Source organism: Mustela erminea, chromosome 21 (assembly GCF_009829155.1).
Source record: "Mustela erminea isolate mMusErm1 chromosome 21, mMusErm1.Pri, whole genome shotgun sequence".
Taxonomy (NCBI): Eukaryota; Metazoa; Chordata; class Mammalia; order Carnivora; family Mustelidae; genus Mustela; species Mustela erminea.
In genome coordinates, this window is record NC_045634.1 from 25,870,062 (window position 1) to 25,999,627 (window position 129,566).

The 129,566-nt window shown below is 45.2% G+C and overlaps 1 protein-coding gene across 2 annotated transcripts; it reads left to right on the forward strand.

Moving 5' to 3' along the window:
- The first annotated feature begins 11,055 nt into the window (after nt 1-11,055).
- On the forward strand, nt 11,056-119,112 carry ENPP6 (ectonucleotide pyrophosphatase/phosphodiesterase 6). Of its 2 annotated transcripts, XM_032328877.1 has the most exons (8): nt 11,078-11,437; nt 62,962-63,141; nt 86,078-86,189; nt 94,414-94,555; nt 95,276-95,455; nt 98,472-98,609; nt 111,303-111,426; nt 115,968-119,112. In XM_032328877.1, the coding sequence occupies exons 1-8, from the start codon at nt 11,197-11,199 to the stop codon at nt 116,171-116,173; spliced, it is 1,323 nt and encodes a 440-aa protein (XP_032184768.1). In that variant the 5' UTR covers nt 11,078-11,196; the 3' UTR covers nt 116,174-119,112. The 2 variants fall into 2 exon arrangements, with proteins under 2 accessions (XP_032184769.1, XP_032184768.1); XM_032328878.1 differs by lacking the exon at nt 111,303-111,426 and having other exon boundaries at nt 11,056-11,437.
- Nucleotides 119,113-129,566: the final 10,454 nt, after the last annotated feature.

Below are 129,566 nucleotides of genomic sequence, written 5' to 3' on the forward strand. Positions count from 1 at the left end.
TCTAGGCTCATCATTATTTTTTACTGAGCAACTTGACAATATTGCTCCATTGTCTTCTGGCTTCCACTGTTGCTGATTAAGAAATAATTTGTTATTCTACTTTTTGTTTCTATTAACTATTCTCTCTCTCTCTCTCTTTTTTTTTTTATCATGTCTGCTTTCTTTTTTTTTTTTTTTTAAGATTTTTATTAATTTATTTGACAGAGATCACAAGCAGGCAGACAGAGAGAGGAAGGGAAGCAGGCTCCCTGGTGAGCAGAGAGCCTAATGCGGGACTCGATCCCAGGACCCCGGGATCATGACCTGAGCCAAAGGCAGAGGCCCTAACCCACTGAGCCATCCAGCCATCCCTATCATGTCTGCTTTCTAAGAATTTTATTTGGTCTTTGGTGTTGTCCAATTTCACTATGATCTGCCTAGATATATACTATTTTTTCCACCCTCAGCTTTATTGAGGTGTAATTGACAAATAAAAATTATATGTGTTTAAGGTATACAGTGTGATGTTTTGACAGCCGTGAACACTGTGCAATGATTACCACAATCAAGCTGGTTAATATCCATCACCTTGCATAACAATCATTATTTTTGTATGTATGGTGAAAACACTTAAGGTCTACTCTCTTCTTGGCAAATTTCAGATATGCTATATCGTATTATTAACTATAGTCACCATGCTGTACAGCCAACCCTCAGAACTTACTCATCATGTGTAACTGGAAGTTTGTTCCTTCTGACCAACATCTCCTCATTTTCTCTACCGCTCAGCCCCCAGCAACCACCATCCTACTCTCTGTTTTTATGAGTTCAACTTTTTTTAGATTCCACATTTAAGTGAGATCATGCAGTATTTGTCCTTCTACATCTGGCTTATGTAATTTAGCTGAATGTCCTCCTTGTTTATCCGTAAGCATTACTTCTTATTAACATATCTGGAACTTATCGGGCATCCTGAATCAGAAGGCTGTTGACCTTGGTCGCTTCTGGGCAAGACGCCACTAATACTCTTCCAACATTACCCTGCCCCATTTCTTCCTCTACTTTAGGAATTATGTTTAAATGTTCGGTGTCCTCCACCTCTAACCATGTTTTCATATTTCCTTTCCTTTTTTCTTTCTGTACTGCATTCTGCATTATTTTTTCAGCTCTGCTTTCCAGTTCATTAATGCTTTATTCAACTTTGTCTAATCTTTTATTAAAACTTCCTCTAAGTTTGAAATCGTGTTTATTTTACTCTTCAGTTGTGGAATTTCTGTTTGGTTCAAGGCAAATTACTTCAGCATTTACATAAGCATTATAATTAATATTTACTAGTTCCAGGTGCCTGTGGGCACTATCAGTTTGGGGTAATTTGAAGCCACATCCTTCGCCTGCCGTTTATTTGACTACGCAAACAGTGTGCATTTGGGTTCAAACTCACCTGGGCGCTAGCTTGTCATTAAGAATTCTCATGGACTTTTCCTCACCAGAATTTCAAGAAAGGCAATTTTCCTTTCTTGTTGTCTCAGAGTAATAGAGAGATGTTTTTTTTGTTTTGTTTTGTTTTTCTGTTTTTAGTGATGGTCTTTCATCTGTTGTATGGAGTTCCCTTTAATGATTCTATTAGACTCCCCCTCATCTTTGTCTGGCCTACGATTTGTCTCTTGTTCCCTGCTGGGAGTGACACTTTAAAAAGCAGTAAAAATAAAATACGATAAAAATGGTGAAAGAGGCAAGCTATAAGAGACTTCTACCTATAGGAAACAAACTGAGGGTTGCTGGAGGGGAGGAGAATGGGCACATGGGGTAATTGGGTGATGGTAATTAAGGAGGGCACTCATTATAATGAGCACTGGGTATTATATGCAACTGACGAATCCCTAAATTCTACTCCTGAAAGTAATAATACACTATATATTAATTAAATTGCATTTAAATAAAAAATTTAAAAATAAATTTAAAAAATAGAGCAAACCTCCAGATCACCCCTATCTGGCAAGTGTGCTCATGGTGAGAGCTGATCTTAGCGTTTGACCAGTCTGGCTTCTTGTGTTCACTTGGTTTGGGGTCCCAGTGATTCTTTTCTTTCATTCGAGATTGTTAATACATTTCACAAATATTTTAAAGAAATTAGTTGGTAATTTTTTAAGTTGATTTCAGCAAGCAGGTCACACCTGGTATTTAGTTCATCATATTCCTAGAAATGACATCACCACCAGGTTTTATTTACCTCTAGAACCAAATTTAAAATTCAGCTTCAGTTGCTAGCAACATACATTGACTTGGAATGTACATTCTCTGTGATATGCATACCTAGCTCTTAGAGCGTAAAAGAGTGCTACCCAACTTTTGCATGATGATGGCATTTGGTGTTCAAAATAGTCTCTGTTTTTATAAGATAAGCTCACAGTAATAAATGCATATTTGCAAAATTGCTCTGATCCATGGGTGTCTTTAGAGAAGAGACTCCGAGAGCTCGACATTTTGGGTCAGCCTCTTACAATAAGGAGAGATCTTGGGTCAAACGAAGACCAAGCCCTTCTGCTTGGATAAACATAGTCCTGGAAAGCATATCCCTGGGTGATCTGGGCTGCTTCTGGCTCTGCTTGAACCAGTTCGGGCAGGTGCATAGTTAACATTTTTTTAACATTTTTTAAGGCAGGAAACTGGAAACTTCTTTCTAAACCCCGCTTGTCAGACCCTGGACTGGAAAGAGGTACTTTGTGTGACCTAGTAGCCTTAGTGCTTAGGTGGTTGTTGGTGCAAAGATCAGAGTCCCCTGCAGAGCCCCTTAAGAAAATGGGGTTCACTGGGAGGATTCCATAGACTCAAGGCAGAGCTGGCAAGGATCCAAGGTGGAAGTAGGACTGGCTACATGCTGTTCCTCTGTTTTATGGACATGCAGTATCTCCCACATCTGTTTCTGCTTCTCCCTCTTCATTTACTCCTCTCCACCACCTTGATTCCTCTGCTTATTTAATGGTTTCTGCTTCTTCATGGCTTCAGCTTACATATGTCTCTGGCAATGATCCAAGTGCTGGTTCCCAGAGGGGGAAATCTTGTGACCATGTTCATCTTGTCCCTTGAGGCCTATACAAGCTGTTAAACCAGCTTGCCTTGGGTCACAGGCCCACCTTTGACCAATCAGCTGTGGTCAGGTCATAGGGCGGAGTTCGCCGACACACAAATCGCTAATAGGAAGGCTGCCCTCCAGTGGGGACTGGGGCCCGGGCAAGGTTGTGTAGAAGAGAATACTTCCAAGGGGCTTGGTGTGTCCACGAGAGGACAAACGCCTATTGCTGGGATTTAAACTAGTATCCTTCAGAGCAAAGGTGGTTGGTGCTTGCATTCTAATTAACAATCACATACATGTTTATGGCTTTCCAAATTAGCAACTCGTTCCTCCTTCTTGCTAGTTTCGAGGTACCTCTACCTTCTAGGGCTTCTTATGGCACTGGGCATTTTATTAGGACAAAGGGAAGGCTTGTCCTTTCTGTCTTTCTAACAGTATTCTACATTGACAAGGCCTCACCAAGCCCCATGGACTAGAAGCAAAGTAAATATCCTTACCCAATAACATTGAGGGTTTTCTCCAAAACATCAAGTTTATGCCCCTGTCCTCAATTCCGGAATTCAAAAAGCTCTGAAAACGTAAATATTTTAATAACTTACTTGGGGAGAATCCTGATCTTACAGGAACTCACTGGGTGGCGTACATCCACCTTGATCCAATGTGAAGCCACTTACAGTTTGTGTTTTTCCCACTTAGTGTGAATGTATATATATTTTCTGTAGAAATGTTAACAGACCTGACTGAGTGATGCCTCAGATGCTGCAGAGCTTTGTAGAATATACTTGATGTGCACTGCATTCTTTTTTTAAATCAGAAAAACACCTCCATTTCAAAACATAGCTGGCCCCAAGCATTTCAAATAAGCGATTGTGGAGCTGGCCCATTGAAAGCAAGTCATAAATATATGACAGACAAATAAACAATAAAAGGGAGAGTTGGAGTGGAAGGAGACACAGAATAAAGTTGAAATCTAAAAAAGCATTCATATGGGAGACAACTCTGCCTTTACTTACCATTGCGTTCCCATAGGCAAGTTCCTATACCCACTCGACACTCAGCTCTCTCCTCTCCAAAATGAAGAGAGCACAGTTGGATCATTTCTGCAATCCCTTCTGTGTTTACAGTCCTGCAATTCTGGGGTCCCAATTCCTTTTTTCAAAGCAGTTCTTCCCATCTGGCAGCAACCAAGATGCGGCAACCTTTTGTCAAGGCATTTCCAGTGGACACACATTGTCCTTTCGCATTTCACACAATGAAGATAAACTCAAACATACACATTGCTTTGACTAATCATTTTCCCAGTTTTCTTTAAAAAAAAAAAACAAAACAAAAACACAAAAACCAAAAAAACACCAAGCAGTTTCAATTGGTTGTGAGTTTTGACATGCAACTGTTGCATAATTATTAAATAATTCATTTTACTTCCCTCTGCATCCATGATGATTTCTATTTATCCTGCAAAGACATAAAGAGAGAACATTAGGTCATTTGTACAAGAATATTTGAACCGGGACTCAGAATTGCTCATTCTTGACGGGTGTGCTGAGATCACTTCCCTAGTTCTATTTTGAAGATAAAGTTCCTTTGTTACCTTGGACCATGGTTTGAATTAGGTTAACTTCTCTCTTTTTTTTCTGATTTATATGACGAGGTGATTGCTTAAAGATGGCAATTCTCCGACAGTACCGATCTGGACAAATGGTATCACTCCGTCATCCAAGGCAGAACCTTGGGCTCCATCCAGGACCTTTCTCTCTCTCTTACCACCCACATGTTCAATTAATCACCAAGACCTGCTGATTTTTAAAAAAAAAAAATAAGTTATACTATGTTTCTGGCCCACAGAAAATCTGAGAGTGTAATATAAATGACACCCTAGTACCAACCTTCAGGTTTGTGAAATTGTAGCATTTTGTCACAAATCTATCAACCTTGGGTTTTTGCTTTGTTTTTTAAATAAACAGAACATAACAGACATAGTTGAAACCCCCAGTGTACGTCTCTCCAATTTCATTCTCCTCTCTCCTTTCGAGAGGAAACCTCAACCCTGATTGTGGTGTTTTTAATTTCCTCGGTGCTGATACTATTATATATTGGGCTGCGTGTCTGAATGTTAAAATTTTATATTGTTTGTATCTACCTGCAGTTTGTTTTTCCCATTCAATGTTGTTCTTGAGATCCGTCCAAGAACTAGACAGTTAAGTCTACAGTCGTTCCCCCTTCTCTGTGGGCGATACATTCCAGGACCAACCGCAGATAGTTCTGAACCCTAATATATACCGTGTTCTTTCCTATACATACACACCTCTGATGAAGTTTAATTTATAAATTACGCACAGTAAGAGATTAACAATAATAACTAACAATGAAATAGAACAGTTATAACAGCATGCTGTAATGAGAGTTGTGGGAATGTGGTCACAAAATCTCTTACTGTCCTATACTCCTCCTTCTTCCTGTGATGCTGGGGGATGCTGATCAGATGCTGATCTGATCAGATGCCTCCCTGGTGAGAGGCAGTGAGGTGAATGAGGTAGGTGTGACCCAGCTTCAGGCTAGGCTATTACTGACCTTCTGATTCTGTGGCAGAAGCAGGATCATCTGATCCTGACCATGGGTGACCACAGGTAACAAACCATGGAAAGTGGGACTGCCGATGGGGAATACGGACCCTTGGGGTTCATTCTTTTGAGCAGCTGTGTCGTGTTCTATTAGACGAATGTTGATGTCACTTATTCATACTCTCACTAGTGGACATTTAGACTGTTTCTAATTTTTTACCATTAGACACTGCTGCAGTAAATGCCCATGTGCCTAGATCCTTGTACAGATAGAGCGAGAGCTTCTCTGGGGACTGGTGGAGTGCGGCACCAGTGTCCAGACACTCGTGTGGTACAGAACCTTGATTTCTCTTAGCATACTTTTTGGTCACAGGGTTATAAGCTTCCTCTTTTGGGAGCCGCTAAAACAAATCTTTTGATAGTATAGAAAAGCTTTCTTGCCTGTTTCAGTAAGAAGCCTTACATGTACCATGGCAAGAGGCAGCGTCAGTGTGGACGGACCGGTGCTAGTGTGCATGTATTTGCAGTAATCTTCACCCCCAGCTCCCAAACAGAGGACTCCATTGCTTTGTTTTTCTCAAAAGCACTTTTATCTTCCCAAGATGCCCGTTACTGATGACCAGGCTTCTAGTTTCAATTTCGTTTTTTTCTAACTTTTCATTTTGAAAAACTTTTAGACTTACTGAAAAGTTGCACAAACAGGGCAGAGTGTTCCCATAAGCCCTTCCCCTGCCTTTGCCTGAGGTTAGCATTGTGTGTCTCCAGAGAACAGTTTCCAAAACTAACATTGGTCCAGAACAATTAAGTGGACGACTTTATCTGCACGTACCAGTTTTCCTTCCTGTCTCCTTCTGTTCATGGATCCCATCCAGGGTCCTGGGTCATATGGCAGTTGGTTGTTGTGTTGCCTCAGCTGCTTATGGTTTGTGAGCCATGTCTTGGTCTTCCCTTGTTTTTCATAACCTTGATATTCTTTTTTTTTTTTTTAAGATTTTATTTATTTATTTGACAGAGAGAGATCACAAGTAAGCAGAGAGCCAGGCAGAGAGAGAGAGGAGGAAGCAGGCTCCCCGCTGAGCAGAGAGCCGGATGTGGGACTCGATCCCAGGACTCTGGGAACATGACCTGAGCTGAAGGCAGAGGCTTTAACCCACTGAGCCACCCAGGAGTCCCATGACCTTGATATTCTTAAGGAGTACTTGATAGTTATCCTGTAGAAAATTCCCCAGTCTGGTTTTGTCTGGTGTTTTGCTCACGATTAGGTTGGGGTTATGGATTTTTGGAAAGAACACCTTGCAGAGCCAAGTGCCTGTCCCATCTTATGAGATGATGGGGTTACATGATGTCCATGTGACATTATTGATGATATTAACCTCCATCACCTGTAATGCTGGGTTTGCCAGACTTCTCCCCTGCAAAGTTACTTGTTCCTTTCTCTACTCTGTTCTTTGAAAATGGGTCTCCAGGTCTGGCCTAACCTTGATGGCGAGGGAGTAGGGATCAAGTTCCAACTCCTGGAGTGAGGGTATCAACATGTATTGTTGGGAATTCTTTTGAAAGGAATATTTGTGACTTCTCCCCTATTTATTTGTTTACTCAACAATTCATTTTACATTATGGACTTCTATATTTCCTTTGTACTCTGGGTTAATATTCCAATATTGCATTGCTTAGTTTATGATGCAGATTGTTCTAGCTTTGGCCACTGGGAGCCCTTTCAGTGTGGCTCCCACACCCCTTTGACACACCCCATCCTTTTGTTCTTCTGATCCCTTCCTGACTTTCTTCCACGGAGTCTGGTATCCATCCGTGCCCAGGATAGTCATGTCTCTAGTATCCTAATGGTGATTTCCTATTTCCTCCCTCACTTCAATCAAGATAAATGAAAGATACTTAGGGGATTTATTATTTTTTCCTTTTACTCAGGCTTTGATTCCTCTTCCTAATTTCAAAAATTGAATGTTTTCTCCCCAGATATGGGACTCTAAAGAGACCTGGACTTGAATTTCCGTTCTGATGCTTCGGGCTCTTTGGCATTAGGCTTCCCTGAGCCTTGCATTTCCTTTGTATCACAGAGGCACATGGAAAGTACCAAGATGCCCTTCAGCAGACAAATGATAAAGAAGACATGGTTCATATATACAATGGAGTATTATGCCTCCATCAGAAAGGATGAGTACCCAACTTTTGTATCAACATGGACGGGACTGGAAGAGATTATGCTGAGTGAAATAAGTCAAGCAGAGAGTCAATTATACGGTTTCACTTACATGTGGAGCATAAGGAATAACACGGAGGACATTTGGGAGATGGAGAGAAGTAAACTGGGGGAGATCGGAGGGGGAGACGAACCATGAGAGACTGTGGACTCTGAGAAACAAACTTGAGGGTTTTGGAGGGGAGAGGGAGTGCGGGGTTGGGTGAGCCCGGTGGTAGGTATTATGGAGGGCATGGATTGCATGAAGCAGTGGGTGTGGTGCATAAACAATGAATTTTGGAACACTGAAAAAAAAATTAAATTAAGGAAACAAAACACAAATACCCACCTTATAAAGTTCTCAGAAGATCCAAATGAAGCTCCCCGCCCCCATGGCCTCCAGAGACTATTTGCTAACATGCAAACTGGGACAATGATGTGACTGTGCTCAGCTTTGTCCGCTGCTGTGTGGCACTATCCACGGTGTTTCCTGAGCCTGGCTTTGACCAGAATCAAATGAGGAACCTGAGAAGCCACATTGGCTCAGTCTTCCTGACTGGGATCGTGGTGGGGTGGGTTCAGCCCTTACCTGTACTCTGGACAGGTGAGCCCCGGGGAGTTCCACCACAGTACGTGTGAGTCTGGGGCCAGGTCCGAAGGCGAACGGGGTTTGCTGACGGCCGGAAAGAAAGGATCCCTGCCTCCGACCTGGAAACGCGTGAGATGATGGACGAGTCAGGCTAATGGTTTCGAGATACTCCACTTCGTATTCGTGTGATCCTGCTTAGTCAGCTGCCTTTTAAAGAGAGAGTCTGTTCTTGGGAGACCTTTTTCATTTAAAAAGTGCACAAAGATTACTCTTCTGGCGGGAACAAATAGAATGATTCTCATATGGACTTTCTCTAATACTACCTTGGACTCCTTTCTACCGTTCACTCTCATACTTGCCCGAGTGCTCACCCACTCGCTCTCTTTGATTCATTACACACGTATGTATTACGAGATGATTACCCCAGTAAGGCTAGTAACACCCCCATCACCTTACATAATCACTGTTCGGGCTTTTGTGTGTGTGGTAGAACATTGAAGATCTACTCTCTCAACAACTTTCAAGGATTGCATTAATTGTGGTCATCATACTCTACGTTGTTAGATCCTAGAACTTACTCATCTCGTAACTGGGAGTTTGTTCTCAGTATCTCCCCATTTCCCCTCCCCCACAGCCCCTAGCAACCAACCACCATTCTACTCTCTGTTTCTATGATTTTTTTAGATTCCACACACAAGTGAGAACATAGGGTTATCTTTCTCTGTCTGACTTGTTTTGCTTAGCAAAATGCCTTCAGGGTCCGCCCATATCATTGCAAATGGCAGGATTTCCTTCTTTTTCGTGGCTAAATAATATCCTATTGTATATGTATATATACCCTGTCTTCTTCCTGGTTTCACTCATCAATGGACATGTAGGTTGTTTCCATTTATTGTTATTGTGAATAATACTACAGTAAACTTGGGGGTGCAGCTAGCTCTTTAGGGTAGGGATTTTATTTCCTTCTCTGTATCGTCACCAACACTTATTTTTCATCTTTCTGAGGCTAGCCATCCTGAGAGGTCTGAGTTGATAGCTCACTGTGGTTTTGATTTGCATTTTCCTGATGATGAGCAACACTGAGCATCTTTTTATGCACCTGTTGGCCATCTGATTATCTTCTTTGGAAAAAATGTCTATTCAGGTCCTTAGCTGGAAAAGACCGGAAAGCTATGGCTTTTCAGAGGAGAACACTGAAGCATGGAAAGGCAACTTCTCAGAATCACACAATTGCATAATGCCAGAAGCCAGGCCATGGAATCCTGTCTTCTTTCTACAAGCCTTGATTTCTTTTCTGCCATGTCACCTTCTTTTCCATGGAGGCGAGGCTCAAAAGTGCTGACACATCTGGGTGGCACACTCTGGAGAGCTCATGCATAACACTAGCAAGACCTGGAACAGAACAACTTTCAACACAAAGATGGTTCCAGATTTGGGAGGAAATTTTCCATTTTTCTGCATTGTCCGGGTTAAACTAGTGTGACAAATGACCTTGCAGCATTGTCTACTTTTGAAAAAAAAGTAGCAGGAAGTACTCATTCTTAAGAGTTGGGTGTTGATAACCACATCCAAACAAGATCCTCCAGAGAACAAACACAGACTTTAGACCATAAGACTTTGGGCAGTTAATATTAACCACATTCTCTGACCTACTGCCTTTTAGCTTTTATTTCCAACCTTTTCCAGGCCAGAAGGTAAAAGATTAGGGGGCATCTTAGTGTAGGCAATGCTGGGATTTGTTTTGAATTCTATTCCATATGTTTCTTTCTTTTCTTGTGTATTGGTATGTATACCAAAGGGGCTTATTTGCAATAACTTATTGACCCAAAACTTTAAAGAAATTGTCTAAATGTGATCATAAAACAGTAAGATCATGTAAAACAAGATAAGCCATATGAGCAGCGCCCTCCCCAGATACGTCACGATCACTATCAGTGGAGGCTTGAGAGCGTCTGCGGACCTGTGGATTCTCAGGGAGCTGCATTTTGGGTCGGGCCCCCCGATAGTGGCAGAGGAAAGTGGATACCCCAGTGTATACGCATCCTTAAAATTCAGAGACCTTTCCCCAAGTGAGCCCAGACCCTCCTTCCTTCCCCAAACGGTGAGAACCCCCTCCTCCTGCAGATGAGTTCAGACACCAGCAACTTGAAAAATAGAACAATAAACACTGTATACAGATCCATAGGAAAAAAAAAAAAAGTGGCTGAGACCTAGACCATATGTTTTTAAAATGTGATGGTAACAGAGACCCCGGTGGAAAGTTCACAAATGGGGCTCACCTGTTTTTATCATCTCTTGTTTATATCCCGAATGAAGAGGTTCGTGTTACTAAATTGTAAGCGAAAAAGTCAGAGAGTTCAAATTGGGCAGAGACGCAGGATGGCAGCAAATTAAAAGATTGTCCTTTCCCTTGACCCCACCCCTTGGTTAGCCCAACGGCAAAGTTGGCGTGGACTTCCGTCATCTTCTAAATTTCTACCTCTCTGTGGGTGCCTGTATTTCTGGAACGCTCACCCAAAATAATAAGGTCACCCGATCTCCCCTGGTGTCGATTCTGGGTTGTTTGGGGACCTGGCTTCTCTGAAAGAGTTGGTCTCCAGACTTTCTAGTAAAGGGTGAGCATAGATGTTTTTAAAAGGGGGTGCTGTACCTTTAAATTCTGAAAGTGAACTTGGCTCAGGAAGGCCAGCAGTCAAGGTCCAGCCCCTAGAAGAGAGAATAGCTACAGATTCTCCATCCTCAGTCTTTGCAAGGGGACGGCTGTGCCAGCCGGGCGGGCGGGCGGGCTCCTGGCAGCATGGCCGTGAAGCTCAGGGCCCTCCTGCTGGTCCTCGCGCTCAGCCTGGCGCAGCCAGCCGCGGCCGGCCGGAAGCTCCTGGTGTTTCTGCTGGATGGTTTTCGCTCTGACTACATCAGTGATGAGGCCCTGGAGTCCTTGCCTGGCTTCAAAGAGATTGTGAGCCGGGGAGTAAAAGTGGATTACTTGACCCCCGACTTTCCCAGTCTGTCTTACCCCAATTACTACACCCTAATGACTGGTGAGTACTGTGTCCTCTTCTGGGTGGCGTGGGGGTGGTGGCCAGAGTCCCAACAGGGAACAGTGAGCTCCTGGCATCAAAGTCTGATTTAAATGTTCAGGTTTCCCTAGCCCTTTGGGACGCCAAAGTTCTTGGCTGAGACTTTTTTTTTTTTTTTTTTTCCCCACAGTTGTGTTTTCTCCAAAAGTTATCCCAAGGACCTGTTTTGGTGTGGAGAACATGTGACATAAATAGATGATTTTAGAAGTAGTTACTTGTTTCACCAATAAAACTTCTAGTTAACTCTGTACTTTCTAAGTTCAAGCTAAAAAGGCATGTGTGTTGGTACCAAATTCCTTCTGTCCCTTTGCTCTGCAGTCATCTGTCATCTGGAGGTGTTTTCGCTTGTTTATCAATGTGCTGGATGATGAAAATTACACACAGGATTCCTGGATTGTGTGGAGAAAATGTGTAGGTCATTCCCTGAAGAACTACTGAGCAATGCCACTTGTCCCTCTTTTGCTTTCTTGGGCCAAGTACAATGACATGGAGAAGAAAAAAAATTGTTTCATGGTTTGGATTCCCATCTTTAACTTTTAGTTACAAAACAAAACAAAACCCTAGCCAACCCCAGAGCACGGTTGGGTTTGGGAAGCTGATTTTTTGCCTAAAAATGATCTTCATCAGGGATTTCCAGAACGCCAAATGTGATTGCACAAACTCAGTCCTCTATCTGTGCGATAGAACCATATTTTCTGCTCTCACAGTGGGATTCCCAGCCTCTGGTTTGTTTTTTAGTTAACCTTTGTTAGGGCCAGCAAGAGGCTTTCAGAAAGAATTTAGCAAACTGTCCAGGGAGGCTGTTAAGAATGCGCTGTTAGTGCTGCTTATGCAGGACTTTGCTACGTGCTCCGAGCATAAGGAAAACTCTATAAATTATATTAATGGGAAGAGGAGGAGACCTCTTGGATCTCATTATGGATCTCCACACCGAGGCAAATCCGAAGGAGTCTAGAAAGACAAATTGATACTTCTGACTTCATGCGTAGGTAGTGGATGCATCTGTACATAAAAATGCCATAAAATTTAGGGGGGAAGATACTTTGGAGAATTAGGAATGAAAGCATGGGGAGTAAAAAAATCCAGACAGCACCCAGGCAAGGAATTTATTTGCTTGTTTTTTAATTTCCCCCAACAGACAAACAACCAGCCTCAGTAAGATAAAGAGAATGAACAAAAGTCCTCTCGTCCCCACTTGGCATGCTTCTGCCCTTGCAGGGAGCTGGTTCGCAGGCTGCTGGGCCACACATAGATGGCATTGTGTGTCACAGCCTGACTCCAGTTCTGTCCCGGGAGTTTCACACACGCAGACCACCCCCACTCCGGTTGTCTCGCAGAGTCTTGCTGGGAGACCCAATTCATAAAGAGCCACGTGCAGTTTTCTCCAGGCCAGTGGAGAATGAACAAAATCCATTTTAGAGAGCCAGGCTCCAGTGAGGAAAAGGGGACTGTGACAGCCTGCACAGCAAAACCAAGCCGGTGGCCTGGCCTTTTGTTTGTCAGACCCACATTCCTGATATTGGCACAATGAATGATTGGCACAAAATGCCAGTCACGCGGGGACATACCTTCTTCTCCGACTAGGGTTTTTTTCACTTGTCTCCTTGTGACAGAGAGCCCTTTCCGTGATGGGACAGGCAGAGCCCATGAGTGTCTGGCAAAGAGCTCATCTTCACTGTCAGACCGAGGCTAGCCTGAGCGCCATATATGTTCTGCCTGAATATTTTTAGGTGGTAAGAAGTAGTATTTGAAAGCCTTACTTACACTTTTATAGAAGCAATATTCTTTAAAAGATTTATTTATTTATTTGAGAGAGGGAGAGAGCACGAGTGGGAGGTGCAGAGGGAGAAGGACAGAGTCTCAAGCAGACTCCATACTGAGCGCAGAGCCCCCCGTGGGACTCGATCTCATGACCCTGAGATCACTACCTGCGCTGAAACCAAGAGTTGGATGCCTAAGAGACTGTGCCACCCAGGCACCCCGTGGAACCAGTATTGTACACAGAACGTGTCTAACAAGGCTCACGTTCACGCACATGTGTCTTTGGGTTTATCTCGTACCTACCGAGTGAGCATATGGCCTAGAGCAAGCTTGGGGGCCGGAAGCACCAGGCCACAAAGCTGGTTTTATCTCCACTGCCCTGGAACTGACTCGGGGCTATGTTGAGACAATTCCTCCCAATGGCCATGCTGAGTTTTCCACCTGATGTTGAAAAATTCCCGTTTTCATTTAAGGAAGAACATATCCATTGGGAATTGTACTTAAACATATGGTTTGAGCATTTGAGCATTTTATGAATCGACAAAAGGAGCATGCTGGGTCCTTTGGCACTAAAAGTTATACTGTTATAAGGTTCATCAGAATTCCTAAGAGAGATGATGATCTCACTTCATTACATGAATTACTGCCCACAAGACATAAAGCGTTTGGTGTTCTTACTTTGCATAATGAGGAATATTAAGCTATTGGCCTTGGAGCTAGAAAAACTTGGTTGGAGTCTTCCTGGGGTCAGGATGGTGCCGGACAACTTCGGGCAGCCCAATGCACTGCCCTGAGCCTGTTCCCTCAGCTTCCAGATCCTCGGTCAGGCTAGGACCTCAGGCACTGCCAGATGTAGACATGAAAATAAGCAGTACATAGGGAATTTAAAAAAAAAAAATTAGGACTGGCAACTCTTGGGAGGCCTAAATATGAGAAATGAAGCAAATGTCTGACACCCTAGAGAGGAGGATTTTTTGGGGAAGCCACAGGGATGGTGACGGGGAATGAACAGTAACGGATGCGTAAGGAACCTGGGAAATCGTCTAGCCTCGTCACTGACACGAACCCACTGTGGCTGATTTTTTTTCTCCGTCAAAATACATATTGGAAAAAAAAAATACATATTGGCAGCAGGACCAATGTGAACAAAATTCTAATAGTGATCAAGAAGATCCATCAGACGATTGAATGCTGGGGATACACAGAATCTTAAAACAGGGCCTTTCATCCAGGGAGCCCACCATCAAGTTGAGGAGGACAAACACATTGGGTACCTACTAATATTCTAAGATGAATGAAAAGGGCTGAATTGTTTCCCTCCAAAATTTATGTATTGAAGTCCCAACCCCTAGTATCTCTGAATGTAATATATACAGTAATGACTGTAAAGATACAGTCTTCAGAGAGTGAGAAAGGTGTAGCAAGGCTGTTAGAGAGGACCCAGTCCAATCTGATATTCTTTCAGAAGAGGAAGAGACACCAAGAATAAATGTACTCAGAGAAAAGGCCCCTGAGGACACAGTGAGCAGGCGCCATCTGCAAGCCAAGGAGAGAGGCCTCACCAGAAATGAAATCTGCTGGCACCGTGACCTTGGATTTCCAGCCTCCAGCACTGCTGTTTGGCTGCCCAGTATTTTGTTATGCAGCTCCAGCAAACGAATACACAGATAGCCTGAGGGTCCTTTCCTCATATGCTGCAGGAGATCAGAAGGGAGAAGAGTGTTCTTCCAGTTGTGGTGGCAGGTGAAGCATTTTGAAGGAGGTGGGCTGTGAGCTGGAGTCAAGAGCCCCATGCATGGCCCGCACAGGTGTAGATCTTCCACTGTGCATCAGCTCTCTTTCTGAAGAGCTGTGTGGACCAGCCTCTTTTCAGTTAAAACACAGTTGCAGTGTAAACACAACCACTGCTCTGCTTTCTGTTTTGTTTTTAATTTAAAAAATATATATATTGATTTGAGAGTGAGAGAGTGTGTGGCGGGTATACAGGGCGGGGGGTGGGGACAGAGAGAGAAGCAGACTCCCCACTGAGCAGAGAACCCGACATGGGATTCAGTCCCTGGACCCTGGGATCATGACCTGAGCCAAAGGCAGACACTTAACCAACTGAGCCCTCCAGGTGCCCCTGCTTTCTGTTTTGATCTCTCTTACCGTAGATCTCGTTGTAAAGTTATTCTCTCTCTGAGGTTAATTCACAGTTAAGTAAAGTTTAACATAAAAATCCATGGAAGAAAAGCAATGATGTATTCAATCCAAATCATGGGTAAGAGAAAATGGTGGATATTTTTGAGGAAGTATAACTTAGTATCATTTTATCAAGGCTGATGGCAACGTTTGTTTGTAATTCTTGAATGCTTCTGATTAAGCATTTGCAGAAAGTGGTCTAGAAATGTCCTGAGTAGCAGGGAAGCTGGTCTAGAATTTCATCTTTACTGAAGATAATCTACAAGGAGACAAGCATATGCTGAGATTAGCTTGTTCTGCAATATGCCATTATCAGTTCGACATTTAAAAACTTGTAAATAAAATACAGGGAGGTTGGGTGCCTCACTCCAGACACCAAGCAATGTCAGTAACAGGACGGACACTAGAGGACAGGGGTCAGAGGTCAGGTTCTCACCAGCAATTAGCAGGACTCTGACCCCCGCCCGGGAGTGCCGAGGAGGTCAGCTGTCAGACCGGGGACCTGGGGACAGAAGTCTCCTCAAGACCAGTCCAGGAGACCATTAGAGCCTGAGTAAAGGTGCTTCATTGATCTACTGGAATCCAAGGAAACCAAGGCTGTTAACCATTAGAATTAATATTTGTGCCAACGTCTTTCCTGTTGCACTCCTAGAAATTACATGGACACAAATTCTTCCCAGTTACCAAGGATGCAACATTATGGAGTAAGATCTTGCAGGGTAAGGTACGCTTTCCCCTGCTTTTGTGAAAATAGCTGATTTAAATGAAAACCGGCTGTCACTTGAACCAACAGAAATCACTACAGAAGATACTTGAGAAATCACGTTTTGAAAACAGCCTGCCCCCTCAGTCTTCTGGAGAACTCAGGTTTTACCTGATGGGCTGCCCACAGACCCCTACATCCCCACAGCACTAGCGGTGTGGACGTGGCCTCCAGGGCACCCTCCTTCCCCCAAGCTCAGCATCTGCTCAGGGACATTCATCGCAGCACGTAAGCGTCCCTCGATTTAGACGCCTCCTTGAATACACGATACCCAGTATGCCTCCTCCCTTTCTCTCTTGCACAAAACCCAGTTCCACTTTTTATTTTCACCAGAGACCTCATATGGTCAAATGTCAATCCTCAGGCTTCTATTTCCAGCCCAGCAGCAGCGCTGGGCTGGGCCCTGCTTCTCCTTCCCGACAGCCCTCTCAGTTTCCTCTGATTGTACCGACTGCTCGCTCCTTGGTCCCTTCCTTACCTCACTCTCCCTCACAGCCCGAGAGGGCCATCCTTCCCAGGTGCATGGCCAAGTCTGTACTCCTCTTACCTCCAGCCCTAGAGTCCACACCCTCTATTGCCAGAACTGCCCAACAGCCCCTGTTCCCTCCACCGCCCTGCGCACCCTTCTGTGCGTCTCCAGGGACAACCAGAGTAGTCCTTATACAGCATGAATCCGATCATGTCGCTCCTCCATTCAGACCCTCCAGCAGATCCTGCTTTCACTCCAAGTAGAATCCAAAGTTCTTTGAGAACTGGCCCCATGCGGCCATCCCGTTCCTTTCCCAGCTCATGCCTGACCCTCTTCCCCTTGCTTCTCCCCTGTTCCAAGCAGGTGGCCACCTCTGGAATGCTTTGCCCCAGAAAGACTCAAGGTTTACGCTCCCTTCTTTTTTCAGATTTCTTTCCTGAAGTCACTGCAGTGATCTGCCTTCCCCACTCACTACCTGAGGAGCCCACGTGACTCCATCATTCTCTCCTCTCTCTCTCTCTCTCTCTCTCTCTCTCCATTCTTCATCTCCGCACCGTGGATTATTTATTCTGCCTTCTTTAAATAAAATTTGTTATCACGAAGCAGCATTATAATGATGATTAAAACTTTCCGAGTTTCAGGGAACTTGTCAGTTATTATTTTGGTTCTAGATAACTCCTAAACTAAAAAGAAGGGAAAAACCTGAAATTATGCTCTGCTCTGTGGAAGCAATTAACAGCCATTTAGGAGAACTAATTACTAGCTATGTCTAATAATCTCATATATCTCAAAACATGTCATCGATTTTGTTTTAAATTTTGACTATAAGGTTGGAGGCAATAAGAGGGTTGAAAGGAAAGTCACCCATGAGGAGGGGGCTGTGCCAAAGTAGGAGATCAAAGGCATGCGGCGTTGGGAGGAGATTTAACTAGCATAGCCCAAGCGAGAACCTGATTCTCACCAAGATTGCTGAAGCCAGGAAAGCAGAGGCAACGTTAAAACTCGAGCAAGGCCAATGGCTCAGAACCACCTGAACATCCGTGGGAGGACAATGAAGGACAAGTTTCGTGTGGTCCTGGCTGTCGGAACCTGGGTCGGATCTGGCCACTTGAAGGGCTGGAAGGGCCATCCTTATGTTTTGAGCCTCCATCCCAGATTGTTTAAGTGGCCGAGGTGGGAACCCAGGCATCATGACAGGCTCTGTAGACATTTGGAAACACGAGATCGCGTTGGGGGCTGAATCATGTCCTCCGACCCTGCAGATTTATATCTGGTGGGGCCTAACCCAATAGGACTAATGTCCTTGAAAGAAGGGATTAGGACACAGGTGGGCACAGAGGGAAGGCCATGTGAAGACACGGGAAGAAGGTGGCCATCTACAGGCCAAGGAGAGGGGCTTTAGAAGAGGCCAGTTGTGATGACATCTTGCTACCAGATGTCTAGTCCCTGGAATTGTGAAGCAGAAATTCTTGTTGTGTAAGCTGCCTGACATGGTACGCTAGGCCAGCTCTTGGAAACAAACATAGTCAGGAGGGTGACGCAAGTCTGCCAACGGAAGAGTGAGGTGTTTTTAGACAGACGTCTTCTGTCCCCCATATCCTAAGAGTTTCTAGGGGTTCCCACCTCAGAACTGAGTTAGTCATGGTGCATTGATTTCCTAGGGCTGCTGTAACATGATGCACTGATTTCCAACATGCTGGGTGGCTTGAAACACCAGGAATTTATTCCTTCATGGTTTTGGAGGCTGGTGATCAGAAATCAAGGTGTTAGCAGACCCATGCTCTCTGGAAGACTGTAGGGGAGGATGTCTCCCATGCTTTTCTCTTAGCTTCTGGTGTTGCCAGCAATCCTTGGTCTTCCTGGCCGGTCGATGCACTGACGTCTCACTCTAGTCTCTGCCTCCGTTGTCTCCTGGTGTTCTCCCTTTGTATCTCCGTGTCTCTTCTCTTCTTACAAGGACACCAGCTACACTGGATTAGGGTCCATCCTAATGAATTCATTTTACTTGACTATATCTGCAAACACCTTGTTTCCAAACAAGGTCACACTCAACAGGTACTATGGGATAGAACCTCAACACGTTTTTGGGGAGCACAGTCAGCCCCTTCCACACGGTAGAGTGGAAAGAGCTATGAATTTGCTGCAAAAGACCTGATTTCATCTATTCTGTCACCTCTTAACTTCCAGAGTTTGAACAAGTTCTTGCAAGTTTGAATATTATCTGTCATTAGAATGGAGAAAGGAAAACTTACCCACCAGGCTTGTGGGACCCTTCATGTAAAGCCACCATTATAAAAACTGTACCTATTACACACTTTATCACTAAGATTAGGCAAAATTGTGTTGTAGTAACAAGCTGTATCAGAGGCTTACAACCATGGTTTATCTCTCACTCATGTATGGACTTTAAGGATTAACTCTGCCCCATCTCCTCTTCATTTTGAGATCTAGGCTGAAAAAGGAACTTCTGTATGGGATGAGCTGTTCACGTGGCTAAGGGACAAACGGAACCTGGCAGAATGATGTGGTAATGCTTAGAACCTTTGCTCCAAGTAGCACAAATCACATCTACTCATTCCATTGGGCAAAGCAAATTATAGGGCCAAGCTTGATGCCAGTAGGTCATAGTGGGGACAGGAACTGTCTTGAACATTAATGCAGCATATCACGCCCACTGAACAGGCACTAGCTGCATTTGATAAGAAGCTTGTGGGTCTTCGTGAGAAGGAATGGCGTGTAAGTGTCTGCAAGGCGGGCAGAGAAGTATTATTGGGAGTTACTCTGGGCTTGGATGTTTCCGTTTAGTTCCATCTAGAACTAAACATTGAAAGATGAGTGGAAAGATTTTTAGCAGGAGATGTGTTTGGGGCCAGATCTTAAGAAAAAAGAAAAAAAGAAAGAAAAATTGAAATCTGCCAATGTGAGAGGTACAGCCCATGCAAGTCAGAGAAGCAGAACAAGGCGAGTGAAAGGGCACTAAACCCATTCACCACTTGAGTGTGGGCTGAAGGGCTGGAGAGGTGAATTTGGGAATAAAAAAAGAAAAGACGTGCAGTTGATGGAAGGCTTTGAAAGCTGCACTGAAAATAGCCCAGTAGGTTCCTTCTTTCTTCCTCTTCCACTTGAAACGTTCAAGCCTCTATTCTTCATGTACGTGAGGGGTTGAGTTTGAGGAGCAGCTCGAAGGCAGCCCTCACTGAGGCCCACTCAGCACTGAGGGCTAGGAGGAAGTACGAGGAAGGGAGCAGGAATTGATTTGAGGACCCGGAGGTACTCAGAGCTCGGGGCTCCTGTGAGCAGAGACCAGAGACGGGGAAGCTTGGAGACCCATCTCTTTGGGGAAGTAGATTTTTTTTTTAAAGATTTTATTTATTTATTTGACAGAGATCACAAATAGACAGAGAGACCCACAGAGAAAGAGGAAGGGAAGCAGGCTCCCCGCTGAGCAGAAAGCCCGATGCGGGGCTCGATCCCAGGACCCGGAGATCATGACCCGAGCCGAAGGCAGAGGCTTTAACCCACTGAGTCACCTAGGCACTGGGGGAAGTAGATTTTATCAGAATAGATTTCAAGTTGAAGTAGGAGAGTCATCTGAATTGGCCCTTTAGGGGATCAGAGAGAGTGTCTTAAAGGACAGTTCCAGAAACATGCAGAATAACAAAGATGGAAAATGCTGCAGTGGATCCCAGTGGGTCCCCAGTGAATGGACTTCTTTTCTCTCTGGGTGTTTCTCACAGACACACAGTTAAATCTCTCTTCCCGTCTGCCTGCGCTTGGTCTGCATCTTGTCATTTACCTCCCAGGGACATCGAACCGCATCTTTCTTACGGGTCCTGGTCACGCGGCCTCAAGAAGCAGGCTGGCTGGGTAACGTACAGGGCCACAGAAGTGTGAAGGGCAGGACCCGGCTCAGGCTCAGAGAAAAAAATGTGTTCCAGGAATGTACAAAAATAATCCTTCCCGGTGTGTCATTATTTAAGCTCCCATCAGCAGACTTCTCTCCACCAAAGTGCCACTTTTCAAAAATTGTGTTTCTCTTGGCTTCCATGGTGATGAGAGGGTGTTCTTGTTATATGGCATTCAGCTGCTGGAACCTGACCCTTGAAGAAGGGAACGGTTTAGGGCTGTGGGTAAAGCTTAAAAATGTGGTGAAAGCTTTTGATTATAATAACAGCAAACCCTTTTCCAGAAGGTTCTCCGGCACGGTCCTCCAACCATAGCTGCTCTCCCCTCCCCCTTCCCGTCCCCCGGTGTTGATGGATAGGACCGTATTCCTCTTGCCAAGGCTTCTGGGAGTTTGGTTGAAGCACGCTGCTCTCAGTACCTGCTTCATCATGAACGATATGCCAGAAATGGGTTAAAAGACATTTAAAATTATTTTGGAGGGAGCCTGAGTCAGCGTGCTAATAACATTTATTTCAGAGACATTTTAAACAACACATACTCAAGTTTCAGAGTCCTCTCGCATGAATAGCGCCATTGTGTCCACCGTCTCCCAGGCGAGGACCCGGGGCAGGTCTGGGGCTCCTCTGGCTCCCGCGTGTAGCATTTGGCTCTTGTCGGATACTGTGCTCAATCATAACCTGGTCCTACCTTCTGCCATTTCCTTACCAGGGAGAAAGGGTCCGGCAGACAGGTCAGGGAACCACGTGGAGCCGTCGCATTTGGGCAAAGGGCTGCTCAGGCTGGGATCATGAACAGACTTGTAGTCGGGGTTACTGTGGGTATTTTACCCCTCGATGAAGGTTATGGCCCCTGGCTGCCTGCCTCGAAGAGCTTTGGTGGTCACCAGGTGTGCAGCAGGAGGATGAGTGGGTCACCGTGCACATGTCTGCAGCACAGGGTCCCAGCCTGGGTGCTGGGGTCCTGGTCCCTGCCCCGTCCCCTGGGGAGGAGCAGCCTTGTGTGTTCATGCCACTTTGTCCAACCCAAATGTCTGATGCGAAGCAGGTTGGGAAGCGCTGGCGGAGCAGAGAGGGCGCAGGAGGGAGGGCAGGGTGCCAGGTTCGGCTCCTGACTCTGCCAGGACCGCTGGGCATCAGATAAGTCTTGTCATCTTCCCACCCCTGAGTTCCCACGGCTTTAAGATCAGATACCACCTTAACACCAGTTAGAGTGGCCAAAATTAGCCAGGCAGGAAACAACGTGTGTTGGAGAGGATGTGGAGAAAGGGGAACGCTCTTACACTGTTGGTGGGAATGCAAGTTGGTGCAGCCACTTTGGAGAACAGTGTGGAGATTCCTCAAGAAATTAAAAACAGAGTTTCTTTATGACCCTGCAATTGCACTCCTGGGTATTTACCCCAAAGATACAGATGTAGTGAAAAGAAGGGCCATCTGTACCCCAATGTTTATAACAGCAATGGCCACGGTCGCCAAACTATGGAAAGAACCAAGATGCCCTTCAACGGACGAATGGATAAGGAAGATGTGGTCCATGTACACTATGGAGTATTATGCCTCCATCAGAAAGGGTGAATACCCAACTTTTGGATCAACATGGACAGGACTGGAAGAGATTATGCTGAGTGAAATAAGTCAAGCAGAGAGAGTCAATTATCATATGGTTTCACTTATTTGTGGAGCATAACAAATAACATGGAGGACAAGGGGAGATGGAGAGAAGGGAGTTGAGGGAAATTGGAAGGGGAGGTGAACCATGAGAGACTATGGACTCTGAAAAACAATCTGAGACGTTTGAAGGGGCGGGGGGTTGGGAGGTCGGGGTACCAGGTGGTGGGTATTAGAGAGGGCACGGATTGCATGGAGCACTGGGTGTGGTGCAAAAATAATGAATGCTGTTACACTGAAAAGAAATTAAAAAAAAAAAAAAAAGATGGGAGGCCTGGGAAAGAGCCCTGGGGTTAACTGTGCGCTTACTGAGTGCCAGTTACATGCTGGGAATGTTCTAAGTGCCCTGTTCTAGGTGCTGGGAAGGGTTATGAGGCTCAAAGGAGATTCTCTGGGGCCACAGTGGGGCGGAGGGAGAGGGTGATCGGATGGGGCTCTCAGTGATGTTCTGCCTCCTCTGTTAGGATCACAGGGAGTCCCCTTTGACCTCTTTTATGCATTTAAAGGAAGTAGTCTGTGGTTCACCCCACTGGCTGCTGATGGCCCGGGACAAGGATGCTGGCCTGAGGAGAAAGTGAGAGGCAGGGGATGGAGGTGCCCCCTTCTAGTGATGTAGGAGTCAGCCACCCCTAGAGTTTGCCTGAGGGATCCCTGGGCCTTGGCCATTCTTCCGGATTCTGCACACAAGCCAAATAATTGAGCCCAGTGCCTCTGTGGCTGTCTAGTTCTCCCTGAAAAATATCTATATGTATAAGGATTTGACTTCCTCGAGTGGTCTTGAGGAAACATTCTGCACTAATGGTTGAAGGCAAAAACCTTAAACAAACATAGGTCTTTAGGAGAAAACCTCCAATATTGGGCTTCTAATCATTCATTCCCTGGCAGATCACAGGCCCAGCCTCAAACATGCTCCCCACCTGCGCCAGCCCCTGCCCCTGTGGAGGGTGTAGGGAATGGAAGCCTATTAAAGGGTTGTCCCACAGGTTCACCCTCTCTGGCTGTCTGAGCTCCCTTTCTGGGCTTTGGGTGTGCTCTCCTCTCTAGGAAACACCCTGACCTGCAGAGACACCCCGCCAAGAGTCCACCAAAGAGGGCAGATGTGAGGCCAGGCCATGTCAGGCCACGAGGGCCCCTCAGAGCAGTCACCAGCGTCTACACTCCTGAAAAATGTCCCCAAGCCTCTCTCCCTGAGCTGTTCCCAACTGCCAGGCCATGTACTCTGTGTGAGTGGTCAGTTATGTTACAGAATTTTCACACATGTTCTCCCGGTCTCCGGTCAGAAACACTGTCTCCCACCCTCTGCCTGGCCGGGCCCCACCAGGAGGCAGGAGGCACAAGCAACCTCTGCTGGAAGACACCCCCATTCAAGGTCACTGGGGCCCTGGCAAGGATTTTTGCCAAATGGAAGAAAAACTGACCTTTAAAAATAGAAAAGAAACCAGAGCCACGGTTCCCTCTTGTAGGTATGTGAGGAACAAATAGAGCAGGGCAATGTCTTATTGCCCGTCTTTTGAACAATATGATTTCTCTACTCAAAATATTAAATTAAAAATATATCCATATCCAGTGGAACGTGTTCATCTCTATTTGAGTAAGTAGACGTTTTAATTTAGCATGAATAAGGCCCCCTGTTTTCCTTCAGGCTGCTCTGACAAAGAACCGTAGGTTACGCAGCTTACAAACAACAGAAATTTACTTTTCGCAGTTCCGGGGGCTTGAAGTCTCTGATCAGCATGTCAGTGGGTCTGGTTCTGGCGAGGATTCTTGCAACTCTCCTGGGTTGCAAATGGCCCTGTTCTCCTCGTGTCCGCACCTGGCAGAAGGAGGATGAGAGAGTTCTCTGGGGTCCGTTTAATAAGGGTGCTAATCTCATTCATGAGGGCTCCATCCCCATGACCTAAGCACCACCGAAAGGCCCAGCCTCTTAATAACATCACGCTGGAAATTAGACTTCAGTGTATGACTTTGGACATTTGGTCCATTGCACTGCCCTTGTGACTTAAGAAATATATTCACACTGAAAGAGTTTTTAAAAAGATGCTTTCCAGCCTAGTGGGCATAAAGCACTGTTCTGTGGTTTGCTTTGGTCTTCTCAGTCTATACCGCAGGCTTTCCAGCAACAACCAGCCAGGGCTCAGGAGATCATGGTGAAGGCCACTCCCATCACCCTTCATGGAACACTGTCACCTCAGGGGAGCTGCCACTGCCCCCCGGAGAAGCAGGACTGAAGACAGTCTATCAGGCCCAACCTTGTTTCTACCCTCTGAAGGCTCTTCTATTCCCTAGGTGGGTCCTTCCAACTACCCCTGAGGACAAAACCAGTCCGCACAGCAATCCGTCCTGCTTTTGGTCTACACCTGCTCACGGGCAAGGGAGTGTTAGTTGTCTGTGTCTGGGTCCGGTGCTTGCTCAGAAGAGACACCGTTTGTCGGACCTTGCTGGTGCAACTAGTAACGGGACTTCTGTCCGACCCCTGGGGGAAAGCCTTATGTCATGTATCTTTTTTGTAGTCTCTATAGAATTTTGTTGCTGAACATTCCCTACTAAGGTTCCACCACTCTTCAACAAACCACTGGTGCATTCATATATCTGTGTGGATCGCACTGGGTTCTGGAGTCCTTCTGGCCGTATTTCATAGGCTGCTCAGTTCCCCGCTTCAGGTTCACACCGAATGTGCTTCTCCTCCTCCGGGGCTCATAGCAACACCGTCGCTGCTTTTAGCCTGTCATCCTGGACTCCTGGACAGCAGGCAGGGCTGTCCTCCCTTGTGCTGGGCTCTGTGGGTGGATCCGATTCCATGCTCCCGGTACTCCCAGTGCAGCCCCTTCCCCTGCAGGTTAGCCGGCTGGCCTCGTCCCAAACCATGGCACCCCTCCCGGTACAGTCGGAGTCCATTTTAGCATGCGTTCGTCAGTGTAAAATAGAACATTATAACTATGGGAATGAGCTTGGGAATATGTAACAAAACCCACTATATCCCAATCCAAAATTTCCCCCAGAGGCATTCAGAGTCACACAATGTGAAAAGCAGAAGCAGCTGTAGAAATGCTGGTGCATTTGTTTGTCTCATTGTGCAGAACAGGAGACCGAGGCCTAAGATTCAGACCCAGCGGCTAGGTAAGAGCAGAGCCTCACCAAGCACAGGGCTCCGAGGCCAACCGGGGTCTGGCGTCCCTCGAATGCACGGGGACAGAAGCCCAGGTGTCCTTTGTGACCCTGCCCGCCTGTTTGTCCGGTGGGTTGCTCTGCCTGGGCTCTCAGCTCTGCTCCAGACCCACCCCCTTTTCACAGCGGGGCTTCCCTGCCTGGGTGGCTCCTGCTTCTTCCCTCACCCTTATTAACCTCTCCCAGGATGTATAAGCTGAAAGGGAATGAGAGTCAAAGTAGCTTTCTGTGAGATTTCCTCCAAGATCTGATCAAGGAGGAGGTGGAACCACCTAGAAGGCTGGGGCTGGTGTTTGGACATGGCTGAGCCATCCTCTCTACTTCCCGGTGCCACGGATGGTCACTGAAGGCTGGCTGCTATCCTTTAAGTTTCTTAAAAACCTCCCCCAAGTTCTGATGGAGCAGATAAGAAGATCCTGTTCCAGAGAATTTACTCTCAGACTGTGTCTGCGTGGATTTCAACATCTAGCTAAAAACTAAAATAATCAGATGGGGGAACAAATGACTTTATTGACCAAATCCCAGCCATCTGTTTGTGCTTTTGAAATGAGTAGCCAGCTGTGTGGGTGTCTCAGAAAATTCACCTCAGGAGGTTCCCTCAGTGGACATCAGATTAGTCCCTACTGTTTAGGGTCCTGTTGGCCAGTTGTGAAATGCCCACTAGAATGGAATTCTGGAGAATGAGGTCTTACCTCTCCCTTGTCACCTCACTAATTCCGTTGGAGGCCTCTCTGGGAACGCTCAGTCCTTCCCTTTGCTGATGCTACTTATTGCTTGTGGAAGGATTCTGCTCCCGTGCTCCCTGGAAGCCCCAAGCCTCCGCTCCAGCCCACATGCCAGCTTCTCTCCACCTGTCCTCCTGCAAGTCCAAATGAGATGTATTTCCTATGAAGGGCCTTGACCCACAGATAGGGACCTTTCAGAGCTGGGTGGTGCTTTGAGTTTGCTAACTCCTTTACCGCTTACTGTCTGAACCACAGAATTTGGTAACTGCGACAACATATAATGCGGCCATATACGCATACAGTACATTCACGCATGAATCCTCTGTATGTGAGAATATAGCAAACATTTACTCTCCTAAATAAGTCGCTAGTCTAGAGATGACCAGGACATGGCTTCTGTCTTGGGTGAACTTGGAATTAAGCAACTAAATATGTGTTGAAATAAATAGAATCACAGGACAGAATAGAATAGGCTCAGGAGACACAGAGACTCTTTCTGAGAGTGCGTGGGGAAGAGGAAAGGCTTGCTGAGGTGCTGATATTTAAATAAAGCCGAAGGATTTGGACTTGGTTGAGATTTGGAGGACGGGCCTTAAGGGTGGCTGGTCCTACGCAAGTCAAGGGGCAGAGGCGGGAACGATGGAGAGTGTGTGGAGAGCGGGACTGGGCTTTGAGACGCCTACTGTGACATTTCTGAGCATTGCGGGTCTGTGGGAGGCCATCCAGGTCGGCAGTGAGAGCTCGCCTGGGAGTCAGGTCCTCAGAGGCAGAATGAACCTGGAGTCAAGGAGATGCTGGGCTCTGTGGAGAGGGAATGGGCAAGACGGGTTGGATATGGAGGATCAGAGAAAAAAAAAGTCTCAGTATCAGACAAGAACTGAAGCTCGTCTTTTGGTCATGCTAATGAATTGATCTGTGTGTAAAGTGGATCCAAGTTCACAATCTTGAATGCGTCAGAAACAGTGCGTGTCTTTATAGTCTTCAAAGAAATCATCTATGCAAGTGACAGATCAGTCAATTCTCCTCCTGAAAACAATATTACACTGTATGTTAACTAACTCGAATTTAAATAAAAATATGAAAAAAATTAAAAGAAAAAATAGAAATTTACAATTTAACCCCAAATAAGTTGACCTCCTAGGTCTGACCACCCTCCCCAAATCCAAATCTGTGGGTGAACCTGAAAACATGCTGAGTCAAATTAGCCATACAGAAAAGGAAAAATATTAGCTGATTCCCCTTATGTGAAGTACCTAGGGTAGTCAGATTCATAGAGGCGGCAAGTAGAATGGTGGTAACTACAGGCTGGGAGGAATGGGAAGTTCGTGTTTAATAGGAGAGAGTTTCAGTTTGGAATAAGGAAAGTTCTGGAAGTGGATGATGGTGATATTGCACAATAGCATGCATGCACTTAATGCTACTGAACTGCACACTGAAAAATGGTGTTAAAATGATGATTTTTATATTACATGTATTTTGCCACAACTGAAAAAAAAAAAAATCCTAAATCTGACTCTGACTCCCATCCCATTGGGCTCAGTGGAAATTCAGTCTCAGTCAGTGCTGGGTGGGTAGTGGGGTGACTTTTCTTCCACGTCTAGGGCAATGCAAAGGTCCTGGGTCATATATAGTCCGAAGGCCTTGAGGACAGCAGCCCTTGTCATTGGTCCATGTCAATCCATGTGGCTCCAGAAACCAGGCTCTGCTGCTCTGAGCTGGAAAACCTTGCGCCTTGACTCCAGCCTCCCCTGTTGTGTCTCTCAAATGTCAATCCTCTCCGTGGAGTTCCGCCACCGAGCAGTGCATCATTTTCTGCTCTCACTGGACCAGCAAATCCTTCTTAGCTCTCCCTGGTCTGGAGGAAAAATCTCCACCAGGATGAGTTTCACGGTTGTGTGACCTATACCGTCACACTGGGCCCCATGCTTATAGGGACCCTGCACGTGCTTTCATGCTCTGCTGTCACCATTTTGAAATTCTTACTAATTCATGAACAAGGGATCACACATGGTTCTGTTGCACTAGGTCCCGGCAGTTATGTAGTCCACCCTGCCTTGTTCTCTTCTTTGCTTCCCTCAAAGGCAAACAAGCCTTCCTTAGATTCTCCCGTGCAGAGACGTGTTCACAGTATGTTCAAATGAGCTCCTTAGAGATGATACAGTGTCCCAGGGGAAAGATTGTGTCCAGCAGGCAGTATCAGCTGTTGTTCCAGAAACACAGACCACTCCAAAGACAAAAGGGGCTGGGTGCCCGCTTGAAACACAATGGAAGTAAATATCTAAAAAGAGAACAAGCTAGTTCATATTTCAGTAAAATATCTCACTGCAGTAATAGAAATATAAATCAGTTTTATATTTAGAACTGATTTTATGTTTATTTATAATTGTTCATATAAAATCATTTATATTCTCAGACCTTGGGTACTTGCAGGATATCTGGGTGGTGATTTCTTTACCAGTCATGATGGTTTAGGGATGAAGATTTCAGAGTCGTCATCAGAGAGGTAGGAAATTATATGAGTAGATGAGATCCCCTTGGGAAGATTATAGCAAGAGAAGATGAAACCTTGAGGGACCTTGCTAAATTTAGGGAGCGTGATATAGAAGGAGAAAGAAGAACAGAGACAAAGAAGAAATACAGCATCACAGACCATCGTAGCAAAGACCCAAAATGAAAATCAGCAGGAGTCAAACAGGGTCAAAGTAATCAAGGAAAAAGATTTTTCAACAGGAGACAGAATTATCAAACAGAAGAATTAAAGAAAAGAAGAAACAATAAGTCGTTAGATTGGGGGGTTGCACGTAGCAGCAGGGATTGGACAGGAGGGACAGTGCTTTGTAGATGAATTCTGTATTTGGAGGATTCGGGGGCTGCTGTTTGCCTGTCGATATGCTGGTTTATGGGTCTATATAGTTGTGATCTCCACTGATCTTTTAAAATTATTATTACAATTTTATTGAGGTATACTTTACATGCCATAAAATCCAACCATTTATAGTGTACAATTCAATGATTTTTAGTATATTTACAGAGGTTGCAGCTATCATCACAATATCATTTTAGATTGTTTCCATCACCTCTCAACAAAACCTTGTACCCGGTATTTGCTCCTCATTCCCACTTCTAGCAACTATATTAGGCAACCACTAATCTACCTTCTTTCTCTAAAGGTTAGCTTTTTCTGGACATTTTATATAAATTGAACCATAGGATATGTGTTTTTTTGGGGGATCTGGCTTCTTTCACTCTTCATAGTGGTTTTGGGGTTCATCCATGTCCTATCAGTTGATCATTTTTTTCCACTGGCAAGGAGTCGCCATTACACAGACAGACCACCCTGCGTTTGTCCGTCCACCAGCTGATGAACATCTGGGTTGTTTCCAGTCTTCGGCTGTTGCGAATAATGCTGCTACAAACATTCGTGTACAGAGTGTTTGTCTAGATGTATGTTGTCATTTCTTCTGCATAGGTACTTTGGAGTAGAATTGCTGAGTCATGTGGTAATTTTACGTTTAACATTTTGAGAAACTGCCAGACTGGCTCGCAAAATGGCTGCCTGACTTTACGTTCCCACCGGTGATGTATGAGGGGTCCCGTTTCCCCTATATCCTCAATAACACTTGCCATTGTCTTTGATCATTATCGCCATTCTAGTGGGTGAGAAGTGGTGTCTCACTGTGGTTTTGAGTTGCATTTCCCTAATAATTAGTGATCCTTGACATAACACACTTAGTGGCTATTTTATAACTTCTTGGGAGAAATGTCTATTCAAATTATATTACCCAGTGTTAAAAACAGGGTTATCTGTTTCTATTATTAGTTATAGGAATTTTTCATACATTTTGGATATACTTCTCTTAGAGGAAATGTGATTTGCAAATATTTTTCTCTTAGGAGTCAGGTTGGTTTTCACCTTCCTAATGGCGTGGCCTCAAGTGTGAAAGCCTTTAATGAAGTCTATTCATTGATTTTTTTTTTCCTTTATCACTTGTACTTTTCATGTCATATGTAAGAAATAGCTGCTTAAGCCAATGTCATGAAGATTTACCCCTGTGTTTTCTTTTAAGAGTTTTGTACTTTTAGCTCTTACATTTACGTTTGTGATCCATTTTGAGTTAATTTTCGTGTGTCGTGTGAGGCAGGAACCCAGCACCATTTGTCAAAAAGAGTATTTCTTTCCTACTGAATTTTCTTGACACTTTCGTTGAAAAGCAACTGACCATAAATGTTAGAGTTTATTCCTGGGCTCTCCATTTTATTCCATATGTCCCTCCGTATGCCAAGACCATACTGCTGTGATTACTTAGTTTTGTAGTAAGCTTTGAAATCAGGATGTGATTCTACCCCTCCCCCCAGCCTTTGTGCTTGTTTTTAAAGATTGTTTTGGCTATTCTCAGTCACTTGTATTTCCCAGTGAGTTTTAGGATAAGCTTATCAACCTCTGGGGGGAAAAAAAAAAAGAAACCCAGCTAGGATTTTGATAGGGATTGTACTGAATCTAGAACAATTTAGAAAGCGTCACCACCTCAGCAACATGATGTCTTTTGATCTGTAAACATGGGATGGGTTTCCGTTTACTCACGTTCTAAACCTTTTTAGCCATGTTTGATAGTTTTCCATGCATAAGTCTTGCACTTCTTTTGTTAGATATTTCTAAGCACTTTACTCTTTTTTATATTATTGTGAATGGAATTATTTTCTTAATTTCCTTTTTGCAGCATATGAAAGCCCAGTTGGTTTGGGGGTGTTGATCTAGTATATGGCGACCTTGCTGAACTTGTTTATTAGTTCTTTTTTTTTTTTTTTGAAGATTTTTATTTATTTATTTGGCAGACAGATCACAAGTAGGCAAAGAGGCAGGCAGAGAGAGAGGAGGAGGAAGCAGGCTTCCTGCTGAGCAGAGAGCCCGATGCAGGACTCAGTCCCAGGACCCTGAGATCATGACCTGAGCCGAAGGCAGAGGCTTTAATCCATTGAGCCACCCAGGCGCCCCTCGTTTATTAGTTCTAATAGTATTTCGTGGATTCCATCAGATTCTGTGCATACAAGAATATGCAAGATCATGTTGCCTGCAAATTAGGACGATTATTTCTTCCTTTCTCATCTTGATGCCTTCGATTGATCTCTATAATCACGATCTTTATAATCATCTTTACAGTTGGGAGTTACATAAGGGCATTTCTGCAGATGACAGACCTTAAGTCTGGAGAGGGTAAGCAGCTTGTCTAAGGCCACCTAGCTAGGAAGTGCGTCAATAGGACCAGGGCAGAGGACTTCCTACCCCTATCCATCTGTCAGCATTTTCGCCATGCTGCTTCTGGTTGGTAGAGAAGACAATGGATGGCCTACATCTCTACAGCACTCCTATTGTCTTCCAGATACAGTCCAGCAGGGAGCAGAATGTACATTTCCCAGATGTCTGCAGTATTTATATGTCTGTACATCTGTAGCGCTCAGTCCTGGGTGCTTTCAAATACTGCATCTGTCAATCCTCATAAAACCCCGTTCGGTAGGCATAGTTATCCCCACTTCACAGATGAGGAGATCAAGGCTGTGAGGTAGTAAATTGCTTGCCCGAGATCACAAAGCCAAGCAACAGAATAACCAGGAGTCCAAAATCCTCCCGTGGCCTCATGCTGCCTCTCCTTTCCTGCCTCCAAGGAAGTGGCCCTCAGGGCAGCTCCACCCTGTGTGGCCATCTGTGTGGCCATCTGAGTGTCTGTCTCTCGGACAGTGAGCTCGTGGCTAGCTTTACACGCGTGGCATATGCCTGCACGCACAGCTCCCCACAGTGCAAGAGTCCGTGCCTTTCCAGGCTTCCTCCAGACTAAGCGAACTCATGGGCAACTGTGTTTTTAAACCCTCCTTTGTGAGCCTCAATGGACAATATGAACAATGAGCGCTTCTGGGGGCGGGTATAAGAGAGGATTCAACCTCGGACACTCAGCTACTCATCTCAAATGGCCGAGGCTGAACAGTTGCGAAGAATGGTTTAAACAGGCTTCTTTTGATAAGCCACATCTGGGATCCTGACCCAGACCACCAAGATGCATCTCTGGGCTGTTGCTTCCAATTATCCTTGGTTCTGGGCTCCTGGGAGGCCACGGCAACCCCTCAATGGAGAGGGAGTCCGAGTTGCTCCACATCCCACGCATGCTCCCTGACACCCAGTAGGAACTCAGTAAATGCCTCTTTGTATTGGTTTTAAAGTTACTTGGAAACCACTTTATTTTAAACACTAGGCCAGTTTCTCTCTTCCCCATCCCACTCCCACTCCTAACAGAAAGGGAGGTCCCGCGGCCAGTCTGCCAAGGGGGACGTGCTCAGTCTCACAGCGGGAGAAAGATCCGAGCAGAAATGGCCAAGATCGCCCTGGGCAGGGCTCTGGGATTCTGTCTGCCTTTTTCTCCCCCAGGCCAGTCCACACCCAACCCAGGACACGTCCTTGATTTACAAAGCGGAAACGGGTATCATAAAGTCCCTTGCGAACTCAAATATTTTAAGAGCCAAGTAGACACCCAACTTAAAATGCTTACGTTTTGCCTTTTCACTAAATTCCAAATTGGTGAGGAAAGCAGCGCTCTGGTGATTTGAGACGACTTCTTTTGTACTCCCCAGAGATTTCGGGTTTGGGAGTTTAAGACATTTATAATGGAGAGTCTGGAAAAGTTCTCAGAAACAATAGTTCCCCGGGGCGACACAGTGTGAGGTCGAAGGTGTCCTGCCTCAGCCCAGCTTCCCCTTCCAGGTGGCTCTGTGGTCAGCAGGAGAATAAGAACCCTTAACAAAATGCAATAAAAAGGCAGTGCTTCTGCCAAAACAGGTTCGCTCTGCATTTTGCTTAGCTGTATTTTATATTTTTTCTATTCACTGCCAAACCCAACCCCTTCTCCTCTCACGGGAGTCCCTTCCTGTCCACGTTAATCAGCCAATGTTAGGTGCTGGCCTGGTCGCTTCTCCGGTCTCTTGAAGAGATCTGCGTGAGGGCAGCCATGAACTGGCAGCAAGAGAAGTAGGTTCTAGTCCAGCCCATGGCACTCTCTTGACTTTGTGGCCTCAGAGTCTTTCTCGGTTCATTTCTTTTCTTTAAAAAAGAAAAAAAAATGAGGGAGTTGAGGCTCCTGGAACATGAATCCCAGTGCCACAGCAGGGGGCTGTTTCTTATCTGTTGTTAGGATCGGTTCCCCCTAAACTTTCCGACCCCGGCTCCTGTCAAAGGAAAGGTGGTGCTGTTATTGGACCTGGTGTCCGCTCCTCAGTGCCATCCCTAGGGGACCGAGCTGGAGCTGCAGCTTTGGTTAGCATTGGAAGCCTTGTGTCTCTACATTTACGTCGCAAACCATGAATTTAGTTTTTACGCGCGCCCCTGCCCTGTTAAGATGCAGCCTTATGATTTTTAAAAAGAAGGAAAATGGCCTGGCTTGAGGTAGGATTTGGGGGATTAGAAACCTAGTCCAGAAATTTCTATTTAAAATCACATCTTTCACTACCCGTTTCCTAGAGGAATAAAGTTTAATGCTTTGGGGGAAATAACCTCATGGACCTCATCCCCCTCTGGTCTCAGGAACCCCCACACAGAGTCATGGCCGTGAAAACAGGGGCGGCCAAGGGAAGAAGTCCCCATGTGACCACCGGGATCTATTTATCCTCCCAGCCCTAGTCCATTTCCCCCACGCAGTCGCCGACCAGCTGGACACACAGAGCTGCTCAGCCCGAGCCCCAGCCCGAGAGCCGGCCTGAAAGGCTGAGTGGCCGCCCGGGTGGGTTAAGAAGGGAAAATCCAGGAAATTCAGTTTTGAAAGAATGGCAAGTACATTGGTCTGCTTGATCCCCTTGTCTGTCATCTTGGTCCTTATCCCTCTTTCCAGACGGATTCGGTTTCAGGTCCAAGTGATCGTGCGGCCAGAGCTCGACTCCTACGTGGTCATCAGGACCTCCTTGATCACCTAAGGGAAAAACAGTGAGATGCAAAAATGGCTTTATGAGTGGGCCTGGGGGATTAGGAATGAATCTTGGGTTTGCGGTTTGATGTCTTTATTTTGAAATGTCTCCACCATTTAATGGGCCGTCTATTCTCCTTAATCTTTTCTCCTCATAATCGCTGCTGCTTGATGTCACATTGCTCGTGCATTTTCAGAGCACTGGAGCTCGTTGGCTTCAGTTTTCACGTGTGGCTTCTCCTGAGCTCTTGGTACGTTCTTCCTCAGACTTCCGTCGGTCTGTGGTCCGTTGGACCAGCAGCAAACACAGTGGCAAGGCCAAGACGCAGCTCGTATGGAAGCTTCTCGTCACGTGGCTGCTGATGACACAAGCAGAGCATGGCTTCCCAAGTCTTTGGATGGTATCAGGAAGAGTGAAAGAGCCTTTTTTTTTTTTTTTAACTTGGAGGAAAAACCTCAGACAATGTTTGATTTTGTTGAACAGAACTAGGTTGATATTTTAAGAAAATGTTTGCTTTGTAAGTCTCAGAATTGAGTTCACAGAAGGCAAGCTGCGTTAACGTTTTCTTAAGGAGACACCACTGGGAAAGGCTTCAGGCGCAAAGTAAACTAATGCTTGACTTCTAGAATTAAAATATAAACTCGCGGCTAAAAACAAAGACTGCTGGGCTCCTTCAACCTGCGGGCCATCTGCCTTCTTTCCTGAGATAGTCTCCTGTAAGACCTTGCTCCTTGAAAGTGAACTTAAAGGAACTTAGGACAAGATGCCTCTACTTTCATAAATGATCTACTAGGCTCCAGCAAGCGGTCATCAGTGTTTTATTTTTATTATGGAATATATGCTCCATGATATCGGGGACTTGGTCTCATTCAGTGCTCTACCCCCACTCCCAGAACAGCGCCTCACTCATTCATTCGTTAAATAGGTATTCGCAGAGCACTAGCTCTGTGGACATAAAAGCTGCTCAGCATCCACTTATCATTCATTCATAAAGTATCCAGTGCCTTCCCTGGGCCCAGAGATACACAATTCTAGGCACTGGGGACACCCATGTACAAAACAGGGTGAAGTTTCTGCCCTCATGAAACGCCCGTTCCTGTGAAGTGCCACAAATAAACGGGTAGGTTATAAACGTCGGGTGGCAATAAAGTCTATGGAGAAAATTAAAGCAGGTCAAGGGCACTGAAAATGATGAGAGTGCTATTTGACAGTGTTCTAGAAATGACTCTGATTAGTTGGCATTTGAGCAGAGACCTAAAGAAAATAAGGGGCCTGCCATGTAGATATCTGAGGGCAAAGCATTCCAGGCAGAGGGACCAGCAGGGATGGATGGTCCAAGGCTGGTGTGTGCTGGGGACGTTGGTGTGATGTGTGATGTGTGACGTGAGGTGAGTGGTGGGGTCTGAAAAGGAACAAGTGGTGTGGCAGCCGTGAACGTGCACTGCTCCGAGTTCCAGATTTTACAGTTAACCCACAGTGCCGCAGCCCGTTCCCTTGCTGGTGACTTTGGTTGAAGGACCCACCCCCCCATCAACCTGGCCCAAATTTCTTAGAATTGTGAGGTTCTTTCTACCCAACCCTTTCCTTCTCTGCCTCCTCACACGTGTCAGCCATTTCCTGCCAACTCTCTCATTATCCCCTGCATCCGTCATAGATGCTTCCTCCAGGACATCTCGTGTGTGTATAGCCTTGGCTCAGTCTCCTTCTTGAAGGACCTGAACTAACCCAAGGCCACGTCAGGTCTCTGTAGGTCATGGTGCAGACTTTGGATCTTATCCTGAGTATGGGGAACACGTCTGGGGGGTTTTGAGTAGAAGAGCAGAGTGAGAGCATCTTTCATTTTAGAAAGATCACTCTGGTTACTGGGGCGCGGAGATGAGGAACGGACTGGGATTAGTGCGGAAGCAGGAAGACTGCTCGGAGGCTTCAGCTCAGACTGCGGTTGGGCAGGTATGTGAAGTACAGTTTGACTTTTGATGTCATCTTTCTACCATAACTGCTCTTCCTAAGTCAACCCAAGACCTTCCAGTAACAAGATGCAGTGACATCTTCCAGCATCTTTCTGTGGCATTTTACCTTTTGACCACACCTACCTTCTGGAGACTATTTCTGTTGGGTTCTGAGTGTCCTCTCTCCTCTCAATATCACCTTCGTGTAACTTCCACCGACTCTTTTTTTTTTTTTTTCTTGCCAGTGCCTTCGCACTGGGGCTCCTCAGAGTTTGGTTCTAGTTCTTCTTGCTGTCTCTTCTCATCTCGGTGGCTGACTGCTCGCACACATTTGTCGATAACTCCCGTTCGTCACTCCCTCAACCCTAGGCAACCACTAATCCACTTTGTGACTTTTTAGCTTTGCCGCCTATGGATATTTCTTATATTATTTATTTATTTATTTATTTATTTATTATTTTTTAAAGATTTTATTTATTTGAGAGAGACAGAGTGAGAGGGCCTGAGAGGGGAGGTCAGAGGGAGAAGCAGACTCCCCATGGAGCTGGGAGCCCGACGTGGGACTCGATCCCAGGACTCTGGGATCACGACCTGAGTCGAAGCCAGTTGCTTAACCAACTGAGCCACCCAGGCACCCCTGGATATTTCATATAAATGGAGTCATTCAATACGTGGCCCCTTGGGTCTTGCTTCTTCTACTGATGAGAACAGAATAGCTTTGAGGTTCATATCCATGGTTTGTTCCTTTTTAAATTGCTGAATAGAAGTCTATCATCTGAATATTTTCCAGATTTTTACAATAAAAAATCTTCAAGCTAAAGAAATCCTGAGAGTATTGGGAATTAGGGAATGTCCATGTGTCCTTCACCTGGTTCTCTAATTGTTAACATTTGACACATTTGCTTTATTCCCACTTGAGAAATAGAGGTTTCTGCTTTGTTTTGTTTTTGTTTTTGTTGAATCAGTTGCAAGTAAGTTAGCCACATCATGGCACTTCAGCTCTAAATAATTCAGCATGTACAGAATGTTCCCCCATATAACCATGGTCATTTTCACATTTTCTCAATTGCCCAAATAGTGTCCTTTATAACTTTTTTTGAAATAAAACTTCTAATCAAGGTTCAAATAGTACATTTGGTTGCCATGATTTTTGGTCTTTATTAAGAATATTATCCTTGCTTTTTTGTTTTGTTTGGACTTTTGTAATGTTAACATTCTTGAAAAGCCCAGCCAGTTCTTTTATAAACCGGCCACATTTTGGATTTGTCTGATTTTTCTTCGTGACTAGATTCAGATAAACTTTTTTTTTTTTGGCAACAGTACTACAATTTTTTAAAATCCAAACCAGGACAAGGTGTCATGTAAGTTGGAAGATGGTGATGTGTATCAAAGGGTCTCAGGGTGTTGGCGTTGTTCTAGAAAAGGGTCATAGCTGCCCTTCTGTTGCCCCCACACATATGCTGAGACCACGTAGCTCTCTGTAGCATTGGTTGGGTTGGTCCTATAGGATTTACCCTTAAGGTTCGCAGGATGCATTTTCAGTTTTGCTGTAGATCCTGTTTGTCTTTATGGGGGGGACTAGGCGACATTCAAAATCTATACAATCGATCAGGACACTTTTGAGAAGGAAAAGTTGCTAAGAACCATTACTTTGGAACAACGGGTATAAACCATGACTCTCTGGGGTAAACTCTACCCATGACCAGGTAATTCAGGTAATTCTACTCCCAGGTATATACTTTTTTTTTTTTTTTTTTGGTTTTTAAAAAAATTTATTTATTTGTCAAAGATCACAAGTAGGCAGAGAGGCAGGCAGAGAGAGAAGGGGGGTAGGAAGCAGGCTCCCTGCTAAGCAGAGAACTCCATTCGGGGCTCGATCCCAGGATCCTGGGATCATGACCCGAGCTGTAGGCAGAGGCTTCAACCCACTGAGCCACGCAGGCATCCCTCTCAGGTTTATACTTTGAAGAAAGGGATGTTCTGCATCCTCACTACGTTTGTTTTGGTATGAATTTTGATATTACAGTTTAACCTGCTTTTTTATATGCTGCAGTTACCTAAGGATTCATGTATTTCATTAGTTTGAAAAATTATCTGCCGTCATTCTTGTAATACTGACTTTCCTCCAGTCTCTCTATTCTTCCTCCTGGGTCTCTTACTAGTTGTGAATTAGAACCTCTCATTCCGCTCTTCCTATCTCTGAGTCCTTGTATTAGCTTCCTAGGGCTGCCATAAATACCAACAAGGTGACTTTAAACAACAGCAGTGTCTTCTCTCACAGCTCTGGAGGCCAGAGTCAGAATCCAGATGTTGGCAAGGTTGGTTCCTTCTAGAGGCTCCAAGGGAGGATCTGTCCATCCCTCTCTCCAGCTTCTGGGACCGCCAGAATCCTGGGCTTGTAGATTCATCACTGGCCCTTGTCTCCTTCAACACATGGCCTTCTCCTGTGGGTGTCTGTGTCTTCTCCTCTTCTTGGAAAGACCCATGGATGATCCAGGATGAGATGATCTCATCTCAAGTTCCCTAAGTTAATTCCACATGTAAAAATCCTTTTCCCAAATAAGGTCACATCCACAGGTTCTGAGTAGACATCTTTGGAGGAGCCACCGTTCAAACCCACTACAGTCTCTATGTCATATTTTAATCTCTTTCCCTTATATGCTGACTTCTGGGTCTTTCAGTTTTATATTCCAGTTTACTATCTTTTTAAATGTGTTTATTCCACTATTTAGCTGACCACCAAAATTTTAACTTAAATGATTGTATTTTTAATGTGAAAATGCCTCCCTGGTTTTTCTTGACAGTCTTTGGTTCCTTGTTAATTTTGATTCTCTTTTATCAAACATGTCATAAATCTCATTTTATATTCTAGATATGGGAGTCCCAAACTTTTAAACCCCTGGTGCTAAATTTGAGTTGTTTCTGCTGACTCTCACAGTGACTGATTAGTTAGTTAAAGTCAAACTGACTTCTTACACACTTAAACTCCAAAACCTCAGTGGCTTAGCATTCTAAATCTCTTTTCTTTCTTCTTCTTCTTCTTCTTTTTTTCTTTAAAGATTTTATTTACTTATTTGTCAGAGTGAGCACAGGCAGACAAAGTGGCAGGCAGAGGCAGACAGAGAAGCAGGCTCCCGCTGAGCAAGGAGCCTGATGTGGGACTTGATCCCAGTATGCTGGGATCATGACCTTAACCAACTGAGCCACCAGGCATCTCCTAAATCTCTTTTCTTACTTGCATTATGTCAAGTGGGTGGATTGGGGTAGGACTTCGCTCCATGCAGTCATCAAGGGACCTTGACTGCTGAAGGCTGTGCCATATTCCGCATGTGGCTTCCAATGTCCCCCTGAGCACCAGCATCCTGCAAGTGGACAGGGAGAGATTGCAGAGGATCACAGAGGTAGTCACTGTGGGCCAGGCCGAGAATTTTTTTTTTTTTTTAACCAATTCTGCCTTCTTTATGTTGGCCAAAGTGCATTCACAGCTCCACCTAGATTCAAGGGTGGCTGGAAACTATCATTGCTGGCTGAACTTTGCTTCCCAGCAACAATTAGTCCCTACGGAAGGAAGACAAGAGACATTTGTTGAGAACTACCTGCCTGTGCCACCTGGTTTATTTCTCTGTGTGTTTGGTCCTTTTTTTTTTTTTTTTTTTAAGCTCATATTTGATTAAACCTACTCTGTGGGAAATCTGAGGCCTTAAATTGGGACTTTCCTTGAGAGAAGAGATTCAATTGCTTCTACAGGAAAGAAGGCACACTACTAATCTGGGACCACTTGGGAGCTTAGCAAAATTTTAAACACTATGTGTGTGTGTGTGTGTGTGTGTCGGTGTACGTGTGCGGTATATGGTATCTAGGATCTAGTTATATTATATATTGTAGTTATATTGCAGGGGGAAAGCCCTTCCGAGTACCTAACCTGCAAGCCTTCACATCAGCCTGTCGATGGCGGAAATCATCTAAGCTCCAAATGTTCAAGTTTAATCTATTTCATTGTCTGTGCGGTAGCTGGCAACAGTAGCTGGCGGTCTAAAAGTAAAAGTTATTCGCATATTTCTACACACTCAATATCTGCCTAATAAAATCCTGTATTCTGGTTACTTGCCATTTGTCTGACAATCTAGTAGGTCCAGTACTAGCAGGAAGCGTGAATCTCTCGAATAAATACAAGCATGACTATGTACATATATCACGTCACGTTTCTCTAGCACCTTTCTTCCAAAGAGCTCTCGAATATTTTTATATTATTAACTCATATATCCTTAGGATTTCTTAATCTAGTGCAAAGGGGTAAGATTCTTTTAGTCCCACCTTAGTGGTGAGAAAGCTGAGCCTCACGTTGTAGCTGAAGACCGAGTCTCTCTCCAGGCCAGATTCCTTCCTTTTGGCCACATTTCTGCGGCCAGGACGACCATCCGAGCCTGGGCAGTAAGGATGGTGTGCAGACAGCTGCCACTTATGTTTTGGTGTTTTCATAGTCCTATGTTAATTCTCATGATGAAAGTTTCTTACTGAGTCACTTTGTAAAAGGTTCCGTCAACTCCAGCGGGTTTTGCTTCAGGCCGCACCAGCCCAAGCTGGTAACAATGTCCATTACAGATCACGCCTCTGTACTGCTGGTACCTAGAGCTCTGATCCTCACCAAATCCTTCCCCTCCTGGGGTCCCATATAGGAGGTGTGCTCCCCGCGGCCCACGGAAAGGCAGCACGGCACGCGGCTCAGGAGCCATAACCCCAGTCCGGTGGCCTGTGCCCATGCTTGTGTCTGTCCCCTCGTCACCTTGAGTAGGCCACTTCACTTAAAAAGATGATGATGATGTGTCTACTTCACGGGGTGGGTGTGAGGATTAAAAAAGTAATGCTGGTGATGCACTTCGTATTCTGTTTGGCACAGACTTTGTTTTTGGTACCCGTTAGCTCCGATGGGGAACATGACTCTGGGAAAGGCCTCGCTCTGTTGGCCGCCGGTGCTGGCTCTGGAGTCAGACCGTTGGGACTGGATTCGAGCTCGGCCGCCTAACAAACACACAACCTTGGGATATTGACTCAGTCCTTCCTAGTCTGTCCCCGGAGATTCCCATTCCAGTGCTGGCTTAGATTTTCCCAGTGGTGGGATGTAATGCCCTCTTCTGCAGCTGTGGCCCCAAAGGAAGGGCTTCTCTGCCATTTGCCTTTGGCATCAACTCAGTCGTGGTGGAGAAGGGAAGAGTGAAGGGCTATTATGGAAAGAATCGTTGCCTTTAATCCAATGATCATTAGGCGATTCGTTTACATGAATCACTTTTCTTTCATCCCCTGTGAGAGGAAAAAATAACATGTGATTTACAGTCTTCCTCTGATCTGGACGGGGAGTGGATCCTAGTTTACGCAGGCAGAGATGCATGGGGGTCTGCAGGTTTGGAAACTGGGACTTGGAACAAGCAGAAGGGCTCTGCCGGAGGTTAAAGAGAGAATGAGAGGCCTAGGGAGCGAGGGGGTCAATGGATCTGGAGGGGAGGGAGTCGCGAAGCAAACCTGAGCACTTTGGAGTACGGAGGTGGGGGAGAGAGCCAGGTCCTGGGAGCCGCCTGGGGAGAAGAGACTGGGGCACTGTATCTCCGGGGATTCCGTGTGAGTGCTGTGCGCAGTGTATTGTTAGGAAATCTTCAGCAAAGGGTACATTGTTTCTTAATGCTTTTATGGGAGTGGATTTTTTCCAGTGAGTGCATACAAGTACGGGATTAGCGGGCGATGATGATGAAGGAACTGAGAGAGCCCCAAGGTGACCAGCTGAGCGATCGCTGGAGCCAGAGTGCAGTGTGGGGCTCCAGGGACTTGAGGGCTTGTGCAGTTGCAGGCCATGCAAATGTCACTACCTTTGCCCCTTCGTGTCCCCTGGGGAATTCCACTAATCCCCGAGAACAGAGTAGTAAACTCAAATGTGTATACTTCATTACAAAATAATATTTTAAGATACTTTTGGGTACAAATTAAATATAGATTAGTTCCAATCCTGCCAGGGGATCTTACATAACTTACTTCATTATCTGGGCCGTAGTTCTCCCATCTGTAAACTATCTGTTACATAAGGCTAATGTGAAGATCAGGTGAAATAATTCTGGAAACTTCTCAGCACAGTACCTGGCACATAGTAGAAGCTTCTGTTCTCATATGGTTCTCATCGGTTATTATTCGGTATGTTGCAGACATACAGTATCTTGTATATTTCATTAGTTTGGCAGAGAATTAAAGCATTAAGATCTTTTCTAATTGATTGGATGATGGACTGATACCCTATTTTATTTCAAAAAAAGTACTTAGGGACTCTTCTAAGAGCTTCCTCTTTCACTATCCAGCAAAGGTGTTTCTTTAGCTCTTGCCGCTTCCTCCTAGTTTGTCCTAATTTCTTTTTTTTTTTTTTTTAAGATTTCATTTATTTATTTGAACACAGAGGAGAGTGAGAGGGAGAAATAGACTCCCTGCTGAACAGAGAACCCCATGTGGGACTCAATCCCAGGACCCTGGGATCATGACCAGAGCCCAAGGCAGATGCTTAACCCACTGAGCCACCCAGGCACTCCACATTGAAGAACTTTTTAAAAAAATGATGTTGTTTCATACCCAATAAAATGAATGATAATTATTCAATAGCATCTGTTACACAGTCCATGCTCTGAGTTCTCCATCTCAAAAATGCCTGTGCGTTGATCTCTTTGAATCAGGATCCAAACAAAACCATATTTGGTTTTTGGGTGTGGCTGTTAGTCTCCTTTAACCAACAAGTCCTCTATTTTATTTATTTATTATTTATTCTCAATTTTTAAAAAAGATTTTATTTATTTGAGACAGAGAGAGATCACAAGTAGGCAGAGAGGCACGCAGAGAGAGAGGGGGAAGCAGGCTTCCCACCAAGCACAGAGCCCGATGTGGGGCTCCCCAGGACCCTGAGATCATGACCTGAGCCGAAGGCAGAGGCTTTAACCCACTGAGCCACCCAGGCGCCCCCTCAAATATTTTTTTAATTGACAAAACTAGGTCTTTTGTCTTGAAAATGTCTCATGTTGTAGATTTGGCCTCTTATAGCCTTGGGCGGTCTTAATATGTTCCTGCATCTCCTATATTTCTTGAAAACTACGAGTTCCATCCAGTGGTCTGATTGGATTCAGGTTCAGTATTTTTTAAGGCAAGAATCCATCATCGATGGGACTGTTTTCTTGCTCTTGTGTGCCCTCCTACGCTCATAACGTCTGGTTCTCTAACTTTTTGTTAAACTTGACCTGTGGGTTTGGATGGTGTCAGCCTAATCCATTTACTATCAAGTTTCCTGTAAACCTTTATCTACTGATTTCAGCAACAACCACCGACGGTCAACGCCTACATCTATTCCTTTCACCAGGGTTGCAGAATCCCTCCCTTCCCAAGTGAAGCAATCTTTTGGAAGAGGATTTGTTTTGGAATTTCCATTTGGCCTGTATATCCTAATGCTCAAGCCCTACATCCGGCTTCCTGCTCAGCAGGAAGCCTGCTTCTCCCTCACCCTCTGCCTGCTGCTTCCCCTACTCGTGCTCTCTCTGCCAAATAAATAAATAAGTAAATAAATAAAATCCTTTTAAAAAAAGTTCTTCAATATAAGAAATAGAAGATTTATTTAAGATTTAAAATATGATGGCTGGGATTTACTTTACAAATATTCCAGTGGGGAGGGGAAACATGAAACCAAGGCAGAATGTTCTTTGTTGTTGTTTATCCTATTCTTTCTGTACGTTTGAACATTCCCATAAAAGAAAACTTTTAAACTTTAAGCTCTTCAGAAGAGATACACTGAGCCCAGAAGCACTTGAACACAAATAAGACTGAGATTTGCCATGGGCGGCTCAGCCTGGAGGGAGGCACAAAAGCCACCATGCTAAGACTTGGTACTCAGCACCATGTGCCACCAGGTCCAGGACCTCAGTCCAAAGGGTTCTCCAACGTGGGGAATGCAGGGGCAGGTGCCTGACCTGCACATTCCAGATCCTCGAGCAGCTGTCACTGCAGGACGAGCGGGCCCAGGTTGGTGTCCGTGGCCCCCTTTTCCCACTCACTGTAGTCAGAGAGGTCTGGTCATAGAAGCTGCTGAATGGACCGTGTGTTGGGGGGGAGGCATTTCCCAAGGGACAGGGTTAGCGGCTCCCAGAAGGACACAGGGGGGGCTAGAGAAGTTAAATGCTCAGGGCAGTGACCCTTACAAATTGGGGTGAAAAATCACTGACCTTAAGGCAAAGAAGGAAGAGGAGGGTGATAAAGGGTAGGATAATAAAAGACGGGATAGAATCACATGCCGAATAAGAAGCAAATACCAAATAGAAGCAAGTGAAAAGAAAAGTGAAACAAAACAAAGATCAGGATGGGAGGCGAGGTGGCTGAGGACAGGAAACAACAGGAGAATTAAAATGAGTGACGTTCATACCGGAGATCGCTCCTGGCTCTGCATCCGCGCGACTGAAGGAGCCCCCCTGGCCCCCAGGCCTCGTTGCCTGCCTCCGCCCGGATTCTTGGCATGTTCAGCATCTCTACAGGCAGCTTTAAGAATCCTGGGGTGCCTTCCAACCCTGAAATGCAAACACCAAAGGTGAGGCTGGCACAGGCGACAGGCGCTTAGCGTCACCGGGGCGTTGCTGCAGGTGGTGGCGTTTTTTGTGACCGCCAGTAGAGGGCAGTGTCGGGCCACGCAGATCCCGACGTGGGATTCAGGCCTCCCAGACCTTCCTGAGCAGGGCACATATGTGGCGATGCTTCTTTTCTATTCCCTCAAGGATCTGAGTCTGCCTCTGACCGTGTGGTGCAAGCACGAAGGAGGAGACAGGCGGCCCAGCCGCATCCCGCCCTAGAAGCCCCTGACACCGGCAGCTGGCGTGCTCGTTCACAGCACGGCCGTTTGCAGGGGGCTTTAGGTAACGCTGTGCACCCACCAAGTGCCTGCTGTGTGCCTACTGTGTGTTAACGTTTTAGCCACTGCCATTATTTAACTCTGTGAGAAAGTATGATTACCTCCATTTTTCAGATGAGGAAATGAAGGCTTGTTGAAGCTCAATGACTTGTGTGAGCTCCCACGGCTGGGGTAGGATCCCGACTTCAGTCTGTTGGGCTCCAGCACACCAAGCCCTAGGCCACATGCTTCTCACAGGTCCTCAGTTCCTGCCTGTTCTCATCCTGCCTGAGCTGCTATTTTTAACTCAGAAAGCTCCTCTGTTCCAGCGGTGTGGACTCCTTGGACAGGGAAACTATCAGGACATCAAAAAGATACTTCTCACACCTAGCCGAGTGATGAATTGCTCATTTGAGTTCCTCTTTCATCTGCAAGGCAAATTTTCTTTCGACAGGTTTTATGTATGCTAAGAGTCCCCAAGGAGAATTATATATACAATTCATTAGGTGAGGCGGAGTGTCAGCTCTGAAACTACCCACTTAACGTGTTGGTCGCTGGTGCTCATTGATCAGAGCAGATGAACCGTGGCTACAATGGTGACCTGAACTGTTTCCCATGTTTCCCATGACTTGGGAAGCCGGTCTCACTTCTCCACGGTCACACCTGGCCCAGTGTATAATGAACTTGGACAGACCAGCATCATACCTCACACATTCTGTCAATGACCAACAAAACTAATCACACTGACAAAAGTTAGTTTTCTTGGGGCGCTTGGGTGGCTCAGTGGGTTAAGCCTCTGCCTTCGGCTCAGGTCATGATCCCAGGATCCTGGGATCAAGCCCCCAATCGGGTTGTCTGCTCAGCATGGAGCCTGCTTCCCCCCCTCCCCTCTCTCTCTGCCTGCCTCTCTGCCTACTTGTGTTCTCTGTCTGTCAAATAAATAAATAAATAATCTTGGGAAAAAAAATTAGTTTTCTTCTATTTGGTTCCTACCCCGCCCCCCCGCCAAAAGGCAGGGGTGGGGTGGAATGGTTTTCATTTTTATAGACGGGTTGGTGCATACTAGATTGAGCCATTGACATTGCTGTTTACCTCATACTCCTGAACAGCTGCATTTGATGATTCTTTATCAGTTTCTGGAATTAATGGTTGATCCAATAATATTTTGATATCTGGTCCCTGTTGTTGGAGATCACCCATCGGTCATCCCAGATTTTACGCCAATGGAAAAGCCGGATTGGAGAATGTGGGTTGGATCCAAGAACTACATGTGCCTTTCTTTTTTCTTTTTCTTTTTTTTTTTTTTTACTGAGTTGAACTCTCCATCCTTGCCCCCCACCCCTCCCCCAGCCACAGGTGGGACAACTGGAGAACTAGAACCACCCCCTGCCCCTCCCCCTGCTCTGGCAAGAGCTGCTGTCCTGGGTGAGAGGAGAGAATGTAAACACTTGATAGGATGGGAAGGGGCTGGAGCCTGTTTTATGCCCAAGTAACGACCCCAAGTGGTGTGAAGAGGGGAGAAGAGTGCAATTCATTGCCCGGAGGTGGGGGGGGGGCAGGGGAGGGACGGGGGGAGGGGGCGGGGGGGGGATGGAGGGGATGGAGGCTTTTTTCACTTCGGGCAGAATTTTTTTTTTCTTTCTTTTTTTTTTTTTTTCACTCGTGTATCCAGAATAAGAAGTTTCTCCCTTCAAATACCTTCCATCTCTAGAAGTCCCTAGAAGTACTCAGAAAAACGGAAATGTGTCTCTCAAAGGAGATTCCATATTAATGCAATAATTAGTTCAGGCTTGTTTCTAACACCTCTTGTATATAGAGGTGAGGACAGATTAAATTGTTTGGAAATTTCTTTGAGCTTTGATTAAAAAATATTAGCTTTCCAAAAATAAAACTGTTTAAAATAAAATCTCCAAAACTTACATTTTTGTCCTTACGCAAGAAAATAATTTTTTGTTTCTTCTCCTGTGCTCCGTTGTTAAATAATTGCACCCATCTAGTTCATACCGGAAAAATAAAACTGTACTTTTTTTTTTTTAGTCCAGTGACCTCAAAACTACAAGTGTGAATGTCTCTAATAAAAACTAGCTCTCCTTTTTAACATTTGGGGTTATTTCTGTTGCATTCCCTACACTTCACACTATAATCAAAGCCTGTTATCTTGGTCTTGCAATATCTGTGACTCAGACTCTAATCATGACTGTGTCTGGCACATAGATCAGTAGTTGCATTTAAAAACGTGCAAGTTTTGAGCTTTTCTTTCAACTTGACTGTGCATGTTTCATTTGAAGCCCCTTCTTGAAGATACCGAATTCTGTCTTTGAACAAGTTAAGAAAATGAGATGTATTTTCCAAGTGAGGTGATCCTTAAAACCAATGTCAACTTGTAAGTTAGGTGCCTTGAGCAATACATTCTTAATTCTTTGAAGTGTCTTGGGTATCAAATAGTCCTTCAAAAGTTCACCCATCTAAATAGGGTCTAAACTCACCTTTAGAGCTTCCAAATGCTCAAGAAGTGCTGAGAGGGGTCTAGCAGTACAAAGTCTGACTTAGAACATTCTCGGTTGCCTGGCTCTGAATCAGCAATATGGTTACTTCTTGGAGCCACATCAATCTGAGGTGTTGTGTATATACTCAGTCTTTAAATGCACCCATTAACTTGAGACCCCCGGATTTCAGACCTTTGGGAGCCTCTCTTTTTACAACTGGACTTTTTCCAGAGGAAGACAGAATGTATGATCTCTATCTGCTTCGATAGTATCCCTTGTCTGGCAGCATTCCCTTCTTTAGAGATATTTATAGTAAGGTCTGTGCACGATAGTCAGTTGTAAAAGATCAAAGGGTCTGGCTTTCTGGAGATCTGCTCCCCTCCACGCGGTTACCTGGGTGAGAGTCTCAGAAGCAACCCTGGGTTATGAGGCAATTTCTCTTAAGATGAGCAAGTCCTGATGGGCTGATCAGCAGCCTGGTGGCTGGAGGAGAGTGGATAGTGAGGAGCACAAGGGCACCGAATCAGTGGGATCTGCTTTTGAATTGGGGCTCTGCCTTCTTAGCAGCTACGTTGCCATTTTGAACCTTAGTTCTCCACCTGCACATGAGGATGACAGTGCGCATCTCTGGGACTTACGCTGAATACTAAGATGGAAGCATAAAACACCTAATTCCAGATCCATACGTGGTAACCAAGAATGAGTCTTACTATTAAGTTGATCAGTCTCATTACTAAGCTTATTACCTGTCAGATTGGTTCACACCTTTGGCCTTCAGGTGGTAAGACCTGAGTGAGTCTAACTCGGCCTCTAGCCCACCTGCGCATTGCCCCGATTGAAGTACTTCCTGCCACCTTCTTCCTGGACAGAGCCGGTTCCCCGAAGCCTTCTCGTCCTTGAGGGGAAAGCATTCCAAGTTGCGTGATAGCACGTACAGCAGCGGCAGCAACAGCCTCCCTCAGGGCCCGCTGAGTGCTGTGGGCTGCACAGGGGGCCGGTGCCTGCCCTTTCCAGCTAGCGTTAGCGGATCATCCCAGGGAAGGGCAAGGCCTCCGGCCCCAGGCTCCTGAGTTGAGTCCTGGCTCCACCAACCATGCTGCTGAGAGACTTCAGGAACATCACCTCTCGGGGCCTCAGTTACTTCATCTATAAAGTGGGCTAACAATAGTACCTATCCCCTGAGTTGCTGTCAGGGTTGAGGGCTATGTTAGATTCTGAGAGCTGTTACAATAAATCAGCGCACACTTACTGGATGCCAGTGTCAGAAATCAGGGTGTCAGCAGGGTCCCACCCCATTTAAAAGCTCCGAGGGAGTATCCTTCTGTGCCTGTTCTAGCTTCTGGTAGCTCTCGGTGCCCCTTGGCTTATAGACGGCCGTCTTCTCCCCCTGTCTACACAGCATCTTCCCTGGCATGTGGCTCTCTCTGTGTCCAAATCTCCCCTTTTATAAGGGCATCAGTCATATTAAATTAGGGCCAACCCTAATGACTTCAATTTTAATTTGATTATCCTCTCTAAAGACCCAGTTTCTAAATAAGGTTACATTTTGGGGTACTAGGGTTAGGCCTCGAACATACCTGTTTTGGGAGGACACAACTCAACCTATAACATATGAACTGAGAACAGTACTTGAAACACAGCAGGCACTGTAGTGTGGACAGCTTTTATTTTTAATACCACTGCCTGGAAAGTACTATTATTCCCATTTTGGAGATGGAAAAAAAAAATGAGGCTCTGAGAAGGTAAGGATTAACCTCAATTCCCACAGCTGAAGAAGGGGAGAGCCCTTAGCCCAGACCCTGGTGTGTCTGGCCACACGCCCGCCATCTCTCCACGGTAGCCATTGTCTCCAGGGGTGGACAGACTGCCGGCAGCCTGTCCCAGTGTGCCCGTCACACATGATTGTGACACTGATTTCCAGCAGGTGGCCCCAGAGGCCTTCCTGCAACTCTGGCCTCAGCCTCTTGAGGGCTGCCCCTGGGTGAACATGTGTTCTAGAACAATCATTTCCCAGATCCTCATCAGAACCTGTATTTACATCACCATGTTTCAACTAAACTGATGGGCCTAACGTGCAACTTCATTTCTCCCTTTCCAATGAGCTGTTGTAATATTGAGTAGACACGGCCCCATTCATCCAATGGAAACACCGGTGGACCCCAGAAAAATACAATGAATGACTTTAGAAATTAAAGATTCGTATTACTTTGTAAGAGTGGTTATACATCAGAGTTAAGAAAGCTTTTGTAGAATAGACAAATTCCTCTCCTGGTTCCTCACTGGCTGTGGAACCTGAGTGTTCAGTGATACAAGAGGCTACGTGGTCGTTTTCTGCAGGTATATTTACAGACACAAGCAAATGGTTTAAAAAAAAAAAAAAAAAAAGCCAAGAGGTCTCCTCTTGAGATCAGCATAAATATGTGTTCCGGAATACAAATATGACCACTAACTCTATTGTAGTCATGAAAAACGAAGAACAAAAGAACATTATATTGAAAGACAAGGGGTCAGAGTTCAAGTTGCTTTTGTTCTCTTTGCCCCGTACCTTGTGCGCCACTTGTTAGCGCTGTGACCTTGGGCAAGTATTCGACCCTTTCACACCTTATATCTACATAATGCAGAGAGTTATTCCTTCCCTCTGAATGCACAGGTAGAGGGTTAGGTAGACCTGGAGGCCCCCAGCTGTTCCCTCCATTTCTGAGGTCAATGTGATTTTTCTTGAAAAATCTCTGGCTTTTATGCTGGGTCTTCTCTATTTATCTGTTTGTGCCTCTCCACCTCCCCTCGCCCTCCTGGAGCTCTGGGAGGCTGACCTCCTGGATGGCCTCAGCTGGACATGGGGAAGAGATTGAATTCGGGAGACTGGTCCTGACTCCCTGGCTCAGTGCGGTGGGGGAGGGGTGCTGGCCCTCTGCCACACTCACCTTGGGTTGCTTCGCCATCTCTTGTTGGTTCCCCCAAACCCTGGCCACCGCTTTGTAAAGCGCGCCTCTCGGGAAGCTGTACCATCTGTTTACTGTGCCAGGACCTTGACCCAATCAGGCCATGACCACCGTGAATTGTACCAGCACAACATATCATTAAGAGCTTCTCACCCTTTAAGGAAAGTGAGCTGACGATGAGTGACGGAGAGTGGAACTCTGTTTTACCTGAATAAGAAGCTGCCCCTCTCTCATCTCTTCTTCATTTTGTGCTTGCCCTCACCTCCGTGTGCAGTACTTTTTGTGCCTGAAAAGTCCTCCCTAGCTTTCAATTCCCAGCTCCTCTAGAGGCTTTCCCTGACTCTTGCAGGCTGGGTTGGCCTCCCCTCACTCTGCATTCCTCATGGGCTCCCTATGTCCCTCCTAACCGGCTTCTCATGCTTCACCGTTCCTAGGAGAGAGCAACAGAGAGGGCACTCCTCAGCCTGACAATGAGAGCTGCCAGGTAAAATACAGGGTGCCCGGCCACTTTTGAATTTGAGATAAGCAACAAATAATATTTTAGCAGAAGTACGTTCCATGGAAAATGGGACACACTTATAGAGGAAAAATTTCATTGTTATCTGAAATTCAAATTTAACTGAGAATTATTCTTCTTTGTCTTTTTCCTTTTCTCTCTTTTTTTTCCCCCTCTAAAATAAACCTGGCAACTCTAACGACAATGGCCTTCTAAAGTGGGTGGCTCCTGTTTAAAGAAACACTTTTTCTTTTTCCTCCTCTTTCCTTTCTCCCTTCCTTCCTTTTTTCCAGCATTCTATGAGCTAATGAGTATGCAAATTCGCGAGTTGAGCAGGAGTTCTGGAGGACTGAATTGCTTTTGAAAACACTGAGGTCTGGAGAGAACTTTGGCTGGTAGGCGCCGTGGAGCAGAGAATGGACAGGAGGTGAATCAGTGAGATGGCCAAGGCTGGGACCTTTACAGTGAGGGGCCAAGGAGGAATATTTTGTTGGGGAGGGGGTTCTTCGTAGAAATGTCATGCAATGTAGTAAATGACTGAGCTTCATTTCTGGGGTGCCATGTATAATGGAAGCAAGAGTGTAGAAGAGAAGGTGCCTCCAGTGATGTAGGAATTTGCAAGAATCTTGGTGGAAATAGGGTTGCAACCATTCATGTGGAGAGTGCAGAGAAATGCATCTGCAACTGATCTCTAGATTATATTTGTTTCTGTGATTCTCCACCCTAATAATAGCAATAAACGTGAATGTTAACAGTGCTTACTATGTGCTATGTATATGTATGTGTGTGTATATATATGTATATATATATGTATGTGTATGTGCGTATGTGCTTGCACATATGTCTGTGTATATGCAAACACACTCCTCACTCTGTTCAGTTTGAAGAAGTACAAGATCCACTTACCAGAGTTGAGTTAAATAATACCAGTTCTCCAGCAACAGGATTCTAACTTCAGTTGCCACCCCATATCAACTAAAATAAATATGGTGATCTTAATCGTAGCTATTGTAGCATAAAGTATAATTCACTGCTGGCTCCTCAGTCCACAGACCACTTTGTAAATAACAAATGTGTATCACGATCAGTGACCAATCACATCACTTCTTTCAAGGTCTCTTAGTAATTGGTTGTTGCATATGTTATTTAGTTCAGGCACAGACAGCAAAACATGTAACTGTGTTGCTTCCCCACCTCCCAGCGATAAACCCACGTAATTTAACTAGAATACACACCTGCTGCTGGATAATGCTGCTCCAGGTCACCCTCATTCTCTTCAACACTTGAACAAAGATGGGAAAATATGCTTTTTACTACAAAAACATCTTCAGTAATCTAGCAAATAGATCAAGGCACTATTTCAACTCTTCAAAGCCTGTTTTCTTAGACGGGCTGTTGACGAAGCTATGGCATTACAGTGGGAGATCATGCAGGTTCTTTAGCTAAGTTTTGGAAGAAATATGACCTAAACATGCAGCTGAAAACATCCACGCCTCGTAGAAGCAGAAGTAGATGAAATAGACACTAAAAAGCCAATAGAATGGATTGATGAAGCCAGGAGAAGGTTCTTTAAAAAGATCAACAAAATTTGATAAACCTTTAGCCAGACTCATCAAAAAAGGGTGGGGGGGACTCAAATAAACAAAATCCGAAATGAAAGAGGAAAACTAAACCATACCACAGACATACAAAGGATTATAAGAGAATATCCTGAAAGATTATACGCCAACAGATTGGACAATCTAGAAGAAATGGATGAATGCTTAAAAACATATAACCTCCCAAAACTGAATCAAGAAGAAAGTGGACATTTGAAAAGACAAATTACTAGCAATGAAATTGCAGTATACAAAAAACTTTCAAAAAACAAAAGTCTTAAACCAGACAGCTTCAGAGATGAATTCTACTAAACATTTAAAGAAGAGTCTAGAAGTAGGACATGGCAGAAATGTACTGCTTTGTGCAAATACCTTTGCAGGAGCTGAACCCAAAGTAAGTGGGCTCTTAGAGGAAATAGTTGATCGGGAGGATGCTGATTCCAGGTGTTATCGGACACGGTCACTGTGCAGCCAGAGGAACTTAGCAAAGGTGGACCTATTGACATAAATGAAGGAAGCAGCTGTGATGACAAGGAAGAAGAGGTCCTAAAGTGAGAGCAGCGAGGATCTTCATATTAAAAGAATTCTCAGAGATATTTCATGATACTGAAAGCACAAAGGATAGAATGTTTGAAGATGATGCAAACTTAGAAAGGGTAGGACAGTTGGCTAAGACAAGGAAAATATGCTCACTTGTATTGTGTTTTATCTTGGGAAGAAGAAGGCAAGCACTTTCAAACCAGGGTGACAAGTTTTATTTTTACAAAGAAATAAGACTCTTTGTCAATATTGCTAATGTTTTAAATTACAGTGTACTAATAAGTATTAATTTTACTAATTTCTTCATTTCTCTATATAGTTATTACTTCCAGTAAGAGAACTCCTAGTATTTTGACAAAAATACTAAAAGCCATGGAAGAATTTTAATTTTTCCCACTGGTTATTAGGATAGTTTTGCCTGGTTTCAGATTACATGGTCATTTTTCAAAAAACTTAATTCCTGGATCGTTTACATACAGCATTCTATTAGCTTCAGGTGTACAATATTCAACAGTTATAGACATTACTCAGTGCTCATCATAAGTGTGCTTCAATCCCCGTCGCCTGTTTCACCCCCCCATAACTATCTGTTTGTTCTCCATAGTCTCTTTTTTAATTTGTTCATTTGTTTTGTTTCTTAAATTCCGCATACGAATGACATCATATGGTATTTGTCTTTCTCTGATTGACTTAAATCTCTTAGCAGTATACCCTCTAAATCCATCCATGTTGTTGCAAAAGTCAAGATTTCATGCTTTTTTATGGCTGAGTAATATTCCATTGCATATGTATATACCACATCTTCTTTATCCATTCATCAGTTGATAAACACTTGGGCTGCTTTCGTAGTTTGGCTATTGTAAATAATGCTTCAATAAACAGGAGTACATATAACCCTTTGAATTGGTGCTTTCATATTTTGGGGGGTAAGTACCCAGTAGTGGAATTACTGGATCATATGGTGGTTCTATTTTTAATTTTTGGAGGAACCTCCATACTGTTTTCCACAGCGGCTGCCCAAGTTTGCATCCCACCAACAGTGCACGAGGATTCTTTTTTCTCCACATCCTCACCAACACATATTGTCTCATCTTTTTTATTTCAGCCATTCTGACATATGTGAGGTGATATTTCATTGTTGTTTTGATTTGCATTTCCTTGATGATGAGTGATGTTGAATATCTTTTCATGTGTGTTGGCCATCTGTATGTCTTCTTTGGAGAAATGTCTGTCCATGTCTTCTGCCCATTTTTAAATTAAATTATTTGTCTTTTTGGTGTTGAGTTGTAGAAGTTCTTTATACATTTGGAGACTAACCCTTTATTGGATATGTCCTTTGCACAGATCTTCTCTCATACAGTAATTTGACTTCGTTTTGTTGATTGTTTCCCTCATCCTGCAAAAGCTTTTCATTTTGATGTAGTCTTAATAATTTATTTTTGCTTTTGTTTCCCTTGCCTCAGAAAACATATCTAGAAAAATGTTGCTATGGCCAATGTCAAAGAAATTACTGCCTGTACTGTCTTCTAGGATTTTTTTTGAAGATTTTATTTATTGATTCGACAGACAGAGATCACAAGTAGGCAGAGAGAGAGAGAGTGGAGGAACAGGCTCCCTGCTGAGCAGAGAGCCAGATGCAGGGCTCAATCCCAGGACCCTGGAATCATGACCTGAGCCGATGGCAGAGGCTTTAACCCACTGAGCCTCCCAGGTGCCCCTCTTCTAGGATATTTATGGTTTTAGGTCTCGTATTTGGGTCTTTAATCTATTTTGAGTTAATTCTGTGTATGGTGTAAGCCAGTGGTCCACTTTCATTCTTTTGTATATAGCTGTTCAATTTTCCCAACACCTCTTTGTAGAAGAGACTCTCTTTTTCCCATGGCATATTCTTTCCTCTTTTGTCGAAGAACAATTGACCATATAATCGTAGGTTTATTTATAAGCTCTTTATTCTGTTCCTTTGATCTCTGTTTCTGTGCCAGTACCATACTATCTTGGTTACTCAGCTTTGTAGTATATCTTGAAATCTGGGAATGTGAGACCTCCAGTTTTGTTCTCCTTTTTCGAGATTGCTTTGGTTATTCAGGGTCTTTGTGTGGTTCCATACAAATCTTAGGATTGTTTGTGCTAGTTCTGTGGGAAATGTTGTTGATATCTTAATAGGGATAGCATTAAATATTTAGATTGCTTTGGGTAGTATGGACATTTTAATAAAATTTATCCTTCCAATCCATGAGCATGGGATATCTTTCCATTTGTTTATGTTATCTTCAATTTCTTTCATCCCTGTTTTATAGTTCTCAGACCTCCTAGCTTAAGTTTATTCCTAGGTATTTTATTATTTTAGGTGCAATTGTAGGTGGGATTGTTTTCGTAACTCCTCTTTATGCTACTTCATTATTGGTATATAGAAATGCAATGGATTTCTATATATTGATTTTGTATCCTGTGACCTTACTGAATTCATTTATCAGTTCTAATATTTCTTGGTGGAGTCTTTAGGGTTTTCTAGGGATTTTAGGTTTTTTTTTTTGTCATCTGCAAATATTGAAAGTTTTACTTCTTCCTTACCAATTTGGGTTTTTTTAAAGATTTATTTTATCTATCTATCTATCTATCTATCTATCTATCTATCTATTTATTTGAGAGAGATGGGGGAAGAGTGAGAAGAGGAGTGGGGGTGAGGTAAAGGGAGAAGCAGACTCCCTGCTGAGCAGAGAGCCTGATGGAAGGCTCAGTCCTGGACTCCAGGATCATTACTTGACCTGAAGGCAGATGCTTAACCAACTGAGCCATCCAGGTGCCCTTTTCTTACCAATTTGGATGCCTTTTATTTCTTTTTGTTGTCTGATTGTTGTGGTTAGGATTTCCAGTATTATGTTGAATAAAAGTGATGAGAGTGGACATCCTTGTCTTGTTCCTGACCTTAGGGGAAACATTCTTAGTGTTTTACCATTGAGTGTGATGTAAGCTGGGGCTTTTTTATATATGGTCTTTATTATGTTGAGATACATTACTTCCAAACATATTTTTTTGAGGGTTTTTATCATGAATGGATGTTGTACTTTGTCTAAGATATTTTCTGTATATATTTAAAGGATCATATGGTTCTTATCCTTTCTTTTATTAATGTGATGTATCATGTTGATTGATTTGCAAATATTGGACCACATTTGTATCCTGGGAGTAAATATAACCTGATAGTGGTGAATAATTATTTTTAATGTATTGTTGGATTCAGTTTGCTAATATTTTTTGAGGATTTTTTCATCTGTGTTCACCAGAGATACTGGCCTATAGTTCTCTTTTTTTGTAGAATCTTTATCTGGTTTTGGTATCAGAGTAATGCTGGCCTCATAGAATGAATTGAGAAGCTTTCCTTCCTCTTCTATTTTTTGGGAATAGTTTGAGAATAATAGGTATTATTTACTCTTTTTTAAATGTTTAGTAGAATTCATCTCTGAAGCTGTCTGGTTTAGGACTTTTGTTTTTTGGAGTTTTTTGTATACTGATTCAATTTCATTGCTAGTAATTTGTCTTTTCAAATGTTCACTTTCTTCTTGATTCAGTTTTGGGAGGTTATATGTTTTTAGGCATTCATCCATTTCTTCTAGATTATCCAATCTGTTGGCGTATAATCTTTCAGGATATTCTCTTATAATCCTTTGTATGTCTGTGGTGTGGTTTAGTTTTCCTCTTCCATTTCGGATTTTGTTTATTTGAGTCCCCCTACCCTTTTTTGATGAGTCTGGCTAAAGGTTTATCAAATTTTGTTGATCTTTTTAAAGAACCTTCTCCTGGCTTCATCGATCCATTCTATTGGCTTTTTAGTGTCTATTTCATCTATTTCTGCTTAATCTTTATTATTTTCTTCTACTGGATTTGGATTTTATTTGTTCTTCTTTTTCTAACTCCTTTAGGTGTAAGATTAGGTTGTTTACTTGAGATTTTTCTTGTTCTTAAGGTAGCTCTGTATTGCTATAAACTTCACTCTTAGAACAGCTTTTGCTGCATCCCAGAGATTTTAGACCGTGCATTTTCATTTTCATTCATCTCCATGTATTTTTTTTTAATTTCCTTTTTGATTTCTTGGTTGACCCATTCATTGTTTAGTAGCATGATCTTTAACTTCCATGTATTTGTGGTCTTTAAAGATTTTTTTTCTCTTTGTTGGTTTCTAGTTTCATAGCACTGTGGTTGGAAAAGATTCATTTATGACTTTGATTTTTTTCAATTTGTTGAGACTTGTTTTGTAGCCTAATATGTGATCTATTCTGGAGAATGTTCCATGTGCACTTGAAAAGAAAGTGTATTCTTCTGTTTTAGGATGGAATGTTCTGAATATATCTGTTAGATCCATCTGGTCCAATATGTCATTCAAAGCCACTGTTTCCTTGTTGATTCTCTGTTTGGATGATCTATCTATTGATGTAAGTGGGATGTTAAAATCCCCTACTATTATTGTATTACTGTCAATTACTTTCTCTATGTTTGTTATTAGTTGCTTTATGTTTTTCGGTGCTCCCATGTTGGATGCATAAATATTTACAATTGTTATATCTTCTAGTTCAATTTTTCCCTTTTTGATTAGTGTCCTTCTTTGTCTCTTGTTACAGTCGTTGTTTTAAAGTCTATTTTGTCTGAAATAAATATTGCTTCCTCAGTTTTCTCTTCCCTTCCCTTTGCATGTTAAATGTTTTCCCATCACTTTCACTTTCAGTGTGTGTCTTGAAATGAGTATCTTGTAGGAAGCAAATAGATAGGTCTTGCTTTTTTGTCCATTTTGTCTCCCCTTGTCTTTCGATTGGAGCATTTAGTACATTTACATTCAAAGTAATTATTGATAGGTATGTATTTATTACCATCTTGTTCCTTGTTTTATGGTTATTTCTGTAGTTCTTCTCTCTTCCTTTCTTCTCTTACTTTCTTCTCTCAGGGTTTGTTGACTTTCTTTAGTGATATACTGGGTTTTATTTCTCTTTATTTTTGTGCTTGGTCATTTTTATGGTCCTACACTTCCATGCAAAGGGAGAACTGCATATCCATATGTATATATCACAGTAATTATTACCATCCTTATTACTCTGATGAGAAAATTGATGCTTTACAGAGTCTAAGCTACTTGTCCAAGGTCATACAGAGAGTAAATAGTAGAGCTTGGATTTACATCGGTGCAGTCTGCCTCTAAGACCTGCCCCCTTAACCGTTATACCAAGGTGTTGCCCCTACCAAGCTGTGAGCACTTCAAAGAGAGGGATCATAGCTTGTGATCTTTAAATGCCTGTCATATAAACATTTGATAAATACACATTGAGTGAATGAAAAAAAAATAAATGAAATGAAGAACTATAAAAGGAAGTAACATTTGCTGTTTGAAAATAATGAGAAAAAATTAAGACTGATTGAAGACTAGGTAACAGCAACTTTATAGATGTCCATCAGTTACAGATAAAATAGATTTGCAGTCATTTCACTTGATGTGAAGGCCAGCCATTTCTGAGATGTTTAGAGACATATAACAGATGCAGAGGATTGTGGGTATTTGCTAAGAAGCTTCTGGTGATGGTCATTACCTCAGAACACACTTGACAAAGACTTTGGGGAATAAAGAATGAAGGTTTCCTATCCTTCTCCTTTTATTACAGTAGTTCTAGGTGTGGAAACTATTCCATGAGCTTCCTCTGAGAAAGGCAGGCAGTAGCCCCTGAACTTGCTACCAGCCTGAAGCCACTGGCGGCCCCTAGTCAAGTGCAACAGCTCCTAAACTGAAGGGCATCTATGGATGGGCTTCAAGGATCCACAAATTCTTTAGAGGGCTCTTGATGGAATGAGCAATGGGTGTTGTATGTAACTGATAAATCACTAAATTCTACCCCTGAAACTCATTTTTTAAAAATGTCCACAAGTCCTTCAAGTATCAGGTTGATTGCCACATTTTGTGTTAACAAATTTATAAACTCTTTGGGAGGGAAAAAGAGAAAAACATTCAACTGTGTTTGGAAATTTTGTACCAGGAGCTGTCCCCATTTTCAGAGTGAGTGCTACACCTTCTGGAACAAATTTTTAAAGTCCCACCTGTTTTGGAGGAGGGGATGAACAGAAGTAGGCCTTCTTTACATCATACCTGAAAACCACCCGAGATTTGTGGTTTGTGTCCATGTCAGGAAAGTTCCTGTTGAAGTCTTGAGGAAAGGGTCCAAATAATCAAACTTTGAGCAAAGCTCTGTTTGGAAAGCCCAAACCAGAGGAAAACCAAGAAGAGTTGCAGATGTATAAAAATAGATATGGGTCAGGCAGAAATATGGAGATGAGAGCTTGTGGGCTGCAGAAGCCAGTACATTGTGTTTTGTTCTGTTCTGTTTTTACAGCCACCGCATTTGCCCAGGCAATAAAAATGAAAGAGCAAGAGAGAGACAGAGTAGGTAAGGAAACCAGCTTGAATAAGAGCGGACTCAGACTGTTATAAGCACAGGCTGCCAGCCTTAATATATTTGTGGAAAGAAATCAGCTCATCTGGGAGAGGAGATTCAGAGCAGACATGAGATGGGGAACATACATCCTCCTGCTGGCTTCCAAGAAGGGCAATGCTTCCCAGAACAAAGGGATGCCCCTGGGGACTAGCACAGCATCTATGATTAAGCCTTTGAAGAATACACCCTCCCATTTTAAAGGCCCCAAACTACCAAAATAATAAAACCTACTTTCTAAACAGGGGTCTGAGGTTAGTCTTGTTGAAAGAGCTCCAGTCAACACTTGGAAGCCCTTTAACTCAAATAGAGAGAACCACTGGTCCCAGGATCTTCTTTAGGTACCATTTATTTACAGGAAGTGAGCAGGAAGTATATCACTTCCAGCCTTTGGAGAAGTGTTGATCTCCATACATCTGTGTTTCCTTTAGAATGGATGAGCCAGGGGCACCTGGGTGGCTCAGTGGGTTAAGCCTCTGCTTTTGGCTCAGGTCATGATCTCAGGGTCCTGGGATTGAGCCCCATATCGGGTTCTCCACTCAGCAGGGAGCCTGCTTCACCCTCTCTCTCTCTGCCTGACTCTCTGTCTACTTGTGATCTCTCTCTCTCTCTGTCAGATAAATAAATAAAACCTTAAAAAAAGAGAGAGAGAGAGAGAGAGAGAGAGAGAGAATGGATGAGCCACTCTGGGCTAGACCAATCAGTGTCTAGATGGGAGCAGAAACCAAAGCCACCCTTGGGTCCTTGTCTTAAAAATTCTTCCCAAAGAATGCCATAATTAAAGTTATCAGAGCTCAGTTGAGTCAGTGGGCACCATGGATTCAGCTGGTGTGTAAAAGGAGTTTCAAGGCTAATGCTACATCTTACGTAATGGGGAGGTGAGAAGATCCATCACAAAAAAAGCTAAGGGACTCAGATAACCACAGGAAACAAGATTTCATCATTTGAAACTTTAAAATATGCCAGAACTCTGTGTTAATGGCACATATAGATGCTGTCTCTCCTCAGTGAGGCTCTATGGATATTTCAAAAAAAGAGATGGAGAATTTAATTTAACAGAAATTCTCTGGAAGAATGTTCGTTCTCTCTCTCTCTCTCTCTCTCTCTCACAAACACACCTCCCACAATCCAGTCATAAGACAGCTCTACAATCCACAGGAGGCTCCTTATAATTTTTTAGCTAAAAAACAAAAGAGGGTGAGAGAGTTTGCACCCTCAAGGGTCTAGACGGTTGAGTGTGAGGGTTGAAAAGAAGAGAAGCATTTTATCAAATGATATTGTGGGATTTCTGAGATACACAATTTATAAGTACTTTAAAAATTATTTTCAGTTGCTTCATTCTTCCTTGAAAGTAGCACCTTGTGGAAACTGGATCACATGAGGCCCCTGCTTTAGATTGAGTTTCAGGCATTTCTTCTAAAATAGTCAAAACATTTTCAGGTAAAAACAGAAATTCCCTGTACCCCTCCCACTTGGTGTCTCTTCCCGTTATCCTAGCCCTTCCAGCCCTTTCCTGTGATTCGTCTAGAAACGTATGGCTTACTGACTTTGGTAATGCTTTTTTCCACACCCCATTCCAATTTTGCACCCTTGTCACGTCTGTGACACCAGCTCCAGATGAGATACCTCTGCCCTTAGGAGGACAGTAGAAAAGACTAAAAAGGACACAGTTCCCAGTGAATATTACCATGATTATCTTGCCTTGTGAAAAGGGTGAGCATTAGTAGGATAATTAAAAATGTCTTCGATACAGGATGCTGTATAGGTAAGAAATCTTACTCCAGAGAGGATCACCTTGATATTATTAAACTCTGATATGCTAAAACAAACAAACAAACAAACAAACATAATCAACCAATAAGAAGGATGCTCCTACTTTTAATGAGTTAGAACATACTAGGAGTTATCCTCAAAAGAGTGGATGAGAATACCTCCAAGTCTCAAGTTAAGGTGGCATCCTGGTCCCTTTCTTAGCCTCAGCCCAAGGAAGAAACTCTGTTGAGTATTACATTACAAGGCCCTTGAGGATAGGGACAACATGTATTGATTTTGAATCGCTATTCCTATCACAATGTGGAGCCCATAGGAGCTATTGAATACATGTTAGTTGAAGGAATAAATATAACTAAATGCCTTAACCATTGGAGAAATTGCTCAAGTTTTTTTTTTTTTTAAAGATTTTATTTATTTATTTGTCAGAGAGCGAGCGAGAGCGAGCACAGGCAGACAGAGTGGAAGGCAGAGCCAGAGGGAGAAGCAGGCTCCCTGCGGAGCAAGGAGCCCGATGTGGGACTCGATCCCAGGATGCTGAGATCATGACCTGAGCCGAAGGCAGCTGCTTAACCCACTGAGCCACCCAGGTGTCCCTGCTCAAGTTTTTTAAATTTTTTTTTTAATCTCATCAGTCCACATGTGAAATCTGTGATCAGGGTTTAAAAACTAACTCTGCATCCTTGGGTAAAACACCATTTTGTTTGGATTTCTGGGCTTTAAGTTCAAAGCCTGATTTGTAGAAGGCCTGGGTTCCTATGATGAAATAAAAGGTTTTTCCTTTATCATATTTTGGGTCTCCAAATTTTCAAAAATGCATTTTTATGGTTTCTCTTTGTTTTTGTTTAAAAATGAATCTGTTGTGTGTGTTGAGGTAGGGTAGAGGTGCTCAAGAAGAAAGAAGAACAGCAAACAAACCCAAAAAAAGCCACTTTGATGAAGCCTAGTTAGTGAGCCCAGTGAAGCGTGTTTCATCCTGATGCCAAATGACGCTCACGAAAATTGCAGCAATTTTTGATGCACTTGCCAATGTTTGTGTTATTTTTACTTTAAAGATGTAGCAGATTGCTCCAAAATAAATAATTTAAGCTAACGTTTCAAAAGAGTCCAAGCGCTTGCGTCTTTCACTTCTGGCTTCTCTTCTGGGACTAAGCTGTGCCCAACAGAAGCAATCCTCATTTCTATGTAACACTCCATTTGGAGGGCTGTTTTCTTGCTTTGTTTTTCAAAGTTGAATCTATTTTTCACCATTCTGTTCCAAATGTCGTAGATTCTATCATTGTTCTGCGCTGAAGCAATAACTCCTCTTATCCAGGAAAACAAGGGAATAAACACAGCATCTAGATTCATGACTTTGTGGGAGGAGGTTTCAAAGGGGTGCTCTGGGGTGAAGATCTCATCCCAGCCCCATGGGAAGCTACAATTTCCGTATAGATTCACATTTAGATATCAAGCCATGAACAAGGGGTCAAATTTTGTGCACTACGTCTTCAGTATAACTTAAAATAGGATGGGAAATTATCTTCACACAAAATGACCCCATCCTCAACCAATTTTTAGACTTCTCATTTGTCTTTGTGGTACAATCTGAGAGAGAAGAAACCTCTATGATTTAGAAAAAAATCAAAAGTGAGTCTTCATGCTGTTCTGTATTTCCTAACTGTGCACGAGTGGCTTTTATCAACAGAAAAGAGAAAATGGCTTTTATAAAAAGATGAAGAATGAAAAGACCAGAACAATGAACTGACGGCCTTGTGTTCTCATTAATGTAGGCCGCCATTGTGAGGTCCACCAGATGATTGGGAACTACATGTGGGACCCGACCACCAACAAGTCATTTGACATTGGTGTCAACAGAGACAGCCTGATGCCTCTGTGGTGGAATGGATCAGAACCTCTGTGGGTCACTCTGACCAAGGCCAAAAAGAAGGTCTACATGTACTACTGGCCAGGTGAGTGTGTGTTGACACCCAGGTCCCTCCAGCCTTCCAAATCTCAAACACCATGGAGTCTTTTAAGACAAATGATGTAGTTGTCATGTTCAAAGACTAAGCCAGAGTTTGAAAAGTGGGATCCTTACAAGAAATATGTCTTATGGGCATGTTTTCTAAACTTTTGTTTTGAGCTAACATCTGACCAGACACAAAGCTATTTCCTGATTTCCTTGCTTTAGCAACATTGTTGTAGTAGATCACACTTCTTCATGTGCAAAATTTTTGGATAGTCAAAAGAGGTAAATTATGTGTTGCTTCTCTGCTTTACAAAAGAATTTGGCATACTGTTTCTATACATTTTGAGCTCCCCTGCAATGTTGAAAAGACAATTCAAAGCACTTACAACTTTTTGGTGCTGCATTAAATGAAGTCTCCTTGTATTAATATTCCTCCCGTACATCGTAGATCAATGAGAAACTAAATTACTTTACTTACTGCAATGAGGTAAGTCATCATGCAAACTACCCTGGCTGCTGTGAGAAGTCTTCAGAATAGTCTCATCTTGGCAGTTAAAATCTTGCACTAAGGATGAGAGGTTTCAGTGCTAACAAAATAATCCATTTACAGTTATCTTCCCATTGGTGAGATTCATTCTTTAGGTAAGTGGGTAATTTGACTTCCTGATGTACATGGCTATAGATGCTTTTTTCCCGAATTCTTAATGGTGTAATACTGCTGATTGCCATGATGAAAGAAGACATCAGAGGAGGCCTGGAAGAAATGAAGGGATTAACGGGGAAAGGCAGCTGGGGAAACTCACTGGCCTGGGTTGGAGGACAGCAGCAGCCTGATAGAATTGTGGGAGCACTGTGGGTTGTGGGGGACAGTGGTAGGTGGGTTCTGGAAGAACAGAGAGAAGGATGAGTAAGCTGAGGCTGAATCACAGATGGCCCACACTGAGGGCGTGGGCCTTCAGCAGGAGTTTGGAGGATGCTGGGTGGAGGCGGTCATGTGGAGAGCTGCTCAGGACACTCAAGGCCATGCCAGCTCTTGGAGGAGCACGGAGCACAGACAGATGGAGACCCTAGAAAACAGACCCACAGCCGTGCTGGGGTAAGTGCCCGGAAAACTGCCACAGAGCAGAGACTAGCATCCATAGGTGAGCCCACGAAGGTCGGAGCAGGCTGCGTAAATTAGAAACTGGGCAGAAGAACAATTAGACCGAAGCTGGCTCTGCTGGCAGGTAGACTTTCAGAGAGAGGACTGGAGTTTCTTCAGAAGACACCTGGGTTTCTGCCCGTAGCCGCTACCTCAGCTGACCTGAGAAGCTTTCAAGCAAGGAAAGGTTTTAAGGGGACTTCATTACCTTAAATGGAGACTCAACTTTTCCGGGTCGGACATGAGATTAAGAAAAGAAGTCCGTGTACTGGCCAAGCTAACCAGACTTGCTAGAGGAGCGAGCTTATGGATCAGCCCACTGTGATGAGGTCTCAAGCTAAGAAATACACTTTGAGTTCATTCTCAGAAATCATTATTTTTATTTATTTATTTATTTTTAAAGATTTTATTTATTTATTTGACAGACAGAGATCACAAGTAGGCAGAGAGGCAGGCAGAGAGGAGGAAGCAGGCTCCCTACTGAGCAGAGAGCCCGATTTGGGGCTGGATCCCAGGACCCTGGGATCATGACCTGAGCTTTAACCCACTGAGCCACCCAGGTGTCCCAGAAATCATTATTAACAAGTACAAGGGCCCATGTGCATGGGCCTAGGAGAAGGAACAGATTGGACACTCTGACTTAGGGACCACCTTAGACAAATCTAAGGACCATCAAGACACAAGATGGCCCAGTGCTGTACGGGTCAGCTTCCATGGTAGCTGGTTAATTTGATTTCCTATGTCTTGGAACTTGAACTTTTTGTGCTCTGAAGAGCACATCTCTCATCATCTCTCCCCAGCTCCCTATGTGCTGCTTCCTCTACCCATGATCTCCTGCCAGTGGCCTTTCATAGCAGTAGAAGGAAGATGGCTGCCATATTTCAGAGCTCTCTGTACAGCATTACAGAGCACTATTCTCTATCTCATCCTGGAGGCTCTGGCTCCTTGAGGATAATGAACAACTTGAAGTTTTATATCTCCGAATATCTAAAAAAAAAACAAAAAAAAAAAAAACAAAAAAAAAAAAAACAAAAATCCCAAAACCCTCAATGCTAATCTGCATGTAAAACATCACGTTTTCCTCCAAAGCAGCTCCTTAAGGGCAAGAAAGGTCCAATCGCTTCTTTTGAGTTACAGTTTGACAGCTAATGTGATGTGACAAATACACCTTACGATCAGTTTATAGTGTTCGTTATTGGGAGGAAAGAAGCTAAAAAGAAAGTCTCCTAGGATTTCCTCAGCGACCTAAATGAAGATTAGCTACAGATCTGGCCACGATGAAATCTTGATCGAAATCAGATGAGCAATCTCTTGTTTCTCAGACATGGTCTGGTCCTTCTCGGCGGGACATCCCAACAAAGGCTCTCCAAGAGCCGAGTGTCTCTGAAGGCCCCACCCCCTGACCCAGCCAGGAGTCCTCTGGCACTGTCCCTTCTTACTAGTGATAACTGAGGGATCACCGGTCACTGCTCTCCTTTTTGCCTCCACCCAGGTCCCCTCCGGCCCCTCCGCACAGCCAACAGCCCAGTGAGCGTTCATTTGTCTCTAAAAGATTAAGTGAAGTGCAGTGGCCTTTCTTCTAAACATGACTTGATTTTATTTTTCTTCCCAAATCCTCCTCTTCCTTCTCCACTTCCCACAGGACATTGCACAGGCCTCTGGACGAGGCCTGGACAATCTTCATTGCTCCAGTGAGCTGTGTTATGACACTTCGAGTCTCGCCGTGAAGTCAATATTTAGAAGTGCAATTTAGAAATGGCAGTAGTTCAAGTTTTCCTGTCAGGTAGATAAAGCAGCCGACGGCAAAATTCATCAGTGGTGAAGAGTCCAAAATAGCCCACCTCAAGTCTTGAGAAATTTAATATTGTAAACAGACTCTTTATTACCCCCACCCAATGGTGCTATTGATCTGTGCAGGGAGAAGTGTACCATGGGAGGTGATCCCCGGCCCTAAATCAAATATTTCTTTGGGAAGCCCAAAGAAATCATCCAGGAACAGTACAACAGGGGCCTAGCAGTGTTCTGCAAAGGATAAGAGCTGTGTGTGTGTCGTTCGATAACTTTGTCCCCTATTCCGTCCCTTTGGTTTGAGATCAAAGAAATTTTATTGAGGGGGAAAAGGAAGAGGCTCCGACAGTCGCTTCATAGTAAGAGCAACCCAAAACAGAGAAGGACGGAGGAGGAGGAAAAAGGAGAGGGAGATGGGACGATAAGTCAGACACCATGTGGAAACAGAGTTTTAGTCGTGTGGTTTTGAAGTTCATTCTTATGGCTCTCGCGAAATACCAAAAAGGAACAAAGATTAGCAACTTCTTAGGAGTCTCCGATTAAAACTCCTTGGAGTGTTTGAAGACTCTGAGTTCTCTGTCTTTTATCATGGGGTTTGCGGTGTGAACTCCCTATAGCCAAGCACTCGGGGGGACTGGGGAGCAGCCATTCATATGGCTCTGGACAGGGCTGGGGGTAGGTCTAGGCTCTTCTACAGACCTCTTCCTGTCCTATGCAGGTGTTCAGATACATGGGGCACCTTCTGTGTGGGGAAGGACACATTTCCACCTAACTTCTCTTCTCTACTTTCCAGAGGTGAGCTGGGTGGGGACTTTAGGGGTGAGTAACTGAGCTCATACCAAGTTTAGGTTGTTACAAGCAGGGTGATTTCATCTTTGTAAGTAAGGGGACATGGATTAGCTATTGACTGAGAATTAGGAATTGTTCACAGCCTCTTCCTGTGTCCTGTGGTGGTGGGTTCCCGACAGCCTTCAGCTGGGCTGACCTTAGTATACACTAAGGCACAGGGAAGATTAGGGATCCAGCACCGGTTATACGAATGTGTGACTTAACGTTATGAATGCCTCAGTTCTTTGACTCTATGACAGGACTCCAAATATCTGAATAAAAACTGAAATTTTCTTTTCAGACAAATATTTGACATTGTAAATGCAAGGGATCCAGAGTTTCACTAAAATTTCCAATAATATTGCCAGTTTAACGTTAGACTTTAAGATGTATGTGAGTTTAGAACCTAAAGAGGCCCTAGTATGTAGTTTGCTGATTCCTACACTTGTAAATTAGGACCTCTTTAGGAGGCTTCTCAAAACTACGGGTCCCCTTTGAAGAAAAACACACCCATGCATACAACACTAATGATTTTGTGCTCATGTAATACAAGAAACTACAATGATGAGGACTGGCAAATGGTCTTTGACATAGCAACACACATATATCTAATCTATATCTAATTAATTTGATTTTTTTAATGTGATAGGAGCATGTGTTAAAAGTCACCGAAGTACCAAGCGAAACTCAAGCTCCTGTAATTCATCTTGTCTGGCTAGAGTGGGCCTGGGTCAAAATCCCTAAGACTCTTTGGGTTGAATTCACCTTGAGTCATTTCCTTTGTTGGTCAGGAACCTTGGTCAGGTCTGCATCCCTGATGTTTCTGTCTGTGTCAGCCAGAAAAAGAACATGAATTCTCATTTCCAGTTGGAGGTTGTCTCAAGGAAGTGATCTTCCAAAGCATTCTGCAGGACTTCTAGGCGTCAAGGATCTCTGCCCTAGAGAAACTAAGGAGGTGTTGCCTCTCTGGACCACCGCCGGCAGGAACAACTCCTCCAGTGCTGGAAAGTTTTCTTAGCTGTCCAGCCACATGCTGTCTCCTTGATCAGGCTGGCATCTTGGCCAAAAGAGCTCACTGTCTCTCAGCAGCACCCATGATGGCAATTAGAAAGCCTTAAAGAGAAATCCAGAGATGAACTTTTCTGGTCTTCACAAGTCATGGCAAATCCGTTTCTTCCTAAAACATCTTAAAAGGGTGTGTGACTCCAGGCCCTGAAATCAGCTCTTAGGAGACAACTATGAGCAAAAGCAGATCAGGCTCTCCTCACTCCAAGCCCCTCCCTCCAGGAACTCACCATCCCATGAAGGAGGCTGATGATAATCTTACACTTGCCCAAATAAATGTAGAAATCCGCTTGTTAAAACTGTAATAATGAAAAGTAGATTGCATTATGACGTTATCTAATGAGGGATCTGGTTTCATCAGAGAGACTGACTAACACCTCGGTGGGAGGGAGCACCAGGGCTGAGGGAACAGCGGTCTCCAGGTCTGGCGGGGATGCGAGAAGCAGCAGGCTCAGGAAACTGAGAGGGGAGGATGTCTCATCCTCATATGGATGAGACAGAGGGAAGCCGAGGCCAGGCCAGGTGCTGTGGGCCAAAACAGGAGAATTAGTTCCTATCCTGAGAGGGAGAAGAAGTCACTGGAAGGCTTTAAGGAGGAAGGAGGCAGTGCCCTACTTGCATTTTGACAAGACCAGTCTGGCTACTATGTGGAGAATGTATATGGACCCCCAAGGGGATGGCATAGTTGGGAGCTGGTATGGACCTGGGAAGGAGGTGACACTAGCTTAGAAATGGTGAGAAATGGAATGATTGGGGACATATTTAGGAATTAAAATCGCCAGGATCTGGTGATGGACTGGATTTGGGATTGAGCAATGACAGGCGTGACATCGGGTTTCTGGCTGACAGAACTGTGTGGGTGGTGGGTCTTCACTTAAATGGGGGAAGCTGGAAGAGGAATGGTTTGGGGGCACAGGAGCGTCAGCTCTGTGTTGACTTGGAGACATGTGGACCGGGCAGGCCTGGAGCTCGGGGAAGAGAGCTGGAGGTACTGCGGTGTGGTTCATGGTGGTGGCTTCGGGGGTCCTTGGTGCCATGTGGGTGCAGAAGCTCACCTAGGGAAGGAACAGACATGAGAAGAAGAGAGGGCCCCAGACACGTTGAGGAAATGAACGATCAGATAGAGGGGAGCCTGTGGAGGAAACAAAGAAGCAGTAGCTTGAGAAGCAGGATTATAAGCAGAAGCGTTGTGGACTGTGTAACAAAGAACAGCGATATCCCTTGATAAAGGCGCCTAATAAGGGGCTTGGTCTCATCCGAGCGCAGGGAAAGGTGTCCCTGAGGGAGTGACTCCAGTGGATAGCTCTTGTCACAGAAACCAAAGGAGTAAAATGGTTTCAAGACGAGAGAGGCCACCATCAGTCCTCCCTGTTGAGAGAGATACAGAGGCTGCGAAAGGGGTCTGGGTTTATCATCAGAGATGTCACAGGCAAGCTCTGAACTTTATGGAAGTTTCATCTCTTTAGCATTTTCTAAATTAGACTAATAAAAATTCTTATTAATAAGGCAGGGTACCCTTTAATTTCTGTCTGTTGCACAAGAGTCTTGATTTTAATAGCAACACTGATTATTATACTTGATCTAGAATTTTTTTTTAAGATTTTATTTATTTGACACACACACAGAGAAATCACAAGTAGGCGAGAGAGAGGGGGAAGCAGGCTACCTGCTGAGCAGAGAGCCCAATGCGGGACTCGATCCCAGGACCCTGAGATCATGACCTGAGCCGAAGGCAGAGGTTCAAGCCACGGAGCCACCCAGGCGACCCTAGAATTGGTTTTGAAAAAAACAAAATATACAAACAGTAAAATTTGGCATGATTTCTCCCACAAAGATAACTGTTTAATTTTCAGTTAAACAGGGAAAGATGGTGAAAAAAAAAAAAAAACCCAACACCTTTTTTTCTGGTCAGTGACTGTTTTGAATGCCATTAAGAGTTGGTACATGCTAATGAGCAATGAGGCATATTTCCTCGGGTCGGGAGGCAGACGAGAGGTCGGCCGCTCTGGTCCACCCTGGCCCATGCTGGGATTCTGCAAGACACACAGTATTGCATGAGCGAGTGGATCGGATCTCTAGGAGCATTCGAGGCAGAGGAAAGGATCAAGGTCTGTGGTTCAAAGACAAAGTGAGCATGTCATCTTTGCCGAGCTGCAGAGGAAAACAAGGAGGCATCTGACAGAGTATGGCGGGCATGAAAAGGTAGAAAACTTGAAATGGCCAGATCTTTATATGCTATGTAAAGGGATTTGAGTTCAGAGGGCAGGGTATATTAGTAAGTTAATGTCAGTTGTGGAAACAGAAAAGTCTCAAAGTCTCAGTGGCTTCACCCTATAGAAATTTTTTTTGGGGTCCACAGAAAGCCCCAAACCGGTGTTCCCGACCAGCAGTCAACTCTCCAAATAATAATGCAGACCCTGTTTGGGACTGAAATGTGTCCCCCCCCCCCCCCGATTTTGTGTCTTGGAGCCCTAATCCCCATGTGATGGTATTTGGGGCGGGGCCTGTGGGAGGCACATGAGGTCCAGAGGCCAGGGCTTCCATGCTGGGCTCAGTGCCCTTACAGGAAGAGGAAGATACCAGAACTCTCTCAGCTACACAGTGAGAAGGTGACCCTTTGCAAGCCAGGAAGAGGTGCCTCACCAGACCCCAGATCTGGCAGCACCGTGATCTTGAACTTCCCATCTCCGAGAATGGTGAGAATAAACGTTTGCTGGTTAAAAACCATCCAGTGGACGGTGTTTTATTACGGCAGCCTGAACACACCAAAGCAGAAGGGAAGGAGGGAAAGATGGAAAAGAAGGAAGAAGGGAAGACTGAGAGTCAGATATTACCCCAACATTTGTTAGACTCAGTGAGGAGGCGGACGTGCCAGAAATCAGCAAATCAGAACGAGGCAACTGGATTTTCAGGGCTCCTGTTCCTGCCTTCATTAGGACTCGGAAGGGCTGGGCGTTCCTGCTGCTCCTCCTGGGTGCTCAGGGCTCACGGCCACACTCCACCGGTCTGGCTTCCCGAGCCACGTGCCAGCCCAGAGCTCCCTGAGCCCTGCCTCACCCTGTGCACCGCCTGGCTTCCCTTCCCCCAGTGCCCCCCTGCCAGCTGGTCCCATCGAGAGGTTTCAACTCGGGCTAGTGATCAGGTATCTCCAGGCAGGCCGTCTTTTATTCTAACAGCTCCTAGGGCCTTGCTCATTTAAAGGAACAACTGACCAATACAGGAATGATAGCCTTCAGGGTAGAACCCAAGGAGGAAGAAAGTTTTATTCTCTAGGATCAGGTTAGTGGCTTCTCTCTGGGCTGACTGGGGCATTCTGCCAGCTCTGGAGCTTGTTTGGGGTCAAGGTTAATTCCCACTGATAGCTCCATCTGGCCCAGAGCTGAGGCTGGTGTGGGAGGCTCAGAAGTCCTGAGGGTCTCACCACCTCCATTTGCTTTCTGCATTAGTCCCCGCACTGAACTCTGACCTCAGGCTGTCTGGGAAGACTTGGTTGCCCCAGTGAGGACCTTTTCTCCTGCAGGGATCTCACCAGAGGAGCTCCGTGGAAAATGCTGCACTACCCCCCACCAAAGCTTCCCATTCAGGGCAGTGTCTGGGTCCCAGGCTCTTTCCTGGGGTTAGCAGATTACAAATCAGAATTCCTTACCCAGCAGGATGGCTTCCACCAATCCTCTCTACTCCCCACTGGGTCCTCCTCTCTTGTCTGTTTAGAGGCTTTTTTTTTTTTTTTTAAGATTTTATTTATTTATTTGACAGAGATCACAAGTAGGCAGAGAGGCAGGCAGAGAAAGAGGGGGAAGCAGGCTCCCCGCTGAGCAGGGAGCCCGATGTGGGGCTGGATCCCAGGACCCTGGAGTCATGACCTGACCCGAAGCCAGAGGTTTTAACCCACTGAGCCACCCAAGTGCCCCGAGGCAATTTTATTTTTTAAGTTTCTGTCCTTTTTTCTCCCTCCAAAGGAGAGACACTCCACCCTGGATGCAGGTAAGAATTACATGAGGCCATTGTAAAATGCCAGGGCCCAAGCTGCACTCTCAGAGGTTCCAACGTAACCGGTTTGGAGGGAGGGCCCCTCCGTCAGTGATTGTAGAAGCTCCCCCAGTGGCTCTCCTGGGCAGCCAGGGCCGAGAGCTCTTGCTCAGACACTCGGCCGCGTGTCTGCGACCCAATGTGCCGTCTCTGGCCCCTCTCACAGTCCCAGGCTAGCTACACTGTCCTGCAGATCCTCTTTACCCGCCCAAGTCGTGGCTAGAGAACCCCCCGGGGTCACTCTGTTCCAGCATGTTTGAAATGAAGTCACTTTGGCCTTCTCTGATGCCAACAAGGAAAAGACTGGGCGGGTTGAGCGTCTAAAGTAAACTGGGCACTTCGCACACATCCTTTTATTATATATATCCTCAGAACAGCCATGAGAAATGACTGCTTCTTTCCCCACTTTACCACGGAGGACGTGCAAGTTCCAGAGAGAGCATGCAGCTGGGAAACAAGGAGCTGGGCTGCCCCTGGGGCTGTCTGACTCCAAGTCCCAGGCAAGGTCCACCCCCGCCCCGTACCCGAACCTCGGCCAAGGCTGGGGAGGGTCTTGTGCTCCTGGGGCACCCACTGTCCCTCCCAGGCTTGGCAGCCCAACTGCCCAGAGCAGAGCCAGCTGGGATCCAGGCGGAGGGCGCTGGCAAAGTGAAGGAAGAGGCGCAAAGTTGGTGCTCCTGTATTACACCAGCCCTCGGTAGAGAATGCTGGAGTCTTAGTTCTTGGTGGCTGAGGACGGTCCTGCAGCCACTCCGCCTAGGAGGGTCTGTGCCACAGACTCTGCTGGTCCCAAAGCCCTCCACGTGCGCAGGTGGGCCCAGCCACCACTCCTGTGCCTTCCTCGTGTGGCTTGGTGGGCCGCTGGCTGTTCCTCAAAGAGATTTCGCTGTATGGGACAAAGAGGCAGCGCTTCCTGTGCGGGGACCTCTGTCCCCTCCTGCCCCTCCTGCTGTGTTTCCAGCACTTGGCTGAAGCATTTGGGAAACCTCGGGGAGATTTAAAGAAAGGAGCCAGAATGTGGCTGTAGACCAGTTCAGCTCCTTCCTTGCTGTGGGACCTGGGGACAGTCACTTAATGTCTCTGTGCTCCAGTTTCATCATCTAGCCAACAGGAGTGACCATATGTACCTCTTAGGCTTGTTGGCATATGACATGAGATTAGACATGTAGAAAATCTGACCAGAGTAAATGCTTAATCACTGTAATACACCTCTGGCCCCGAGATTCTAAAAAAGGGTCATCAGTTTGTACCGACTTCAAGTCATATAGGGAGAGTCCTCTGATCCAGGTCCCTCTTAGCTTAAAATAAAGCTGCAAGGTCACATCAAGAGGGCAAATATACATTTGCAGCAAACACCATAGGGCGATATGCAAGTCCTATTTTATTTTATTTTATTTTTTTTAAGAGTTTTATTTATTTATTTGACAGACAGAGATCACAAGTAGGCAGAGAGGCAGGCAGAGAGAGAGAGGAAGGGAAGCAGGCTTCCCGCTGAGCAGAGAGCCTCATGCAGGGTTCAATTCCAGGACTCTGGGATCATGACCTGAGCTGAAGGCAGAGGCTCTAACCCACTGAGCCACCCAGGCGCCCCAAGTCCTATTTTAAATCACTAAGAGAATTCTGGGACAGGTCATCGGGCCAGTAAGGAATGGGAGGAGGGTGTTTCTAGGAAAGAGGTAGACAGAGAGGGGTGACCACTGGGTCATCAGAGAAAGAAAGGGGAGAGCCTGCCTGTTCAATGTCTCAGAAGCCATGGACAGGATTAGCATTCCCAGCACCACATGAGACGGAGAACCTAATGCTGGGCAGTGTAGCCACTGGACTGGCCACAGGCTGTTTGCCTAAAGATTGCAGAGAAGTGACTTTGCAAGGCTCACACTAAGCACTCAGTCCTGGTCCCAGATGTCCCTAGTGGTGGCTCAGAGACACCTCAGAAGGTGGGGAGAGCAAGGGACCTCCATTTATCTGGAGAGAAAGGGCTACTTGTAAGACTTGGCAATCCTAGCTCAGATTTGGGGTTGGGGGTGAGGGATCTCTGGATAGGTGCTAGAATTCTAGCAGAGTAGCTGACTGGGCTGAGCTCTGCGGGCAGGGGTTTGTCGGCATCTTACATCCTAAGTAGGTCCAGTCTGCTGCCATCTAAATGACAGGAGGCCACTTAGAGAAAGAGTCTTTGGGATACCATGCGGGGCAGAAGTCAAGATGGCTTCCTTCGGAAGTGTGGTATCACTGTAATCATGTAATTAGCCATAAGATTTAGATAATCCTGAAGCTGGTGCCCCTGACCCAGAGACACTGCTGATAGCTTCTGTGAGGGGGCACTCAGGGGCATCATTCCAGGAGCAGTCATTCATTCCTCACCTGGTCCCACTTGGGAGGGGTGCAGTCCTTGACCCTGGGCCAGAGATTTTCCCCATCTAAAACTAACTGGCAGATGCAGAGATTAAATCTCCACCTTTGGCTTCATTATGTCTCGCCGTGGTTTCACCACCGCCTTCCTAACGCAGGGACTCAGCTTGGGTTAGGCATACATTCCTTCTCACCTTGGTTCCCCATTAGTCTCCTTTTATGCCTAGTGAGTCATTTCCAGATGAGTTTTCAGAATCTTCTCTAATGGATGAGTTGTCTCTCATCTCATGTATCTCCTGGTCTTGCTCTCTGCCCCTGCACACAAAACCAGTCCTCCGTGGCGTCCTGTGTTCAGGCCAACCCACTGCCCTTTCCCTACATCAGAAGAGAGCCGTCACCAGAGGTCTTCCAGCTCCTTGGGCTAGGCCAACCCTGGGGAAAGGGTCTCTGAGATCAAAGGCCATACTTTCCCCAAGGACCTGTTCCCACAAGCTCCCATGCCTCAGATGTATTTTCCTGGAAAAGGTTACATGTTTCTAAGAGAGTTAATTGGCTTAGCTGTTTTAATAAGCTCTCTTGAGACATGTATTCAACACTTGTACACCTGGCTCCTATCACATAAAACACAGCTCACAAGGGTTATTGTTACAAGATGTGTCAAAGTTGGCAAGCTGAGCTGCACTCGGAAGGTGAGACCCGTGCTCTTGGAAGTTGGGGAAATGTGACTTTTTTTATGGACTCAACTTGGTGGTCTTTGGATAGAGCTGCCTGGAAGCAAGGGTCATTCAGGAAAGCAGTGTGCGTAGTAGACAAGTGCCTCAGCTGGGAAAGCTGATCATCAGCTGGCCTGGAGACCTTGGGACATTCACTTTGCCCATGGGAGGCCCTTGATTTCTCTCTAAAATAAAGGGGTTTGATGTAAGCCTTTCCTGAAGGGCTGTGAGCTGTGAGTTGTGCAAGGATGCCACATCCATGGGAACATCGTTCACATTATAGACATAGTAGATTTTCATATTTATTTTGACAACACTTTGGCCTACAGCAAGTCAAGTGTTGTGATAGAATCGGGTATTCAAGTAAGTCTCTGTTGGATGGTACTTAAGTGTTTTCTAAAAGGAAATGCCTTTTAAAAAAATCAAGCATGGGCTTAGTGGGGACCCTCTTTCTCCTTTAAGTTCCCTCTGACTTCATATTTTCTACTCAGGATATTTTTATTAGGTTGTAGAAGAGGATACTCACCCAGTGTGAGGTTGGAACGTCCCTCAGGAAGGTGGACTCTAGGCAGAGATAGGATGGGTCCTAAAAAATGAACCCAGGGCAGTTCTTTTCAAATCTCCCTGGGAACGTGAGGAAACAAGGTGAAGTAAAGCCAAAACATGCCCTCATGGTGTTCGTGAAACCAAAATCTTACCCCAGAGTTCCTGGTTACTTTTTTAAACTGTGAGATCCAGGCCATGGCCTTTGTTCTCCACAGATCCCCGTGCAGAGATCTAGGAATCCTGTTTTCCTCAGTCATGTGGAGGTGACCTACAGTGACCTCCATTGACCAGATTCCAGGCTTTCCCTGAAGCCATGGAAATGGCCTGAAGGCAGCAAACTCAGAGGTTGAGCAACTCACCCACTTTTCACAGATTGGGCCTGTGGTAGATCCGGAACAGGCCCACAGAATCCTGATTAGAGAACTATCTCATGCGAGCCACACAACAGCCCCCCACACCAGTCTGCTGAATTCCATCAGATAAAGACTAAAGAAGATAAAACAAAATATCTACAGTAATTCACTTAGGAATAATTAGTCTTGCTCGCTCTAAAGTTTCATTAATTTCATGTTCCCTGGCATTGTGGCTGTCATCTGTTGCTAGCTATTTCCTTTGTCAGTCATTTATTCATTCTAGGTTATAAAATTAAAGGTATGGTGGATGTGTCTGCCTTTTGAGATCTCACCAAAGAGAGACCATTCCGGATGGACAGAGCAGAAGGCTTACCCTTGTCCCAATTTCTGTCCACCTGGGTACTAGTTGAATTTCTTCTCAGGGGCACAGGGAGGTATATAGTTTCTATCAAAATTAACTGTATTTGCTGGACTTGGATTCAGGGCATCTCTGATGGGTTGAGATATAGTCCGTTTGCTCCATCATCTGGATCTGATTACCTGAGTAGATAGCAAATTATAATGCCCCATGTGCTCTGCTTTGAAGGTTCTTTCTCTCTCTTTGCTCACAGAGCTCCAGTTGTGGGACAACCTAGAGGAGAATAGATCATACCACTATCCGTCACATGTCACCTCCAACTCCCCACACTTGGTGCCCAGCTGCTCTCTGAACAAGTTACAGTTCCCATAGAGTAGAGCTACTGCTGCCTGGTTTCCTAGTTCAGCGGTCTTCAAACTGGGTTCCCAGGGATTTACGAAAGCAAAATTACTTTTAAGGAAATTAGTTCTAAGATCCTAAAGTTTCATGCACATTGCACCTATTGTCTTGACTAAAAACATGCTCTTTCCATACTTTACATAAGAAAGGAATACCCATTGGCCATGCAGAACCTTACTAAGGTGTATCACTCTGATAAATGAAAGCCTCTAGGTACCAAACAAAGGGACAGTTCAAAACACTGGTGTAGGTGTTGAGAAAGTGAATACATCTAGGGATAAAATAACAAAACTTAAAAAAAAATCAAGTATTTTCCACTGCTTGCTTTTAAATTATTTAGGAAAAACTTAATTGAGTTGTCAGCTGAAACATTATTTAAAAATTTATGATGATAGATCACTATGTGAATGTTGGCATTCGAAGAAGCAGTTCAAAGAATTAAATGACATTGGTACAACAAACTTCTTCTATTTCCATCTACTTATTTATGTGAACAACTCTCTTAGCACTTAGACTTAATAGGGATGGAATGGATTCTGAAATTGTCTTATTCTAGATCAGCCGTATTCATCCATGGGTATGTGAGTTGATTTTCAAAAGCATCCCTATTCCTTTAATTATGAAATGCATTTATTTTTTATTTTGTTTTATTTATTTATCTGAGACAGAGAGAGCACGAGTGGGGTGAGGGGAAGAGGCAGAAGCAGACTCCCTGCTGATCAGGGAATTCGAGACTCTATCCTGGGACTCTGAGATCATGACCTGAGCCAAAGGCAGAGACTTTAACCCACCCAGGTGCCCTAGAAACGTAAAATTTAAAGTATGCAAACATCTTTGTATTTTCTAGAAAGTTACAGAAGTACAAATTTATATTAGACTTCAGTAGATCAATATTTTAATTTTTTGTCATATCCAGAACCCTATGCCAAGAAGTTATTAATTAAAATATATAAATAGAAAACTAATCAAGACTGAAAATGGACCAACAATAACAATACATACTTAATGCAAAAGAAATCAAGAAAAGAGAAAAACTATCCAATATGTGATGAATACATGACATTTAGTTAGATGGCTGATTGAAACACAAAGATATCAGTAAATACAGTACATGTAGAAGTTTACTTTTTTACTGATATTTTATTATTTCAATTAATCTGAGTTATTCTATTTGTTTCAAATTCAAAAGCAGGCAAAATTAATTCACATTTTTAGAATAGTGTTTACACTTGGGAAAAGTGGGACTTGAGGTGCCTGTGTGTGATAGTGATGTTCTGTCTCCGGATCTGTGTGCCGGTTACACAGCTGCATTCACTTTATAGGAGTTCATTGACCTGTGCAATTATGATCTATTCATTTTGCGTCTCTGTTAAACTTTAATAGACATTTGCATTAAAAACAACTATCATCAGACAGGACAAAAATAAAACCGAATAGATACTGCTTATAAAAGGCATACATGAAATGTAAGTATGTGAAAAAATGTAAAGTAATAACATTTTTAAAAAGATATACGACACACAGCAAATTAACCAAGAGAGAGCTGGTGCAGCTATATGAATACCAATCAATGTACACTAAAAACCTAGACTCTTTTTTAAAATAAAGAATACTTTACATTGATATAGGGTTCAATCCACCAAGAAAATGTAACAATTCTAAACTGTAATGCTCCTAATTGTACAATCTCAAAATAAATAAAGCAAAAATTGACAGAGCTAAAGCAGTGATAGGTATGTTCACAATGATATTAGAAGATTTTTAAAACCTCTTTTCAGTAACTGAGAAAAGAACAAAAAAAATAGAAGGGTACAGAAAATTTATACAACATACTTAACATATTTACCTAATTGACATTACTAAAACACTTCACCCAACAACTGATGAATACACATTATTCTGAAGTCTACACAGAACATTTGTAAAAAATGACCATATGTTAGTCATAAAGCACTTATCAACAAATTGGAAAAGTGTGAAATCATACAGAATGTGTTCTCTGACCACAGTGTAATTAAAGTACAGTCAGTAATAGAAAACTTTAAATCCTCATGTATTGGGAAAATAGCCAGAGACTTCTAAATAATTCATGGTCCAGAGAAGAAGGTACTGTTGAAATTTAGAAAATATCTTGAATGGAAGGTTAGTGAAAATACTACATATAATGAATGTAGCAGGATAAATGTGATGCAACTAAACTCATGCCTGAAAAGAAATCAATACTCATATTGGATGGTAGTTAAGTGTTTTCTAATAGGAAATGCCTTTTAAAAAAAATCCTTTCACTAAGTCTTTGATATTTTCAAGCTAAGGTCATTTGAACTGAAAGCTCAATATATATATATCTACATATTCAAATATGAATGCTTGCATATGTAGATAAAAATAATGACTGAAAAAGAATAATCTGTCTTCATCTCAAAGAAAATTAAATTCCACCAAATGGAAAAAAGGCAATAATAACAATAAGAACAGAAATGAAGTAGAGAGCAAACATATGAGAGAGGGGGTTGACAAAGCCACATTTGTTACTAGAAAAAAATGAGGGGTGCTTGGATGGCTGTCAGTTGTCTGACTCTCGATTTTGGCTCAGGTCGTGATCTCAGGGTCATGGGATCAAGCCCCATGTTGGGTTCAGCGCTCAGCACAGAGTCTGCTTGTCTCTCTCTCTCTGTTTCTCCTCCCAGCTTGCACTATGGAAACTAGAGGCATTAAAAAGCCAGCAAAATAATATTATGAAAAATAGTATGCCAATGCATTTGAAAATGTAAATGAAATCGATTTCTGGAGAAAAATTACCAAATGGACAAAAAGAAATAGAAAATTGGAATACTTTTATATATTTTTTTAAATTAAATATTTAAAAGCCTTCCCTAGGGTTGCCTGGGTGACTTAGTCAGTTAAGCATCTGCCTTTGGCTCAGGTCATGATCCCAGGGTCCTGGGATCAAGTCCAACGTTGGACTCCTTGCTCTGCAGGGAGTCTGCTTCTCCCTTTCCCTCTGCTCTTTGCCCAGCTTGGCTCTCTCTTTCTCCCCAAATAAATAAATAAAATCTTTAAAAATAATAATAAAAAATAAATAAAAGTAGAATGTCCTAGTATTAGATGCCTCCACTAGTGAAGTTTTCAAACATGTAAGGGAGAAGTAACACCAATCTTACACAAAGTCTTTCAGAGAATGTATAATGATTAATCACATCCATAATGAGGTCAGTACAAGACTGATACTGAAATGTAGCAAGAATAGCAAAAGAAAGTTAAATTATAGGAACTTTTTTCATGAATGGAGATGTAAAAATTCTAAACAAAATATTTGTAAACTGAATCAATCAATATATAAACAGAATAATATAGGCTAACCAAATTGGGTTTATTACAGGAATAAAAGATAGGTTTCATATTTTAAAATCTATCCATGTAATTCACAACAGCAACAATAAAATTTAAAAAAATTGATCATCTTAGTAGATACATAAAAACTATTTGATAAATATCAACAAACATTCACTAAAAAAAAACTCTAGGTGAAACAAAACTGGAATTTATTAGAATGGACTTGGTAACTAGTAAAATACCTCCTTAATCTGAAAAAGACTAACTACCAATAACCCTATAGCTAAACATAATAGTTGATAGATAGTAAATGGGTTCAAGAATGAGATAAGGATACCTCCTACCATAACTTCTATTCAGAATTATATTTAGAGGTCCTATCCAGTTGGGGGATGTGGTCGGGGAGGGCAGGGGTAAAAATAAAACAAAAAGAAGAAAAAAAAAATCATCATTATTCTAGATGACTCTGCAAAAATCCAAAAGAATTCATGTTTAGAGTTAATGAGGTAAGTCTATTGATATAAGATCAATATTTAAAAACTATTGTATTTATATATACTAGGAACAAAAACGTAGAAAATGAAATTTAAAAACCAATATCATTGGGGTCACTGGGTGGCTCAGTCGGTTGAGTATCTGGTTTCAGCTTGGGTCATGATCCCAAAGTCCTGGGATCGCGCCCCATGTCGGAATCTCTATTTACCGGGAAGCCTGCCTCTCCCTCTGGCTGCTGCTGCCTCTGCTTGTGCAAACTCTCCCTCTCTCTCTCAATCTGCGTCAATAAATTAAAAAAATCTTAAAAAAAAAAATAAGACCAGTATTATTTACAATAGAATCAAAACACACACAAAAAGAGGAATAAATCTAACAAAAATAGCTTGAGAACTTTACTTGGAAAATAATTTAGAGAAATGTAAAAAGACCTTAAAAAGTGGAGGCATTGACCGCCCACTCCCCAAAATGAGCAGGGATATGCTTCCAAATATGTCCTGTCATTTGGTTATAAATCATAAACTCTTATGACCTTACTGATATACAATGTAAATTACAAAGGACATAACAAAAATTAAAAATTGAAATGGATTATTATAAAAATAAAAAAATTTTAAAAAAGTGGAGGCATATATTATGTTAATGAACTGGAAATCTTAATATTACATCAACTTTCCCAAAGTTGATCTATAGATTCAGTATAATCCCAATCAAAATTTTAGCAGCTTGTGTTTATTTGTGTGTGTGTGAATTGACAGATCAATTCTAAAATTTATATGGAAATTCAGGTTCAAGAATAGCAAAAACAGGGTGCCTGGGTGGCTCAGTGGGTTAAGCTGCTGCCTTCGACTCAGGTCATGATCTCAGGGTTCTGGAATCAAGTCCCGCATCGGGCTCTCTGCTCAGCAGGGAGCCTGCTTCCTCCTCTCTCTCTCTCTACCTACCTCTCTGCCTACTTGTGATCTCTCTCTGTCAAATAAATAAATAAAATCTTTAAAAAAAAAAAAGAATAGCAAAAACAATCTTGAGTCAAATGAATAAAACTGGAAGATTTACCCATTAAATATAGACATTTTAAAACTGCAAAAATGAACACAAAATAGTATTTACACAAGAGCAGGCAAATAGGCCAAGAGTAAAGTTCAGATACTCGTTTTAAAAAAAGATTTATCTATTTATTTGAGAGAGAGAGAGCATGAGCAGAGGCAGAGGGAGAGGGAAAGAGAATCTGAAGCAGACTCCATATTTATAAAAATGATGGGATGCTTGGGTGGCTCAGTCAGTTACATTTCTGTCTTTGGCTCAGGTTATGATCCCAGAGCCCCAGGATTGAGACCCACATGGGGCTCCCTGCTCAGTGGAGAGCGTAATAAAGATGCCTACATATACAACTTTCTTAGAATATGTTTCTAGAAGTGGTTTGCCTAGGGGAAGCATGCATACAATAAAAATTGTGTAAATATCACTTAACAACATTATTCTCAAAGGACGAGAGGGACTCAGGAATTCACACATATGTATATGTTTTCCAAACACAAGACTTGATCCATAGAGGACAGTGAAACCAATCTATGGATTGCTAATCAGTATTTTAAAAAAAAAAAAAAAAAAAAAAAAAAAACAGAATAGAATAGAACAAGGAAATATGAGCCTGCATTGTTCATAGTTTGGTGAAACTTTTTTGTATCTGCTGTGTTTCTGTACTGTTTCATGAAGCAATATGAGTATTTTGCCACAAGTTATAGAAAAAAAACGTTTTTTTATCTTTTTTAAAATTTTATTTATTTATTTGACAGAGAGATCACGAGTAGGCAGAGAGGCAGGCAGAGAGAGAGAGGAGGAAGCAGGCTCCCTGCGGAGCAGAGAGCCCGATGCAGGGCTCAAAGGCAAAGGCAGAGTCTTAACCCACTGAGTCACCCAGGCGCCCCTAGAAAAAACGTTTGTAAAATGTTCCTGTAGATGAGCTCTTCAGGCATGCCTTCTGGTTTCCAACACTCATTTTTTTATTTCCTTTTCTTGTTAACTGCCTTGATAAGAAGTTTTATAACCATAATAAATTGCAGCAGGGATGGCAACCTTCCTGATTTGCTTCCGACCTAAATGAAAATGCGTCCCGTGAAGTTTCGAAAAGGAGAATTTTCACCGTAGTTAATATCTAGTGCATCAGTGAAAGTCTCATTTCCTCTTTACATCAAGTTACATAAGGGGTTTCTTTTTCATTTGTAAGCAGTTGGGTTTATATTTAGTGAACTGTTACGATTAATCCCTAATTTTATTGCCTGAGGTCAGATAACATGCATGGTGGCCTATAAAATTTCTGCTTTTTGGAAGTTATTGAGATTTTCTTCGTGGACTGGAATACGATCAACTTTTCTCTTCGGTTTGATAATGTTGAATATTCTGTAATAGTAAAATTTTCAATATCTCTTGAATCCAGTGTATTGTTAGTAACGTTCAAATCCTCTATATCTGTGAATAAAACAAGATGAAATGAGAGAGGGGAGACAAACTATAAGAGACTCTTAATCATAGGAAACAAACAGGGTTGCTGGAGGGGAAGGGGGCGTGGGTTGGGTAACTAGGTGATGGACATTGGGGAGGGTATGTGATGTAATGAGCACTGGGTATTATATAAGACTGATGAATCATTGACCTCTACCTCTGAAACTAATAATACATTAAATGTTAATTAATTGAATTTAAATTTAAAAAATTCAAATCCTCTATATCTTTATGTAGCTATATTTTATATATCATTTATTCTTAAGTTGTCATTCAAATCTTCCACCCAGATTGCAAATTTGCACTTTATTTTCCCAAGACCACTGTGTGTGTGTTGTTTGGGACTTCATCAAGATCAAAAGCTTCTCCACAACAAAGGAAACAGTCAACAAAACAAAGAGGCAGCACACGGAATGGGAGAAGATATTTGCAATTGACAGTACAGACAAAGGGCTGATATCCAAGATCTACTCAAACTCAACACAGACAAAACAGATAATCATGTCAAGAAATGGGCAGAAGACATAAACAGACACTTCTCCAAAGAAGACATACAAATGGCTAACTGACACATGAAAAATATTCATCATCATTAGCCATCAGGGAGATTCAAATCAAAATCACATTGAGATACCACCTTACACCAGTTAGAATGTATGTTAATGATATGTAAACAATCATACCCATTCTTATTATTTATTTTTGTTGAGATAAAATTATATTAAAATTGTATTTTTTCAGGTATACAACAAAATCATTTGACATTATATGGTGAAATAATTATCACACTTGTTCTTAGCCAAAAGGCTGAGAAACAATGTGAAATAATTATCACAATAAGTCTAGTTAACGTTCCCTACCACACATAGTCATAAATTATTCTTTCTTATGATGAGAACTTTTAAGATCTCCCCTCTTAACAAGCATACACCTTCTTAACTGTTAAGGTGGATTTATAGCTGTTTCAGGTTTTTGAGACTACCTTTGGGGTGTTTTTTTGGTTCAGGGGGTGGGTTCCATCCATTCTTTGTATCTAAAATTTCTGTGTCGTTTTATATCAAGTGTAAATTTTTCAAGTATTTTATAGTTGGATTGTGTTTGTTTCATCTTCACATTCTTTCAGAGCTTAATCCATTCACATTTATTTTGAAACAAGTATAGTTGGTTTTCTCTTGTATTGATTTCAGATTTTATTGGTTTTTTTTTCTAATGGTTACTCTAGACATACCAACATGCATCTTTAGCTTTTTCATGTTCTACCCTGAAATAATACTATATTACTTCACAATGAATTTAGAGTTTTTAAATTTTATAATGCCATTTATCCACTTATACATTCTTTATGTTCTTATTGTCATCTATTTTACTTATGCATATATTGTAAATCCCATAATATATTGTTTCAAATTTTGCTTTAAATAGTCAATCATCTCTTAAAGAAATTTCTTATATGTTTACCCTTTCTGGCCAACATTTGTGTCATCTGTGGACCTGGTTCTGTTGAATATTTTTCTCTTGATTAGGAGGCACATTTTATTACTTCTTAGTACATCTCATGATTTTTTATTATATGCCAAACATTATGTAAAAAAGAACAGTAGAGGGTGCAACAAATGATATTTCCCCTGAGAAAAATTCATGCCTCTTCCTATGTTAGATCTTTAGGATGGAGGCTAAGTCAATCTAATCTGTAGTTGAGCTTGGTCTGGGGGATTTTGAAGCTTTAGCTAGATTTACTTTGCCACTAGTTTCAAATGTCCTGAGGGAAGATAACGGTTATCCTTTTATCAGGCCTTGGAATTTGTCCAGCAGAGAACTCTCTGGTCTTTACATGGAAAGTTTACGTTTCCTACTTTTTGAATCACTGAGTTCTTTTTCTCTTCAGCAGTGTCCTCAGCTTTCTGCAGTTTGGAAGGTCCCTCTCCCCTCTGATGTTCTGTCCCCAGCCTCTGATGAGCTGTTGCCTTGCCCCTCATTTTAAACTTCATATGTTACACTTTTTTCCCCAAAGGTCTCCTCCCGAATGCTCTAGGATAGAGACCCTGACTGACACATTTTTGTTTCCGCTATGTCTGACCACAGTGACTAGTGCATAGTAGGTACCCGGTAATAGTCAATGAACTTAAACTGAGACTTGCTCATCCCTCTTCTGCCCTATAGTTCAATAATAAGGTTGGGTATCTCTTCCTCAGAGCAAATACTTCTACTCGTCCAGGAGTCTGGGGCAGTGAAGCTGAGGCTGTAGTAACTCCTAACATCAGAATGCCCTTAATTCTTTTACTTCGTTTTGGGGTGCTGGGTGGCTCAGTCAGTTTGGCCTCTGACTCTTGATTTTGGCTCAGGTCATGATCTCAGGCTCATGGGATCAAGCCCCATGCCCAGCTCTGTGCTCAACATGGAGGCTGCTTGTCCCTCTCCCTCTGCTCTTCCCCACCTTCTCCCCTCCCTGCACCCCACTCATGTGCTCTCTCCATCTGAAATAAATAAATAAAATCTTTTTAAAAAATTATTTTCCTTCATTTTGGGAGAGGCAAAGACGTGTCTCAGATCCTCGCTTTAATTCAGTGATTTTTAGGCTTGCTAATTTGGTGTGGCATTTCTAAGTTCAGTTAGACTACAGAAATACTTATTTTTTTATTCCAGAACTAATCAGATACTACCTAATACTTGATTTTAGAATAGACAAAGACACACTAGAAGACTTAGCAGTTATGAAAAAATTCTATGGAAAAAAGTTTTAAATGAGAGCTTTCTGTGTATGAATTAATTTTGTTTCAAGTTGGGAAAGACCAACATTATCCAATTTTTGCTGGTCCCTGTTATGGGACACCCATGTCCCATAGGAACGACATTTGAGAACCTCTACTCCAGTTAAACAAAATTGCAGTTAAATATGCCACTTATCAGCAGTAAGTTCTTTTATTTCATGAAAATGAACCAAGATTTTATTTTGACTAATGGTGTTTGCTTCCTGAAATAAGCTCAAAAACCTACCTTAATTATTAAAGAAAGTAACCATTTGCCATCTTTTTCCTTCTTAGGCTGTGAGGTGGAGATTCTTGGGGTCAGACCTACTTACTGCCTAGAATATAAAAACGTCCCGACAGATATCAATTTTGCCAATGCTGTGAGCGATGCTCTTGACTCCCTCAAGTAAGTGTCCCAAAGTTTCAGCCAATCATTGTTCCTCATTATTTCCAGGACCACTAATGAATGCTAAAGTGAATTAAGAGGGTTTGGTACCGGTGGAGTAATGTCTCCAAGAGGTGGTTAACCTCTTGCGTGATGACCGTTAACTGCTACCAGAGAGCCATTGTGAGTGAGTCCTTTCAGGTAGGGGCACTCTTCGTAAGTGTTGAATCAAGAGCAAGAAAGTCCAAAAGGGTGTGAGACTTTCTTCTTTACGTTGATGGACCACAGAGAAGCAATATGAAGGTCAAGATCTCTCTAATTAAGATTTAGGGAATGCCTGAATTTCAGAAAATGTCATTATTTGGTTAAAAGGGTGGATCTTTGGGGAAATAAATTTGAAAAAATTGCCTGCTCTCCCCATATCTTGGCAATGTGTGAAACACATTAGCGCATTAGAAGATAGAACCTTTTATTCCTCCCACGTGGAAAAATGACACAGAACTTTAAAAATGCAGAAATCATTCATGGTGTCTAAAATAGCACACAAGAGTCTGTCAGAGAATCTGATCAACAAGAAAGGTCAGGAGAAAGCCTCAAGGCTGTCTCAGACGCCGCTAGATGTGGAAGTCAAGATGGGAGACCAGGTGGGCTGTACCTGAGTAATCAGCAACCAAGAGGCCGTAGATGTTGGGAGCTCTCTCATTTCCAGGACCAGATTTGCAGTCGCCTTGGCTGCTGAGTGGGCCTCCTGGGTAGCATCAAGGCAGAAGACCCGTAGCATTCAGTTTGGACCCCAGGCAGGGACCGTAATCCTCTCAGGAGAAAGAGCCTGGTTTTAAAGCTGGGCAGACTCCAAGGGCCACCAGATCCTAGGCACTGCGTACAACTCACCAGCGGAAACCGCATGAATTGGCCCATAGCTGAGATTGCCCCAGGTATAGAACTGACCAGTTATGAATCCCATTCTTGCCATCACCACCCCAAACATCGCAGGGAGCACCAGTCACCCCCACAGAACTGTACAGGGAGAAAACAACACCCCTCCCTTCGCTGCTTCTTAGAATAATTCCACTTCCAGGAGACCTACCAAGAGGGCGTGCTTTGAGGCACAGGAATGTTCAGGCTCTGACAGACTGGAGAGAAAATAGGTTTGAAATACTTAAAAACTGAGATGTAACAAATTTTAAAGTTTAGATTTTTTTTTTTTTTTCTGGAGGGAAAAGGGAAGGGACAGGGTCTGGAATGAACTTTAAATAAATATTATTAACTATTGAATAAATATTCTTCAACATATGGTTTGTAAATCATGTGTGTTATACGATCCTGCCTCCTACCTACTCTGCTTTCTTTTCCTTGCCCACAAGTGCTAGAAAACCACACACACATGTGATGGCCTGGAATATCATGTTACAAAGTAGTTTGTGCAGAGCAGCAGGGTACTACATGCACAGCAGATGAGCAGAGCTAGAATTCTGGAATAGCTCTGTGTCCCTACAGTGCTGTTTCCAACATATCCAAAAAGCTGGCCCCCCCTACAGACTGTGGCCGCACTAAATATGAACATTTAGAACATAGTTGTCATACAGATACCTCCAAAGAACCCAACACTCCGGGAGTGTAATCATTTTCACATTCATCTTGCCTTGTCAGCCGAATGGTTCTTCACTGTATCCAACCCAGTGATTCAGCCCGTGGGGAGGCACACAGACCCAACAGGCTCAGGTTAGCCAGTGCCCGCTGGCTGGCCCATCCAAGCAGGCTTCCTCGTCCTGAGGCATCACGGCATGCTAGAGGAACAAGTGCTGGGCTCTGACTCCTAGAGAAAGTTCTGTTTCTCTGTTTCTAGAGAAGTTTTACTTTTTCCCTTTTCAAGCAACATGGCAAAGCTCTGGAACACTGGGGAACAACATCTTTACCTTAGAGCACAGCATTTAGAAAGGGGAAGGATTAAGTGGTGTGTGTGTGTGTGTGTGTGTGTGTTTAGCAAAGGCACTGGGATCCCCTGGACAGAAAAGGCTACCAGGAACTGCAGGCCCAAGAAGCTGGCCCTGGGCTAGGCCTCTACCTGGTGTGACCTGACGCCAGCCACCACATTGTTCAATTGGCACTTTACACACTGTAGTCTACATGAAAGGCCTTGAACTCCAGGGCATGGCATGCATGTGATCTACCAGGGAACGATGCTTCTGCAGTTGGGCAGTGAAGGCCAAGACAGGATGGAATCAGGCCAGTGCAATTGTCTTGTGGGGTCTTCATACTGTCAAAGTTAACAGAGTCACCAGAAAGGGCCCCTGTAAATAGTGGTTGGAAAGCTGGAGAGCCACCATTTCTAAAACTAGTCAGGGCTTGAAATGAGACAGAGGGATAAAAGGAAGAAAGACAATAGGCCAGATGATACCTATTGCCTGTGGAAAGCAGTAAGATGAGCTAGGCTCTCTTGCAAAGAAAAAGAAGGAACCTCCTTTAACCAACCTATGCAGGTTGATTGATTGATTTAGAGCGGGGACATGAGGGGGAGAGGGAGAGGGAGAGAGAGACTCTTAAGCAGGTTCCATGGAGCCCAACGTGGGGCTTGATCACAGGACCCTGAGATCATGACCTGAGCTGAAACCAAGAGTGCGACCCTTAGCTGACTGAGCCACCCAAACACCCCTAACCTGTATGTTTGAATTCTTTTGCTCTGTGTGTTAGGCAAAGACACATTAATTATTTATCTTTCCATCAGATGGCCCACAAACTAGGAGCAAACTTTGGACTCCATAGCTTACCTCTTGGTTTCTGCTCAGCTCTGTCTCAAAATTCCTACCTATCATTTGAAGAGTGCTTAGAGTTCACACGAGTGTGCAAACACAGGCACACACACATTTTTCCTGATCAGTACTGCTTTCAGAGTGTCTCTGTCTGCTCTGCTCTTAGTCTGAGAGGCAGAGAGAATGGGATAAAGGATAGATAGGTTTTTACAGAAGGCAGTTAAGATTGACCTATGGACAGCGTTTCAGCAAAGGGTCCAGCTCAGCCAAGAAGCTGCACGGTTCTGTGGGAAGGGGTAGTCCCATTTCCATGTTTGATCTGGGCATTGCCTTCCAGGCCTCATAAAGCTTTATTGACCCAAGTCATATCCACAGTAGATGCTACCTCAGCACCTGACAACCTCTAGCCTAGAGGGAAGGAGAAGATGAAAAGAATTCATGTCTTCAGCACCCACCGGCTAGCATTGTGTCAAAGGCGCCATCGCCGTTGACCCGTTCTGCTGTCACATCTACTGGACTGCTCAGGTGTCGTCTTCCCCCTCTTACAAAGAGCCCGCTGACTCTCCCAAAGTTACATTCGTTGCCTTGGGTCACCCACAGCTAGCAGGTGGTGGAGCCGGAGCCCAGGTCTGAGCAAGAAGCGCCTGGATGTTTCAGAGTCAACGTCGCAGCTCTTCTTCTGGTCTGCACCCATACCTCTGACATACCCCAAAACCCAATCAGATGGAGGGGATGGCTCCTTCCAAGTCACCCCTGTGGGGCTGTCCTGGGTCCAGGGCTCATGAGGGCCTGAGGTGGACTGGCAGCCATTGTGGTCTGTCTGCTGTTTGCCATGTCCAGCAGTACAGGGCCTCGGTCACAGGCATGTTAGTTGCCATGACTCCACACACGGGGACAGTGAAGCGATTCCCCCACTCACACAGCCACAACAGGAAGCTGTTTGCCATCACATCACTTAGAACTTCCTCCTGGAAGTTCTGTTTGTAGGCTAGTCATGCTTTGGCAGGCAGGAAAAGGGGCATGAGTAGCTCCTCTGGGGGTTACAGAGTGTGGGGGCAGCAGTTTTGACAGTGGTGACAGCTCTGAAGGCCTGGAGGGGCCAGGAGGCTACTCCCAGGAGACGCCTGATGCTGCCTCTGGAAAGGATTGGTCAAGTAACAACCGGCCAATGGGAGCAGTGGACACAGCCCCTGTCCATTGTCAAGCTCTATGGAAAACAGCTCCAGAGGAATTCCATTAGGATCCCAGAACATCAGTGGCTGCTGGTGGCCATAAAGGAACGGATGGATGATGCGATGGTTCTTTCCACAGACCACCGGGCAGCTGGAGCAATTGTCCTGGCCTTTGTCCCTCCTCCCCGTGGACTCTAAGGGAAGGGGCTCGGCACACAGGCTGACAGCGTCCGGCCGCATCTGGAAGGAAGAGAGAAATGGAAGGCACCCCCTTCCCTTTGCTTCCCTGTTGCTGTGTGTCCAGCACTTCACAGACATCAGCTTGTTCCATACCCAGTGTAGTCCTCTGTGGAGGTCCTTCACAGGGCACGTCGAGGCTTCCAGATATTTCTGCTGTTCTCGAGACCACCCGCATAGCAAGGTTCCCATCTTTGAACCCAGATATGTATAATTCCAATGCCCTATCGAAGTGTTATCTTCAAAACTAACTTCTGTCATGTGCTCAGTACCTACGTATGTGAGAATTATGCCCAAGTTCAAAGCACTTTATTTCTGAGGGGATCCGGGGATGACCCGGCTGCTTGAAGGGAGAATGTGAGAAGCACACGTGTGAAGGAAAGAAATGATAGAGTACGATGGCGTACGATTATCATGAAAAGCCAAAAATGCTTCCCAACTTAGAGGACAACCAGACCATGACCTTCGAGACTGCTTTCTCCATCAGGGAAAATAACCTTCATCTTACTGGCTTCCTACAGAGTAACAGCTAAGTTTACACAGTCCGGGCTCGAGTGGGTCATAAAATCTGGTGACCCATAAGTAAGTTTATTAGACACCTGTCTTTTAGGACAGGGGCATGACAGGCAGCTGTTTTGGGGGGCCTTATTTCTACGTTTTGGATCATTTTTCTTAACAGTTGGTAACTTCAACCATCCCTTTGAATTGCCCCCCATTTCTCTCTCCCTAAGTCTTCTCCTTCCAACTCACTTCAGTCAGGAAAACGGATGTGAGGTTATGAACTTTTACACTGAATAGAGATCTGGACAGCTTCTTAAGTTGATGGGGGACTTGGGTGTCTCTGATACCCTAGGGCTGAGGGCTCCTTGCAGCTCTCAAGTACTGGGCTGACAGCCATATGTCCTTAGACTCAGTTCCTGGACCCCTTAAAGCTATAAATTATAAACGGCCAACAAGAGGTCTGCAGGCATTTCCACCCAACTCCTCACCCAACTGCTCCATTACAAATGAGCTGACCCGTGATGGAGACCAGATCCATGTGGAAAACTGCTGCCGACCAATAGTCTGTCCGCTAAACTACAAACAGGCAAGAGCTCTCAGCCCTCGAAGACTTGGGTCCCTAACGAATCAACGGAGCTCCAGCCTGGAAATCTTTTCCAAAGGCGCCCGCATAAATCCCTGACTCGCCAGTGTTCGTGGCACCTGGGGTCGGCAGCTCCTTTGAAGGAAGTCATCAGATGAATCCGTGACATTGGCTTCCCGATCACACAGAGATTTGTGGGTACGGCGCAGAGCCTGCAGGAGACTAGCCAAGGGTCTGCTGCGTTCAGGGGAAGAGTCTGCATTGAAGTGACCTAAAAGCATGTCATTGAAATTGAAAGCAACTGTCAGCCCGTTTATGCAAATTTCCCCCATGCAAGCCCTACCCTGGAAGCACGCACACTTAAACCCGGATACCCTGTGTGAACCCGCACATTTGAGCAGCTACATGTGCAAGTGCATAAAGCATGTAAAGGCTGAGACTCATCTGAGGGCGAGATTTTCTGGAAGGTTGCATCGCATCCGTTAGTTTAGCCATGTGACCAACACGGGCCTCACAGCAGTTTAGGGATGTGTATGCAAGTGCCATTTCCTGGCGAGACATTTTATGCTTATGCGCCGCCCACACCCTTGCGGGCCTTGCGGTGACTTTTTGTTCTCTACCATCTATAGATGGGTGAGTCATTCACACGTTAGCGGGTATGAATAATGATAATATCACTTTTGAAAAACACCTGACCCGGTCCCGGTTGCGGAGGAGGAGAGTGGTAATGGTATTTGTTAAGGAAGGGCCGGTTTGCTGTGCTCTAAAAAAAGAACACACCCGACCAGCAATTTCACTTAACTTGAAACGAATGTCCCCTCAAAAACATAAATGAAGTGCCCCTCAGGGAATGCATAGAACGTCACAGCATCATTAAAGGGCACGCCCTCAGGACAAGCAGGACCATAATGAAGGAAGATGCTAGGTGCAATATTGTCTGAAAACCATCCCCGATGTAGTGAAAGGAGTAGACACGGACTTTCAAAAACCCGGGCTGGTAGAATGTTCTGATCTTGGAGATTCATGTTTCCAGGTCTAGCTATGTCTCTGTGAGGCCTTGAGTATGTCCTAGAATCCTTTCTGGCCTATTCCCCACCTGCAAAATGTTCAAATGCGTTTCTATAAGGACGCTTACCATAGTAGTTCCGGAAATCCAAGACAATCCAGCCCACAGACATGGCACATTATCCTTCAAGAAGGGATTCTTATAAGACAGTAAGGACTATTTCCACAAGAAGAATAAGCCGAATGCTGCCCCATTATTGTGGGCCGTTGAGTTCTTAGTGGTTGTGGTCCAGGCTTTGTAGTCAGCCCAACATGGGTTTGAGTCCTAGTTCCATCTCTCACTGGCTGTGTAATGCAGGCAACTGTACTGAGCTCTCTGTTCAATGCATTCCTATCCTAAACGGTTGCTGTGAGGATTAAATAATGATGGAAAAGCCTTCAACACAGTGTGTCATTTACTGAGCACTTACTATTAGTAGACTTTCAACTGTTATAGAGCACCAACTGTATGCCAAATACAGTAGGCCACAACTGAGCTACAATAGAGCATGAATCGACATCCCCCCAAAGAGCTTCACAGCTTAGAGTCATCAAGAGGCAACTACAGCCCAGCATGGAAGAGCATTTACCAGGAGATGAGCCTGGAGAGCCGCAGGGGCGCCCGGGGGGGCTGCCCAGCTGAGCCTGGGGCACCAGAGCCAGCTTCCTGGGAGAGGCACCATCTCCCCTGAGACCTGGAGGAGGCGTGAGAGCTGTTTTTAACTCTGACCGTGCAAACCACTCTCTGAACTTCCGGGAGGCAATTTTCCGTCCTCTGTGGATTGCAAGACCCAAGGCACAGCAGGCTCTGAGGTCACACGTTCTTGTACTGCTCATGTTCCAAGTGTTGGGGCAGACTCACCGGGAGACACCACGCCATCTCATTGGTGTGTGTGCCCTTAAAATATGGCTCTTCTGGAGAAATAAGGCAATCCACCAAGAGTGTTGATTATTAGCTTCTGTAAAGCGCAAGCAAAGGAATTAGCTTGAATTTCTTCTGCATTGCTTCAACTTCTGTCAGTCACTATAACTGCTCCCGTCATAAGCGTCATCATCAGCCTCATGACTGTTTCATTTGGGTGCTTTGGGGGGAAGTCGTGGGCAAAGCTTGGCGGGAGGTGGTGGAAAGCCCTGTGTGAGGGAGGGAGGTACCTCACACCGCTTTTTTCTCCCCTGCCTGGCTCTGCAGGTCTCCTGCTCCAATTGAGATCACTAGTTCCTGGTCATTCTTAGCCCAGCATCAAGGGCTTGGATTATTAGTCCTCTGCCATTATCAGTATCATCAGCACTCTGGCCAAGAGGGAGAGTTTTTCCAGAACCAGGGTCTCCCTGGGACCCACAGAAGTGTGGTCACTGTTAGAATTCACTCTATGTTCACCCTGGAGCTGACGGTTCATTTCCTCTATGAAGGGTCAGCTTCATGTCAGTGTCCGCTGACAGCAGGCCCTGGACGCTGACCTGTTTGCCTCCCCCAGGCCGTGCTAGAAAAGCTTACTCTCTTCTTTCCAGGGCCGAACACACAGTCTGCTGTCGTATTTAGATAACTCCTTCAGGTCCAGCAATAATCGAACAGTCATGATTCAAATGATTGCCTCTAGTTGTTCTGATCTTATGACAACGGGTGGCAGAGTCGAGCTACGAGAACTGTCCCCTGCCCGCTATTGCCCCTTCCAGCTCTTGGGGCATGATGTGTGATGCCACATGAGCCCAGAGAACAGATGTCCCCTGACCATGCTCTCGGAGTGTTGCACCAAGGAGCTCAGGATTGTCAGGCCTAGATGCAGCGGTCATGTTTCTTCCTTGGCGATCACCATGTTTTTTTTTAAGGTTTCAGCTTTGCCTGGCCCACAGCAGGGGCCTGGGGACCCCAGGGTTTTCACAGAGGACTGCTGGTTGGAGGGGGAGAAAGCTGCTGAGGGCCTCCCTGACCCGCATCCCTCTCACTCTGCTCCCTCCAGAAGTGGCCGGGCGGACCTGGCAGCCATATACTATGAGCGCATCGATGTGGAAGGCCACCACTACGGCCCCTCATCGCCTCAGCGGAAAGATGCACTGAAGGCCGTGGACACCGTCCTCAAGTACATGACCACGTGGATCCAGGTAACTGGCGACAAGGACCATGAGGCTAAGCTCCCCTCTTGTCAGTTTCTTCCTGCCTCATTGGCTGTCATAAGCCCTCAGCGTCTTCCTTCTCGCTGGTCCTGGCGGACGAGGCCAGCACCAGGCTGGGATGGGGCTCTTTTCTTCACCCAACCCCTGCTCAGACACCAGGGGATCCCTTGTTTTACGACCAGCCCAGCAGGACTGAAATGACCGGATTGGCATCCTACCTGGCCTGTTAGCCAGCACGGTCCTTTACCAAACCTAGTAAGTCTGTGAACCAGGTCCAAGCGGGCATGGAGACCAGACCTGGGTTCTGTCCCTGCGCCTGCCACCCCCTTGCCTGCAGACACTCAGCAAGGTAAAGCTTTCCTGGGCCTTATTTTCCACGTTTGTGGAATGGGGGAGTGACAGCTCCCATCTTAGCACACAGGTCTGCTGAAAGAGCCAAAGGAGCGGAGAGCAAACAAAGTAGCTCGAAGGGCTCCAGCCCAGGAGGGATGATTTCTAGCACTCCTGGAAAGGGGAGTGTGCTCTCGCATTGCCCCCCTCTGGGTGCTTCTACGGTGGCGTCCAGCCGGTCTCATCAGGGCAGAAGAGGAGATGATTCAGTCTCTGAGTGAGGGAGGATCCTTTCCCCGTAACTTAGAGTTTACGAGACCTGCAGAGTGAGCACATCTCTGCCGGGTCACTGTCCTGATGGTCTTTGTCCGCCCACAGGAGCGGGAGCTTCAGGAGCACCTCAATGTCATCATCTTCTCAGATCATGGGATGACCGACATTTTCTGGATGGACAAAGTGATCGAGCTCAATAAGTACATCAGCCTCAACGACCTGCAGCAAGTGAAGGACCGAGGGCCCGTCGTGAGCCTCTGGCCAGCCCCTGGGAAGCACTCTGAGGCAAGAAGCTCCCTGATGGGAGGGAGAGGAATGGGGAGGGGGAGGGGTCTGGGTGGGGGAAGGGCTGAAACACGCCCCCTTCCCATGGCTCCACACTTGATCTTTGCCCTGGGGCTTCAGCGCTGAAGCAGGGAGCCGTGCCGGGAGCTGGGCCGCCCAGGGCACGTGACCTACCTCGCGCTCCCTTGACCTCTGCCAAGCTGCCCCTCCTCCCATGTGTGTCTTCTCTTCTCTGAAATGGGTGTGATGGACTCTGCTCCATAGATGTTGGTGGAAATTAAATGAGATAAAGGATGTGCGGTGCTTTGCATGTTAAGCTCTTAGCCCTTAGTAGGGCTGTGTTCTTATTGGCTGAAATGCGGCGCTTCCCAGGCAAACCCCGGGGAGAGCGGATGCATGCAGAGAATGCTCTTCGGAGCAAAGCTGCCCATCTGATCCGTTTTCATCAGGGAACTGGAGATCGGAACGGGATGAATGAACAGGGGCTGAGGCTGTGCGTGTCATAGGTCAGCTCCTTATCTAAGGAGGCACGCTGCTTGGGTGCAGATCCCTGCCCGATCACAAACCAGTAACCCACGGCTCCCTGACCCAACCCCTCTGCTTTTCTTCCGAGTCCACGTGGGTGGCGATGCCATCAGAGCTGTCCTCCTGGGCTGCTAGAAACCCACAGAACCATGCTGGGCCCCCCTCAAGGATGACATATGGGCCACTTATTACAGTGATCACCATTGCAGTGGGGGCATTTCCAAGGGGGTGCTCTCCACATGCACTGCCCTGCTCAACACTCTGAGATGGCGAGACGTTTCTCACCCTTCTCTCCAAACCATAATTATCTGCAGTACTTGGCAAATCATGATAAGAAAATAAGGGACAAACAGCATCTGGTCCTCCTGCTTCACCCCATGTTGCCTTGTCACATTCTAGGGCAAGCTCTGGGACGTCCACCCGCTCCCAGAGAACACTTCGTGCTCTGGACCAGGAGGCGGGTCACTTTCTTGGGGGAGGCTCAGACTGCTGTCCATGGCAGTGCCAACCCCAAGGTGCCAGGAACTGGCCTAGGAACCTGATGCCTCCACCCATCCTCATAGCATGACTGTGGCTAACAGTGGAAGCTCCCTGGTGTGGATGCGCACAGCCCGCGGAAGGCCAGCGTCTCTCCTCTGGTACTCTCGACTTCCTCCGGCCCGCTCCCATATCAAAGTCCAAGATCTGTCCATTTGGGGATAGAGCAACACAGTTGCCAACAGTGCCGCTCCTCTCCAGCCTTGTCCCATTTCCTAGGTGGTCGCCCCTTTTACTCAAGTCCGTGGTCAGGAAGCAGAGGTGCTGACCATTTGTACAGCAGCTCGTGAAATCCCTCAGTATGAAGCCAGGAGGAGTGCTCTACACATTGGCAGGCCCCCCAGAAAATGGCTTCTTGCAAAGAAGTTGTTTCCTTGGCGAGGAAGATGATCTCCGTCTCCAGCTTGGCGCTCGGGGGACAGGCTGCCTCCAGAATGCCTGAGGATAGGCAGTTTACGAGCTGGGAGAGCTTCTTCCAACATGACGGCATTCTAGCCAGGCGGCTTTGAGCCGCCCGAAGCAGTTGGTGGATTATTCCACAGTGGGGACTGTGTTTGGGTGACAGTTCATCATGTGATGGGCACAACAGTTTGTGCAACCCGGTGTGTGTCATCGGGTTTTTCACAAATCCGAAATCTGGCTGCAGATGCGTCCCACTTCCCTTAAGAACAATGGATTTTCTCAAGTAGGAAATCATCACTCGTGGGGTCATCAGAAATGCTCTGCTTTAAGCCTCAAGGCTAATTCTCCAGATGTGAGCTGAAAAACTCAATTTTATATTCGCCTCCACCCAGAAAGATGGGCCTCTTGGACTAAGGGCCAATGAGTCAACATCAGTCCATTGATTTCAATGCCAGCCATAAATATTTAAGCGGCTGGTAGATATTGGAAATATGTGCAGAGTTTACACCCCTCATCATGAAATTAACAGTGTAATGAAGGGCAGACAGATGACTAATACTTTTAAGGTTCAGGTGCAGATAAGATGTGCTCTAGGTCAAGTCAAAGGACAAATCCCCTTTCTTTGATCTTTGTTATATTTAACATTAGGCAGACCAATTCCTCATTTGCCTTTTTTTTTTTTTTAAGATTTTATTTACTTATTTGACACACAGAGAGAGATCACAAGTAGGCAGAGAGGCAGGCAGAGAGAGAGGGGGAAGCAGGCTCCCTGCTGAGTAGAGAGCCCAATGTGGGGCTCGATCCCAGGACCCTGAGATCATGACCTGAGCTGAAGACAGAGGCTTAACCCACTGAGCCACCCAGGCACCCCCTCATTTGCCTTTTAATTTTATTATAGAGTTTTTGACATAGACAAGCTTCCGTAATTTTTTTATTAACTGTTGAGTAGACAGATTATTATAAAATATTGAAAAGTATGAAGTTATCGTTTCCATAATTCTCCTTATAGCTTTACTGCCTATGTTCTTTAGTTTTATAGTTATTCAAACCGCAAATAATAATAATAATAATAATCCTGTCTGTATTCTTCTGCAACTTGCTTCATTCTGTCTTCTCAAACTGAGATTCCTGAGATGATGGCAGGTGCCCTGTGGAGCTGTAATCTGTCCTTGTTCGTTGCTGTATAGTATTTCCCCCAGAGAACCTTGTGAGTCATTTCTACCTTCCACAGTTGCTGGGCATTTGGGCTGTTCCCGTCTACAGTCTATGTCCCTCTCTGTGTCTCCCGGTGCACGAGTGTGAAGGGTTCTTGCTAGGTTCCTCACGGCTAACTTTTTAGGTCACAGGATGTGTGGATCTTCAGCCTTAAGAGACGAACCCACCTTGTTTTCTGAGACATACAGAAGTTCCTCATTCTTATGTTGTCAAACGTATCAGGTGCTTTGGTCATTTCTTTGGTCTGTAAAGTTCTCCCTCTCTTGCATGTGCTGTAAATATTCATATATGGTTAAGAAAGAGAATGCCAAACTGCTGACTCTTGTTCTCTCTGCAGGTGTATGACAAACTGAGAACAGTGGGACACATGACTGTCTACGAGAAAGAAGCCATACCAAGCAGGTTCTACTACAAGAAAGGGAAATTTGTCTCTCCTTTGACCTTAGTGGCTGACAAAGGATGGTTCATAACTGAGGTAATTATACAAATTCTGTCAATCACCCAAAGGTAAATAATTACTCGGCTTTTGCACGTTAAAGATTTTGTTTTCACTTAAGTGCCCTTCGTGGCCTTCTCCCATCTTTAGAGGCCCAAGTCGCCTTAATCCGGTGACTTTGTAGACACACAATGGCAGACGTGGACCCAGAGCCACTGTTCAGACATCGTGGCTCCAGACTCACTATATTTTAACAAACTGCCCTTAACTCAATTACCCAGGCTTACAATGTAACCGATTCAGTTTTAAGTGCAACAATTACCGTGAACCAAAGCCGTTGCTTTAGGGCAGTGGAAATCCAGGAGATGCTCAGCTTTGCTTTCACCTTTAAGAAAACTGTTTGGCAAACGCAAGTGCAGAGATCCAGGTTCCCCACTGGATTTTGTAGAGGAGATTACCTTGCGTTTGGGCTCCAAACCTCATTGCCTTGCACAAAATAGACTTTAGCAGCTCCAGCCTGCCTGCCTTGAGGGCCAGCTCACTGGGCTCTCTGATCAACCTCGGATTGCTGGCTGGTGTGCCCCGCCCCAGCCTTCAGGGGAACCGGGGTCAAGGCTGATCTAGAATCAGTACGGGGGAAAGGGCGTGGCTTATCCTAGCCAAGTTTGGAGACCCCTCTCAAACAGACCAGCTTGCAGGGTGAAAGAGAAAGGTAGGTATTGGCACCTGGGGGTCGTTGGTCGACGCCAATGAGATCTAAGCCCTCGGACTAGCATTTATCTGCCAGAGAGAGGATCAGCAGAAAGACGGATCAGGCAAATGGATGGAAGTCTAGGGACCTAGGTATGGAAAAATGAGTGTTCCTTGACGTGAAACCAGGTCATTGAGGAGGACTGAGTCATTCCTGTGTGCTCTCAAAGAGGAGTATCTGGTCACCAAGGAAACAGAACAGACCCGGACAGAGCTGTCAGTCCACACAGTCCTGAGACCCAGCGGGGCCCACCGAGTCAGCGGACTTCGGCTCCCACACCATGTGAGCGTAAATTTCCAAGACAGTCCCTCTGTGCCTCCTCACGCTTCTTTCTTCATTCTAGCACACCGTTTGATGTTTTCCCGGGGTGAGATTATTCTGGGCTCCCAGGATTTCATGCATAGTGGTTTGCTCACAGCTTTGCACAAACACACGGGCAGTCGATTATGTGACCTGGCTAGGTGTGTACACGGCTGTGTTCCGGATAGCCAGCTTTCCTAAGTCACTCAACAGGGCTTGCATTTTGAAAGCTTCTCAGTTTAGGAAGTTCTGGTGGAAAGCTTTGACTTGTTCGAAGCGAAGAGGTGATAAGGGTCAGTCTGGGTACCTGGCAATCATTTCTTAGGATGATTATGTGCCTCTCCTGTTTCCTTTCTCATATTTAGCTGAAATCAAGTGCACTGAGAAGCTGGTTCATGATAGGAAGGGGCGATTGAGGTGATTTGGAGTAATTTATAGGAAAGCCATCTATCTAAGACGAATAAGAGTGGCAAAGCCAAAGACACAGCACAACTAATGAGATGCCTTCTCCATTCCAGTAGGAGAGGCTCCAGAGCCTCCGGTAGGGTGGGATGAGCACCAGGAAAGCTGCTCTAGCTTTGAGTGCTTTCTGGAAGGTAAGAGTCTTAGCAGTAGCACTTCCAGCAAGGAGATGCATGTTTTTCCAGGGAGTGACTAAAACACACTGGCGGGGGATCTAGAAGTATCAGCAAGATGCTCCTCATTATCATTCATATACCACTTGAATACATGTGCCTTAAATAATGAAGTCTTATTACCTTATATAACTAGAAGTCGACGTTTATCCAGCAGGTCAATCATATCAGTCATATCAAGACCCCGAGTCAGCTCTTCTGCCATTCTTTTGGCTTTCTCTTCAGGGTTGCAAAATGGCTGCTGCAGCCCAAACCATCACATCCCTCAGGTCATCCCAAACAGAAAAGAAAGGGTATGGCTTCGTCTTGTATGTCTCTTAGTTTTATTGGGGAACAAAAAATATAACCCCAGATTCAGAGGCCGATACTGGTTTCATGGAACTCTGACAATTATAAAATTTGAAAAAAATATGTAATTATGAGTATAAAAATAGGTGTAAGGGGGTGCCTGGGTGGCTCAGTGGGTTGAGCCTCTGCCTTCAGCTTAGGTCATGATCCCAGGGTCCTGGGATCGAACCTCACATCGGGCTCTTTGCTCAGCAGGGGGCCTGCTTCCCCATCTCTCTCTCTCTCTCTGCCTGCCTCTCTGCCTACTTGTGATCTCTGTCAAATAAATAAATAAAATCCAAAAAATATATAAAAAAAAATTAGGTGTAGGGACTCAGAAGAAATGCATGAGAGTGAGAAGCCCTGATGATTAAGCTTCTCTAACTGCACCGTTCGTTAATCCACTTCTGCCCAGACCCCAGGAGCAAGCCTCCTCCTAGGTCTCATCCAGAAACAGCAGTTTCTAACAGTTTCTAGCAGTGTGGCTAGAAAATTCCTGCCTCAAGTCCACTTTGGTCCTAAGTTCTAGCACTATGCTGCAATGTGGACTGACCCGCGGCTACAGTCACAAGACAAATGTGATACAGAGGCTGCGGAATGAGGCACGCAAGGTCCCTGAAACCTAGATACAAAGAAGAGGAGTAAGAAGACAGTGAGGACAAACGTGCTGGCGGCAGCCCCCTCACAGAGCCCAGTGACAGAGCTGATGGGGCCCCATTGCTGCCTCCCTGACCTCCCGGCACCCCTCCCCTCTGCACTGAGGGTCCACGTACCCGCTCTTTTGCAGGAAGCCAGCCGACCACTGTGTCTTCTGAGCGCCAGCCCATACCATATTATATAGCATGTTACCTTATATTACTTTTGTAATTACACAATACACATACATATGTTTGTGTGAATTAGAACTAAGTCAGGGGCTACCCAGTTAACTGTATGGGTTCAAAAGCAGGGGAGAAGCCACCAGAACAGAAGGGAAGAATGTCTAACAGCTGACGATTACTTGAAAAGCTTTTTTTAAATATATAATTATTTCAAAAAGGAAATTTGGGGTGATTTTTTAAATATTTGAAGCAGAAAGTGTTTTTTGTTTTAAAGAAAGAAACCAGAAGGAAGATCAATAAGATGTGAAAAAATAAGATTCTGAAAGTTTTAGTGTTGACCCATTAGATACCGGGACTATCCGTGTTATCTTTCTGCTTTAATTACTGACGGGTGTTATAGAACAAATCTTTATTGATCATTACTGGTTCATTAGAAGCTTTACAATGACTCCTCCCCCACAGTTTCAATGACATGAACATAAAGTCATTTTCCCTTCTGCGGGTAATAAATCCATTAGGAAAAATTTCTTCTTAAAATTTTGGGCAATGACAACAATAACAGCTATTTTGAATAAATTTCCCCTCCCCCCCCCTTACTGTTTCTGTTCCTTTCAGTGACTCTGCATGTAGGATATTGTTAGTCCTGAAAGTAGCACACCACAACATAACATGGAATACAAATATGGTTCTGAGCTTCCTAGCAGCCTGTTCAAAGAAGGAAGCACAATCAGTGACATTAATGTAACTTAGAGGGTCGTCACATAAAGACACAAATGTTTCTCTGAAAAATTCTAGTTGTCCCTGAGTCCCAAGAGAAATTAGCTGTCTTTCAGCCACTCCTTTTTGTACCTTAGTTTCCTAGACCCAATGAATACCTTTATTCTTTGACGCCTATCCTTGAATTCATGGACTTTTTTTTCAAGACTCACAGGTAAAAATTATAATTTCAGATTATACCTTGATAGAACATGGAGTTTTATCTCTTTGTCTTCTGAAAAATCCTAGAGACAAGTGTCCATTTTTTTCTTGTTGCCTCGATCTTTTTTCTTTTTCATCTTTCTGTTGGTCATTATACTTAACATGACACAGAGAATCGAGAACCCTGCTCACCATCTTTGCTCCCACTTTGTGCTGGGCTCTCTGTCTCCCCCCATGGCTGTTTGCAGAGTCTCTCCCCAGCGGTAGAAGAAGGCTGTGTTTTGCTCCATGACCTGCACGGCAGCGCGCAGCACATGTGAGGTTGTTTCTGTGCTGGACCGTACTTAGGGGCTGCAGCAGGGGCCAACTTCTCAGGCCTGAAAGCAATCTCTCCGGGTCTGGGTTTGAGCAGCTGAAGCTTTCTTTCTGAGTTAGACGTGATTAGAAACACAGCTGAGTCAGGACAAATTGGTGCTGGTTGGGTTCAACAAAAGAATCCCATCTCCCTTTGCTTCCCCCTACGGCCACCATTCAGCAACAGGCAAGACTCGGCTTCCTTGGCAACGATGCGGTTCCCATCTAAACACCAACTTTTTGCTCCCGCTTTACATTTTGCAGACTCTAAGCCTTGCTGCTCTACTGGGAACACTTAATTGAGTTCATTTTTTTTTAAACGGCCCCTAAGAGAGCTGTCGCCGAAAAAGATAAAGACAAGGAAGCAGGTTGAGCCGGTCACCTGGCATCGCACGGTTCCCCGCCTGGCGGCTGTTGCTGCCGCAGGAAAGCTGAAAGCCGGCTCCGGCCAGCGGCTCCCCGCAGCTTGCTTCCGCTTCTGCACTCTTTAGTATAGGGACTGGCCTGCCACCCACTGCCAGCCCTGGCCCTGGTGGTCCCCCTGCAAGGGTGGCGATCTGAGGAATCCGTGTTCCCAGAGGACGGACCACACACGGAGGGTGGGAACACCCAGGCCACCCACCTAGGTCAAGCCCCGGCCTGGCACCCCCGCCAGGCTCCTTTCTTCAGAACGGCTGCCCCCACCCTCGCTGTCTCCCTGAGACCTGGTCACTGTGAGAACCTCTTTGCTTGTGCTTGCCAGGGGTCAAAGGCCACACTCTTCACCAGCCACCCCACTCCCCTGTCCTCTGCTGAGGTTTCCCTCACCCCTGCTCTACCCCCTCCCACCTCTAGGGGCATCTGCAGTGGGGCTGGACATGGTTTCATTCCGATGTGGTGGTCCAAGGGCCCTCGGAAGGCGGGCCCCTCGGGTCCTCGGCATATGGGATGGTCAAGGACAACACAGGGAAATGCAAAGGGGGCAAATGCTAGGGGTGGTTTCCGCCAAACTCAAGTGCGTTCTTCCATCCCCCTCCATCCTCCATCTATAGGCGACGTCCCCCGCCACGTGCCCCCTCTGTCCGGAGGCAGAGTGTCCCTCCAAAACCCTTTGTAGGCAGAGGCAGTGCAAAGCCAAAACAGTTACCATTACTTCATATGGAAGAATTTTTGGAGTGTTCCCAGACCCAGAAAATCACCTCTTAAGCTTTTTTGATACCTTAGATCCCTGTCTTGCTATGGACGCACAAAATAAATCGAGATAAAGCACAGATGCTCACAGACACAGTTCGAGGCTCTGGTGGCTTCCTGCTGAATGTAGTTTCCAGGGAAGGAGCGGGTCAGTGCTCCCCCTCCCGCCCCCCCCGCCCCCCAGCCCCGCCGCTGCTTGGCTGCACGAGGTCCCTATGAAAACCCAATGCTGAACACCATTTTTGCTTTTCACCTTTATTCATAGAAGCGAAAAGCCTCCTCGGATTTCTTTTGGTTAGCTACCAGTATAGTAGCTCTTTTTGTAAAAACAAAGTGGTGTCACTCGAACTTTCAAAAAGCGGGGGACACCTGTACCTAAAAAAAAAATCAGCCTGTCCTCAGTGGGCTCTGGTAACATCAGTCAGAACCCCAGGGTGCCCTTTTCTCCTCGACCCCCACCTGTCCTTTAGCCCAACTCAAACACCATCTCTCCCAGGAAACACCCAACTCTCCCTGAATTTCCTCCATCCTGACATTCCCACCAAAGCTGGAATCACTCCCCTGCGGGCTGCATTTGTCCATCTGCCCTTGAACCCTTCCTTCCTGGGCTAGAAACCCCTTGCAGGCAGCCCCGTGGCGTCTCCGCCTCCGTTTTCCTCCGTGGAACCTGGCACGTGGCAGAGGCTCAGCGCATGTTTGTGGAATGTGATTTACTAAATGAATCAGTACATATTAAGGCAGTGGATTCCGGGTTCCTCTTCCCAGGCCGTTTGCTTTATATCTGTAAATCAGTAACCAAATAAACGGAGAGGTCTGCTGGGTCAGGAAGGCCTTTCCTGTGGGCTCATTATCAGTAGCCAGAGAAGAAACTGGAACAGGGAGAAGGTGTTCAAACCAGTGATGGCAAGTCTAGCTTCCGCGAGCCGACAGCTGGAGCCCAGGTGTGGGACACCCCGGCTCTCGCCAGTACCCCCTCCCCGCTCTGCAGGGGCTAAGTCCCGTAGCCTCACCTAGACAGCGTCCCTGTCACTCCACAGTGCTCAGAAAGCCAGGATGGTGCCCCAGCCCGTGGAAGGGTTGTGAAACACAGTGCTCTCTGTTGATCTTCCGGACTCCTGCCTGAGAAAAGTGCAGCTAAGCCAGACTCAAGCTTCTCAGGGAGGCCAATATTTGTCTCCAGAGACAAGATTTATTTTGAAAACTGGCAAAGGATATGAAATGCCAGGCTCAATTCTAAGGCCTGGGGTTGAGTGGCAGTTAGGCGTGGACCCAAACTCTTTGGGGGAAATCAAGACAATCTGGAAAACGCGGCTTCTGAGTGTTAGTGGCAGCCAGAGTGGTGCTGTCCAGGCCCAACTAATTGAGCTTCAGGAAGTCGGATGTCGGGTGCAGGGAGCTGCTGACTTTCTGGGGGTGATTAGGGTCGTCTGGGAGGACATGCCCCCCCTCACCCTTGGCACACTTCAGTAAACACAATCCCGGGGAAAAAGGGGGAAAAAAGGGGGGGAGCCCAATCCACGCATCTCTTCACTGAAGCTGCTTTTGCTGTCGGACATTTTCTGCTCAGGGGTTGGGCTGTGTGTGGCCGCCCGGCTTTCCAGGGTCAGATCAGGGCGGAGGCCCGAGTAGTTAGGTGCTGTGTTAGAAACGCAGGCTCCTAAGACACAGAGACACTGTTGGAGAGACATCTCTTAGCCCAGAGTGTTCCCCACCACCGTTCGATGGGGGTCCAAGGACCCACGGCAGCAGGAAGCGTCTCAGGGAAGCAACAGGAAATCCAAGAAACGGGTCTGTGATAGAAACCATTGCTCAAACTTAACCCTCCCAGCAAAGTCTCCAGAGCCAGCCAAACTGTCGTCACTGCCACTGAGTCTGAACCGAAGCCACCCCCGACTTGATGGTATCGGGCGCCTCTTTCAGTCTGAGGTGATGTCAGAAGCTTATTTTGTGTTTTCCAGGACCTGGGACGTTTCTCTCCTAACCATGTCCTAGGAGAATAAAGTAGATTTCATTTTAGATAGGTGTTCCCGTTTTATTTATTTTAATCTGACCAGATTTCCCCCGGGTTCCCCAGAGCCCTGGAGATTTGGGGAGAGGCCTCCTCAAGAGAGGGAGGGGACAGACTTTGGTGCCCGACCCCACTTCCCCGGGAATATTTGTACAGTTAGTGGTTGGAAAGAGGGGTGACGATTTATATCAAGTATAAATAAGAAGCGTCCTTAGAAAAGGACAGATAATTTGACATAGCACAGGATGGGTGCCTGGTGAATAGTTTCCAGGGGTTTCCAGACCTGACTCTACATCCTGATCAGCTGGGCAGAGATGATTAAACAGATTCCCTGCCTCCTCCTGGCCTACTGAATGCAAATACCCCAAATCAGATCCAGGATAAGCTCAGGGCAGTGTCTGCACGGCCAGGCTTGGGAACCAGCGGTGTAGACAGTGAGCGCTCCCAGTGGGGAAGACTGGACGGGAAGTCAAATGGAGCAGGAGGCACCAGACAAAGCCCTCCACAGCTCCCCGCTGCCAGGGAGGATATCCACGCAGGGCGGATTTCCGCATCCCCAGCCTCCCCACACAGAGTCGTTTTGGGGTGCAGAGCAAGAGCTGGCGCCCAGATGTTGTCCTGGCAGCCAGCAGCCCTCCCGTCTCCTCAGGAGTATTTTTGTCTGCAGCTTAGCAACCATTTTCTGATCTACACTGAGGAGAAATCGGAAGGAAGAGGCAAGAGCTCTACGTGTTAACGGAGCCCCAGAATGCAATAATGAAAGAAAAAATGAGATTTTGCTAAAGCAAAGACTTCGGCCACGTGCAGACAGGAACCAACGACACGGATTGTTCCAGCTGCTCTTGCTTTTTGTCCTTCTATCCGTCCCTCTGCCTTTACCCTCACTCCCAACCCTACCCCCGTATCTGGCCGTGCTCCCTGTACCTCTCAGCTCAGCACCGTAATGGACTCAATCTGCCGTAAAATGGCAAATTCAGAGATACCTCCAGGCAGTGTTGAACAAACTTCGTTAACTGGTTTGCTGATTTGGGCCGTAAACAGTGAACGTGACTTTTTTTTTTTTTTTTTTTTTTTTTTTTTTTTTTTTAATTCTAAGGGTGATTGAGACAAAGATCTAGGCGGGAAACTGTAACTCGTATCTCATAAAGATGCCCCTGGCGCACGTGGAAATGCCTCCCCTCCGCTTGCTTGAATTTGGGAAGCAGGCACCGAGATGGAGGAACACGAGTGTAGAAACAGAATTACCCTTTCTCACAGCGTTTCCGCTTGTGGAGCTCTTTCTGGTTCTTTCCTGTTAGAAATGATTAATTAGTTCAATAGCTCATCAAAGGAAGGTCCCAGCACGGCTCCCTACCTGTGCATAGAGGAAGGGTCCTGGAAAGCTCTGGAACGTGCTGAACAAATTACACTTGGTGAAGATTTTATTTAAATTTCCCAGATAGCGTTCACTGGAGAATAGCCAGCATGTCGTGGTTTTCCCTGGAACTGTCCTGAAGTGTCGTGTCCCGGCAGACCCTCAGTCCTGGGCAGAGCACGATGGTTGGTCACCCTGTTGACTGACACCACCTCAGGTGGGCACTGAGAGGGGAGAATGCCAGGTCCTCTCTCCTCCTCATGACGGCCAAAGTGTCTCTGCCGTGGCTGCTTCCTTCTCATGCTTCTCCCGTACGAGGTGGAGCAAGCTGTCCCTGCCTGGCCTGGCCTTCCCCCCAGCCAGAGCTCCCAGAGGTCCGTTGCTGGGGACGCCTCGGGACCTGCCCACACTCTGTTGGAGCCATCTGGGTGGCCTCTCACAGTGGGCCCCCCCATTATCCAGGCTCGCCCTTTCCACGGACAGTGATTCCCACCACAAGCCTCCCCAGGGCCTCATGGTACCTCACTGCCTGTCCCAGCCACCTCAGGAATCCATACATAGAGGCCGTAAGCCCTCGTCTTTCCTCACAGAAGATAAGCTCTTTCAGGGGAAAGAATGCCTTCCTCCTCCGTGCCTCTCAGCCAAAAGCCTAGCAGAGAGCCCAACAGATTCAGAGCTCAGCGCGTGTCTCCTGAGCTGTGGAACAAAATGGACAGGTTCTTAGATCCCTGCCTTCTCCCCTGGGAAGATAAGGACTTCTCCCACCCCTGTTGGGGCTCCTTTCCCCGAACAAGACCCTGTTCCTTCTAGATTCTTCCCTTCCCCTATTCATGAGGGGGAAACCCCTTCCAGGTGGAGTCCTTATTTAGGCCTTCTATACAGGCTGCAGGAGAACCTGGTGTTTCCTGGGAACTGGCTGCCAACGCCACCATGAGTCCAGTTTTCTTAGTGACCCCAACTTAGGGGCACTGCCCTCCCCCTTCCCCATGGACACACACACCACTCCTCTACCCCTGCCTCAGCTTTGACCAAATCTGGAGGGTCTGGGCACCTCCCCAGACATAGTGATGTCTCTGGTGGCTCTGGTGGTCTCATAGGTGGTCTCATAGGTGGGTCTCTGTGGCTAGTCCCTGGGCCTGTGAGAGTCGGGCTGGGGTTAGGTCTCCTCGCCCAGCAGCTGGAGGATCCGCAGCCTGGGGATTTCTACTCTGGAGGCTGAGCAACCTGGGACACACATTGATCAGCAGGCCCTCATCTGTAGGCATCTAGGGTGACAATATGGGGTTACGCAACAAAAACAGGGGAAGCCACCAGGAAAGGAAAGGGAGAAAATCGTTCTCATGCCATTTGGAAGTTAAGGCTGCGCACGTAAAGTCACCCATTCAGTCACTTCCGGGATATGCTTAGCTTCTCCCAGAAGCTGCGAGATCCTTATTACTTTTAAAATCAGTAAGAGCAGTTGTTTCACTGGAGCAACGTGTCACTTTAATAAAAAGGAACGCGTTCACCTACGATCGGACAAAGCCCCTGGTACCTTCAGGCTGAGGTTTTCAAGGCTCTATGTTTGTGTTCGTGGAATCCGGACTGGAATTCGTAAATCAGGGATAATCCATCTTCGTCTCCCTTTCATCTGTCCCTTTGTCACAGGGCACATATGTCCTGTGGGGGTCACAGTTGGTGAGGTCGTCAGTAAGAGAATGTTCTCTCTGGTGCTGCGGGAATCAGTGCCCGGGCGCCCGACGGGGGAAGCAACACCTCCAATTAGCCGACAAAGCTAAATTGGGATGTGTTGTGATCTTCACCAGAGACAAAGAACAAAAATGGTATAACAGGTTAGAAATGCAGTAAGTTAATGAAAACGTTCCCATGGAAAAATACAAGCTACAGCTGGAGAAGGAGGGACAGGATGATGGAAATTCAGGAAACGGGGCGTCGGTGAAACAGTGTGATTTGGAAAGCAAGGGAGCGATTTATGGGGTGAGACGGGACGGGTGTGCAATGCAGGATGACAGCTAACTAAGCAAAGGGGACTTCAGGCCCCACAACCATCACTGCCCCCCTGTGCGGGACCAGCGTACCTCGCCCCACAGCCAGCGGCATCTGGTGACCACCCCTCAGCCATTTACTGAGCATCTACTCTGTGCCGGGCACATGGCGCACAGTCCTGTCCTCCTCCAGAAACTCTGGGAGGCAGGTATGATCACACCCAGTGGGGAAACTGAAGCTCCGAGAAGTATCTTGCCCAGGATCTGAGCCAGCTTGCAGAACCAGAAAGCGACAAAGTGGAATCTGATTTTAAAAGCTTTTTTTTCTATACACTTGAGAACTGGCCACACACCTTGGTGAGTAAAGAGGCAAGGTCACAGGCAGTGACTTTTGGTTGTGGGGCCGTGGATGGTACATGAAGACCAGGAGACAGCCCACCTGGGTTCCAGTCCCAGTCCTGACTTTCCACAGCTGTGCGGCTTTAAGAGGGTCCCTTAACCTCTCTGGGCCTTAGTTCCTTCAACTGTGCAGTGGGACAGTCATCCACGGTCAGCACAGGCTCTCGGCAGACTAAACCCCTGGTACTGTGACACGTCTTATGAGCCGACCTATGAATTCCTGGGACTGGTGCTTCCCTGCGTTGGCCACGACCAGTCCGTTCCACTTCCTGCATCTGAAGTGTTTGCGATCTCAGACCCCGCTCAGCAGAGGTGCCTGGACGGTCAGGCATGAATGTAGTCCGTGGGGAAGGGCGAGGGACGTGTCCAGCTGGCAGCGGCCCCTTCAGAACCCACGGCTGTCACACAAGCCAGCATCGGCCATCTAAGGAAGTTGAGTTCTGAAGGAAAGAGGGTGTCAGGGAAGTGATGGTTCCAGACCCCACCCCAAATGGAGGCCGTTGGAGGAAACGAAGGTGTGACCAGCCTGGGTAAGAGGAGCGGCCATGCCGTCCTCGCACGTTTGACTGAATGGAGAGGAGGAAACTAACTATCCCCAGTGGGTCGTGAGGGTGGGGCTCGAGAAGGGGAAAGGTGGGCGTTGGATGCGGCGGCGGAAAGGGCTCGGGCTTTGATGGCTTTGCTAGGAGAACAAGGTGATTCAGTTCAACACTGTGTTTTCCAACAACGCTCGGACAGCAGTCGGTGTCCTGCGGTTCAGTCCCAACCCCGGAGCTGGAGCAGCCGTTCACATTGGGGGCTCTGTCCCACCTGACTGTCCCCACTTCCGCCACCAGCCCCGGGTCCTGCGTCCCCAGGCTACACACTGGTGTCCGGCTTGGCTACAGACTGGAGGATTCTCACAACCCTTTTCAGGTTTGATAAATGACCAGAATGGGTCATGGAGCTCAGAAACGTGCTCTATTTAGGACTAGTTTTCTTACAGAGGCTACGACTCAGAGAGGCATAGAGCAAAGGACCACGGGTGAGGGGCACGGAGCCCCCAGGCTGCCTCTGGGGTCGCCACCCTCCGAGCACGTCGGTTTGTTCCTCCATCCAGAAGCTCCCTGAACCACGTTGCTCCAGGGTTTTTACTCGGGTTCCACTGCATGGGCACGGGGGACTCCGTCCTTGGCCACAAGACTGAACGCAGTCTTAGAGGTAGAGCACGTCCCCCATCTCATGGTTGGTCCTCCAGTGACCTCCTGAAGCTCCACAGCCCCCCACCCATCAGGGATCTCATTAACAGACACCAGGTATGGGAGAAAGGGGCTCATTATGAATAACAAAAACCACTCCATCACTCCGGAAATTCCAAGGGTTTTAGGAACCCTGGTCCTGGAACCTGAGACAAAGGCCAAATACACTTTTCTCTACACCACAGATACACTTGAACATCCCTTCTGTCTCTCGCGTGATATATTTAGTGGCTTTCAAACTGAGTACGGGGTACCGTCCTGCTCAGAAAATACCTTTATAGGTAGAGTTCTCTGTCAGTTTCACAGGCTGCCTCCCCAGGTCTGTGCTCCTCGGATGGAATAGGACAGGATCTGAGGTTGGAAGACCCCAGTGGGGAATGCTGAGAAGGAGCTCCCACGGTGGGTGGGCCCGAAGCTCACTCATCACGATGGCTGGGACACAGTGTAATGTGACTGCCTCTCTTGGTTTCAGAGTCGAGACACACTTCCTTTTTGGATGAACAGCACCGGCAAGAGGGAAGGCTGGCAGCACGGGTGGCACGGCTACGACAACGAGCTCATGGACATGAGGGGCATCTTCCTGGCCTTTGGCCCCGGTAGGCAAGACATGACCACATGCTTTGTCCTCCATTCCCAAGGAAGCGGTCTCCAGGAGGGGCTGACAGCGCTAGTAAAGGCTCAAGTGATCTCTTTACGGACCCTCTTTATGAGCAAAGCTGAGTAAATCCAGCTGGTCTCCACGAAACATCTCTGGCTGGCCGGCTTTCAGATGCTTCTTAGGTTTGGCAAACGTGGCCAAATACTTTTCCTTGTAAATTTTAAATCTTGAGTGCGGTGAAGAAAATGGATTCCACATGTTTGCGATTCATTTTTTTACTTAATTCATCAAAATGTTATTTCACAGCTAGCTGATGTCCAGGAAATCTTATCAGACACCAGGTTGCCGACAGCTGTGAGTCTGAGCTGACGAGATCACGTCAAGGGTCTGACTCCTCTGCAGGTCCTCCCTGTCTAGAGCACCCAGCCCTGTGAGGGTGGGTCATTCGGTTTAGGGCCCAACCAGAAGCTGGGATGTGCTCAAGGCTAGGCTAGGAAATGACCTTGAGATGGACTTTGAATGAGCCAGAAGGCCTAGGGACATCTGGATGTCCTTGGATGAAAGCAAAATTACTCTGCCCTCCTTGACCAGATGCATTTCTAAGGCTGGAAAAGAGGGGGCATGGACAGGGTCTATTTGGTCATTTGCTTTACTGACAGAGGACTGTGAATCACATTGTTGAGAAGCTTATCAGATACTCAAAGTCCATACTATGACCCAAACACCCCTTTCGTTCTTAAAAAAAAAAAAAGAGAGAGAGAGAGAGGCATTCAGCAGCCATTAGCCCTCAGTTGCCTGGCTCATAAGCTAGTCTCCTGTCACTACTGTCCACTGTCCTTATTAGATGTAGTAACTTACCCTGATGTGCATATTCCACATTCTGTTTTCTGGAATTAGATTACAATGTTTCAGCCTATAACAGTCCGTGCTTCCCTTTCCAAGTATAGGTTAGAAATCATGCCTAGAAGTTCTGCTCTTCTTGACGTAGCAAGACAAAAGATCTATGTTTGCCTTGGGTCACTCTATTTACCACAAAATAGCTGCTGACAACACCTGGCTGTCCATTTCTGCATGCTCCTCGGGAGCTCCTGGCCTCCTGAGCCCAGGGATCACGTTAGTCCAGGTCCTTTCTCATGTGTGATACGAGTTCCCAAGTCCTGAAGCAAGTGTCAGTACCAGTAGCAGCCAACATTTACAGAGTGCTAACTGGGTTCACAACATTGGCCCAAGAGAGTTCAGAGGATGTCCAGGCACACGGCCATGAACTAGTGGGAGTTAGCGGGAGCTCCCTGTCAACCACGCCTCAGGTTGGATTAACCTCTTACACTACATTCAACACGAGTTCACCAAAGCTCAAAAACATAATGAATGAGGAAGGGAGCCTCAAGGACATTGTTGAGGTCAACTGTTGGATGGATTAGGCTGGAGATTTTCCACGGCCGCGGCCTTTAAATGGGAGAACATTGAACATCAGGGCTTTCATTCAAAAGCGTAACTTTTTCCTTCCTTAGAAGAGAGAAGTAAGATGGTGAATGCAAACCGGTTGTCAGCAGAACGAGGGTTTATAAGCAACAGTCTCAGGCATAGAGCAAATCTAGCCTCAAACCAAAATTTTAAAACAAAGTATCCAAAGCTACATGAGCTTAAAAATTCAGAGGGGAAAGATGTCTGTCCACAAAAGCTTCCATCATAGGTTCCTATTAAACCAAAAGCCAAAGCCTTTTACAGAGAGAGAGATGACCCCTGATGGAAATGGACTGGGCCCATTACAAAAATGCTTCTAGGCAGATACCGCCTTGCGAGCCTCCCTCAAACCATCAAGTTTCTGGCTCCAGTTCTCATGAAAGGTTGAACAGCTCTACACACTGACTGTTTACTCTGAAGGAAATTTAAGAGTGAGGCCTTTAATAGCTATCTAGCTGCACTTTGAGATAAATTGATTAATTGTATGCGCTTCTCGCTCAGGGAGGAAGCCGGGCATCATTACGGCTGCTCAGACACAGCTTAGAAGTCAGTAAGTCTGGTCCGGCAGAAAGAAAAGGAAATAATTCTGGAAGATAGCCTTTCTCTGGTTAATCCCGGTTTCTAATTTGAACCACCTAATCTCACCCCAGAGAACTCCACATTTCAAGATAAGACGGCAGGAGTGTGAGTCGGTGAGCTGCCTGTGAGCTAGCGAGCCTCACCGGGAGAGCAGCCCAAGGTGGCCAGGCATGGCGTGCGGCTGCAGAACCTTCTCTCTTTAGGAGCAACAGTTTCGATATCTGGAAAATTTAAATTCATAGAGATAACCTGGATTGCCAATCCAGATTCAACATGCCACCTTGAGTTAGTAGAGCTTGGCTGGGTCCTCCCCAGCTGGATCTGGTATTGTTCTGCTGTTAAGGAATTTTCTAGAAGCTCTCATTCTAGCCTGGATCCTCTACTCATTGGGCGCAAAGTCCTAGCACTGCAGCATAGGAATTCATGAGCCAGATGGAATGGGGGGAGGGGGACCCCTTCTCCTTCCTGCTTATGTGCAGAGGATTTAACTTTGTACTTTCAATGTAAAATGTTTTCTAATAATTTTATTGTCAGTAGAGCTTGATCTCCGTTTTTCCCGCTGAGGGGTAAAGACACGGGCATTTGGAAGGCTGGGGAAGGACATGTTGGGTTTACTGTGTCTGCCACCCCCACACCGTCCCCACCCACACACGTGACAAGGACATGGCCACCATGTGGTGAGGCGATGTGGTCATCACACCCAGGTCCATGGCAAGTCGCAAGGAGGGAGACGAGTTGCTGCCACATGGCTGGGACAAGCTTTCCATTGATTTTTCATACCGCAGCTGATTCTTCTCTGGGGAGGTCTCACCACTGTCCTCACCTCGTTGCAATCCATCGCCTTGATACTGAGAAGGGCTGGGACTCTGGGGCAGTCCTAAATCTCCTCTCCATGCAGGTTCCAGATTTTGACCAGTTTTTACCAGGAGGTGATGCTGCCTTATCCCTTATCCTTTCTGCCCCCAAATAAAGTGAATCCTCCGAATAATTTATAGGGTAAATATTTCCAGTCCATAGTTTGCCCTTGTGGGGTGTTTATTCTACACACTTACTACTAAGAACTGCTGCCGCTCATCGAGCAGATGCACTGCGCCTGGAACCATGGTTTAGGTACCCTTCCCATGCCCTTCCCTGGGCTTGCCCAGCTACTAAGCTGCTGTGGGCTGGTTGCGGAGCCCATTAACTTCTTATGCTAGAGTCAACATTACCTCTCCAAAGTGAGCAAAACCCATCACTTGGGAAGTAGGCCTGGGTCGAACATACTCTGTGGGCGCATTTTCTGAATAGAACTTCTGTGCTTGTGATTTCAGGCTTAATGTAAGAGCAGCATTTGGTGTTGGCACTTCTGGACTCTGTTGCCATTGGTGTTTGTTTGCTTTTTAAATAAAGTACTTGTGATCATTTGAGCAGAGCAATTATAAAGGATTATCTTCTGAGGGAGACAACTTGGCTTTACAGCCCCAAACCACCCATTTCCTTTCAAAGTCTTATATGGACTGAAAGCGCTAGCAGAGGCCTTCATGGTTAGATCCAACCTCCTTCTAGAATTCAGTCTCAATATAGCTCCGGTTTAGGCCCAAAAGAGAAACTGCTGTGTACACAACTAACTTCTTACACTCACTCTCCGAACAGACACGGACTTGGCTTTCAACCTCCTCTTTCCTCCTGTGGAGAAGGAGAAAGTGGACTTTTCTCAGCAATCTGTCCGCACTCACTAGGCTGTGAACGGCTGACCCTGCCTTCTAGAATCCTGCGTCATCGCTGGAGTCTGGGGCAGCCGCTGGGTGGAAGCAAGCACAGCACTCTTCTCCCTCGACCTGAGGAGCTCTTGAAGCCCTCACCTGGGTCCCCAACTCCAATACCAGTTTGCTCATTTTCCCCTCGGCTAAGTTGTTTGAGCTGCCAGCGAAAGGCTCCCAAGGAATGTTCCATTGATTCTCCAAACATATTTAAGAAACCATTGCTGGTTCACATTCCACGAAGCCCTGAGACCTCAGTGTGGCAGGAAAATGAAGGAATGTTCCTCAGTGGCTAGGGGGCCCCCTGGCCAACCAGCTGCTGCTAGATAGATGTTCTGGAAGATAAGCAGAGCGTGTAATTGGGTTTGGGGGGCTCAACAAGACAGTCAGCCTTTTTGACCACACCTGCTCTCCAGGGCTCGGCAGAGATGAGCAGCAAACACGGAGATGCCTTCCGCCTCTCCAGGATAGCTCTGTTGTCAGGAAGGGTCCACAGTTATGTACAAAGACGGTCTGCTGACTTGTCTTTCTAAAGAAACTCATCTCCCTGAGCCCTAGAGAACAGCTTCCTTTTGTAAGCTATAGTCCTTCCAGATCCCCTTCCAAGTTCACCGTGACTTGGCCTCGCCCTTTGACAGAGCTGATTTCCAGTCCCCAAGCTTCCTGGAGCCTGAGTAGAATTCTCTGTGTTGTGACTCGGCCCTTTTCTGCCCTGGGCATGGCTGTGACTACTTGTTTGCTTGCCTTTCCCTTTCAGATTTCAAATCCAACTTCAGAGCTGCTCCAATCAGATCCGTGGATGTCTACAATGTCATGTGCAACGTGGCGGGCGTCACTCCCCTGCCCAACAACGGCTCCTGGTCCAGGGTGATGTGCATGCTGAAGGACCAGGCCAGCTCGGCTCTGTCTGTCCGACTGAACGGCTGGGTTGTGGTCTCAATTCTCCTCCTACTGTTCATATAGATGCTGCTATTGTTGTCCCCAAATGTTCAGCCAAGGGTGCCTCCATGGTGGGATGGTTTTCATTTTCTATTTGAATAATAGCTTCATTAACGCAATCAAGGCCACCAAAATTGTAAATATACTGTTCTTGGATGATTCCATATGTTAAAGTCCTTACTTCTTAAAACAAACAAACACCAAAAACCCCAAGCTTTATTTCTTCTGGAGGTAAGGAAAATCTAGCTCCTCATTGGTTCAACTCCATGTCATCTTCTGCATTTTCCCCATGTGGTCACTCAGACGAGCTATCTGAGTAGGAGCCGACCCGTGGGGCAAGAAGACCTCGAGTGGATAGTGCATAGAGTCTTGGGCCCATCTCTGTCCTGCTTTGCACAAAGCAGGCCCTTGTCTGTGTCCACTCCACACCCAGGAGCCATCGTTGGGGTCTAGAGCTGCAATCCTGCCCTGCTCCTTCCAGCCCAGAAAAACGAAGCCCACATAAAAGCAATAGCTGTCTTCTGTTTCTGGCCCAGCTCATGGACTTGTGTTTTTTTGTTGTTTTGGGGGGGGGGGGTTGTTTGTTTGTTTGTTTTTCACTTTATACCAAGTCCCAGAAAGGGCATATCTTAGCTTGGATCACCAATCAGAAGTACGAAGGACTGAAGAGCTCACAGAACAAGGTAGAAGTCGTGGGCGCCCTCCCAGAGTCTGGAGTGTACACAAATGTCTCCCTTGGCTTGAGGAGCAGAAAAGCTTGCAGCAGATCCAAGCTTCTGTGAGGCTCTGTCTGTTCCATCATGGAGCCTGGCACGTGGCGGGCCCTGCATGGCTTTGGATCCCCAGACGGAGTGTAGGCTACGGCAATACCTAACGTATTATTACACATCTCGCTGATGACTCGTGGACATGTTTGCAGAAATCTCGGTTCACTGCTTGGAATGGTGGCACCGTAAGCCAAAGTTCTAGGCACCAGTAGTCTGGAGCAAGGCTCATGGAATACCACCAGCAAAGTGTATCCCCAGGGACCCAGAAGCCGGAAGGAAATGGTGGAGGTGGGGGTGGGGTGGGAAACAGAGAGAACACGATGGAACCGCATCCCAGTCACTAACCAATTAGCCATTTGATTCGGAAACGGTTTGGTCGGAGTGCCACCTCAGGGACCTAAGTTCTTGGGAAACCCCTAAGAAGACCCACTGAGCCTGAGTTGAAATGTTTTCAGGTTAGTGATCTAGAGTTGCTGTAGGAAATCTTGCTGTGAAACAAAGGGCAACAAACGACATGTTTAAATGATCAGAGTCACACAAACCTACCATAGTGTTAACAGTGAGTTTACACTAAATGGGGACACACCTGCAAAAGAGACTTTCCATCAGGAACTGACAGCCCAACAGGTCTCCCCAGCATGATGAAGCCCCATTACAGCATTTGCCTTGAGAAATGAGCGTCAAGGCTCACCCTGATTGGAGAAGGGTGAGAACATCTCTGTGCCTTGAATCATGAGAGCGAAAGATCGCTACTTAACAAATACATATACCAAATCCGTCGTCACAAGAGATTTCTAGGGATTTAGGTAATGTGTTTTAAAAGTGCCAGCCAACCATCCAATCAATTAGAAAGAGGACAAGCCGGCCTTTGTTATTTGGCTGAAAACAAACTGGTGCTCTCAGAACATTGGGAAGTGGTGTTGAAACAGGCATCCATTGTTCAAAGTGCCCTTTGTCCAGAAAACAAATCCAGTGGAGCCCACCTTCCTCCCTTGTGAAGGAAGGATGGCTTAGAGATACCCAAGTGATTCGGTTAAAAGGGGATCATGAAAATCAAGAGAGTACAAACAGGCACACAGTCTTACCCTTTGTGTTTCCAGCTCTATTCTATCATCCTCCTCTCACTCATCCCTAACGACTTCAAGTTGCATAATAAAATCTGAGATATTTGTCTGACAGAGTGTAGCTAATAAATAATCTTAAATAGATGAACGAGAGTAAGGTACTTTTGGAATCATAAATACTAGTAAATAGTAAAGAAAATCCAGACACTAAATGGAGAAAATAACTTTTTCCTAAAATAATGCCTACATTTTAGTGGCTTAATTATTTGGCTAGAATTTTTTCCCCTTTGATTTTTATTTCAAAGTTACATTATTTTCCTCAGGAAAATTTCCTCTAAATGTGTTCTGTTCCTTTTGAGTCAAATCTCGTACATATAGACACCTCTCCTCCTGGAGTATTTTGCTACTTCGTTGCTAATTCCAGGAGGAAGTTAGTTGGACTGACCTGCAAATACCGAAGATAAACCAAAGGAATGATCCTTACGTTAAAGATGAGATAAATGGCTACTTTCCCTGTCCAATGTCTAATTGCCAGAACCCAATTCAATTAAGTTCTGAAGACCTAAGCATCCATTAGAACAGACCCAGGGAATTCTTTCTAGCCTCCAAGAGTCCTGATTATAGAGTCCCAACTCTTCCTACTTTTAAAGAGAACTTGGAAATCCACGTGGATCTGAGTTCAGTCACCAACGGCCATTTGCAAACTTCCTGGGATTGTAAGCGCCATCTGGCCTGCTTCCAGAAATGTAGATTTGGAAGATCTGGGTGGGACCTCAGACAGCACTTGTAGGTTTGGGTTTGCTCTATGGAGAGAGAGTTTCTGGTTAGACCTTGGTAGACCTGAGTCTTCTGACAGCAATTTCATAATCCGCCAGTTTCTCCAGAGGCCATTGGACTGGCATCGCCTGCTGATCAGCAGGGTCAAGGTTCCAGCCCTCTCTAAGCCAAAGCAGATCTGTAAGCCCCAGGGATGGAGACAGGCACCCAGAGGGGTAAAGTTGGCTTCTCCATACCCCATTCCCATGAGTCTAGGATTCCCAAGAGCGTTTTCCAACAAACCCATTGTTGAAGATGTAGGCCTGGTTTATGGATTTTCTTAAAAAAAAAAAAAAAGTGTTTTTTGCATTTCTGTAAATAGCAAAAGATTTCAAAATGTGATTGTGCATTTAATCTTTTTAAACAATTTGTGATAGACCAAAGTCAGCTCTTGTGAACTACTTGCTAGAAGGAAGGGCGGTGGGAACCTTGGACGACTGGTTCTAGAACATGTGAAACTCGGTCTCAGGTGTATGCTGTGAAAAATATCCTTGTGTGTGTATTGCTTGGAAATCATAAAATAGCACCTAGTTCAGTGCCTCAAATGTTTAATAAATGTTCCATAAATATGTGTTGAATAAAAAAATAAATCTCATGAAGGAGACCCGCTTACATTCCAGACAGTCTCTTCGTCTCTAGTTCCGCAAGTTAAAAGAATGATTCAGTTTTGACTTGCTATCTTTTCTGGTCCCCCAACTGATAAATACAATTATACTTCATTCCATGGATTCGACATAGTCCATCCCTGGCTTATGAATTTGATAATGGAAGGAAGGAAGGAGAGAAGGAAGGAAGGAAGAAAGGTAAGCGGAGGAAGAGAGACTAGATTTTGAATGTACTAAACATAATATACTTTGAGAATAACAGCTTTATCAAATTTAATTCATATACCATGTAATTCATCCACTTAAATCGTGTCATTCAACAGCTTGAGTCCAGTCACAGAATTGTGCAACCGTCACCACCATCAGCTTGGGAACAACTGTATCACCCCCAAAGATCTGTATATCCACAAGTATAGTATTAGCGGGTCAGTCCGCATTTCCTGCCCAACACCACCCCCCAACCTGTCTCAGGCCACCACTAAATTACATTTTGTCTCTACAGGTTTCCCTATTCGAGGTATTTCATTAAAATGGAATAAGAATATGTTGTCTTTTGTGGCTGGCTTCTTTCACTCAATGTTTTCAACATTTTAGCATGAATCAGTACTTTCCTCTTTTTATTTCCAAATTATTCTCCATTGTATGGAGTGGCTACATTTTATTTATCCATTATTTAGTTGATGGACCTTTGTTTTTTTCTCACTTTTTGGATAGCATGAATATTGGTACTCTGAACATTCATGTATGAATTTTTGTGCACATATGTTTGCATTTGTTTGGGGAATATACCTAGAGAACAATTGTAGGATCACATGCTAACTCTATATTAAACTTTTGAGGAACTATCAGACCATTTTCCAAATTGGCTGCACCATTTTGCACCCCCACCAGCAGTGTGAGAGGGTGCAATTTTCTCCACATCTTCACCAACACTTGAATCGTGTCTTTTTTAATTATAGCCATCTTGGCAGCCATGATGTGAGATCTCATTGTGGTTTTGATTTGGATTTCCCCAAGGGTGAATAATGTTGAGCAACTTTGCATGTGCCTAATGGCCGTGTGTCTATCTCTATTGAAGAAATGTTTATTCAAACGCTTTGCCCATTTTTTTAAAAACTGGGTTTTGGCCATTTTATTATTGAGTTGTAAGAATTCTTCATATATTCTGGATGCAAGTCCCTTATCAGATACATGTTTTGCAGAAACTTGTATTTCTCTGTCCTGTGGATGTTCTTTTCACTTTTTTGGATAGTAGCCTTCATGGCACAAGTTTTTAATTTTGACAAAGTGCAATTAATCTATTTTTCCTTTCATCAGTTGTGCATTTGTGTCCTCTCCAAGAAGACTTTGCCCAACCCAAGATCATGAAGATTTACTCCTCTAATTTATTCTAGGAGTGTTACGGTTTTAACTTATATTTAGGTCCGTGATCTCTTTGAATTAAGTTTTCGTTTATGGTATGAGGAACTGATGCTTCCGCATTCTTTTGCCTGTGGATATCCAGTTGTCCCAGGATTGCTTATTGCCAAGCATACTAACTTTTTAGAGAAATGTGAAAATGATTCTGTTGGCTATAAACACTTAAAAAAAATAATAATCACTCCAAAAATGTGAATTTTTTGGTACCTCAACACTGGATATGCAACAGTGTTTATTCCTCATACCACCCCCACCGACCAGGTTGGGCCCCCCCATACACTCCCTGTATAGCCTGGCTACACATAACATCCTCTGCTGTTCTCTGTCATACACCGATCAAAATTCTAATCATACAATAAATAAAGATCTTGTTTAATATTGTCTATTTTTCTCACTGGAATTTCAGTGAGAGAGAGACAGTGTCTATCTTATTCACCCAGCGAAATGCCCAACACACAATAGGTATTGAAGGGAAATCTGTTGAATGCATAAATGCCTTGGCATTTTATTGCATTTTCTTCCCATTTTTACCACCGCCCCCTACAGCCCACACACAGAAATCACGAACACTTTTTAAAGCTCCCGCTTCACCATTTTAATCTCACCTCTGACCTTCTTGATCTAACCCCATTTTTCCTAAGTAATTACTTACCTTGGTTTTCCTTTGGCACTGAAAAATATTGTACCTCGCAATTATCTTTATTTCTATTTCCTTGAATTCAACACATTCTATTTTGCATGAGTTTGTTTTGTGTGCTAAATATGGGAACAATTACATTTTCCCTCTCTGACTCATTATAGTTTTGAATATACTAAATGTAATATGCTAAACTATAATATGACATATTATAGTTTTCTTGGAAGAAGAGGGCTTCCCTCTTTCCCTCCCCCTTTCTTCAGTCCTTCCTTCTTTGGAAGGTCAGGACTTTCGGGGACCCTAATAATTGGCATCCCTGCTTCCTAATTAATTTTGTATGCAATTGAGGTAGACCCAGTGTTTGAAAGATAGAGAGTGAAACATCACCTTTATTACAATAAAGCTGATAGTTATTGGAGAATGCAGGGTATAATACCACACCTCTGAATCACACAGATTGACCCACCAAGGCCCTAGACCTGTAAGTGCTCTGCAGCCTACCAGAAGGGAAGCAATGGTCTCTCAAGACCAAAAGCAAAAAGATGAATCCACAGAGGTTCCGAGTTAATTCCTTGAACACTAAACACATGTGGGGGGTTTCTTCTCCAGGCCACCCAGCACACTTGCTTGCCGGGCTAGGCCAAGTTCCTAGGGAACATCACCATGGCAGTTCCGAAGGTCACCAGCGTGATTCAGGAGGACTCAGTGTGGCCTGGTTCATGGTGAGGCCCCGCAGAGCTGCCTATAATTTGGCCCTTGGAAAGACACTCCAGGTAATTCACTTGACTTTGCCCTTGCTCAACCCTCCCGGCCCTGTGGGCCGTCCTGGCCTTCCTGCTGGGCTGGGACTTGGCGGAACTCCAAACGGGTTTCCCATTTTTGCCAGAAGCCCAGGGAGATAAGGCATAGTTCTGTAAGATAACAGTCTCCCATTTGTGTGTCTTAGCCTAACTCCTGGCAAAAAAATGATTCATTTTAAACCTTTTAGTCATGTAATTGCCGACAGAGTTTGTGATACTCTTGGCAAGTTTAAAACACAGTCGAATCATTTTATTTCATTGGGGAAGAGCCCAGGTCCAGCTTACCTCTGCATATCTAGATCCTGGAACAGAGTCAGGCCCCTAGAAGGTTCTCACACATTGGAAGAATGGATGAGTCCAATTGTTTTTAAAAGAGCACACTGAGGGGCGCTTGGGTGGCTCAGTGGGTTAAAGCCTCTGCCTTCAACTCAGGTCATGATCCCAGGGTCCTGGAATCGAGCCCCACATCAAGCTCTCTGCTCCACGGGGAGCCTGCTTTCTCCTCTCTCTCTGCCTGCTTGTGATCTCTGTCTGTCAAATAAATAAATAAAATTAAAAAAAAAAAAAGAGCACACTGACTATGTCCTACAATCCTCCGAAGTTCTGGGGCTGCCTTGGGAACAGCCTGCCTTGTGTAGAGTCCCTTCAGAGAAGGTACAAACTGCTAGAGACACACGAATAGCGCACAGCACGCCCTTCGTTACGGGTTGAATTGCTAGCTCCACGGCCCTCAAAAAAAGTTATATGCCCAAACCCAAGTCCCTGATACCTATGAATGTGACCTTATTTGGGAGTAGAGTTGTACAGATGTAATCAAGACAGAGGAGGTCATACTGGGTTGGGGTGGGCTCTACTCCAATGACTGGTGGCCTTCTAAGAAGAGAGAGATTTAGATCCAGAGACACAGGGAAGAAGGCCACATGGCAGAATGGGCAGAGACTGGAGAACATGTCTATAAGCCACAGAGCAGCAAGGACCGCGGGCAACCACCAGCTGCTGTAGAGGGCAAGGCACGATTCTCCCCTAGAGCCTTCAGAGGGAGCACTGCCGACACCAGCCAACACCTTGATTTCAGACTTCCAGCCTCCACTGTGAGAGGCTGTGTTTCGGTTAAGATACCTTGTAGGTGCAGACTTGTTACAGCGTTCATGGGAAACCGACACACGCTTCATTTGCGTTTGGCGTCAGTCCAGCTCATCAAGGAGTTCCTGACCCCTCCCCTCTTTCACATCAGATACTGTGAATGTTTGGGGAACACATAGAAGAAAAGATGCCATTACTGCCGTCCCTGAACTTACAAGGTAGTCATTTAATTCTTCCATTTTTGAGCAGAGTTGAATTCTCCTTTCTGTGCAGCAAAATGTTTCAGTTGCTACAGGCAATGCACAGAGAGAATTTTGGAGAAAAACGGGAGTAATACAATAAAAGAAGGATCTAGAGCCGGAGAGCTGGAGGTGGGAGCTCATTGGCTGGTGCTCCTGACGGCACCTTGTCTGTTGCCTCCTGTGGGATCTTACTCCTTGGCCATTGGATGTTCCTCCACCGATTTACTTGTCACCTTCCCTGTGGAATTATCCCTTGGCAAAAGCAAGGATGATCATGCTACACACCTGATTAAAAACCACTCTTGTGTCTTTCATGCCTACAGAATTAAATTCCAAATTCTTCTTCCAAACCATGTCCGTGGTTTGACCCCTCTGTCCGACACACCCCTTCCCACTCTTTGTCTGCAAACTTAAACTCACCCTTCATGGCCTGGATTCTCTGGGAGACTTTTGTACTTTCATGGCCTCTTCTTGTTTGGCCTCTCCTTGCTTTATTACAAAGCAAGTCACAGTGCAGTGTAATGATTTTCTTGGAAGTGTTCTCCAAACAGGGTGTAAGCAAAGCAGAATGATGGGATGGTGTCTTCCCATTTTTGGAGACCTTGAACAAAGTCTGGAGCACCAATGAAGTCGACCATGAAATAGTTGGTAATTGTCTGGTGAATGAATGAATGAATGAATGAATGAATAGAGAGAAGAAGTTGGTACATTCTAATCAGAAAAGCCCCTGGGATTTGGACAGAGCTCCTATAGCAGCGAGGGGTTGGGAGAGCCAAGTGCAGGAAGGTTTTGTAGAAAGGATCAGGGTTTGACAAATGACTAGCTGTGTGACACAGGATCCAGAGGGCAGGAGTTTCTCTCTCAGCGTTTCAGCAGGCCCCCTCTTCAGCCATGAACAAGAGGAAGTGAAACAGATGGGAAGAAAAGAAGAAAAGATAAATTCGCTCTGTCTTCACCACGTTTAATGTGACTTTTCAACAAGACTAACACACGCTTGTACTGTCGTTTGCCTGGGCTTGGAGGAGACAACAGAAGGGAGTTCAGCGCCTTGAACACCCAAGATGTAGCAGATGGAGAAAGAGGAAGAATCCGCCTTTGCTTCTGAGAAATGGGCAGTGGGACACAAGAGGAGGTGAAGGGGAGCTTTCAGAGGAAGGAGAGGGGTGTTCAAGAGATCCCCTTCCGAGGACAGCTTTGTTTACACCTTTCCTCTCTCCTGTCCTGCTGCTTAGGATAGTCTGACCTCAGAGTGAGGTCAGGGGGACAAGTAGGAGCTGAATTTCTGCCACATCCCAGAAGAAGGTGGTGCCCAGAGGCACCTCTCCACTCCCACAGTCAGCGACAAGGGCCAGAGGGACAGGACAGGGGTAGGACAGGGAGGGGAAAGGGAAGATAAAAGGAGACAAGGAAGCCATTTTGCCTGCTCTTAAGTGAAAAGAGCAGAAGGAACTCTGGGACTTATCAGAGTTCAGGCCACAGTCCATTTCAACAATTGAAGAGGTCTTTCAGAGTCAAAGCTCCAATGAATAATGAGCATTATTTCCCTGGACCCCTGTTGGGAATCTGCATGATTCCCATCTGCATTCCCATCAATCTGTATGAAGTGGTACCTGGCTTATGGAGGAGGATTTGAACACTCCAGGATCCAGGCTACTCTCTCCATCTGAAACCTAGAACTAGCAGCCTCTTACCCATTGCCTGGTATTAGGAAATGCGTGTTACACACAATATCTCCTGCCTATTGCAGGCAATCGAGGAGCCTGGAGAAAGACAGGTGCAGGTCAGTAGGAGTCCCGGGGAGAAGCCCTGGCTTACTTAACCTGCCCTAGCCCCGCCAGTCTCCGTCAGGGCTCTTGTCTCAAGCCCCCGCCCCAGAAACACACAAGGAAGGCAAAGCAGGGAGCTTGTCTTGCCAATAGCTTCAGACAATGTCTTTGGAACCCCCCACAGGCTGATACTGTTTCTGGAGCTTCCACTGGTGACCCCAAAGCCCCTACACATGGCCTCTATAAGCTCCCAGGGAGTAATACTATGTTTGTGGACATGTGTAATAATGTGGACTTGTGTAATAATCTTGATAAATTCAAGTTTTCAGTTTGGGGCATTGGCTCTCAAACCTGGCCACCCAGAATTACCTGAGGAATAAATCTCACCAAGTGATTCTAATGTTCGACAAGAAATGAAAAATACCCATGAGTAGGAAAAAAACGTGACGAAAGAAGAAAAACGTGGGTACAAGTTAGGGCCTCTTAAGAATCTGAAGGGAGCACGGATGGTTTGCATAATTTTAATGTTCAGATTCATCTAGATTGGGACCTACATGGTATTCTGCCATGTTAACAAAAAATACAGCTCGGTATGCTAGAAATTCTTTCCTACTTTATAATAAAGATCAAAGTAATAAACCCAGAAGATGGCTTTGGTTTTTAACCAGACCACAATGGAGATGGACACTCTCCCTTTGGGGAATCACAAGTTACTCACAGCCCTCCCGCAGGTGGCTTGCCACTAATCCTAATCAGAAATATCTAGCAGCCAAACAAGAAACAGGTCCCCTGGTGTAGCCAGGACGCAGTACCCAGGAGAGGATGACCGAAAGAGCAACAGGCCTTGTTTGAGGCCACGAGATATGACATGCCGCGGATGGTGAACTTTAATCCGTCTTTGGGAGAAATTGTCTTGCCTGGCTTACTTGTCAGTTTGAACTAAGAAAATTAAATCTAGTGATTAAATTAACATGGGATGACTGTAAATCCAGCAGGGACCAGACAACTTAACGTCGGGAGACCCCATTTAGAGTCAATAAAATTTACTGTGCAAATACTCAATGCAGGGATTTTGTGTCTTAAAACGTAGACCTGTTCCTTTCTAGGAAAAGGCTGTCCTGAGTGCTTGTGGATGTCCCTGATCTCAGTGTGCTCCTTCTGGATAGTACCTGTGTGCCAAGAGTCCCTTCTTCACTGCTGTCATAGTGGGGTGACCAATTGTAATGGCCCCTCTAGAGAAAAGAGGAGACAGGCCTTACCCAGCTCACTCATTAGTTCAAAAAAACCAGCCAGACATAAAACCCTCACAATATGAAGAGTCAAAAGGCATAAATGAATTAATAACTGAAAAGATAATAGAAACCCCAACAACATCCAAAACTTGTGACCATAGAGGGCTAGAGAGTAGCTCCATCTCCTGGTGCCCAGCTCCTACCTATTCCCACAGGGAAGGGATGAACAGGGAGGGATGCAGAGACGGGATGAGGGAACTGGTACCTCAGCTCTAGACAGGACATGAGCAAATGGGGGCCATCACACTTTCTCCCTGGAGGGGACCTTCTCCCTGACACAAGCCTATCCAGTCAGTCTTACCTGCAGTGACTTGAAAATACATTTTGGAAGAGTATTTTTTTTTTTAATTTAAAGCAAGCCACTACATTCTTATTCAGGTTCTTTTATCATTGGCCCAGTAGCCAATAAAGATATGATGAAAGCACTAACAACGTTCTTTTCAAATGACAGAAGAAGCAGAGATAAATGTGTAGGTTATTTGGGAGCATAACAAATTTTACACCTAGAGAAAAGTGTAAGGAGAAGAGATTCTCACCTTGATAACTAAACTAGAACTGAAAATAAACATTCAGATGTGTCCTGCCTTCCTGGCTGCTTTGGGTGCCATGGTGCCCGAAAACCCTAAAAAGATTCTAACACTCCTGCCACTCTCCATCTTTTTGGGGAGCTCGTTTGAACTCGTCTTTCTGCCCCTTCTGTCCTAGCGGTTTGAGAGACACCCGCCACACCCTGACAAGCTCTCTGCTTGAATCACAAGATGCTGGGGGTCACCCAAACCTAGGTCTCAATTCAGCGGCCGAGGGGACTTCACTGACTGACCCAAACTGTAACAGGCAAGAGCTTCAGTTCATAGCACACAATCACCACCACCTTTGCAAGAAACAAACAAACAAACAAAAAACATATGCACACAAAAACTCCCCAAACCCAAATAAACCAAATCCTCAACTTTTCAACAAGTGAAGTTCATAACATCTTGTCAGGCCTCTGCATTGGGTGTGACCTCATTTACCCAGCAGAAGGAACTGGACCAGATGAGAGGTTATATGATGTCCTAGAGAGGGAGACCGTACTTGCTCCTGCTCAACCCAGCTAGCTCACGGGACAGCATTCAGGGCATCCTCAGCCTCTGAGTCTCCTCGCACTGAGTTCTGCTACACTGGAGGTGGCAATCTCGTTTAAGCAGCCGTGTGTCAGAGAAGTCACAGGCAGGCTTCACAGTCACATACTCCAGGTGGCAATGCGTTTTTCCTCAGCTACGCAGGTCAGAGGCCAGAGAGTCTCCCAATTCCGCCATTTTTGTGTTGCTTATTGTGAATTTTCTGACAGGAAATGGGAATTTGGTTGATAATGACCAGGCGTATAGATAAGGTTTCCTCATTAAAGTCTCATAAAACCATGCAAATAAATCAGTGCAAGTGAAGAGAGAAAGAAAATCTTCTGTTTAGACTTTTTTCCATGACCGTTTAGGCCAATTATTTTTCCTCCTCCAGCGCAGTGACTTTATTTTCAGCAAGCACAGGGCTTGATAATCAGAGGAAAGAATTTGGAGACCTCACAGAACTTTTCTGATTTCAAGTTAATGGCTTGGTATGTCAAGGCCAGGCCAGGCCTGGCGGAATAAATTATGGGAGTGCAGCTGAGGAAACACAGCAGAGGAAACCCATGTAATACTTGTCGGCAGATAGCATAGAAACATAAATAAATACTACAGTTTCAAGGAGATCCAAGGGGTCCATTTTGCCTGTCCTGGAGATCAAAGCTGTTAGGGTCACAGGAGCAGTGACAGTCCCAATGGAGGCTCCACTAGAAATGGAAAGAGACCACTGTCCCCCACACCCCCAAACCCCGCGCAGGGTGTGTCTTCCCTCTCTGAGCTTTTCAGCCAGGCTGTAGGGAGCCCTGTGTAGCATGGTTCCCCCCCAGGAGCTCCTCTTTGGGCATTTGCCAACTCTGCCACAGGCCTGGGGACTTTCTGGTATCTTTTTTTTTTTAACCGCCATTTCTCTGGTCCCAAGTCCTGGCTTTGCAAATATTTTGCTTTCTCCAGAGTCAGTCTGACCAGCCAACCAGAAACAATGACGTTACTGGATCCATGGTGGTTAGCAATGGCCTTCAAGGTTTCACCCAAGGTTCTGAGAAACAGCGGACCCTTGGGATGTTACGACCTTTTCCAGTGGAACCGGGACCTGCCACCCACTTCCTCGGCAGAATGCCCCAGGAGAGCGAGGACAGAAACGCGCACTGAAGACAGTTGCCAATTTCAGACTGAAAGGACTCCAGATTATTCCTAAACCATGTTATTAAAATGAAGAGACCCAGGGCCGATTGCTGGGTGGTAGGGTGAGAGCCCAGCCTGGTTCATCAGGGACAAGAGGTTTCCAGAAGCTCGGACCTTCAGTGGGAACACCGGACAGAGTAAAGAAAGTCCCAGAGGCAGGACCACACCCCCTTTTGTTCCCTGGCCACACCTCCAGCGCAGGGCTTCTGACCCAGAAAGTTCATTTCCATAGAATTGTGAAAAGCCTCCCATTACCCAAATAACTTTATTCATTTCCCTCTCGGTGTCATCGGATAAGGAGGTGTGGCCCATTTTTCTCTCTTCTCAGAAGTTTTCATGTGCCATATCCAAGTTCTCTATTCTAGGAGTTTTTCACTGGAGGACTCTGCAAGTGTTGCCCAGTACAGCTAGGAGGACCCTGGGCATCATCTCTCTAGTGTCCGGATCTACCTTGCTACCTTTTGTCTGCAGCTGAAAACATCCAGGCAAAAACACAGTCCTAAATCTAAGTGTCAAGAGCCCATAGTAAGTCCCTTGCTTCCTTGATTTTCATGGAAGCGACAGTGAGACTATTTTCATAGGTTTTGAAGCTATACATTTGAGGCTTTCCTTATGTGCCATGTATTAAATGGATTCCCTCCTGT

Excerpts from the sequence above, each read along its gene's own strand:
- ENPP6 (XM_032328877.1), top strand. The coding sequence starts at position 11,197 with ATGGCCGTGAAGCTCAGGGCCCTCCTGCTGGTCCTCGCGCTCAGCCTG. Across the intron at positions 11,438-62,961 it reads TTACTACACCCTAATGACTG|GCCGCCATTGTGAGGTCCAC; the intron begins GTGAGTACTGTG and ends TCATTAATGTAG. Across the intron at positions 86,190-94,413 it reads GATGCTCTTGACTCCCTCAA|AAGTGGCCGGGCGGACCTGG; the intron begins GTAAGTGTCCCA and ends TGCTCCCTCCAG.